Source organism: Oncorhynchus mykiss, chromosome 25 (assembly GCF_013265735.2).
Source record: "Oncorhynchus mykiss isolate Arlee chromosome 25, USDA_OmykA_1.1, whole genome shotgun sequence".
In the NCBI taxonomy this organism is placed as follows: Eukaryota; Metazoa; Chordata; class Actinopteri; order Salmoniformes; family Salmonidae; genus Oncorhynchus; species Oncorhynchus mykiss.
The window spans coordinates 31,182,073-31,326,251 of NC_048589.1; the positions used below are offsets into that span (position 1 = coordinate 31,182,073).

Here is a 144,179-nt window from a genome sequence, read left to right on the forward strand (position 1 = left end):
TGAGACATACTTTCAACAACATTACACACAAACTTGTCCACAAAGGCTTCTTACATAGCCTAGTTTTACATGCCAGTGCTACATTTTTGGACATGGTGCTATTCATAAAAGAAAGCAAATACATCATTTATAAAGGGTATTTTAAACCAAATCTTTTAAAAGAAAGGTGAGTACAGGGTTGAATTCCATTCCATTAAATCTATGGAGCATAGAGCCAGCCAGGACACATTTCAGCCTTTGTGCAATAACTGAACTTTGCACTTTTCTGTTCCATATTTCATCCAGTGTCAAAACTGACAAAATGCTGAATAGACAGGCAAAAATATCTCTGAAGGGACAAATATTGATCTGCGTGTAACATTAACCATAATAAATGGAGGACAAAGAGGTAGCAGGAGGTGTGTGAGGGGATCAAAGAGGGAAAACAGAGGCCGGCCATGAGGAGTGACGCAGAGCTTTGTGAAAGTCATTTCTCAGCCACAATAGGTGACAGCCGCCCAGTGTCCTGCCTGAGACTGTGACATAGCTAGCTATACTTGTTCAAAAGGGCACATTTTTATGTTTTAAGTGACATACATTTAAGCAATAAGGCCCAAGGGGGTGTGGTATGTGGCCAATATACAACGTCTAAGGGATGTTGTTAGGCATGACGCAACGAGGATAGATTGGCCATATATCACAAACCCCGAGGTGCCTTACTGCTATCATAAATTGGTTACCAATGTAATTAGAACAGTAAAAGGTCATGTTTTGTCATACCTGTGGTATACCAAAGCTTTCAGCCAATCAGCATTCAGGGCTCGAACCGCCAGGTTCACAATTGAAACAAACTGTTTCTGCTAGACAGAGAACCAATGATTGCCGAGCAAAATACTGATTCAACATTGTCTTACGTCAGACATCGTAACTTCGTTTGAGGGACTAGTGTCGCATAGGAGTGTTGACACCACTTGGAGGACAATGCACATTTTCAAAGTTGACAAAGAAATGTAAACCTCAGACATCACTACCATGGTGAAGGCAGAGACCGGTCATATCATAGCTCATCAACTCATGATAAACTTAATCTCAAGGGTTTCAAAGGCCAGACTAGTGAAATAGTGCAGCAGTATCTAAAAAGGTAATATCTAACAATTCTACAACAAAACCTAATACACACAATCTACTAAAGGAATGAGAATATATACACTACTGTTCAAAAGTTTGAAATGTCCTTGTTTTTGAAAGAAAAGCACATTTTTGTCCATTAAAACAACATCAAATTGATCAGAAATACTTATAACATGTTACAATGACTATTGTAGCTGAAAATGTTAATGGAATATCTACATAGGCGTACAGAGGTCCATTATCAGCAACCATCACTCCTGTGTTCCAATGGCATGTTGTGTTAGCCTTTTAAAATTATAAACTTGGATCAGATAACTGAGCATTAGAAAACCCTTTTGCAATTATGTTAGCACAGCTGAAAACTGTTGTTCTAATTAAAGAAGCAATAAAAACGGGCCTTCTTTAGACTAGTTGAGTATCTGGAGCATCAGCATTTGAATGTTCGATTACAGGCTCAAAATGGTCAGAAACAAATAACTTTCTTCTGAAACTCATCAGTCTATTCTTGTTCTGAGAAATTAAGGTTATTCCTTGCGAGAAATTGCCAAGAAACTGAAGATCTCGTACAACGCTGTGTACTACTCCCACCACAGAACAGAGCACACTGTCTCTAACCAGAATAGAAAGAGGAGGTGGAGGCCCCGGTGCAGAACTGAGCAAGAGGACAATTACATTAGTGTCTAGTTTGAGAAACAGACGCCTCACAAGTCCTCAACTGGCAGATTCATTAAGTAGTACCCACAAAACACCAGTCTCAACGTCAACAGTGTAGAGGCGACTCCGAGATGCTGGCCTTCTAGACACAGTTCCCCTGTCCAGTGTCTGTGTTCTTTTGCCCATCTTAATCTTTTCTTTTTATTGGCCAGTCTGAGAGATGGCTTTTTCTTTGCAACTCTGCCTAGAAGGCCAGTATCCCGGAGTCGCCTCTTCACTGTTGACGTCGAGACTGGTGTTTTGCGGGTACAAGAACATTTCTAAGTGAACCCAAACTTTTGAACAGTAGTGTAAGTATAAAATATATGGATGAGCAGTGACAGACCGGCTGAGATGCAATAGATAGTAAAGAATAGATAGTGAAGGATACAGTATACACATATTAGATGAGTAATGCAAGATATGGAAACATTCTTAAAAGTGGCATTATCATAGTCGGTGAATGTGTGCCTTCACCTTGATTAGGCTTAGTGCCTTTCTGATGGGAGACTGGGAGCCCTGAGAGGGAGGAATTGGACTATGAGATCTCTAACTATCGGAGGCTCAGCCTCAGTGATATTGATTATTGTATAGAGCCCTGGGGAAGAGGAGAAAGCATGGTGAAAGCCGCACCAATGCAGATCCTCTGCTGGGTGGATCCATTCTGGGTGGCAGTCTGTCATCAGGACTAGTAGCTCTGATCTCCCAGCATTAAGGGGGGGCCAGGAGGAATGACCTGTACAATCATCTGGGATGAGTGCCTCATTTTCAGAAAGATCCAGCAAATTTTCGGCGAGGAAAAGCCGGCAGCCGGGAGGCTTGTGGAGAGCCAAGGGAAGCAAGACCACCCTTCCCAATCCCTTGTAGGTGTGACAGCTGTGCAGTGCGAATAACTTAGAGCATGAAGCGCTCTCACAGACTCTGCTAGATAAACCCCTGAATATCTTATCACACTCGGGAGAAAAAAAAACAGTGATTTTACTTGCTGCATTGCTTCTATTGTTAATCAGGATATAAATGATAATATCCCTGCTTGAAAAAGTAATCGTGATTCCAAATCCTTTGCAAATAAAGTGAAAGGAGAAATAGTAAACACCTTTTCACAAGCACTTTTAGTAAACCCCTTTTCAAAATGATGCATAGCCTCAATATGTACAGTGCCTTCGGAAGTATTCAGACCCCTAGTTTACAGCCTTATTATTAAACTGATTAAATGTTTTTTCCCGCTCTTCAATATACACACAATACCCCATAATGACGAAGCAAAAACAGGTTTTTAGAAATGTTTTGCTAATTTATAAAAAGCACCTTTGGCAGCAATTAGAGCCTCAAACCTTCTTGGGTATGACTCTACAAGCTTGGCACATCTGTATTTGGAGAATTTCTCCCATTGTTCTCTGCAGATCCTCTCAAGCTCTGTCAGGTTGGACAGGGAATGTTGCTGCACAGCTATTTTCAGGTCTCTCCAGAGATGTTCGATCGGGTTCAAGTCCGGGCTCTGGCTGAGCCACTCAAGGACATTGAGACTTGTCCCGAAGCCACTCATGAATTGTCTAGGCTATGTGCTCAGTTGTTGTCCTGTTGGAAGGTGAACCTTCACCCCAGTCTGAGCGCTCTGGAGCAGGTTTTCATCAAGGATATCTCTGTACTTTGTTCCATTCATCTTTGCCTCAATCCTGACTAGTCTCCCACTCCCTGCCACTGAAAAATACCCCCACAGCATGATGCTGCCGCCACCATGTTTCACCGTAGGGATGGTGCCAGGTTTCCTCCAGACATGACACTTGGCATTCAGGCCAAAGAGTTCAATCTTGGTTTCATCAGACCAGAGAATCTTGTTTCTCATGGTCGGAGAGTCTTTAGGTGCCTTTTGGCAAACTGCAAGCTGGCTGTCATGTGCCTTTTACTGAGGAGTGGCTTCCGTCTGGCCACTCTACCATAAAGGCCTGATTGGTGGAGTGCTGCAGAGAGATGGTTGTCCTTCTGGAAGGTTCTCCCATCTTGGTCACCTCCCAGACCAATGCCCTTCTCCCCCGATTGCTCAGTTTGTCCGGGCGGCCAGCTCTAGGAAGAGTCTTAAGAATGATGGAGGTCAATGTGTTCTTGGGGATTTTCAATGCTGTAGACATTTTTTGGTACCCTTCCCCAGATCTTTGCCTCGACACAATCCTGTCTCGGAGCTCTATGGACAATTTCTTCAACCTCATAAATATTTTGCTCTAACATACACTGGTCAACTCTGGGACCTTATATAGACAGGTGTGTGCCTTTCCAAATCATGTCCAATCAATTGAACTTAGCACAGGTGGACTCCAATCAAGTTGTAGAAACATCTCAAGGATGATCAATGGAAACAGGATGAACCTGAGGTCAATTTCAAGTCTCACAGCAAAGGGTCTGAATACTTATATAAATAAGGTATCTGTTTTTACATTTTAATACATTTGCAAAACATTTTAAAACCTGTTTTGGCTTTGTCATTATGGGGTAGTGTGTGTAGATTGCTGAAGATAATTTTAAAAAATCTATTTTAGAATTAGGCCGCAACGTAACAAAATGTGTACTTTACAAAGGCACTGTACATTAGGCCTAACAAAGGGTTACAGAGTTTTTGTGGAATCACACGGATGGTAAATTGAAATATAAAAGTATGGCTATCTATATGAATAGTTACAATTTCAAATCAAATCTATTTGAATAACAGTGAAAATAGTCACCAGTACCCCAAAAATATATTGGTTAAAACGGTTGCATTTTGAACGTAGTGCTGTCTAACACCATTTATCCAAACACACCGTTTACAAAGTGAATCAAGCTTGGCTGAAAGTACCTGTAAAACAACCCCTCACAATGTGTATGGCCTTAGTCACTATAAAGGAATTGTTTTAATTCTTAATAATGTTGGATGAATAAAGATGACAAATCTTTATCAGCTAAGCAAACAAGAGAGCAAATACAGTGCAGATAATCAGATTTCTAATTAGTGTCACTCACATCATCCAATATACTTTCTCTGAATTAAAGCGATCATGCAATTATACAGCCAATGCTTTGAGTTTAACAGAGGCTTTAATGGGAACGTAATGCCTGAATAATGACTGGATCTACCAACCAGAGGGCTAAATACTAATCAGCAGACAGATACACTCCTTTCTATGTCTCAATCTAGTAACCCAGGATTGCTCAATCTCTTTTATTCCAGAAACCTGCAAACCAGCTTTACAAAATGGTACCATATTCACATTATAGTGCACTACTAAAAAGGGTTCCAAAAGGTAGAACCCTCTCTTCCAGCTGGAACCAAACGTTTTTTCAAAAGGGTTCTCTTATGGGGACAGCCAAAGAATCCTTTTAGGTTCTAGATAGCACCTTTTTTCTTCTTCTAAGTGTGTACTTTTGACTTGGGCTCTGGTCAAAAGTTGTGCTTTTTAAGGGGAATATGGTGACATTTGGGACAGCCCTCATCATTCCTTAATTATATTAACACTAGCAATGCAAGACGGACTAAATCTGTGTCAGCTAACCAACTGAGGGACTGGTCAGCAACATCCCAGGGACCGGTGCCAGCCTGAGGACCGGAGGTTGAAGAACGCTGCAGTAAGGTGCAACAACTAGCCTAGTGGTTAGAGCGTTGGGCCAGTAACCAAAAGGTGGCTGGATCGAACCCCTGAACTGACAAGGTACAAATCTGTCATTCTGCCCCTGAGCAAGACAGTTAACCCACTGTTCCCCGAGCGCCGAAGACGTGGATGTCGATTAAGGCAGCCCCGTGCACCTCTCTGATTCAGAAGGGTTGGGTTAAATGCGGAAGACACATTTCAGTTGAAGGAATTCAGTTATACAACTGACTAGGTATTCCCCTAACCAACTCACTCTCTATTCCTCTCCTCCTTATATCAAAACTTACTACGCATTCAAATCAACTGCATACTGTTCTATGCAACATGTTAAATTATTTCAGTTATAAGACAGTTGTTTGTTTAGCATCCTATACAAATGATGAATAATATTGTAATCTTCCAATTATTTTTCCACAGGAGGAGACCAACCTTGGCTCATCCCTAAGTAAATAATAAGTTCAGGCATATTTGGCTACATTAGTTCTTGTTTGGAAAAGAAAATGTCATTTTTCCTTCACATACTGTATTAGACTGCTTGTTTCGCGTAATTGATGAACTGAATAATTAAAATCAATATGGAATCTGACATTATATACTACCGTTCAAAAGTTTGGGGTCACTTAGAAATGTCCTTGTTTTTGAAAGAAAAGCCTTTTTTTGTCCATTAAAATAACATAAAATTGATCAGAAATACAGTGTAGACATTGTTAATGTTGTAATGTTGTGATTTTTTATGGAATATCTACATAGGCGTACATTGTCCCATTATCAGCAACCATAACTCCTGTGTTCCAATGTCACATTGTGTTAGCTAATCAAAGTTTATCATTTTAAAAAGGCTAATTGAACATTAGAAAACCCTTTTGCAATTATGTTAGCACAGCTGAGAACTGTTGTTCTGATAAAAGAAGCAATACAATTGGCCTTCTATAGACTAGTTGAGTACCTGGAGCATCAGCATTTGTGGGTTCGATTACAGGCTCAAAATGGCCAGAAACAAATAACTTTCTTCTGAAACTCAATCTATTCTTGTTCTGAGAAATTAAGGCTATTCAATTCGAGAAATTATCAAGAAACTGAAGATCTCGTACAATGCTGTGTACTACTCCCTTCACAGAACAGCGTAAACTGGCTCTAACCAGAATAGAAAGATGATTGGGAGGCCCCGGTGCACAACTGAGCAAGAGGACAAGTACATTAACAGTTTTCTAGTTGGAGAAACAGACGCCTCAAAAGTCCTCAACTGGCTGCGTCATTAAATTGTACAGGCAAAACACCAGTCTCGACGTCAACAGTGAATGAGGCAACTCCGGGATGCTGGCCTTCTAGGCAGAGTTGCCAAGAAAAAAGCTCTCTCTCAGACTGGCCAATAAAAAGAAAAGATTAAGATGGGCAAAGAACACAGGACACTGGACAGAGGAACTGCCTAGAAGGCCAGCATCTCGGAGTCGCCTCTTCACTGTTGACGTTGAGACTGGTATTGATTCTGAGTTCGGAACGCCGATTAAAGGTGTTTACGTGTTCTAATAATTCGAAAGGTTGTTCAGAAAACCAGTGTTTAATTGGTGTATGCTTACTTCGATTTTGACCTTACGCCTATTAAGATAGTAATTTAAACCCCCTTACTCTGCTTATTGCATATCTGCCTACTGACATGAGTTTAATATCTAATTATTAGTGTGTGTAAACCTACTCAGTAAGTATGTTTACATGCACTGATTTCAGATTTCAGTCCATGTAACTTGACTATTAGGGAAAATGTTATTGCACAGCATGTAAAAGTTTTAGTCAAACTATTATATTAATCTGATTATCCACAATAATCACATTATTGTGCGCATTGTAACCGTACACAGTCTTCTTTATGTAACTGTTAGGCTACTCAGTAGTGAAGGGACAGTCAGCAGCACCCTAATTGAACATCATTTTGGACTATACAAATTTTTGCCTAACTCATCTGCTTTTAGGCCCAGAATCCATTAGGTACTACATTTCAATGTGAGGATTCAATGTGTACACACACGCATGCAATTATTATTTTAGTGTTAAGGAGGACTCTATACTGGGGTGTTGTTTTTTGCTGAGAAAATCCCTCTACTAACATGCTTTTAAACATTAACGTTTGCTATGCGCCAAGACTGAATCCAAAATGAAGCGCTTCGCAAAGGATGAGCGATGCTCTGGCATCGGCCTGTCCTTTAGAACAACCAGCAGGAGACAAGTTGCCCAGCTCTAGAGTCAACACAGAGTCTTCATCCCAAACGGCACCCTATTTAGTGCACTACTTTTGACCAGGGACCATAGGGTAGTCCATTATGTAGGGAATAGGGTGCCATTTGGGACGCTCACCTCAACATTCCAGGCTTCTATCCAAAGGAAAAACGTTTCAGTGACTAAGATGCCTTGCTATAAGTTGTAGCTAATAAGTGTGAAGGAGATTTAGGGAGATGGGTTAAGGTTTACGAACATTTTCAAAGTTGTATGGATTTGAAGACATTAAATAACCTGCCTTGCAGAACCATTGTTCTTTGCAGGGCTCCTCTGGGGGGTGGGGGGGGGGGGTGTGAACGTGTCTGAGGGCTAGGGCAGTTGTTTCAACCTTTTTCGGTTACCATAACAACTGAATTTTGCTCTGCCAGTAGTACCCCCTTATGTATTTTACCAGTAGGCCTATGGTATCATGAGTGTTCTCAAGTACCCCCTATGGATTGGCCAAGTACCCCCAGGGGTCCCTAGAACCACTGGGGTAGGGGGTGATCACATCTAGCACAACCAACCAATCCCTCCTGGGTTCAAATAATATTGGTTTAACTTCAAATTGCTTGATTGAGCTAGCCTGGCAGATGGAATAGTCCCAAAATGTGTAAACACATTCATTCTGGTACTCCAGACAAGCTTAATCAACTACAGTAAGTATGTGAAAGAAAACCAATACTATTTGAACCCAGGTCCGACAGCAACAGCATAACCAAGTGGTCCTCATTAGCACTTGATGTTTGAGCATGGGCCACAGCAGTGACCATTTTAATTGCTCCCCTGTTCAAACAGTTCTCAAAGCATCTGTGGTTCAGTGCATGGCCAGCCCTGTTTGTTTTGCTCGATGGTTCATAGGCTGTGATCGGGTGTATCGCCAGAAACACCAACCCAGGGTTGCTGGCGGTTGACTTGCAATGCAGAATTTGCACAATACTGCTGCAATGTTATTGAGAGACCCAGTAGGGACTAAACAATAGGCCACTTGCTTGATGAATTTCTTCCAACTCCCTCACAGGGCATTGGGCTGGCAAGATGAGAGCGAGAGACTGTGTGTTGCGGTCTCTCCCAGATCAGAATAATCACCCCAGTCACCGTTTTAACAGTGCCCACCCTGTGTCTATTCCCTAAACCAACACAGGGAGACAAAGAGGGACAGAGGCTAAGGAATCCCTGTGCCTGTATGCATGCCTACTGCTCAGAGTGAGACCACCCACTTAGGGAGTGGGATGGACTGTTAGGCCACACCACACTCAATTCCAAGGATTTCAGGACTTCAATCAGACCCACATGGAAGCCCAAAAGTGCTGATAGCCTGCCTCTTGTCCCTGTGAAGTGCCCCGGTGGAGCGGGGGAATTAGTGAGAGGCTGGCTGGGTGTTGGAGGGACCTCGCAGAGAGTCAGGAGTGATGGGGGAAGACTAGAACCCATGTTTCTTCTGTTAGTATCACTGACACTACATTTCTTGGGAGACTGATGCTAAGAGGGAGGGAGTAAGGTTTAGGGCAAAGGTCAATCCACCTGCTAAGAACAAAGCTCTCTGGGACTAGCTTTTCTCTCCCTGTTCAATTCAACTCCCTAGGAAACATTACATTGTTTGTTATTTGGCCCGTTCTTGAAGGTACTTTGAATTCTCTGTTGGGGAATGTTTTTTTAAGTCAGCAGACAGATACCCAGGAATTAAACATACCAGACCATACCAGAGTTCTAAAAGCTGTCTTTTGGATACTGTGTGTTAAAGACACAATCTACTACAATTTCAGCCCAATGCAACAGTAACCCTGACACTTTATTTGGAAATGAACCACTCAAATGAATAGACAACGCTATGATTTCATATTGAACATCCACTTTTTAGTGGTCAAGGCAAACAAATATTAAATCAATTTCCATATAATAATAAATAGGTCTAGCCTAAGCAGCATACATATCTTTAAGTCACAATTCTTTTGATCTCTGATAAACCATATGACTTCTATTGCAGTATTTATGCAGCAGATTCTCACCATTTGCAAAACAGAACATGTCAAGTTACACTTTTTACACGTAGGAACCAGTCTTCATTATTTCTGACTGTTGCTTAACTATGGATGGACACAATCATTTGAATAGAACACAGGATAATCCTCAAAGCATATTCATGTCCCAACATTCAGACAAGTTAGACAAATATTTGACACCTATTCTACCACCTGCGTGAGTCAGCCTCATTAAAGTGTGTCAGATAAATGCAGACACCACACCGCAAAGCACTTCTTGTTTTTTTTAAAGAGAATTGGGGATTTGTTCGTAGGCTTACTGATGACCAACTAGGACCAGTAGGATCTGACTGAGAGCTCATCACGGCTTGCAGACACAGACTCTGTAGAAAAGGTTACTAACTAAAGATGAAATGAACCCAAAGCCAGATTGGACTTGATTGAGACAGTGCGATGTTTCAGAGGTTGAAGAGGCTGGGACCTAGGAGCAAATCTTCCTGTCTGTCGTGTGTGTTCACTCCATGTCCACCAGGGTCTGGGGGGTGTGACTGGATACCCGCAGGGGCTCAGGACTGACTGACAGCTGAAAATATGAGCTACGATGCCTCCATGTGTACTCTAGACAAGGTGCCTGTTACAGACAAGCTGACACCGTCCTCTTTATATGAGCTAATATAAGGATATGTGAGCCGCTACATCCTGCTCCAGTCATTGGGCTCCACCCTCCTACACTAGGATGTGGTAGGACAAGCAGAGTTGGAGCAGGATACATCAGCATGTCGCTAACACAACAAACACGCTGGTAGACTGAGGCAACTCAAATTAACAGAGGGGATACTGTTGGGAATTGCCATATTCTGCTGTAGCCTCGACTGTCACAAGGTAAACGCATACCTGGTCACAGTTCTTGATTGCTGCAATATCTAATACCTGTTTTAGTCACCATCTGCCATGGAAAATATTCAAATCAAGTCAAATAAATGGTAATAAATTCAAGTTTTTGGCAAACCTATTTGTTAAGAAGTTCAAAGTAACTGCCTATGAACCAATGGGCTCCCAGTTTCAATTACATTTCTTTTAAAGATTAGCAGCAAATCGAGGACTGTTTGTAGAGGGAGTTTATATAATTGTTGATGAATGCAATAGGCCAGTTCAGTAAAACCTGTCAGTCACACACTCAGTGATGATAGAAAACATGTTCTATTTATTCTTTTGAAATGGCAAGTGCGCCCTCTTGAGGGGAGCTTTAGGCCTAACATTTCAAATACATGCGTTTCTTCCTCTAACACTGCTTTTTAGTCCTTCCTTCCAACCCCATCACACTCTCTTCTGAATGAATTACACCAAACAAGATACAATTCTTACTCAAATTGGTCTCTAGTGTAAAAAGGAAAGTATGGTATCGTCAGGAGTCTTTGAAACTCAGTGGTGAAATACAAAATGCACATTGGCTGAGTTGAGGTCTTACAACAGCTGTCATTAGGCTACACTTCCGAATGTGTTCTTGACTCCCTTATGGAGTGGACTCACTATAAACACTCTGGTTGTCTTACACCTCATCTTAACAACAATTTAATATGCATAGATCAACATATTGCATAGTTTCTAGCCTGGTTTAACCTACTTGAACATTCTGATACAACTGCTACACATCCACTCACAAAAAAATCAACAATAACTACAGCGGAAATATTATCCGATGTGGAACAGCAGCTTAATAACCAGAACACAGAGTAGACTGGTTTTATTTACCTTTGTACATATCAACGAGAGTCTGAATTCCTTGCTGTGTGTCCATGACAGACTGAGTTCCTCTTCACTCTCAGAGCAGCAACTCTCCCTCGGAATTAATTAGAATTAACAAATTACAATGTTAGAATCTCCTCTGGGTTCCATGCATTCTGTTCTAAGAAAAGCACCCCAGACCAGTTCAGCTCAACTGTTTGAGACTTCACTAACTTCCTCTCAAGGGTTTTATGGGACAAATGAAGCTTCCCAGATTACTGTGTTTGACTAATCTCTCTCACAACTTGCCCTGACTAAGCTGGGGTGCCTCGGATTTACACTACATGTCCAAAAGCATGTGGACACCTACTCGAACATCTCATTCCAAAATTATGGCCATTAATATTGAGTTGGTGCCCCCTATGCTGCTATAACAGCCTCCACTCTTCTGGGAAGGCTTTTCACTAGATGTTGGAACATTGCTGCAGGGAATTTCTTCCATTCAGCCACAAGAGCATTAGTGAGGTTGGGCACTGATGTTGGGCGATTTGCCTGGCTCGCAGTCGGCCTTCCAATTAATCCAAAAGGGGTTCGATGGGGTTGAGGTCAGAGCTCTGTGCAGGCCAGTCAAGTTCTTCCATACCAATGTCAACAAACCATTTCTGTATGGACCTCGCTTTGTGCACAAGGGCATTGTCATGCTGAAACAGGAAAGGGCCTTCCCCATACTGTTGCCACAAAGTTGGAAGCACAGAATCGTCTAGTATCATTGTATGCTGAAGAGTTAAGACTTCCCTTCACTGGAACTAAGAGGCCTAGCCTGAACCATGAAAACAGCCAGAGACCAGTATTCCTCCTCCACCAAACTTTATAGTTGGCACTATGCATTGGGGCAGGTAACGTTCTCCGGGCATCCGCCAAAAACCCAGATTTGTCTGATGAACTGCCAGATGGTGAAATGTGATTCATAACTCCAGAGGACACGTTGCAAGCCGAAGAACACCATCCCAATCGTGAAGCACGGGGGTAGCAGCATCATGTTGCTTTGCTGCAGTGCTTTGCTGCAGGAGGGACTGGTGCACTTCACAAAATAGACAGCATCATGAGGGAGGAAAATTACATGGATATATTGAAGTAACATCTCAAGACATCAGTCAGGAAGTTAAAGCTTGGTCGTAAATGGGTCTACCGAATGGACAATGACCCCAAGCATACTTCCAAAGTTGTGGCAAAATAGCTTAAGGACAACAAAGGTATTGGAGTGGCCATCACAAAGCCCTGACCTCAATCCCATAGAAAATTTGTGGGCAGAATTGAAAAAGCATGCGCGAACAAGGAGGCCGACAAACCTGACTCAGTTACACCAGCTCTGTCAGGAGGAACGGGTCAAAACTCACCTAACTTATTGTGGGAAGCTTGTGGAAGGCAACCTGAAATGTTTGACCCAAGTTAAACAATTTAAAAGGCAATGCCACCAAATACTAATTGAATGTATGTAAACTTCTGACCCACTGGGAATGTGATGAAATAAATAAAAGCTGATAATAAATGACTCTACTATTATTCTGACATTTCACATTCTTAAAACAAAGTTCTGATCCTAACTGACCGAAGACAGGGAATTTCTACTAGGAATAAATGTCAGGAATTGTGAAAAACTGAGTTTAAATGTATTTGGCTAAGGTGTATGTAAACATCCGACTTCAACTGTATACATATACATTTGAAGTTGGAAGATGACGTACACCTTGCACTCAATTAATGTTTGGTAGCATTGCCTTTAAATTGTTTAACTTGGGTCAAATGTTTTGGGTATCCTTCCAAAAGCTTCCCACGATAAGTTGGGTGAATTTTTGCCCATTCCTCCTGGCAGAGCTGGCACGCTTTTTCAGTTCTGCCCACAACTTTTCTATAGGATTGAGGACTCATTTTACTGTGGACATAGATACTTTTGTACCTGTTTCCTCCAGCATCTTCACACGGTCCTTTGCTGTTGTTCTGGGATTGATTTGCACTTTTCGCACAAAAGTACGTTCATCTCTAGGAGACAGAACACATCTCCTTCCTGAGCGGTATGACGGCTGCGTGGTCCCATGGTGTTTATACTTGCGTACTATTGTTTGTACAGATGAACGTGGTACCTTCAGGCATTTGGAAATTGCTCCCAAGGATGAACCAGACTTCTGGAGGTCTACAATTTATTTTCTGAGGTTTTGGCCATTTTCTTTTGGATGTCCCCTTGATGTCAAGCACAGAGGCACTGAGTTTGAAGGTAGGTCTTGAAATACATCCACAGGTACACCTCAAATTGACTCAAATGATGTCAATTAGCCTATCAGAAGCTTCTAAAGCCATGACATCATTTTCCGAAATTTCCAAGCTGTTTAAACTTAATGTAAATTTCTGACCCACTGGAATTGTGATACAGTGAATTATAAGTGAAATAATCTGTCTGTAAACAATTGTTGGAAAAATGACTTGCGTCATGCACAAAGTAGATGTCCTAACCGACTTGCCAACACTATAGTTTGCTAACAAGAAATTTGTGGAGTGGTTGAAAAACTAGTTTTAATGACTCCAATGTAAGTGTATGTAAACTTCCGACTTCACCTGTGTGTGTGTGTGTGTGATATATATATATATATATACACACACACACATACATACATACATACATACATACAGTGCCTTGCGAAAGTATTCGGCCCCCTTGAACTTTGCGACCTTTTGCCACATTTCAGGCTTCAAACATAAAGATATAAAACTGTATTTTTTTGTGAAGAATCAACAACAAGTGGGACACAATCATGAAGTGCAACGACATTTATTGGATATTTCAAACTTTTTTAACAAATCAATAACTGAAAAATTGGGCGTGCAAAATTATTCAGCCCCTTTACTTTCAGTGCAGCAAACTCTCTCCAGAAGTTCAGTGAGGATCTCTGAATGATCCAATGTTGACCTAAATGACTAATGATGATAAATACAATCCACCTGTGTGTAATCAAGTCTCCGTATAAATGGACCTGCACTGTGATAGTCTCAGAGGGCCGTTAAAAGCGCAGAGAGCATCATGAAGAACAAGGAACACACCAGGCAGGTCCGAGATACTGTTGTGAAGAAGTTTAAAGCCGGATTTGGATACAAAAAGATTTCCCAAGCTTTAAACATCCCAAGGAGCACTGTGCAAGTGATAATATTGAAATGGAAGGAGTATCAGACCACTGCAAATCTACCAAGACTTGGCCGTCCCTCTAAACTTTCAGCTCATACAAGGAGAAGACTGATCAGAGATGCAGCCAAGAGGCCCATGATCACTCTGGATGAACTGCAGAGATCTACAGCTGAGGTGGGAGACTCTGTCCATAGGATTGCACAAATCTGGCCTTTATGGAAGAGTGGTAAGAAGAAAGCCATTTCTTAAAGATATCCATAAAAAGTGTTGTTTAAAGTTTGCCACAAGCCACCTGGGAGACACACCAAACATGTGGAAGAAGGTGCTCTGGTCAGATGAAACCAAAATTGAACTTTTTGGCAACAATGCAAAACGTTATGTTTGGCGTAAAAGCAACACAGCTGAACACACCATCCCCACTGTCAAACATGGTGGTGGCAGCATCATGGTTTGGGCCTGCTTTTCTTCAGCAGGGACAGGGAAGATGGTTAAAATTGATGGGAAGATGGATGGAGCCAAATACAGGACCATTCTGGAAGAAAACCTGATGGAGTCTGCAAAAGACCTGAGACTGGGACGGAGATTTGTCTTCCAACAAGACAATGATTCAAAACATAAAGCAAAATCTACAATGGAATGGTTCAAAAATAAACATATCCAGGTGTTAGAATGGCCAAGTCAAAGTCCAGACCTGAATCCAATCGAGAATCTGTGGAAAGAACTGAAAACTGCTGTTCACAAATGCTCTCCATCCAACCTCACTCACTGAGCTCGAGCTGTTTTGCAAGGAGGAATGGGAAAAAATGTCAGTCTCTCAATGTGCAAAACTGATAGAGACATACCCCACGCGACTTACAGCTGTAATCGCAGCAAAAGGTGGCGCTACAAAGTATTAACTTAAGGGCGCTGAATAATTTTGCACGTCCAATTCTTCAGTTTTTGATTTGTTAAAAAAGTTTGAAATATCCAATAAATGTCGTTCCACTTCATGATTGTGTCCCACTTGTTGTTGATTCTTCACAAAAAAATACAGTTTTATATCTTTATGTTTGAAGCCTGAAATGTGGCAAAAGGTCAAAGTTCAAGGGGGCCGAATACTTTCGCAAGGCACTGTATATATATATATATATATATATCTTGTGCTTAGCTTGTTGCAGTGCATTTCTAACATAGTAAACTCAAATTTTTGTAGCCATCAGCCAACTGTAATTCCACCACGATGCTGTAGTGATACTGAATAGCTACTGACTGTTCAGGCACAGCAGTTGCAATTTGATACACATGACAACACTTCTCACAGCATTTCAAAGAACGTCCTGGTCAAATGAACAACAGACTCTTCAACTCACCTGTCATGAACAGCCAATGGGAAAGAAGCATGCACTCTGTGTTGTACCACAACCTGAGCCAGAATCTGGGATTTACAGGAGACGTTGGAAGAGGTGGCATTTTTGGGGGTTGAATGTAGCTGCTTACTTAGACCTTTTTTGGAAGTACATCCTGGCTGCGACGGTAGTAATGATGATAACTGCTCAGCGAAACACAATTCTTTGGTAATTACCGAACATATTTTTACATTATTAAGCTTGAAAAGCAGGGGAAATAAAAGTTGAATAGCTGCTTCCATGGCTTAAAGCAGAATTGACATATTCAACGTATGCTGTAAACCCAGATTTTGGTTCACCACAACCTCACTTAACAGCTCTCTGGGCTCTTTCTCTCTGAGGTACTAGCTAGTAAACAATGATTGTGGTCGAATTGCACGTATCCTGACCTACAGTCCCCTCATCCTATCACCAACCATCATCCCCTGTCCAATCCCCCTCCAGCAGAGGCAGGACTCCAGCGCCTCACCATCTTTAAAATACCACACCTGTCACTAATCAGTGTGGCAGACCTAAACATTTCAGTTTTAAAGTGTTTTGTTACATGACACCTTTTCTCTTGTAACCCTTTCCTTTGTGTAGTTTGGATGCATTTATGACCAGCTCTTTTAATTGCAAACCACCATCTCAGTGTTTAATGGACACACCACCATGATATTCCTAACTCAAACCAACAGTTACAGCAAGACAGTCTTTTTACCACTGCAACTCTTAGTTTGTACATGGTCCTTCTGCATCAGATGGAATGGATCACAACAGAGGAAAACAATAACAGACCCCCATCTGGATGGAGATGAGCTCAGAGAGGAACAAAAGGCCTCCACCTCACCTGTCTGACTACCATGTTCAATTCGCTGGCTACAGCTATACCCCTCAACCAATCCAGCTCCTTCAACAAAGGCCAGAAGAGTATGAACAAGGGTAAATGGAGCTCCAGGGTCAAGCTGAGGCCTACCCCTATATCACCACAATTCAAGAGCTAACCACTGCAAAAGCCAACATGTAGAAGGAAATGGAGCAACTAAAACAAACTGTTTATGCAATAGAGATGCACTGGCTGAGCAAGGGTTCTAAGACTATCATTCTGAAAGTGGTCTTTTCCACTGCAGTAGCCACCTTTCACTCATTGGTGCAGCAACTAACTCTGGAGCTTCAGCAGTGGCCAACCAGGGAGAGGCTGCTCTCTCTTTAGGTCAGGAGCTATGTGATCGTATGGAGGAGTGGAGAAATAGCCAGATTGAAAGTTCACCATTGCCATAACAACCCCAACAGTGTAGACAGGAGTCTCTTCCCCTCCCTACAGGTTCCATGTTACCAACCCCTCAGCCTGAACAATCAGCATCCTCACAAGCGCCATCACTACCAGTTCCCCTCAAGCCATTCATTCAGCAAAACCACAGCCGCAATGTACACATTCTCCACTCTCAATACCACCAAGACAACTGTCTGTGCCTTAAGTCTAAAGCACATTTTCAGACTAAACCTCCTGTCCAGTCTGCTGTGAGTACCCAGTCATGTGCGCATCCAGCCTCCTGTACAGCAGCCTCACATGCACCAGGCTCATGTGCACTCTGAGCCTCCCAACCTGCAAACTCAGCATCAAGGACACAACCAATTTCAGCCTCCTGATGTGTACCGGCTTTCCGTGCCCTATCGACTTCCTATGCACTCTAAATCGCTCATGAACTCAGAACCTGCTGTGCAGTTTCACCAACAACCACAGTCCTACCCAGTCTCCCTCAAGTCTATTCCAACCAATACCAGCCTCCTCCACCCAACACCCAGAGGTTTACTCTACCCTGTACTACGCAACTCCTGCACCAAGTCAGCCTCGTTACCCAGAACACCAGACTCGATACGTCACCACCTCTCAAACCCAGAACATTCTGAACCCAGAAAGACCTCCGGTGCACCCACCAGTGTGCTCCCCTCCAGCTTCTACAGCACCCTATCAGGCCCTTCAGAGGTATAGTAGGCACCAACAAGCGCAACCACTTTCACAAAACTTTGACGTGCCTACTGCTCACTACAACCAACTGTCTGACCAATGGCTATTCCCAGTAGTCCCAACTTACAACCCTTAAGTGGCTCCAATGAGACACAGGTATTCATCCCGGATAGAGGGACCTTCCGTACCCAACTTTATTCACGAAGATCCTGAAGAGTTTGCGATGTTAAGAATGGCCCTCACAAACCTACCGCCAGTAGTACCACATCCCCCTGGATCACCTACACTTGGTCTCTGCCTGCCGCATGGCCCTGGTTTATGCTAATGGCCCAAAGCTCCAGGCATTCCAGCAGGCGAGGGAGCTGCTGAGCAGGCCTGCGCATCCCATGTTCAGCAGCTCCTCAGTAAGTTACCAGCAGAACAAGTTGCCAGTCATGCCCACAGAAGCAGGCCAGGTGTCCAGTACAATCTAAAGGACTTCTTTTTGAGGCTGCAAGATAAAGCAGAGTGTCAGGCAGTCGTTGCCCAGGTTCGTGAGCTCCACCAAGCACCATCATGGCCACAGATGAGAGACAGACAGATAGTCCTCATCCAGTACAGCTACAATTCTGCATGGTTCCGGTTCTACCTCAACCCTCACTCACCAAACAATCTTCCACATCCCCAGCTACCGGTAAGACCCCTGGTGGACCCAGGCTCCTGTGTCTCTACTGTGACTCAAGGGATCATACCCTCACACACTGAGAAGATCAAGGTGCTCAGTGCAGAGAAAGTTGAGTGGTTTAAAGACAAAATGCGATGTTGGAGATGTGCCTAGCCAGAGTGTAACTTGAAGAAACCCTGCCCCAAGTGCCATGGCATCCTGCATACATTCAACAAGAGAAAACCAGATTTGAGTATTCTATGTCAACCCACAAAGTCACTACTACTCTTGAAGGTTGTTAAAGTCATTCTGAGTAACAAAGATCACTATCGTGAGACTTATGCCATTCTTGACAATGGTTCAGAATGCACACTGCTACTGTCAACTGCTACCAAGCACTTAGGGCTTGATGGGGCAGCAAAGACCTATTGCTGTGGACAATCCTACAAGAGACAGACACCTAGATGGGGCCACAGTCCACTTTGAAATCTCTCCCCAATCAGAAATTCACCATCCAGGTTGCATTCACCTCCAACAAGCTGGCCCTAGTAAAACAAAGCTACCCAGTAGATAAACTGCAGAGATGCCACCATTACCTCAGACGCCTCCCTTTGCATACCTTCTCCAAAGTTCAACCTCTCCCCTTCATTGGAGCTGATAACCCCCATCTCATCACTCCAATTGAGCATGTTCGCCAAGGTCCAACAGGGGCACCAGAAGCCTTGAAGACTAGGCTTGGATGGACACTCCAAGGCCCTACCCATCTCTTAGACCAGTCCACTCCACAGCAGTGCCTGCTCCCAACCTCCCCTGCTCCCAAAGCTGACCTACTCTAGAACATATAGAAACTATGGCAAGTTGATTTGCTCCCTTTCCGGGATGATAAGTTGTTCACTCGATCCAAGCAAGATACCGAAGACAAGTCCTTACTAGACTTCCAAACCAATCGAGTGACCATTAATGGAGTGGACTGTATCTGTTTCACCAGATACGACTGCTTCTGCTGAGATTCCTGTGGAGAGGAATGAGAAAGGAAGACCCCTCAGATGTATATGAATGGCAAGTCTTACTTTTTGGCACAACCTGCAGTCCATGTTGTGCCACATATGCATTGCAGAAACATGTGCATGACAACCAAGAGAACAACGAAGACATCCATAACTCAGTGCTGCACTCCTATGTAGATAACCGTCCACAGCGCCTACCCACCATCCAGGAAGCCAAACAACTGCTGGTCAGAATTTGACAACCGCTAGCTTCAGGGAGCTTCGAAATATGGAAGCCACCTGCCATTTATAGTTTAACCCTTTTCTCCAGAAGCACAATCTGAAAGCGCTAAACTGTGGTTGAGTCATGACGGCGCCGACAGAGATGGCCGTCTCGCTTCGCGTTCCTAGGAAACTTTGCAGTTTTTTGTTTTTTTACGTGTTATTTCTTACATTGGCACCCCAGGTCATATTACATACAGTCGAGAAGAACTACTGAATATAAGAGCAGCGTCAACTCACCATCAGTACGACCAAGAATATGACTTTCCCGGAGCGGATCCTGTGTTCTGCCTTTCACCCAGGACAACGGAATGGATCCCAGCCTGCGACCCAAAACAACGACGTCGTAAAAGAGGCAAACGAAGCGTTCTTCTGGTCAGGCTCCGGAGACGGGCACATCGCGGCGCCACTCCCTAGCATACTACTCGCCAATGTCCAGTCTGTTGACAACAAGGTTGATGAAATCCGAGCAAGGGTAGCATTCCAGAGGGACATCAGGGACTGTAACGTTCTTTGCTTCACGGAAACATGGCTCACTCGAGAGACGCTATCGGAGTCGGTGCAGCCAGCTGGTTTCTCCACGCATCGCGCCGACAGAAACAAACATCTTTCTGGTAAGAAGAGGGGAGGGGGCGTATGCTTTATGGTTAACGAGACGTGGTGTGGTCACAACAACATACAGGAACTCAAGTCCTTCTGTTCACCTGATTTAGAATTCCTCACAATCAAATGGTCGACCGCATTATCTACCAAGGGACTTCTCTTCGATTATAATCACAGCCGTATATATTCCCCCCTAAGCAGACACATCGATGGCTCTGAACGAACTTTATTTGACTCTTTGCAAACTGGAATCCATATATCCCGAGGCTGCATTCATTGTAGCTGGGTATTTTAACAAGGCTAATCTGAAAACAAGACTCCCTAAATTGTATCAGCATATCGATTGCGCAACCAGGGCTGGTAAAACCTTGGATCATTGCTATTCTAACTTCCGCGATGCATATAAGGCCCTCCCCCGCCCTCCTTTCGGAAAAGCTGACCACGACTCCATTTTGTTGCTCCCTGCCGTTCCATAGAACGTGCGTTGAAGATGTCGTTCCCATAGCAACGATTAAAACATTCCCAAACCAGAAACCGTGGATTGATGGCAGCATTCGCGTGAAACTGAAAGCGCGAACCACTGCTTTTAATCAGGGCAAGGTGACCGGAAACATGACCGAATACAAACAGTGTAGCTATTCCCTCCGCAAGGCAATCAAACAAGCTAAGCGTCAGTATAGAGACAAAGTAGAATCGCAATTCAACGGCTCAGACACAAGAAGTATGTGGCAGGGTCTACAGTCAATCACGGATTACAAAAAGAAAACCAGCCCAGTCACGGACCAGGATGCCTTGCTCCCAGGCAGACTAAATAACTTTTTTGCCCGCTTTGAGGACAATACAGTGCCACTGACACGGCCCGCAACCAAAACATGCGGACTCTCCTTCACTGCAGCCGAGGTGAGTAAAACATTTAAATGTGTTAACCCTCGCAAGGCTGCAGGCCCAGACTGCATCCGCAGCCACGCCCTCAGAGCATGCGCAGACCAGCTGGCTGGTGTGTTTACGGACATATTCAATCAATCCTTATCCCAGTCTGCTGTTCCCACATGCTTCAAGGAGGGCCACCATTGTTCTTGTTCCCAAGAAAGCTAAGGTAACTGAGATAAACGACTACCGCCCCGTAGCACTCACTTCCGTCATCATGAAGTGCTTTGAGAGACTTGTCAAGGACCATATCACCTCCACCCTACCTGACACCCTAGACCCACTCCAATTTGCTTACCTCCCAAATAGGTCCACAGACGATGCAATCTAAACCACAATGCACACTGCCCTAACCCATCTGGACAAGAGGAATACCTATGTGAGAATGCTGTTCATCGACTACAGCTCAGCATTTAACACCATAGTACCCTCCAAACTCATCATCAAGCTCGAGACCCTGGGTCTCGACCCCGCCCTGTGCAACTGGGTACTGGACTTCCTGACGGGCCGCCCCCAGGTGGTGAGGGTAGGTAACATCTCCACCCCGCTGATCCTCAACACTGGGGCCCCACAAGGGTGCGTTCTGAGCCCTTTCCTGTACTCCCTGTTCACCCACGACTGCGTGGCCACGCACGCCTCCAACTCAATCATCAAGTTTGCGGACGACACAACAGTGGTAGACTTGATTACCAACAACGACGAGACGGCCTACCTTCTAAGAACAATTTATAGTTGCGAGTTGAACTTTAATTAAATGAGTTGACTCTTCACTTGGGATGATTTCACTGAACAACAAAAGGGAATATTTGAATGATAACCAACAATCCATCGCACCAAAAACATTTTCAACATACATCTGTAAAATGATAGTCTAGAAATGAAAGCTTTGGTTGTCTTGCGCTCAGGATTCCATGCCTTCTCCCTGGACCTCCTCAATGTCCACCTCTTGAACATCAGACTCTGATGCCCTATCTTCACTGTCACTTTCCAACCTTGTTGAGGATGGCTCGTTGTCAGGCTCAAAAAGCCTCAAATTTGCCTGGATGCCCACCAATTTTTCAACCCTTGTATTGGTCAGCCTGTTGCGTGCTTTGGTGTGTGTGTTCCCAAACAAGGACCAGTTGCGTTCTGAGGTGGCCGATTTTGGTGGGATTTGAAGGATGATGGAGGCAACAGTGGAAAGTCCCTTCCACCAGGTGGCTGATGAGATATGTTGGCACGACTGCCATATTGCATCTCCATCCCAAAGCCCTTGCTTGGAAGTGTACTTCGCCAGACTGCCAAGAACCTTGCCCTCATCCAGGCCAAGGTGGCGAGACACGGTAGTGATGACACCATAGGCCTTGTTGATCCCTGCACCAGACAGGATGCTCTTGCCAGCATACTTGGGGTCCAACATGTACGCTGCGGCGTGTATGGGCTTCAGGCAGAAGTCTTCACACTTTTTGATGTATTTCAGAACTGCAGTTTCATCTGCTTGGAGCAACAAGTGAAGTGGGCAGGGCAGTACGAATGTCTTCTCTAACATCTGCAAGTAGAGTCTGAACATCAGACAGGATGGAATTGTCTCCCTCAATATGTGCAATGGCTACTGATATAGGTTTCAGGTGTTTCAGGCTGCTTACCACTCTCCCAAAATACATCCAGAAGGATCCTCTTGATGGGTCTGTCCATATCGGCAGACTGTGATATGGCCATTTCTTGGAGAGTCCTTCCCCTCCAAGGAGACTGTCAAACATGATGACAACACCACCCCAACAGGTGTTGCTGGGCAGCTTCAATGTGGTGTTCTTATTCTTCTCACTTTGCTAGGTGAGGTAGATTTCTGCTATAACTTGATGACCCTTCACATACCTAACCATTTCCTTGGCTCTCTTGTAGAATGTATCCATTGTTTTCAGTTCCTTGACGTCCTTTAGGAGCAGATTCAATGCATGAGCAGCACAGCCAATGGGTGGGATGTGAGGGTAGGACTACACTTTATACCAAGCAGCCTTCAAGTTCACAGCGTTGTCTGTCACCAGTGCAAATACCTTCTGTGGTCCAAGGTCAATGATGACTGCTTTCAACTCATCTGCAATGTAGAGACGGGTGTGTCTGTTGTCCCTTGTGTCTGTGCTCTTGTAGAATACTGGTTGAGGGGTGGAGATGTAGTTAATTATTCCTTGCCCACGAACATTCGACCACCCATCAGAGATGATTGCAATACAGTCCGCTTTCTCTATGATTTGCTTGACCTTCACTTGAACTCTGCATCCAGTAAATTAGTAGATAAAGCATGTCTGGTTGGAGGGGTGTATGCTGGGCAAAGAACATTCAGAAATCTCTTCCAATACACATTGCCTGTGAGCATCAGAGGTGAACCAGTTACATACACAGCTCGAGCAAGACATTCATCGGCATTTCTCTGAATACGTTCCTCCATTTGAGTCAAAAACAACTTCTGAATCCAGGAGGACCATGAGCTGTTGCTATTGATAAGGTGTCTGATTCATCATTTTCACCTAAAATAGAAGTAGAGGGACTTTTGTCAGAGGTTGTGAGCGCTGAGGGAACTTTATGCACTTGGCCAAATATTCTGTATCTTTGTTGCATTCTTCACATATGATTTGGCACTGTATTTGCAAATGTACACAGCTTTTCCTTGTACATTATCTGCAGTGAAATGTCTCCACACATCAGACAGTGTCCGTGGCATTTTCCTGTAAAGATGAGAAAAGATTAAAAAAGAAATACAATTCAATGTACAGAAATAGTTACAGTTAGATTAAACAACTCCTTAGTAAGGTAAATGTTTTAAAATGAAACATGTATGGAAACAGGTGAATTAACACTCCTCCGTTAGCAGGCTCAAGCAAGCTAAAACCTACATAGTAGCAAAAACTAACTAGCAGAAATTGTTAACAAGTTAGAAATTATTTAAACACTTTGCTGTAGGCTACTATTTACTAGTTAACAAAAAATCATGTCATAAAATATATTCACCCCATCCAGTACTGTAATCAAAACTTACCAGAAAGCATGTAGTCCTTGGCTCAGACAGTATAGTAGTGTGGGCTCAATAGCATCTCATTAGTGTGCAATATCGATGGAAGAGTGCAATGGACGTGACGGAATAATGCACTGTGCATGCAGAGGGTTGCAATTCCATTGAATTGGGGATAGTTTAACCAAAATATGCCACAAGACCTAGAATTGCCTTGTGTGCAATCCACAAAAAATGTTCACCGTTATAAGCTAACTGTTTTTGATGAATTTCAGCAAAATTCCCAGGCTTAATTTACCATGGAAAATGTTCTGAAAAATTCCGGAAATTTACTGGAAAGTTTCTGACCCTTTGCAACCCTAGTCAGCACTGTCCATCGGATACACTGGGCTACAAGCACCGACCAGTTGAGTACAAGAGCCTTAACCTGAGAAACTTGTACAAAGTCTTGGCAAGTCAAGTCAGTATGACCCGCTGGGTTTCATGTCACTCTTCACCACACGAGGTAAAGTCCTGCTACAGCAACTGTGGGTTAATAACAGAGTGTGGGATAACCCAATTCCAACCCCCAGAGAGCACTCTCCATCAGGCCTGGACTGAGAGGGAAGGTGAGCTCCCTGAATTGGTCAAGATCCAGATTCCCAGATGCTATAGCCCCAGTGAACATCCCAGTCACTTTCAAGAGTTGCATGTGTTCAGTGATGCTTCAGAGCAGGCTTATGGGTATGTGGCATACCACAGGATTGAAACCCAGTAGGCACAACTCTCTCCATTCTCTGGCAGTCGCTGCCCTTACAGTTGCCAAGCTGTTACAGACCGATATCCCCTTACCTGTGGACAGGACAGTTCGGTGGTCAGACTCGACTAGGGATGTCAAGCTGTGTGTCAACACCAACATTCCTGCCTCAAGTGCAGGGAATGGAAAGCCAAACCCATGTCTGGCATACCTTCCTCCCATCTCCGCCTACACCAGCCATAGAGAAAGAGGATGGAAATGGCAATTGTTAGAAGAGAAATATGACCGCCTGGTATGGCAACTGCAGCACCCACAACCGCAAAGCTCTCCAGAGGGCGGTACAGTCTGCCCAACGCATTACCGGGGGCACACTTCCCACCCTCCTGGACACCTACAGCACCCGATGCCATAGGAAGGACAAAAAGATCATTAAGGACATTAACCACCCGAGCCACTGCCTGTTCACCCCACTCTCATCCAGAAGGCGAGGTCAATACAGGTGCATCAAAGCTGAGACTGAGACTGAAAAACAGCTTCTATCTCAAGGCCATCGGACTGCTAAACATAGATTAGGAATCACTGGCAACTTTCAGAAATGGATCACTAGCCACTTTAATAATGTTCCATATCTAGCATTACCCATCTCATATGTACAGTTGAAGTCGGAAGTTTACATACACCTTAGCCAAATAGATTTAAACTCTGTTTTTCACAATTCCTGACATTTAATCATATTTAAAATACCCTGTTTTAGGTCAGTTAGGATCACCACTTTATTTTAAGAATGTGAAATGTCAGAATAGTAGAGAACAATTTATTTCAGCTTTTATTTCTTTCATCACATTCCCAGTGGGTCAGAAGTTTACATACACTCAATTAGTATTTGGTAGCATTGCCATTAAATTGTTTAACTTGGGTCAAACATCTTTTCTCTTGTAACCCTTTCCTTTGCGTATTTTGGATGCATTTATGACCAACCTTTTTGAACTGCAAACCAGCATCTCTGTGTTTTAATGCAGGGGTTCCCAAACTTTTTCACTTGGGGCCTCCCTTCCAGCATTGGAACGTCCCATGGTGTCAGCTTCTGCTACCATTACTGTCAAGCCATCTACGCATACAATTTGATGCATATGTTCAATAAATCCAACGTATGCACCAGAGAACGTACTGCGACTGCCTCTGCAACACAATGCTGCAAGGCAATCGCAGCGTTCCATAGGAAATTAACGTACTTCTGGTGTACCAAAATGCAATGTCGTTATGATCGAGGCGTCAAGCAGACTAGGCTAGAGCAGGGGTTGTCCTTCTGGAAGGTTCTCCTATCTCCACAAAGGAACTCTGGAGCTCTGTCAGAGTGACCATCAGGTTCTTGGTCACCTCCCTGACCAAGGCCCTACTCCTCCGATGGCTCAGTTTGGCAGGGCGGCCAGCTCGAGAAAGAGTCTTGGTGGTTCCAAATTAATTCCATTTAAGAATGATTGAGGCCACTGTATTCTTGAGGACCATCAATGCTGCAGACATTTTTTTGGTACCCTTTCCCAGATCTGTGCCTCGACACAATCCTGTCTCTGAGCTCTACTGACAATTCCTTCAACCTCGTGGCTTGGTTTTTGCTCTGACGTGCACTGTCAACTGTGGGACTTCATATAGACAGGTGTGTGCCTTTCCAAATCATGTCCAATCAATTTACCACAAGTGGACTCCAATCCCTCAAACCAAGATGGCGTAGCAGTGGGATGTCTGTTTTGATTGTCTTGTCCCGTCCCTTGTATATATTGTTTTTCTTCATATATATTTTTTACATTTTGCATTTCCATCTACAGACTGAACATACTCTCCTGCAACCCGCCTCACCCAATGTGGTATGGATCTGCTATTTTTTTACACTTTAGAACCGGGAACCCCCTTCAGAAGCTAGACAGCTAACTAGCTACTAGTCAGTTAGCCACTGCTAGTGGTCATCACCATTAGCCACTGCTAGTGGTCAAGCACCAGTTAGCTTGAAGCTAGCCTCGAACTAGGCCCATCTCCCGGCAAGCCGAAGAGATCCATCAAGCAAATCCCGGGCTTCAATTACCTCTTCTGCCAATTGGCCTGCCGACACGGAGCCCCGCCGATCCACGACTGGTCTGCTGACGTAACCGTCCGAGGGGGTTTCAACAGGCTCTCCCGTTGCGACGTCCCCCTGAGGCCCATCTGCTAGCCTGCTACTAGTCCCGGCCTGCTAGCTGTCTGAATCGTCATGCCTCCAGCTCGCCTAGCTACTCACTGGACCCTATGATCACTCGGCTACACATGCCTCTCCCTAATGTCAATATGCCTTGTCTATTGCGGTTTTGGTTAGTAATTTTTGTCTTATTGCACTGTAGAGCCTCCAGCCCTGGTCAATATGCCTTAGCTAGCCCTTATGTTCCACCCCCCACACATGCGGTGACCGCACCTGGCTTAAATGGTGCCTCTAGAGATAAAACCTCTCTCAATGCCTAGGCTTACCTCCACTGTACTCACATTCTACCATACCCTTGTCTGTACATTATGCCTTGAATCTAATCTTCCGCGCCCAGAAACCTGCTCCTTTTACTCTCTATTCCGAACGCACTAGATGACCAGTTCCTTTAGCCATACTCTTATCCTACTCATCCTCTGTTCCTCTGGTTATGTAGAGGTTAACCCAGGCCCTGCAGCCCCCAGGATCACTCCCATTCCCCAGGTGCTCTCATTTGTTGACTTCTGAACCGTAAAAACCTTGGTTTCATTTATGTTAACATTAGAAGCCTCCCTCCTAAGTTTGTTTTATTCACTGCTTTAGCACACTCCCCCAACCTGGATGTCCTAGCTGTGTCTGAATCCTGGCTTAGGAAGGCCACCAAAAATCCTGAAATGTCCATGAAATTTCTATAACATATTCCGACAAGATAGAACTGCCAAAGGGGGCGGAGTTGAAATCCACTGCATTGGGAGCCTGCATAATATACTATCCAGGTCTGTGCCTAAACAATTGGAGCTTCTACTTTTAAAAATCCACCTTTCCAGAAACAAGTCTCTCACCGTTGCCGCTTGATATAGACCCCACTCAGGCTCCAGTTGTGCCCTGGACACCATATGTGAATTGATCCCCCCCCCATCTATCTTCAGAGTTCGTACTGTTAGGTGACCTAAACTGGGACATGCTTAACACCCCGGCCATTCTACAAGCTAAACTAGATGCCCTCAATCTCACACAAATTATCAAGGAACCTACCAGGTATAACCCTAAATCCGTAACCATGGGCACCGTCTTAGATATCATCCTGACCAACTTGCCCTCTAAATATACCTCTGCTGTCTTCAACCAGGATCTCAGTGATCATTGCCTGCGTGCGTAATGTGTAAACGACCACCCCTCATCACTGTCATACGCTCGCTAAAACACTTCAGCGAGCAGACCTTTCTAATCGACCTGGCCCAGGTATCCTGGAAGGATATTGACCTTATCCCGTCAGTAGAGGATGCCTGTTTGCTCTTCAAAAATGCTTTCCTCACCATCTTAAATAAGCATACCCCATTCAAAAAAAATGTAGAACTAAGAACAGATATAGCCCTTAGTTCACCCCAGACTTGACTGCTCTTGACCAGCACAAAAACATGCTTTAGCATCGAATAGACCCCGCGATATGCAACTTTTCAGGGAAGTCAGGAACCAATATAGTCAGTCCGTTTGAAAAAGCTAGCCTTAACTTTCCTAACAGAAATGTGCTTCCTGTAGCACCAATTCCAAAAAGTTTTGGGACACTCTAAAGTCCATCTGCCCACTGCACTGTGGATAGGAAAAACTGTCAACACCGATTAAATCAACGATAATCGATCATTTCAATATGCATTTTTCCACGGCTGTCCATGCTTTCCACCTGGCAACCTCTACCCCGGCTAACATCTCAGCACCCCCTGCAGGAACTTGTCCAACCCCCCGCTTCTCCTTCACCCAAATCTAGACATCTGATGTTCTGAAAGAACTGTAAAACCTGCATCCTTACAAATCAGCTGGGCTAGACAATCTGGACCCTCTAAAATTAACAGCTGAAATTGTTTCAACCCCCATTACTAGCCTGTTTAACCTCTCTTTCGTATCGTCTGAGATCCTCAAAGATTAGAAAGCTGCCGCGGTCATCCCCCTCTTCAAAGGGGGAGACACTCTAGACCCAAACTGTAGACCTATATCCATCCTGCCATGCCTTTCTAAAATATTTGAAAGCCAAGTTAATAAACAGATCACCAACCATTTCAAATCCCACCGCACCTTCTCCACTATGCAATCTGGTTTCCGAGCTGGTCATGAGTGCATCTCAGCCATGCTCAAGGTCCTAAACGATATCATAACCGCCATTGATAAAAGACAGTACTGTGCAGTCGTCTTCATCGACCTGGCCAAGGCCTTCGTATATCACCGCATTGTTATTGGCAGACACAATAGTATTGGCTTCTCAAATGACTGCCTCACCTGGTTCACCAACTACTTCTCAGATAGAGTTCAGTGTCTCAAATCGGAGGGCCTGTTGTCCGGACCTCTGGCAGTCTCCATGGGGGTGCCACAGGGTTCAATTCACAGGCCGACTCTCTTCTCTGTATACATCAAGGATGTCGCTCTTGCTGCTGGCGATTCTCTGATCCACCTCTATGCAGACAACACTATTCTGTATACATCTGGCCCTTCTTTGGACACTGTGCTAACAAACCTACAAATGAGCTTCAACGCCATACAACACTCCTTCCCGTGGCCTCCAACTGCTTTTAAATGCTAGTAAAACTAAGTGCATGCTCTTCAACCGATTGCTGCCCGCCCAACTAGCATCACTACTCTGGACGGTTCTGACCTAGAATATGTGGACAACTACAAATACCTAGGTGTCTGGTTAGACTGTAAACTCTCCTTCCAGACTCACATTAAGCATCTCCAATCCAAAATTAAATCTAGAATCGGCTTCCTATTTCACAACAAAGCATCCTTTACTTATGCCGCCAAACATAACCTCGTAAAACTACTATCCTACTGATCCTTAACTTCGGCGATGTCATTTACAAAATAGCCCCCAACACTCTACTCAGCAAATTGGATGCAGTCTATCACAATACCATCCCTTTTGTCACTAAAGCCCCATATACTACCCACCACTGTGACCTGTATGCTCTCGTTTGCTGGCCCTCACTACATATTCGCCACCAAACCCACTGGCTCCAGGTCATCTATAAGTCTTTGCTCGATAAAGCTCCGCCTTATCTCAGCTCACTGGTCACCATAGCAACACCCACCCGTAGCACACGCTCCAGCAGGTATATTGCTCTGGTCATCCCTTAAGCCAACACTTCCTTTAGCCGCCTTTCCTTCTAGTTTTCTGCTGCCAATGGCTGGAACGAATTGCAAAAGTCACCAAAACTGGAGACATATCTCCCTCTCTAACTTTAAGCATCAGCTGTGAGAGCAGCTTACTGATCACTGTACCTGTACACAGCCAATCTGTAAATAGCACACCCGATTACCTCATCCCCATATTATTACTTACCCTCTTACTCTTTTGAAAGTATCTCTACTTGCACATCTATCACTCCAGTATTAATGCTAAATTGTAATTATTTTCACCTCTAGGGCCTATTTATTGCCTACCTCCCTACATTTGCACACACTGTATATATATTTTTCTATTTTTCTTATATTTTGTGTTATTGACTGTACATTTGTTTATGTGTAACTCTGTGGTGTTGTTTTTGTCACACTGCTTTATCTTGGCCAGGTCGCAGTTGTAAATGAGAACTTGTTCTCAACTGGCCTAACTGGTTAAATAAAGGTGAAATAAATTAAATAAATAAAGTTGTAGATACATCTCAAGGATGATCCATGGAAACAGGATGCACCTGAGCTCAATTTCGAGTCTCATACCAAATGGTCTGAATACTTATGTAAATAAGGTATGTTTTTAACTTTTAATACATTTGAAAACATTTCTAAATCTGTTTTTGCTTTGTCATTATGGGTTATTGTGTTTGGCTTGATTCAATTTTTTAAAAGTCCATTTTAGAATAAGGCTGTAACGTAACAAAATGTGGAAAAAAGTAAAAGGGGTCTCAATACTTTGCGAATGAACTGTTAATATTGTTATGGCATGTTACTGGCATACCTAAAATACACTATATATACACAAAAGTATGTGGACACCCCTAGTGGATTCAGTTGCAACACTCACTACCAAGTTCCAAACTGCCTCTGGAAGCAACTTCAGCACAATAACTGTTTGTCGGGAACTTCGTGAAATGGGTTTCCATGGCTGAGAAATCGGACACATGCCTAAGATCACCATGCACAATACCAAGCGTCGGCTGGAGTGGTGCAAAACTCGCCGCCATTGGACTCTGGAGCAGTGGAAACGCGTTCTCTGGAGTGATGAATCTTTGGCGAATGGCAGGAGAACACTACCTACCCCAATGCATAGTGCCAAATGTAAAGTTTGGTGGAGGAGGAATAATGGTATGGGCTATTTTCCATGGTTCGGGCTAGGCCCCTTAGTTCCAGTGAAGGGAAATCTTAACGCTACAGCATACACTGGCATTCTAGATGATTATGTGCTTCTAACTTTGTGGCAACAGTTTGGGGAAGGCCCTCTCCTGTTTCATCATGACAATGCCTCTGCACAAAGTGTGGTCCATATAGAAAGGGTTTGTCCAGATCGGTGTGGAAGAACTTGACTGGCCTGCACAAAGCCCTGACCTCAACCCCATCGAACACCTTTGAGCTAAATTTGAATGTCGACTGTGAGCCAGGCCTAATTGCCCAAAATCAGTGCCCGAACTCACTAATGCTTTTGTGACTGGATGGAAGCAAGTCCTTGCAGTAATGTTCCAACATCTAGTGGAAAGCCTTCCCAGAAGAGTGGGGGCTGTTATAGGGGCAAAGGGGGGACCAACTAGATATTAATGCCCCTGGTTGTGGAATGAGATTTGATTAGCAGGTGTCCACATACACTACATGACCAAAAGTATGTCTAACAGTTAACGTGGAAGCTATAGCTAAACCCTAACATGTAGTTAGTGTGGCTTTCGAATCCAAAAACATTTTCCCATGTGCACAAATATCGTAAAATGAATCCGCTGCTTTCTCAGCTGAGTGTCAACCTTGCTAACGTTAGGTATATAATGTTAGCGAGCAAAGCTAAAGTAGCGTAGCCATTTAACCGTATACCGTTTATTTTCACATGACAATATAGCGTTACCTTTTTGAAGCACTTACCACAGAATCATAAATGTAACCAGAGACAGGGTTATCTCGTGAATTCTTCAAGCAACTAATAAGCACACCCCTATAATAACAGTCCTTTCTGTGGAATTGAGGAAGTTCTGATTCCATTTGGAATTATGTTGTTGATCACCTTTTGTCCACCAGGGAGCAGTCGATGATTAGCTAAACTAAATCGTTCACAAACCTCAATCCAGATACTTCTGAGAAAAGAGGACTTTAATAATTAAATACATACATATTTAGGTAAAGTCACAAAAGGTAGGGGGAAACGTTCTAGTGCTGATGTTATTAATTACGGCAATTTGCAGATGTAAATGTAGCCAGGATTGATAGTAAATTGCTGAACTGTGTTTACCAGCATATTTTTTTTTTATTAGTACGCCTGACATTCTTCCTGTAGATATTAAATACTTAAGATTCAGTTTCTGACGAGTGTGCAGTGCACTTTATTTAAATATTTACCGTTATGATATTACACTCCACCACAGTAGGTGGCGATATTGAAGCATGTTCAATGCGGCTGCTGTTGTGTTGAACATAAAGCCATTTTCTTGTTGGTTGGAGAGTGACTGGGATGTGCTGAAACACATCAGACAGAGTTGTTATAAAGGATTTTTTTGAAGAGTTTTTACCACAATGAGTTCAATTGGAACTGGGGTAAGTTTGATAAGATACTTTTTCTTCATATTTTTTTTTAATGCTAACAAATAAAATGTTTGGTAACTTGTTAGCCTCGGCTCATCTTAGCCAGGCTAGCAACAAAGTTAGCCAACTTGCTAACTAGCTAGCTGTGACTGCTCCGTGCTAGTTGTAGGTTTCAGTAGATAACTAGCTAATAATACATTTAATCACGTCATTCGTGTAAGATCTATAATCGTATATCGTGGTGAAGTATATTTTACACTAGGTACTGTTACCTAGCTGTTCTTGCCTTGCAGTACTACTGTTAGTTTGATACTAAGCCATGTTGTCATGCCTGCTGTGCTGAGTCACTTGCACTACAGGCTAGTTAGCTACAGTAGCAATGCTGGCTAAGCTAAATCGAAATTGAAACCAATTCAACTGATTTGGTGTAGGAGAGCTACCGATATCCAATCTATCAACAAATGTTTGATATCACAATATATTTACAAGTTAGACAATGTTGGAATCGTTTAATTAGCTAGATTGACACTCACACCTGCACTTTCAAATGGCTCGGTGATATCCGGTATCTTTGGGACGTCCCTAACCTTAATATTTTTACATTTCAATGTATGGCTGTCCCAAGGAGCCTAGATTGCACGGAGCCTTTCAAAGGGGATTCCTCTATTGTGAATCTAACAGTTACTTCCATGATTTTGCTAGTCATTACTATGGAAAGTGGCACCAATGAGTATTGGTGAGATTGATGTAAAAGTTTGAAGACTGACAGTTCCTGTCAATGAAACATGTATGTTATATCAACAGCAGTGGTCATCAAAGTATAACACCCAAATCTCCCTCTCTAGTATGACTTGTCTGCCTCCACCTTTTCCCCTGATGGAAGGGTGTTCCAGGTGGAATATGCCATGAAGGCAGTAGAAAACAGCAGGTATGTGATCTTTCCATCTTTTAATGTGTTTTTGAATGCAGTACTACCCACATGATGGAAAGTGACAGAATTTTTTTTTTTTGTACTCAAGGGAATCAATTTGTTGGTTTTTGTTCTTTCTCCTTACAGCACAGCAATTGGGATCCGGTGCAAGGATGGGGTTGTGTTCGGTGTCGAGAAATTGGTTCTCTCCAAACTTTACGAACAAGGCTCAAACAAGCGTATCTTCAATGTCGACCGTCACGTAGGGATGGTATGTATTCATCCACAGACCACATGCCCAGTATATACATGTGTTGTGTTTACCAAAAAAAACTGATGTGCACGCAACCACGTGGAGAAAACCCAAATCTTACAATCAAAGGATTAAAATGTAAGCTATTTCGTCTGCAAATGTTTATTAAACATCAAGAGATTTACCCATTGTAATTTATATGCTGTTTATTTCAAATACATAGTTACAGTTGCTGGTTAGCTAGCTAGCTCACTATAGCTTCCAGACTCTATTGGATTGGCTGTTGATACCTAACATGCTGTCGGCTTGCTAGCACCAACATGGCGAGGCACTCTGGACGAAGCTAGCGTGGCTGGGCAAATCATCGCTAGTTAGTGTATCTTGGCCGTAACACTCAGAGTATTTGCAATGTCGCCCCTTCTCTGCTGTTTACTTTGTGCATAGCTGAATCTACCTTTTTTTACCGATAGGCAGTTGCTGGGCTACTGGCTGATGCTCGATCCCTGTCTGAGGTGGCCAGAGAGGAGGCCTCCAACTTCAGATCCAACTATGGACACAACATCCCACTGAAGGTAAAAATAACTCTGATGCTCTTGATCAGTGTTTTCTCTCAAACTCCTCCTTGTGTACCCTGTCAGTTCCACATATTTGGTATGTTCCGTTACAGTACTACCACTCCTGATTCAACTGGTTGCGTTGCCTTTTCCCTAAGTCCTATGGACAATTGACATATTCCTTGATTTGAGATAAGATGCATACAGGATAAGTCAGAAGTTTACATACACTTAGGTTGGAGTCATTAAAACACGTTTTTCAACCACTCCACAAATTTCTTGTTAACAAACTATAGTTTTGGCAAGTCGGTTAGGACATCTACTTTGTGCGTGACACAAGTCATGTTTTCCAACAATTGTTTACAGACAGATTATTTCACTTATAATTCACTGTATCACAATTCCAGTGGGTCAGAAGTTTACATATACTAAGTTGACTGTGCATTTAAACAGCTTGTAAAATTCCAGAAAATTATGTCATGGCTTTAGAAGCTTCTGAAAGGCTAATTAACATTATTTGAGTCAATTGGAGGTGTACCTGTGGATGTATTTCAAGGCCTACCTTAAAACTCAGTGCCTCTTTGCTTGACATCATTGGAAATCAAAAGAAATCAGCGAAGAACTCCAAATGCCTGAAGGTACCACGTTCATCTGAACAAACAATAGTACACAAGTATAAGCACCATGGGACCACGTAGCCGTCATACCGCTCAGGAAGGAGTCAAATTCTACATCCTAGAGATGAACGTACTTTGGTGTGAAAAGTGCAAATCAATCCAAGAACAACAGCAAACGACCTTGTGAGTGAAACAAGTCCTATGTTGACATAACCTGAAAAGCCAGGTCTTCCAAATGGACAGTGACCCCAAGCATACTTCCAAAGTTGTGGCAAAATAGCTTAAGGACAAAGAAGTCGTGGTATTGGAGTGGCCATCACAAAGCCCTGACCTCAATCTTATAGAAAATGTGTGGGCAGAACTGAAAAAGCATGTGTGAGCAAGGAGGCCGACAAACCTGACTCCGTTACACCAGCTCTGTCAGGAGGAACGGGTCAAAGCTCACCTAACTTATTGTGGGAAGCTTGTGGAAGGCTACCTGAAACGTTTGACCCAAGTTAAACAATTTAAAGACAATGTTACCAAATACTAATTGAGTATGTACACTATTATTCTGACATTTCACATTCTTATAATAAAGTGCTGATATTATTTTACTAGGATTAAATGTCAAGAATTGTGAAAAACTTAGTTTAAATGTATTTGGGTAACTTTATTTATTTACATTTTATTTTTACCCCTTTTTCTCCCCAATTACGTGGTATCCAATTGTTTTAGTAGCTACAACTCCTGTACGGGCACGGGAGAGACGAAGGTCATGTGTCCTCCGATACACAACCCAACCAAGCCGCACTGCTTCTTAATTAACACAGCGCGCATCCAACCCGGAAGCCAGCCACACCAATGTGTGCACCTGGCAACACTGCGCCCGGCCCGCCACAGGAGTCGCTGGTGCGCGATGAGACAAGGATATCCCTAACCCGGACGACGCTAGGCCAATTGTGCGTCGCTCCACAGACCTCCCGGTTACGACAGAGCCTGGGCACGAACCCAGGGTCTCTGGTGGCACAGCTGGCGCTGCAGTACAGCGCCCTTAACCACTGCGCCAACCGGGAGGTTAACTTTTGACTTTAACTGTATAATCTCTCTTTACAGCATCTCTCAGAGAGAGTGGCCATGTACGTCCATGCCTACACGCTATACAGTGCGGTGCGGCCGTTTGGATGTAGCTTCATTTTGGGCTCTTACGATCAAGATGATGGTCCTCAGCTGTACATGGTTGACCCCTCTGGAATCTCATATGTGAGTTATCTTTGGGGGGTTTATCCCCAAACAGGCGCTGTCTGTCATTCATTTACTGATTTCACACTACACGTTTAGGGACGGTTTCTCAGACCCAGATTAAGACTCATCCAGTAATGAGGCATTCTCTGTGGGGATTTTACCTTGAGCATGTGGTTTAGTCCTGGACTAGTTTTAATCTGGGTCATGGAAAATGGCCCTTTTTTTTAAGGTGTTTGAACCTGTGCCATGTTTGATTGGGAATGTTGATTGATTGTCAAAATATATGTTGTAAATCTTGTCATTCAACCTTAAATTATGACCTGAAATTTGTAACATTAGGCAATGCTGTTAAAATATTAGATTTATTCTTATTTATTCTTATTCATTATTTTGTTTTATCAAGGGTTACTGGGGATGTGCTATTGGAAAAGCCAAGCAAGCCGCCAAGACAGAAATTGAAAAGCTTCAGGTAAGAATATTACTTGAGCCAAGTTTAAGACAAGGGAAGATCTTGCTTAATTGTTTGATTTGTGTATGCTATTGCTATCAACAGATGAAAGACATGACCTGCAGGGAGTTGGTAAAAGAGGTGGCCAAAATGTAAGTGTTTTTGTTTGTTGTATTAAAGGAACACAAACCAATCAAGGCACTGCATATTAAGTTGCTACTAACATGTACTGTTGGATGTTTTGTAGAATCTACATTGTACATGATGAAGTGAAAGACAAATCGTTTGAGTTGGAACTAAGCTGGGTTGGAGAAGGTAATGCCACTTTCCCTTATACACATGTATTTTTAAGTGTGGTATTGTCTCCCTTTGTACATCTGTATATGACAAATGTAACAAAGGCAGAGTTTTGTACCCTGGTCTAAGCTACCACTAGTGTACCGGGTTAGCAGTCATAGCGTTTTTGTAACAAACTTGTCTCTGGTTGTGAGCAGTGTCACACATTTTAAATCTGACAGTTAACCCAGCTCATAACTAGGCAAGTCCGTTAAGAACAAATTCTTATTTACAATGACGGTCTACCCCGGTCAAATCCTAACGACGCTGGGCCAATTGTGTGCCACCGTATGGGGCTCCCGAGTGGCGCGGCGGTCTAAGGCACTGCATCTCCGTGCTAGAGGCATCACTACAGACCCTAGTTCGGTTCCAGGCTGTATCACAACTGTCCGTGATTGGGAGTCCCATAGGGCATTGTTAGGGTTTGGTCGGGGTAGGCCGTCATTGTAAATAAAAAATTGTTCTTAACCGACTTGCCTAGTTAAATAAAATAACAAAGTGATGTATGGCAAGCATGTGCAATAAGGGGTTATGATTCTGTTAGATACTCAACCCTCACCAGTTTTGACTAGCTATCACCTGGTCTAGTCAAATTGATCGCAGCTTGATTCTGCTTGAACTGAGCAGTGAAATTTATGAACTTCATGTCCCTTCACCAGTGACAAATGGAAAACATGAGCTGGTTCCAAAAGACGTCAGGGAGGAGGCAGAGAAGTACGCTAAGGTATGTACCACGACTTCCAGTCATTCATTTTTATTTTCCATGGCATTTCTGTGACCTACTGTATTCTAACCAAAAATACGTCTGTGGTTTGAACTCGAGTGTCCTGTGCGCCACACGACTGAGTTGGCTTGCTGAGCTAAAGCCCAAGCTTTAGCCCAGGGAGCCAACTCAAGTCTTCAGGTCCCAGGTAAGGTTACCCATCACGTGAGAATGGTTCACTGAACCACTTCCATTATCTGTCTTGCTGGTGTCTGATTAGCAATGCCTTATGCTTCCACCATAGGATTCCTTGGAGGAGGAGGATGACTCTGATGAAGACAACATGTAAACTAATTTCTGTGGTTTCTCCAACCGTCACACACCTACTGACAGGACGGCTCTCCAAGAGACACAAATTGTTTTGTAATTAATGGACCATTCATGTAATTTCTTTCCATTTTAGGGTTTGATGGATTTCAGCCTTAAAATAAAAGTTGAAGATAAGCACGGTTTATACTAAAAGCATCTTTGGCCTTTTTTTTGTGAGACTCTAAATGCTGTCGAGGGTTTGCCTCTGTCATTTGATTTTGTAATTGTGTGTATTTAGCACATAATATCTCAAGGATGGTCACTTGATCCTTCTGGTGGTGCCAGTTGTGGAAGAAGACTTAGACACTATTTCAGTGCACAGTGTGATATGTTTCAGGTATGACATGAGTCAGTGACCCGAAGGGCAAAAGTCTCCACATTGACCTTACAGATGGACGTCCAACTCCGTGCCTTTCCTCCTCACATTGCCACTCCATGCCAGCCTCATCTGGTTCTCTCCCTGCTTGGATACAATTTAAATCCAATTGTATTCATCACATAAACCCACAAAAACATCTGCTAAATATGTGTAACTAAATACTTGTGCAGTAGTATCTAACAATACACATCTAAATGTAAAAGAATGCAATTAAGAAATATCAATATTAGATTGAGCCTTTCACTTGAATCTGAGGGATTGATTAGCTCCTCAGCTGTACATTTGATAAATACGTCCTTCTGCCTGCCTGGGACAGATTATTTTGTAGTAGCGCTGATGTCAACCTAGTAGATTTAAGTTTGGAATTTCACATGTCAGGATACTCAGCCAGAAGAGTCGCCAGTGTTCAGTTACACCCCTCAACACGGATATATACGTTCATTGTCTGGCCTTAGGTAAGCAAGATTTGACAGCAATCATTTCACTGGTTTTTACCTGCACATGCTTCCTTCCGGTTACGTAACCAATTTGCCTGCTCTGACGTCCTACAAACGAACAAGGCGCAATTGGCCTCAACTTAAAGCAAATCGATACTTTATATTTAACTCGCATCCTCTCCCCAGCAAATGACTACATTGCTAGTAACTCAAATTCAAATACGAGTTACCGCTAGCACCATCTAAAGAGTGAGTAGCAATTACTTGTGTTTTCAGTTCACATATAGTATATTTCCCACCTTGGAGTGACAAGGAAGCCAGTGTCGAAAATAGGCGGTCCATTGTGAAATATTTCTAACCAGTGAAAGGCTTGGATTGAGATAATAAAAGCCAATCATATGTCCATGTTGGGGTGTTATTCTAGTAAAAGAAGCAAAGTATGAGAGGACCAATAGCACATTTTCTCTCAAAGCGCCGATTTCCATCTCTACCAACCATAAATACAGAGAAGGTATGTCCTATAGAATTTGAAGAAAGTGTTGACCAATCATATTTCTAGGATTCGACCACCGCTGTCAGGCCAGCCAATCGGATTTCGAGAGACCCAGCTTCAGCTCAACAGCTTGTTATTCGTGTATTGCTTTGCAAATCTGGCTAGCAAGTCGTGTCGTTGCATGTAAGTATAAAAAAATATAATATCCCTCTCTAATCAATTACAAACGTTTAACAGTTCACGCCATTTAGATCAACGTGACAACCGTTTCGTTAGTTATCGGACGAGACTTCGCTAAATTTCGTATTTTTTCCTGTAAGATTAGACTGGTAAAGAATTGAATGCCAGTGACCAGTCGGCTTGTTTTTGCAGTGAAGAAATGTATGCGCCTTTTGTGAAACTGGATAATAAATAATGATTGTTCTGATACTTCTCTGTTTTATCGTCGAACAAACCTACCTGACTGCCTCTCGTTTATCCAAATGAGAACCACCGTTTGAAATGTTCTGCCTGAACTAGCTGGCCAACTCAATGACGAGCAAGGCGCTTTAAATCGCCATATCGAGAAACTGTTAACGTTGGCTAGCTAGCATGTTTAAGTTAGCTAACTAGCTAAATTTAGCTCTCGAGTTGAGGGAAATCTTCTGTCGTTACTTACTTTAACCACAATATTTATAATCTCTGTTTCTACTAAAACATATTGTCTAAGAGACTGGTACACCTTTTGTAGCCAGCTCCTCTGTATTTCACAAGCAGTTAGGAATGAGCTCCCAGCCTGACATGGTGCAGCACGGCGAGCTATGATGGCGACGTGACACAGTCAGATTGCGAGCAAAGCGGGAAGGAACACGCACTATTCTGTCTGTTGTCTATGTGCAACGTCCTTGTAGTATGCCAACGCTGAGCTGTTGATAATATTCTTTTTAAATGCTTTTGACGTTTTTTTTGTCTGTTAACAATCAGCATGAGCATACAGTTAAACTAGATAGCTAGTAGCCACACATTTTTGTGAGTCTGGAGGGAGGGGGCTGCATCGAGCTTGAAAAGAATGCGTTAGAAGTAGCAGGCTAGTTCGTCGTTAGCCGGTTAGCATATTTACTATTTTTCGACTAAAAATGATTTAGTCCGAATCACGGCTGTTTTGACACCTTTATTCATCTGCAATTCCTATCTTGTTTTACAGCAATCAAAACAAATCGAGCTGGACTCCCTCAAATAGCCTCTACGATGAAGGTAAGTCACTTGGCTAACCTCAGTTGAAAACAGCAGTGAAGCCGACGCCTCTTTCACTTGGCTTGCAAAGAGTCTGGGGGACAACTGTCTATATGGTTGGCAACAATATATGACAGTTTGTAGGTGTCAATGTCACATACAGTACCAGTCAAAAGTTTGGACACACCTACTCATTCAAGGGTTTTTCTTTATTTTTTTACTATTTTCTACATTGTAGAATAATAGTGAAGACATCAAACTATGAAATAACACATGGAATCATGTAGTAACCGATAAGGTGTTATATTTTAGATCTTCCAAGTAGCCACCCTTTGCCTTGATGACAGCTTTGCACACTCTCTGCATTTGCTCAAAGCTTCACCTGGAATGCTTTTCCAACAGTCTTGAAGGAGTTCCCACATGCTGTGCACTCGTTGGCTGCTTTTCCTTCACTCTGCAGTCCAACTCATCCCAAACCATCTCAATTGGGTTGAGGCCAGGTCATCTGAAGCAGCACTCCATCACTCTCTATCTTGATCAAATACCTCTTACACTGCCTGGACGTGTGTTGGGTCATTGTCCTGTTGAAAAACAAATGATAGTCCCACTAAGCGCAAACCAGATGGGATGGCGTATCGCTGCAGAATGCTGTGGTAGCCATGCTGGTTAAATGTGCCTTGAATTCTAAATAAATCAGTGTCACCAGCAAAGCACCATCACACCACCTCCTCCATACTTCACGGTGGGAACCACACATGCAGAGATCATCTGTTAACCTACTCTGCATCTCACAAAGACACGGCGGTTGGAACCAAAAATCTCAAATTTGGACTCATCAGACCAAAGGACAGATTTCCACCGGTCTAATGTCCATTGCTTGTGTTTCTTGGCCCAAGCGAGTCTTCTTATTGGTGATCTTTAGTAGTGGTTTCTTTTCAGCAATTTGACCACGAAGGCCTGATTCACGCAGTCTCCTCTGAACAGTTGATGTTGAGATGTCTGTTATTTGAACTCATTATGTGAAGTATTTATTTGGGCTGCAATCTGAGGTGCAGCGGTCCTCATGAGAGGCAGTTTCATCATAGCGTTTGATGGTTTTTGCAACTGCACTTGAAGAAACTTTCAAAGTTTTGGAAATGTTCTGGATTGACTGACCTAAATGATGGACTATCATTTCTTTTTGCTTATTTGAACTGTTCTTGCCATAAGTGGTAAAAGTGGTAAAAGCCCAAATCCATATATCTTCTGTATACCACCCCTACCATGTCACACCACAACTGGCTCAAACGCATTGAGGAAAGAAATTCCACAAATTAACTTTTAACAAGGCACACCTGTTCATTGAAATGCATTCCAGGTGACTTCCTCATGAAGCTGGTTGAGAGTGCCAAGATTGTGCAAAGCATGGCTACTTTGAAGAATCTCAAATATAAAATACATTTTGACTAACACTTTTTTGGTTACAACAGGATTCCATATGTGTTAATAGTTTCTCTTATCTATTCTACAGTGTTGAACATAGTAAAAAAAACCTTGAATTAGTGTGTCAACTTTTGACTGGTGCTGTATATTTAATTTCAATGTTAAAGTTTTCATGTAGGCTTCACTGTATATGACAATTTTCAGACTGCATTGCCCACCTCTTCCTGAGCAAGACAACAAATGTTATTGAGTTGAAAAACCTCTAATGCAATGTTTGTGGCATCATGCTTCCTGGACATCTCTTTCAATAGTGGCCAAACATGGTCTGTGTTTACTTTCTAAGAAAGTACAATGATAAATGTTACCGGGGTGTCTGTTTTTCTCATAGGCAGCGGACGAGCCTGCCTACCTGACCGTGGGGACAGAGGTCAGCGCGAAATACAGAGGTGCCTTCTGTGAGGCAAAAATCAAGACTGTTAAACGGACGGTGAAGGTTAAGGTAAGAGCACGGCACAACAATGGCTCCTTCTCAAATGACACCCCATTCTCCTAATAGTGCACTACTATAAACGGAATGGGGCTGTGGTCAAAAGAATTGCACTATATAGGGAAGAGGGTGCCATTTGGGACACAGACAACATTCTAATCAAACAAGGGAGTAATGTGAAAGGGTGCAAATGTTGATGTCCAAATCTGACAAGGATTTGTTGTGTGTGTTATATATATATATATATATGTGTGTGTGTGTGTGGACAAGCTGATTGTCCAGTTTCAGTCACATTTTTGCTGCTAAAGGACCCCCCCCATGTTAGTGTATGCCAGTGACATCTTTCACGTAGACCTTGTTCTATGAACAGTTGCTTAGTTTGTTTCAGAAAGCATTATGCTAATCCAGGGGTCTTCAACCTTTTCTAGCATACTTTTAATTTTTTTAAATATATATATATATAGCTTTCAAATAGGTATGTCCTTCTCCTCTACCCTGTGACTCTTCCCCAGATCCTGGTGTACAATAGATGTTTTCTCTGTCAATATTACTGGTAAAATAATGGTTAGTAAACAACTAAGGGGGCCCCATAAAACCATATTTAGTATTTTCCTGAATCCTATTTTTTTTTTACTTAATTTTTTCAATATTATATTTATTCATAGAGCAATAACAACAAATTATGTTCTGAGTCATGTTAATGCTTAAATCACATGGAAATACCATTTAAAAATTATTTTTTTAGGTATGGAAAAAAGACAACGCATTTGTGATTTGAGTGTAATTCCCCTTCATATGTGCATCGGGCAAGAAAGGAATGTGTTGGTTTAGCCTACTGCTGTACCATATGTCATGGCAGAGTTTGCAACACAATTGCCACACAAATTATACAAATAATCATGATCTAGTAATGTCAGGTAAGCCTAATTTGCATTTGAGAGTTTTTTGGGAAAGTCTTTATCTACCCACAAGACTGTTATCATTAGCATCGCTAACTGGCTATACATACAGAGTGATAGACAAATGCGCCCACCAAACAGACGGACGGCAATTTTGCTGGCAATTAATTGGCATATATTGTGTTACATTTGGCTTTTTAAGCCAACAGTGGCTAACCAGGGGTGGGATAATGTCGATGTGTCTTTGATTGGACAGTGGCTGGGAGCTTTATGGTTGACTGTTTGCGATGGAACACATTAAAAAAAGAATGCATGCATCACCCTTTATTTGGATAGTCCGGATTTTCCATCTGTAGATGCTCTAGAGATGATCATACTATCTGTTGCTAATCAACTGCTTGCTAAGTTTAGGGTTAGTAGATTAGTTGAAATGTTACAGATAGTAGGTAAAGCATCTACCAATGCATGTACTTACAGAATTGATTAGCGAGCTACTCATAGTTGGGATGCGAGCTACTGATAGTTCGCAATCTACTTGTTGGATGGAGACCCCTAGGCTAATCTGTGACCTACGCAGTCCCAACTAGACACTCTGAAAATAGTTAATTTAGTCATATCATAACAAACGCTGGTGATAGTCTGTCATCATGACTGCATTGGTTACAGCGTGTTGGCTTTAACGTTGGGTAAAACACATGTTTCACTTTAAATACACTGAACAGTGTTGGTCCCTTGTTTCTTGAGCTGCAATTAAAAATCCCTGAAATCTGTGCTGGGGACAATAAAAGGCCACTTTAAAATTAGCAGTTGTTACAACACAATGCTTCAGATGTGAAGTTTTGTGGGAGCGCGCAATCGGCATCCTGACTGCAGGTATATCCACCAGAGCGTTTGCCAGAGAATTGAAAGTGTTCATTTCTCTACCATAAGCTGCCCCCAAAGTCATTTTAGATAATTTTGTAGTATGTCCAACCGGTCTCACAACCGCAGACCATGTGTAACCATGCCAGCGCAGGACCTACACATCCAGCTTCTTCACCTGCGGGATCATCTTAGGAGGGGTGCTGAGGAGTATTTGTCTTTAATATAGCCCATTTGTGGGGGGGAACTCATTCTGATTGGATGGGCCTATGCCATCCAAGGCCCACCCATGGCTACACCCCTGCCCAATCATGTTAAATCCATAGACTAGGGCCTAATGAATCTGGTATTGTATTTTTTCCAACAACCGATAGGCTGAGGAATTTTGGTCCATATGTGCTTTTTTAATTATTCCTTAAAACACCATTGTGAAAATGTGGGTGCCACTGAACTGGTGAACCTGCCTATAGGTCAGGGCTGATGATGGTTATTGTTTTAAGGTCAAGTGATCCCACACCAATCACCAGGTAGCAGCATTGTGACTTGACCACCTGTATTCTCCGCTGTTCTCCTTTGCTTCTGCTCTTCCATTATGATTGTCACAACAAGGTCAGAGTACCCTTGATTGATTATTTAATTGGTCTAGTGTTCATGGGATGAGGTAGGAAGCCCCATTTGAACTTTCTCCACATAGAAAGATGGGTGAAGGCTGTTATGCACCATTCCTTGGTAGTACTAGAAGCACATGCCTACTATTGTATCAGATCTTAAACCATCTGTAGCTGGAACCGCCTGTTTGTACAACTGCCTTCCAGTGTTGGCATGTGAGGTTCGTCTATAGGCTCCTTGGTAAACTGACTTGTCAAATATAATGTAATTTGTCATATATTTCGTGGCTAGTCAGGAAGAGGAACGTTTTCTGTTACTCAACTAGATTATTCCACCTTGACTTAATTCCTTTTGTTTCCCTCCTCTCTCCCTAGGTGATGCTCAAAGGAGACACTACCTCACAAGTTGTTCAAGATGACCAAGTGAAAGGACAGTTGAGGGTAAGTTTGGAACTAACTGGCATTGCATCACCGTACTCCCCACAGCATGATATGCAATACATTAATTAGGCCCTCATTGTTCTTTTGATTCTCAGAATCATCTGTTTGTCACATGATTCTGAGATTCCGATCTGTTGGATATAACAATGGTTCTGTACTTATGACAGCATAATGTCCTACAGGGTACAGGCATATAGAACCGGTACAGACAAGTTATTGTCGACGTGAAGTTCATGTATATTGCCTAACTGCAATGTTCATGTGACTAATGCCCTGGCAATTTACACTGATCACCTGTTTTTCCAACAACTGTAAGCATCAATGGTAGTGCAGTTTTTTTTTGTGTGTGTGGGTGCGCTGATTTTTAATGCCAGAGTGTTTAACATTCAAAGTTGCCTTAAGATTTAAAATGGCCTCAGTTTTTCTGTCATGATCTATTGTACACCGTGTGTGGTTCCCTTTTTTACTGTTCGAACACGTGTCATGGGCTTTCACTTTACCCAGTCACGTTTCTTTCTTTAGAGAAGAATTGATTTGAGATGCAATATTCAGAAATTGCTCCACCATTTCCTGGTTGCTAAAATTCAAATCATTTGCCTTATGTAGAGAATCATTGTACCAATAGGTGCCGGAGGGGGTGGCTGCCGTTTTACGGGCTCCTAACCAACTGTGCTATTTAAAATGTAAAAAAAATATATACATTTAGCATTGTCTGTCACTCATTCTGTACATAATGTTGCTGCTACCGTCTCTTATGACTGAAAAGAGCTTCTGGACATCGGAACAGCGATTTGCTCACCTCGAACTGGACAAAGATTTTTCTTTAATGTCTGACAAGAAGGATGTACTGCTTTGTCGAGACAAGGACCACATCTCAATCATCCTCATGAAGATAAGATGGAGAAAAGGGGGGAGGAGGGTGGGGTGCCTTCTAAGAATTTTCAGACGAATAGGTAAACCACCACTACCCTCCGTATTATTGACCAACATGCAATCATTGGAAAACAAACTGGACAATCTAAGACTATACAACCAACGGGACATTAATTGTAATATCTTGTTTCACTGAGACGTAGTTAAACGACGACAAGGATAATATAGAGCTGGCTGGCTTCTCCATGCATCGGCACGAAAGTGTAGCTACGTCTGGTAAAGCGAGGGGCGTGTTTGTCTATTTGTCTAGTTTGTCAACTGCTGGTGCGCAATGTCTAATATTAAGTCTGGAGGTTTTGCTCGCCTGATGTAGAATACCTCCAAAGCTGTAGATCGCACCAAGAGTTCTCGTTCTCGCAGTCTTTACCGCCACAAAGCGATGCTGGCACTAATACAGCTCGTTGATTGCGGTCTATGCCATAAGCAAACCAATAAAATGCTCATCCAGCATTAGCGCTCCTAGTGGCCGGGGACTTTAATGCAGGCAAACTTAAATCTGTTCTACCTCATTTCTACCAGCATATCACATGTGCAACCAGAGGCACAAAAAAACAACTCTAGACCACCTTTACTCCACACACAGAGACGCTTACAGAGCTCTCCCTTGCCCTCCATTTGGGAAATCTGACCATAATTCTATCCTCCTGATTCCTGATTACAAGCAAAAACTGAAGCAGGACGTATCAGTGACTCGCTCAATACGGAATTGGTCAGATGATGTTGATGCTACGCTACAGGACTGTCTTGCTAGCACAGACTGGAATATGTTCCGGGATTCATCCAATGGCATTGAGTACACCACCTCAGTCACCGGCTTCTTCAATAAGTGCATCAACGATGTTGTCCTAACAGGGACTGTACATATATATCCCAACCAGAATCCATGGATTACAGACATCCCCAACGAGCTACAGGCTAGAGCTGCCGCTTTCAAGCAGCGGGAGACTAATCCGGACGCTTATAAGAAATCCTGCTGTTCCTTCAGATGAACCATCAAACAAGCAAAGCGCCAATACAGGACTAAGATTGAATCTTACTACACCGGCTCTGACACTCGCCAGATGTGGCAGGGCTTAAACTATTACCCACAACAAAGGGAAACCCAGCCGCGAGTTGCTCAGTGATGCGAGCCAAATAGGCGAGCGAAATTCCTTTCATGCTCGCTTTGAGGCAAACAACACTGAAGCATACATGAGAGCACCAGCTGTTCCAGGTGACTGTGTGATCAAGCGCTCTATAGCCGACGTGAGCATGACCTTTTAAAAAAAGGTCTACATTCACAAAGCCGCGGAGCCAGACGGATTACCAGGACGTGTACTCAAAGCATGCGTGGACCAACTGGCAAATGTCTTCACTGCCATTCAACTTTTTCCTGACCGAATCTGAAATGCCTACATGTTACAAACACCACCATAGTAACCTGTGCCCAAGAAAGCGAAGGTAACCTGCCTGAATGATTACCGCCCGTAGCACTCACGTCGGTAGCCATGAAGTGCTTTGAAAGAATGGTCATGGCTCACATCAACATCATCATGCTGTAAACACTAGACCCATTCCAATCACACTCCACACTGCCCTTTCCCACCTGTGAGAATACTGTTCATTGACCATAAGCTCAGCGTTCAACACCATAGTGCCCACGAAGCTCATCTGTAAGCTAAGGACCCTGGAACTAAACACCTACCTCTGCAACTGGATCTTGGACTTTCTGATGGGCCATCCCCAGGTGGTAAGGGTATGCAACAACACATCTGACATGCTGATCCTCAACACGGGCCCCTCGGCGTGCGTGCTTAGTCCAGTTCTGTACTTCCACGACTGTGTTGCCAAGCACGACTCCAATACCATCAAGTTTGCTGTAGACACAACAGTAGTAGGCCTGATCACCGACAATGATGAGACAGCCTATAGGGAGGAGGTCCGAGACCTGGCAATGTGGTGCTGGGACAACTTATCCCTCAATGTGATAAAGACAAAGGAGCTGATCATGGACTATAGGAAATGGAGGGCTGAACAGGGCCCCATTAAACTTGACGGACTGTAGTGGAGTGGGCCTGTAGACTTAACCAGTACTTCACTGGGGCCAAGCTTCCTGCCATAGAGGACCTAATATACTACGCGGTGTCTGAGGAAAGCCCATAAAACTGTCAGACTCCAGTCACCCGTCATAGACTTCTCTCTGCTATCGCACGGCAAGCGGTACCGGAACGCCAAGTCTAAGACCAGGCTTAACAGCTTCTACCCCAAGCCATAAGACTGCTGAACAATTAATCAAATGGCCACCCGTACTATTTACATTGACCCCCCCCCCTGTTTTTATGCTGCTGCTACCCGCTGTTTTATATCTATGCATAGTCACTTTACAAATGACCTCTACTAACCTGTAACCCACACAGACTCGGTACCGGTACCCCCTGTAATTCTTTTTTTTTACTTGAGTTTATTTGGGAAATTATTTCTTGTACTGCATTGTTGGTTAAGAGCTTCTAAGCAAGCATTTCACGTCAAGGTTGTATTCAGTGCATGTGACGTATATCATTTGATCATCTTAAACCACTGTGAAATATATTTTCCATAACCAAAAATATTGTGTTTTGAGCTGGTGTATAAAACTGAAAGTAAAAGACACAAACTAACTTAAGAACGGGAAGCATATAAATACCGCACATAGAACAGATCTACCGCTTCTTAGACTTGCTTTCAATGACAATAACAGATCAGTTAGTTCCAAACTCTAATTTCTATGTGAATTTGGTCGGGTTGCCCAAAAAGTTACATATTGCAGATTTTACGGTTGCCATTTTGAGTTATTTTTAAAATGGGAGTGTAAGAGCAGCTTATATGAGGGGTCTGTCTCATCTCCCTGGCATCTTTTTGCAGGTGGGCTCCACAGTGGAGGTGAAGAGTGCAGAGGGGATCTGCAGTGAGGCAACCATCAACAAACTTACAGACGCCAGTTGGTACACAGTGGGTAGGTTCATTTAACAACACTTAAACTAGTTTACAAGAAGTCCTGCTCCTGTTATCACCTGATAATGGTAGACTACATAGGTCTTTGTCGTTTGGTTGCGTTTTGACTATTCTCAAAATCACAAGTAACAGTCAGTATCTGGTGTGGCCACCAGCTGCATTAAGTACTGCAGTGCATCTCCTCACGGACTGCACCAGATTTGCCCGTTCTTGCTGTGAGATGTTACCCCACTCTTCTACCAAGGCACCTGCAAGTTCCCTGACTTTTCTGGGGGGAATGTCCCAAGCCCTCATCCTCCGATCCAACAGATCCCAGACGTGCTCAATGGGATTGAGATCCTGGCTCTTCGCTGGCCAAGGCAGAACACTGACATTCCTGTCTTGCAGGAAAATCACGCACAGAACGAGCAGTATGGCTGGTGGCATTGTCATGCTGGGGTCATGTCAGGATGAGCCTGCAGGAAGGGTACCACATGAGGGGGGAGGATGTCTTCCCTGTAACGCACAGCTTTGAGATTGCCTGCAATGCCAACAAGCTCAGTCCGATGAGGCTATGACACACCGCCCCAGACCATGACCGACCCTCCACCTCCAAATCGATCCCACTCCAGAGTACAGGCCTCGGTGTAACGCTCATTCCTTCGACGATAAGCGCGAATCCGACCATCACCTCATGTGAGACAAAACCGCAACTCGTCAGTGAAGAGCACTTTTTGCCAGTCCTGTCTGGTCCAGCAACGGTGGGTTTGTGCCCATAGGCAACGTTGTTTCCTGGCGATGTCTTGTGAGGACCTGCCTTACGACAGGCCTACAAGCCCCCAGTCCAGCTTCTCTCAGCCTATTGCGGACAGTCTGAGCACTGATGGAGGGATTGTGCGTTCCTGGTGTAACTCGGGCAGTTGTTGTTGCCATCCGGTACCTGTCACGCACGTGTGATGTTCGGATGTACCAATCCTGTGCAGGTGTTACACGTGGTCTGCCACTACGAGGACGATCAGCTGTCTGTTCGGTCTCCCTGTCGTGCTGTCTTAGACGTCTCACAGTACGGACATTGCTATTTATTGCCTGCGGTCCTCATGCCTCCTTGCTGCATGCCACGTTCACACAGATGAACAGGGACCCTGGGCATCTTTCTTTTGGTGTTTTTCAGAGTCAGTAGACTGGACTCTCTTAGTGTCCTAAGTTTTAATAACTGTGACCTTAATTGCCTACCGTCTGTAAGCTGTTAGTGTCTTAACCACTGTTCCACAGGTGCATGTTCATTAATAGTTTATGGTTCATTAAACAAGCATGGGAAACAGTGAAGATCTGTTTGGATATTTGGATTTTTACGAGTTATCTTTGAAAGACTCGCTGAGTTTTATTTGTCTATTATCCTTGGGAGCAGTATACTTTGGTGTTACTGTTTTAAAATATCTTGGTGGCAGGTAGCCTACTGGTTAAGAGTGTTGGGCCAGTAACCGAAAGGTTGCCGGTTCAAATCCCCGAGCCAAGTAGGTGAAAACGCTTTCAAAGTGCCCTTGAACATGGCACTTAACCCTAATTGCTCCTGTAAGTTGTTCTGGGTAAATATCAAATGTAAACATTACAAAGGAACTGCTTCCCACTGTATTCCAGTGTTTGACGATGGAGATGAGAAGACACTCCGCAGGACGTCTCTGTGTCTTAAGGGCGAGAGACATTTTGCTGAGAGCGAGGTAAGAGGACTGGTATTCTGACCTGACTGTCTTCTTGGACATTTGATTTGGTGTTATGTTGCTCTTTGATACGTTGATTAAAATTCCTCCTCTCGCTCCCTCTTCTTACTCCTCTCTATCTCTCTATCTCTCTCTGTTGTTATCTAGACGTTGGACCAACTGCCCCTGACCAACCCGGAGCACTTTGGCACCCCCGTCATCGGGAAGAAGGGAAACCGCGGAGGAAGGAGGTCATCTCAGGCTCAGTAAATTGACCCTTCTTTCACTTTACCTCTTATTTTAATCGTCACCTTTACCCCAATCCCACCCTTCTAAGTTAACCTTTTAAAGCAAAATTCCACTCAAAAACAACCTTTAGATTATTTTATGTCAAGTTTTCAAGTTATGTTGCTTCTTGAAAGTCAAATGTCACTTTCCACATCATGTGATGTGTTTTGCTTCTTGCACGTCCAATATCTTAAACTTGACTGCTGACATGCAAAACATTTTAGAACTGTATCAACAGTGGACTAATGGGAAAATGACCCCAAAAGTTTGAGTGGAGTTTTTTTTAAAGTGCTACCACTGTGTTATTTCTCTTGATACGGTTTGATGACCTAACCTGCACTACCGCTTACATTTCCCAGTAAGATTTTAATCTGCAAACATGCTTCTGTAGATGCTCTGCTGTGTCCATTCAAAAATGGTCATTATACACATTTTCAGACCCCTTCCCTTTATCCACATTTTGTTACATTACAGACTTTTTCTGGGATAGATTAAAATAAAAATCTCAGCAATCTACACACAATACCCCATAATGACAAAGCAAACAATGACAAAATATACTGCAATACCTTATTTACATAAGTATTCAGACCCTTTGTAATGAGACTTGAAATTGGACCCAGGTACATCCTGTTTCCCTTGATGTTTCAACTTCATTGGAGTCCACCTGTGGTAAATTCAGTTGATTGGACATGATTTGAAAAGACACAAACCTGTCTGTAAGGTCCCACAGTTGACAGTGCATGTCAGAGCAAAAACCAAGCCATGAGGTCAAAGGAGTTGTCCGTAGAGCTCAGAGACAGGATGGTGTCGGGCCACCTATCTGGGTATGGGTACCAAAAACATTTCTGCAGCATTGAAGGTTGCCTAGAACATAGTGGACCTCATCCTTAAATAGAGGAACTTTGGGACCACCAAGACTCTTCCAAGAGCTTGCTGCTCGGCAAAACTGAGCAATTGAGGGACATCCATTGACATTCTTGGTCAGGGAGGTGACCAAGAACCGGATGGTCACTCTGACTGAGCTCCAGAGTTCCTCTGTGGAGATGGGAGAACCTTCCAGAAGGACAACCATCTCTGCAGCACTCCACCAATCAGGCCTTTATGGTAGAGTGGCCAGACGGAAGCCACTCCTCAGGAAAAGGCTCATGGCAGTCCACTTGGAGTTTGCCAAAAGGTACCTAAAGGACTCTCAGACCATGAGAAACCAGATTATCTGGTCTGATGAAACCAAGATCAAACTCTTTGGCCTGAATGCCAAGCATCACGTCTGGTAAAAACCTGGCACTGTCTCTACGGTGAAGCATAGTGGTGGCAGCAGCATGCTATGGTGGTGTTTTTCAGCGGCATAGACTGGGAGACTAGTCAGCATTTAGGTAAAGACGAACGGCGCAAAGTACAGATCTTTGATGAAAACCTGCTCCAGAGTGCTCAGGACCTCAGACTGGGGTAAAGGTTCACTTTACAACACGACAATGACCCTAATGACCCACACAGGAGTGGCTTCGGGACAAGTCTATGAATGTTATTGAGTGGTCCAGCCAGAGCCCGGACTTGGACCCTATTGAACATCTCTTGAGAGACCTGAAAATAGCTGTGCAATGATGCTCCCCATCCAACTTGACAGAGATTGAGATGTTCTGCAGGGAAGAATAGTTGTGACTCCCCAAGTAAGGTGTCAAGCTTGTAGGGTCATACCCAAGAAGACTCGAGGCTATAATTGCTGCCAAAGGTGCTTTAACAAAGGTAAAGGGTCTAAATACTTATGTTAATGTGATATTTCAGTTTATTTTTAATAAACTTGCAAAATTTCTAAAACCCTGTCTTTGCTTTGTTTTTATGGGATATTTTTGATTGAGAATGTTTTTAAATAAATTTTATAATGAGGCTGTAACGTAACAATGTGGAAAAGGTCTCTGAATCCTTTTCTCATGCACGGGGCGGCAGCGTAGCCTAGTGGTTAGAGCGTTGGACTAGTAACCGGAAGGTTGCAAATTCAAATCCCCGAGCTGACAAGATACAAATCTGTCGTTCTGCCCCTGAACAGGCAGTTAACCCACTGTTCCTAGGCCGTCATTGAAAATAAGAATTTGTTCTTAACTGACTTGCCTAGTTAAATAAAGGTAAAAAAAAAATAAAAAATACAACGACATAGTTCGATACCTGGGCATGTTCCAATTACCAATTATGATCAAGTTAAATGACATTTGTAACTGGCTCCAATATAGGCCTTTGTGTTTGATAGCTGCTATAGAGCTCTGTAGATAGAAGCTGAAAGATTCTGTTCCGACGTAGTCCCCTTGTTCAACCCCTCAGTGCGAACGATGACAAGGAGTCGTCGTCCAGTGATGACGACAGTGAGGATAGGAGGAGGCTAAATGATGACCTGCTGGGTAAAGTGGCCAGTATTCAATCTGGGACAGACCGGACATCCTGGTACCTGGCCCTGGTAAGTCACATCATGCACAGACCCCAACCCTACACACACTCTGGAGTCTCTCTCTCTGCCTGTGGGGGTCTCTCTCTCTCTGCCTGTGGGGGTCTCTCTCTCTCTGCCTGTCTGGGTCTCTCGCTCTCTCTCACGTATGGTGAATATGTTGTAAGTACGATAACTTGGTAAGAAGTACATTTCACATTCGTTCCTCGCTGAGGAAATGTATGAGTCTGCAAAGGATTTTCCCGAGGTTGCTGTTGACGCAGATCCTAGTTGTTGGGGTCAAATTTGTCTCCACTTTTGTAGATTGTAAATTCTTGGTTCCAAATATTGGGGAAGATGCCAGAGCCAAGGATGATCAAGTATAGCCAATTGCAATTTGTGGTCTGTATATTTTATCATTTCATTTAGGATACCATCAACACCACAGGCCTTTTTGGGTTGTAGGGTTTGTATTTTGTCCTGAAGTTCATTCAATGTAATTGGAGAATCCAGTGAGTTCTAGTAGTCTTTAATAGTTGATTCTAAGATTTGTATATGATCATATGCCATACAACTCTCCGTCCGTGGCCTCCAATTGCTCTTAAATACAAGTAAAACTAAATGCATGCTCTTCAACTGATCGCTACCTGCACCTACCCGCCTGTCCAACATTACTACTCTGGACGGCTCTGACTTAGAATACGTGGACAACTACAAATACTTAGGTGTCTGGTTAGACTGTAAACTCTCCTTCCAGACCCATATCAAACATCTCCAATCCAAAGTTAAATCTAGAATTGTCTTCCTATTTCGCAACAAAGCATCCTTCACTCATGCTGCCAAACATACCCTTGTAAAACTGACCATCCTACCAATCCTCGACTTTGGCGATGTCATTTACAAAATAGCCTCCAATACCCTACTCAACAAATTGGATGCAGTCTATCACAGTGCAATCCGTTTTGTCACCAAAGCCCCATATACTACCCACCATTGCGACCTGTACGCTCTCGTTGGCTGGCCCTCGCTTCATACTCGTTGCCAAACCCACTGGCTCCATGTCATCTACAAGACCCTGCTAGGTAAAGTCCCCCCTTATCTCAGCTCGCTGGTCACCATTGCATCTCCCACCTGTAGCACACGCTCCAGCAGGTATATCTCTCTAGTCACCCCCAAAACCAATTCTTTCTTTGGCCGCCTCTCCTTCCAGTTCTCTGCTGCCAATGACTGGAACGAACTACAAAAATCTCTGAAACTGGAAACACTTATCTCCCTCACTAGCTTTAAGCACCAACTGTCAGAGCAGCTCACAGATTACGGCACCTGTACATAGCCCACCTATAATTTAGCCCAAACAACTACCTCTTTCCCTACTGTATTTTATTTATTTATTTATTTTGCTCCTTTGCACCCCATTATTTTTATTTCTACTTTGCACATTCTCCCATTGCAAATCTACCATTCCAGTGTTTTACTTGCTATATTGTATTTACTTTGCCACCATGGCCTTTTTGCCTTTACCTCCCTTATCTCACCTCATTTGCTCACATCGTATATAGACTTGTTTCTACTGTATTATTGACTGTATGTTTGTTTTACTCCATGTGTAACTCTGTCGTTGTATGTGTCGAACTGCTTTGCTTTATCTTGGCCAGGTCGCAATTGTAAATGAGAACTTGTTCTCAACTTGCCTACCTGGTTAAATAAAGGTGAAATAAATATGTTTTTGCTGTTTTTATAGAGCCAAAAATATCGGTGGTTTATCCATCTTCGTTTTGGATAGATAACTCTTCGTGTTTGTTTAGAGTTTTCCTATTAGTGGTTAGATTCCATGGATTCTTCAATTACGTTTCTGATGTGCTGTTTCTTTTTCCGTTGTGTGTGTCTATTGTTTTAGTTATTCACCATAGTGAAGGCGAGGCTCAGGGTCTCTGTTTTTGGTTGGATAGGTTTCTGTTTTGTTCCTAGGTTTTTGCAGTCTTCATCAAACCATTTGCCGTTGTTGTTCACTGGGGTTGTCTGCTTGTGATTTTTAGATTTGACAGGCAAGCTGAGTGGTCAAACGTTTCACAGTGAAACATTTTGTCTAGAAGGGATTGAGTTTGTTGCCAAATTGTTTTTTGGTACTTTTCCACACCACTTTCCTTCCATCTATAACATTTATTAACATTATTCCGGTCCTTTTGAGATCAGTGATAAGGTAGTCTACCGTACTACTGCCAAGAGATGAGCTATAGGTGTACCTACCATAGGAGTCCCCTCGACGCCTACCATTGACTATGTCCATGCTCAACATCCGACAGAGCAACAGGAGTTGTGACCCATTTTTGTTGGTTATGTTGTTGTAGTTGTGTCTAGGGGAGCATGTGGGGGAGGGAATGCTGTCAACTCCAGGTAGGTATTTGTCCCCTTGTGTGCTGAGGGTGTCAGGTACTTGTCCAGTTCTGGTATTTAGGTTGGCACAGACTAGTACATGTCCTTGGGCCTGGAAATGGTTGATCTCCCCCACTAGGATGGAGAAGCTGTCATCGTTAAAGTATGGGGATTCTATTGGGGGGATATAGGTAGCACGTATGAGGACAGTTCTCTGTTTCCTTATTCATTTCTAGCCAGGTGTAAAATGTTCCTGTTTTGACTAATTTAGTAGAGTGAGTTAGGTCTGCTCTATACCAAATTAGCATACCCCCTGAGTCTCTTCCCTGTGTCACACCTAGTAGTTTGGTGGATGGGACTACCAGCTCTCTGTAACCTGGAGGGAGTCCATCTCCTTTATACCTTGTTTCTTGTAGGATGACGATGTCTGTATTTCCAATTTCTCTGAAGCCTGGGTTCCTGCTCTTTAGCCCGAGGGCAGATGACCCCAGACCTTGTATATTCCAGGATGAGATGGTAAAAGCTTTGTGTTCCAAAGTGTCTGGTGTTTTTGTTTTTTAGGCCCAGACCATCACAGTAGATGAGAGCAGAGCATTTTGAGCGCTTTCGATTCAAGGGGCTTTATCGGCATGGGAAACGTGTTAACATTGCCAAAGCAAGTGAGGTAGATAATATACAAAAGTGAAACAATAAAAATTAAGTCAACATTACACATACAAAAGTTTCAAAAGAATAAAGACATTACAAATGTTGTGTGTGTGTGTGTATATATACAGTGTTGTAACGATGTACAAATGGTTAAAGTACACGAGAACATAAATAAGCATTAATATGGGCTCTCGCTCTCTCTGCCCGTCGCGCTCTCTCGCTCTCTCTCGCTCTCTCTGCCTGTCGCTCTCTCTGCCTGTCGCTCTCTCTGCCTGTCGCTCTCTCTGCCTGTCGCTCTCTCTGCCTGTCGCTCTCTCTGCCTGTCGCTCTCTCTGCCCGTCGCGCTCTCTCGCTCTCTCTCGCTCTCTCTCGCTCTCTCTGCCTGTCGCTCTCTCTGCCTGTCGCTCTCTCTGCCTGTCGCTCTCTCTCGCTCTCTCTGCCTGTCGCTCTCTCTCGCTCTCTCTGCCTGTCGCTCTCTCTCGCTCTCTCTGCCTGTCGCTCTCTCTCGCTCTCTCTGCCTGTCGCTCTCTCTGCCTGTCGCTCTCTCTCGCTCTCTCTGCCTGTCGCTCTCTCTCGCTCTCTCTGCCTGTCGCTCTCTCTCGCTCTCTCTGCCTGTCGCTCTCTCTCGCTCTCTCTGCCTGTCGCTCTCTCTCGCTCTCTCTGCCTGTCGCTCTCTCTCGCTCTCTCTGCCTGTCGCTCTCTCTCGCTCTCTCTGCCTGTCGCTCTCTCTCGCTCTCTCTGCCTGTCGCTCTCTCTCGCTCTCTCTGCCTGTCGCTCTCTCTCGCTCTCTCTGCCTGTCGCTCTCTCTCGCTCTCTCTGCCTGTCGCTCTCTCTCGCTCTCTCTGCCTGTCGCTCTCTCTGCCTGTCGCTCTCTCTCGCTCTCTCTGCCTGTCGCTCTCTCTCGCTCTCTCTGCCTGTCGCTCTCTCTCGCTCTCTCTGCCTGTCGCTCTCTCTCGCTCTCTCTGCCTGTCGCTCTCTCTCGCTCTCTCTGCCTGTCGCTCTCTCTCGCTCTCTCTGCCTGTCGCTCTCTCTGCCTGTCGCTCTCTCTCGCTCTCTCTGCCTGTCGCTCTCTCTGCCTGTCGCTCTCTCGCTCTCTCTGCCTGTCGCTCTCTCTCGCTCTCTCTGCCTGTCGCTCTCTCTCGCTCTCTCTGCCTGTCGCTCTCTCTCGCTCTCTCTGCCTGTCGCTCTCTCTCGCTCTCTCTGCCTGTCGCTCTCTCTCGCTCTCTCTGCCTGTCGCTCTCTCTCGCTCTCTCTGCCTGTCGCTCTCTCTCGCTCTCTCTGCCTGTCGCTCTCTCTGCCTGTCGCTCTCTCTCGCTCTCTCTGCCTGTCGCTCTCTCTCGCTCTCTCTCGCTCTCTCTCGCTCTCTCTCGCTCTCTCTCGCTCTCTCTCGCTCTCTCTCGCTCTCTCTCGCTCTCTCTCGCTCTCTCTCGCTCTCTCTCGCTCTCTCTCGCTCTCTCTCGCTCTCTCTCGCTCTCTCTGCCTGTCGCTCTCTCTCGCTCTCTCTGCCTGTCGCGCTCTCTCGCTCTGCCTGTCGCTCTCTCTCGCTCTCTCTGCCTGTCGCGCTCTCTCTGCCTGTCACGCTCTCTGCCTGTCTGTCGCGCTCTCTCTCTGCCTGTCTGTCGCGCTCTCTCTCTGCCTGTCTGTCGCGCTCTCTCTGCCTGTCTGTCGCGCTCTCTCTCTGCCTGTCTGTCGCGCTCTCTCTCTGCCTGTCTGTCGCGCTCTCTCTCTGCCTGTCTGTCGCGCTCTCTCTCTGCCTGTCTGTCGGGCTCTCTCTCTGCCTGTCTGTCGGGCTCTCTCTCTGCCTGTCTGTCGCGCTCTCTCTCTGCCTGTCTGTCGCGCTCTCTCTCTGCCTGTCTGTCGCGCTCTCTCTCTGCCTGTCTGTCGCGCTCTCTCTCTGCCTGTCTGTCGCGCTCTCTCTCTGCCTGTCTGTCGCGCTCTCTCTCTGCCTGTCTGTCGCGCTCTCTCTCTGCCTGTCTGTCGCGCGCTCTCTCTGCCTGTCTGTCGCGCTCTCTCTCTGCCTGTCTGTCTGTCGCGCTCTCTCTCTGCCTGTCTGTCTGTCGCGCTCTCTCTCTGCCTGTCTGTCTGTCGCGCTCTCTCTCTGCCTGTCTGTCTGTCGCGCTCTCTCTCTCTCTCTCTCATATATATATATGGTGAACTATGGAATTTTGACTTGGGAGCACCAGTGCTCAGATAATACATTGAATAGCACATGGTTACATCTGTATCATTGTTTCAAGTCAGGTGTGCTCAGGCTGTTACATTTGTATCATTTGAGGAGAGCAAGTCATGAGTAATTTGTATAATATTACTTTATTTGTGACAACCATTACCACAGGCATGTCTGACTAGGCTATGCTGTTCCACAAAAGACACAAACATGGCTTTGTGTCTGTGGTTGTCCCTTTACAAAGCAGAAAACCGCTCATCTCCAAACTATTCAAAACTAAATACTTATTTTACCGGCGCACACTTTTTTACATTTCCAGCACAGATTCGCAGAACACTCTTAAAGATGTACACACAAATTAACTATCATGGGGTGCCGATGAACCCCATTTTAATCTTTAAAATATATATATTTTTGATCCCATTAAGGTGTGCCACGGTTCAAAAAAGGTTGGAAACTACTGGTTTATACAACCACTTGAAAAATGGAACCCATTATGAAACTGAAAGCAAATGGATTATAACCCTCCTTGGCCTTTGGTTCTTCTAGCACAATTCCTCTTTTGATATTAGGACTGGGTGATAAAGACAATTTATTTTTCTCATATTTGACTTTGTTTTCTGTTCTAAATACGACTTATGAGTAGTGCATGACTCTAGAATGGTGGCAACATGAATTCTAAGTGATTTTAATGATTCTCTATTCTGATGGTTTTGTTCTCATCCAAACTACGAAGAAACTGACAGTGACGTTGTCCAACTTGTTGAACTTTTGATTTATTGAGCACTGTATAAAAATACCTTCATAGATGATATGTGGATCCATACCGGTATTCACAATATATTGCCCAGCACTATTTGCAATTGCGCCTGAATTTCCCTTTATTGGTTCTGTCTAGGTGATATCACCCAGCTGCAATGATGACCTGACAGTCAAGAAAGACCAATGTTTAGTGAGATCATTTGCAGACTCCAAATTGTAAGCATTGTTCATCCTACTCTTGTGTCGTAGAGTTAAGGAAATTCTGGTTAGTTTACAAACATTGTCTTGTTTGATATTTGCCCCGTCATACATTTTCTAGCCAAGGGCAATGTAAATATGCATGTCTTTTTACTATTGTAGTATTCTCAGAATTGGTAACATTGTAGCTGAGTGCACGTGCATTTAGATGTTGTTTTTTTTTCAGTCGCACTGTGGCAAGAAAGGAGATCCATGAAGTGAACATGGACAGCCTCTCTAAAGCGGAGTTCTCATCGAGGAACGGTAAGGATGGCTCATCTAGGGAGCTCAACTCCAGTTAGTTCAAGAACTGAATGGGCATTCCTATGGAGGAATGTGTTGTCCAAGTCAACTGAATTGACCTAAAATGTACCTGTAACTCTTGACTTCCTCTGGCTATTCCCAGGGTTGGATGAGGCAGTGCATTTCCTCAAAACCAAGGTGGTCCCTGACAGTTGGAAGATGGACATGAGCGAGATCTTAGAATCCTCCAGCAGTGACGAGGAGGAGGACAAGGAAGGAAAAGATAGTGAGGAGGAGGAGGAGGAGGAGAAGGAGGATGACGAGGTAAGAAGAACACGCTTCTGTTTCCTACAAGTAAATCACTTTCCTTTGAGGTGCTAACTAGACCAGTACCTTGCCACATTCAGAAATGAGAATTTTCTATCGATTTTGACAAAGCATTAGTTCAACTGTTTGACTGTATACTGAAGTGTAATGTTCTAACAGTGGCCATCATAACCTGCTTGTGACGTTTGGGCTTGGAGATTATAATAGGTACTACTTCATGGAGAGAGAAAAAAGGAAGTTCTTATCTTATTTTGCAGTGATAAGGTTCAAAGCGAGATCCGTCTCATTGAGTAGTGTAAACCCAGCTGTTGTATTGCACACTGCAGTGACCTCACCTACCTGGTCTGTCAATGAAGTTGGCTTGTACCATGCCTTCATTGCATTCCCACCCTGACATCTTGTGGCTACTGAATCACCTTGATTGAGCCAGACTCCCAATAGACCCTGGATACATCCCGAATTGCACCATATTCCCTTCTAGTATAACTACTTTTGACCAGGGCCCATAGTGAATAGGGTCCCATCTGGGATACACTCCTAGTGTGTGGGATAGCCCCTGCCTCAGGAACAACAATGGTTCATTCTTCCTGCTCCCAGAGCTTTGGACAAATGACCATTTGTATGGTTTCCTACACTGTTCCCATAGCAACCGGCAGCTACTTCCTATCGTTTAGAGGTCCTGTGGGGATTGGCTGAGGTCCAGTGGAGGCGTGCCAGCTAGGCTGTCCTATTCGTGGGAAGGCCCTCTTCCTCCTCAAGGTTTCTTTCTACCTCGGCTGGTTTTGACAAATGGTTTGCTTCTCATGAGTGAAATAGGTTCACTTCACTGTGTATTTACTTGTCTGGAGCAGTTTGTCGATCATGTTATAGTTTACACAGTACAACCTACATTGATTACAATGGCATGGACATAGTTGATCGATCTTTCTAATTCCTCCATTTGACTTCAGTGTACTGTGACCGTGTCTGTTCGCTAGTAATAATGTACATAGGGAGCCATATCTATGGCCCTGGTTACTGTGAATAGGTTACACACCAACACTAGGGCTGTACCTGACAAAAACATTTTTTTAAATAAATAAAACATCTTGATCAACTGAGTTGTCTTTAGACTAATCGATTGGTAGAAATTTTAAAACGTGTATTTTTCCATATAGATACATCCTATGTATTTTAATCAAATCAAATTTAGTTTGTTGCTTTGATGAAATTATTAAGACACAAATTCTAGAGTCCGACTGCAATTCATTTGATTGTGCTGGCCATGCTAAGACTTGCTGTGCTGTTTAAAAAAAATAATAACGGCAATTGTCTGTGTGAACGTTTACTGATTGCTCAGGAGGTAAAGGGTAAGTGGGATGTGTGCAATAAATTTGACTTAGTTGTGAAAAATACTGGATATCAAGAAAAATAAGGTAAAGAGTTATGTATACCAAACAGTTGCTGTTTAAAATAAATAAATATATATGACCTTTATTTAACAGGTAGACCAGTTGAGAACAAGTTCTCATTTACAACTGCGACCTGGCCAAGATAAAGCAAAGCAGCGCGACAAAACAACAGTTAAACATAGTCAATAACACAATAGCAAAATCTATGTACAGTGTGTGAAAATGTAGAAGAGTAGGGAGGTAAGGCAATAAATAGGCCATGGAGGTAAAAAAAAATACAATTTAGCATTAACGCTGGAATGATAGATGTGCAGTTGATGATGTACAAGTAGAGAATAGAGATACTGGGGTGCAAAAGAGCAAGAGGATAAGTAACAATATTGGGATGAGGTAGTCGGGTGTGCTATTTACAGATTGTTTGTGTACAGGTTAGGGGTCGACCGATTTAATCGGAATGGCCTATTAATTATTGCCGATTTCAAGTTTTCATAACAATCGGAAATCTGTATTTTTGTGCGCCAATTTATTTAACTAGGCAAGTCAGTTAAGAACACAGTCTTATTTTCAATGACGGTGGGTTATAACTTCCTCGTTCAGGGGCAGAACGACAGATTTTCACCTTGTCAGCTCGGGGGATCCAATCTTGCAACCTTACAGTTAACTAGTCCAAAGCTATAACCACCTGCCTCTCGTTACAATCCACAAGGAGACTGACTGCCTGTTACGCGAGGTAAGTTGCTAGCTAGCGTTAAACTCATCTTTTAAAAAAAACAATCAATCACTAGTTAACTACACATGGTTGATGATATTACTAGTTTATCTAGCATGTCCTGCATTGCATACAAGTATCTAAGTATCTGACTGAGTGGTGGTAGGCAGAAGTAGGCTCGTAAACATTCATTCAAACAGCACTTTTGTGAGTTTTGCCAGCAGCTCTTCGTTGTGCGTCAAGCATTGCGCTGTTTATGAGTTCAAGCCTATCAACTCCCGAGATGAGGCTGGTGTAACCGAAGTGAAATGGCTAGCCAGTTAGCGCGCGCTAATAGCGTTTCAAACGTCACTCGCTCTGAGCCTTGCAGTGGTTGTTTCCCTTGCTCTGCATGGGTAACACTGCTTCGAGGGTGGCTGTTGTCGTTGTGTTCCTGGTTCGAGCCCAGGGAGGAGCGAGGAGAGGGACGGAAGCTATACTGTTACACTGGCAATACTAAAGTGCCTATAAGAACATCCAATAGTCAAATGTTAATGAAATACAAATGGTAGAGAGGGGAAATAGTCCTATAATTCCTATAATAACTTCAACCTAAAACTTCTTACCTGGGAATATTGAAGACTCATGTTAAAAGGAACCACCAGCTTTCATATGTTCTCATGCTCTGAGCAAGGAACTGAAACGTTAGCACATATTGCACTTTTACTTTCTTGTCCAACACTTTGTTTTAGCATTATTTAAACCAAATTGAACATGTTTCATTATTTATTTGGGGCTAAATTGATTTGATTGATGTATTAAGTTAAAATAAGTGTTCATTCAGTATTGTAATTGTCATTATTATAAAATATATATTTTTTTAAATCAGCCGATTTAATCGGTATCGGCTCTTTTGGTCCTCCAATAATCGGTATTGGCGTTGAAAAATCATAATCGGTCGACCTCAAGTACAGGTACAGTGATTGGTAAGCTGCTCTTACAGCTGATGCTTAAAGTTAGAGGGAGATATAAGTCTCCAGTTTCAGTGACTTTTGCAATTCGTTCCAGTCACTGGCAGCAGAGACCTGGAAGGAAAGGCTTTGGGGATGACCAGTGCAATATACCTGCTGGAGCGCGTACTATGGGTGGATGTTGCTATGGTGACCAGTGAGCTGAGATAAGGTGGAGCTTTACCTAGCATAGACTTATAGATGACCTGGAGCCAGTGGGTTTGGCGACGAATATGTAGTGAGGTCCAGCCAACGAGAGCATACAGGTCGCAGTGGTGGGTAGTATATGGGGCTTTGGTGACAAAACGGATGGCACTGTGATAGATTACATCCAATTTGCTGGATGTAGGGGGCAATTTTGTAAATGACATCGCCGAAGTCAAGGATCAGTAGGGTAGTCAGTTTTACGAGGGTATGTTTGGCAGCATGAGTGAAGGATGCTTTGTTGCGAAATAGGAAGCAGATTCTAGATTGAATTTTGGATTGGAGATGCTTAATGCGAGTCTGGAAGGAGAGTTTACAGTCTAACCAGACACCTATGTATTTGTAGTTGTCCACATATACAGTGAGGCAAAAAGTATTTAGTCAGCCACCAATTGTGCAAGTTCTCCCACTTAAAAAGATGAGGCCTGTAATTTTCATCATAGGTACACTTCAACTATGACACAATGAGAAAAAAAAATCCAGAAAATCACATTGTAGGATTTTTAATGAATTTATTTGCAAATTATGGAGGCAAATAAGTATTTGGTCACCTACAAACAAGCAAGATTTCTAGCTCACAGACCTGTAACTTCTTCTTTAAGAGGCTCCTCTGTCCTCCACTTGTTACCTGTATTAATGGCACCTGTTTGAACTTGTTGTCAGTATAAAAGACACCTGTCCACAACCTCAAACAGGCACACTCCAAACTCCACTATGGCCAAGACCAAAGAGCTGTCAAAGGACACCAGAAACAAAATTGTAGACCTGCACCAGGCTGGGAAGACTGAATCTGCAATAGGGAAGCAGCTTGGTTTGAAGAAATCAACTGTGGGAGCAATTATTAGGAAATGGAAGACATACAAAACCACTGATAATCTCCCTCGATCTGGGGCTCCACGCAAGATCTCACCCCGTGGGGTCAAAATGATCTGAACGGTGAGCAAAAATCCCAGAACCACACGGGGGGACCTAGTGAATGACCTGCAGAGAGCTGGGACCAAAGTAACAAAGCCTACCATCAGTAACACACTACGCCGCCAGGGACTCAAATCCTGCAGTGCCAAACGTGTCCCCCTGCTTAAGCCAGTACATGTCCAGGCCCGACTGAAGTTTGCTAGAGAGCATTTGGATGATCCAGAAGAAGATTGGGAGAATGTCATATGGTCAGATGAAACCAAAATAGAACTTTTTGGTAAAAACTCAACTCGTCGTGTTTGGAGGACAAAGAATGCTGAGTTGCATCCAAAGAACACCATACCTACTGTGAAGCATGGGGGTGGAAACATCATGCTTTGGGGCTGTTTTTCTGCAAAGGGACCAGGACGACTGATCCGTGTAAAGGAAACAATGAATGGGACCATGTATCGTGAATTTTTGTGTGAAAACCTTCCATCAGCAAGGGCATTGAAGATGAAACGTGGCTGAGTCTTTCAGCATGACAATGAACCCAAACACACCGCCCAGCAACGAAGGAGTGACTTCGTAAGAAGCATTTCAAGGTTCTGGAGTGGCCTTGCCAGTCTCTAGATCTCAAACCCATAGAAAATCTTTGGAGGGAGTTGAAAGTCTGTGTTGCCCAGCAACAGCCCCAAAACATCACTGCTCTAGAGGAGATCTGCATGGAGGAATGGGCCAAAATACCAGCAACAGTGTGTGTGAACCTTGTGAAGACTTACAGAAAACATTTGACCTCTGTCATTGCCAACAAAGGGTATATAACAAAGTATTGAGAAACTTTTGTTATTGACCAAATACTTAATTTTCCACCATAGTTTTCAAATAAATTCATTAAAAATCCTACAATGTGATTTTCTGGATTTTTTTCTTCTCTATTTGTCTGTCAGTTAAAGTGTACCTATGATAATTACAGGCCTCATCTTTTTAAGTGGGAGAACTTGCACAATTGGTGGCTGACTAAATACTTTTTTGCCCCACTGTGTTCTAGGTCAGTCCAGAGTAGTGATGCTAGTCGGGCGGGAGGGTGCGGGCAGCAATCAGTTGAAGAGCATGCACTTAAAAGCAGTTGGAGAACTCGGAATGAGTGTTGAATGGCATTGAAGCTCGTTTGGAGGTTTGTTAGTGCAGTGTCCAAAGAAGGGCCGTTAGATTAGCATATAATTTTCTGACCATTTGGAACTGTGTAAACCACTAAATTATAAGCCTTTACAGGGTTGCACATTTTGGGGAATTTTGAGAGGTGAAAACTTTCCGTGGGAATTAACGGAAATACAGTTGAAGTTTACATACACCTTAGCTAAATACATTTAAACTCAGTTTTCACAATTCCTGACATTTAATCATAGTAAAAATTCACTGTCTTAGGTCAGTTAGGATCATCACTTTATTTTAAGAATGTGAAATGTGAGAATAATAGTAGAGAATTATTTTTTTCAGCTTTTATTTATTTTGTCACATTCCCAATGTGTCAGAAGTTTTCATACACTCAATTAGTATTTGGTAGCATTGCCTTTTAAATTGTTTAACTTGGGTGAAACGTTTCGGGTAGCGTCCCACAATAAGTTGGGTGAATTTTGGCCCATTCCTCCTGACAGAGCTGATGTAACTGAGTCAGGTTTGTGGGCCTCCTTGCTCGCACGCGCTTTTTCAGTTCTGCCCACATATTTTCTATAGGATTGAGGTCAGGGCTTGTGATGGCCACTCCAATACCTTGACTTTGTTGCCTTTAAGCCATTTTGCCACAACTTTGGAAGTATGCTTGAGGTCATTGTCTATTTGGAAGACCCATTTGCGACCAAGCTTTAACTTCCTGACTGATGTCTTGAGATGTTGCTTCAATATATCCACATAATTTTCCTATCTCATAATGCCATCTATTTTGTTAAGTGCACCAGTCCCTCCTGCAGCAAAGCACCCCCACAACATGATGCTGCCACCCCTGTGCTTTCAAGGTAGGCCTTGAAATACATCCACAGGTACACCTCCAATTGACTGAAATGATGTCAATTAGCCTATCAGAAGCTTCTAAAGCAATTACATAATTTTCTGGAATTTTCCAAGCTGTTTAAATGCACAGTCAACTTAGTGCATGTAAACCTCTGACCCACTGGAATTGTGATACAGGGAAATAATCTGTCTGTAAACAATTGTTGTAAAAATGACTTGCCATTCACAAAGTAATGTCCTAACCGACTTGCCAAAACGATATGTTGTTAACAAGACATTTTTGGAGTGGTTGGAAAACTTGTTTTAATTACTCCTCCAAAGTTTGTGTAAACTTCTGACTTCAATTGTATATGCAAATGAATATTAATACCATTTAAATGTAGATGGTTTTTGCATTTGATCTATTTACCATATCATATGGAGACGAACATAATTGCCAATCACTAAATCCTTCCAATAGAAACAAATGAAGTAATTAGTTACGAATTGAACTTGAATTAAATGAGTTGACCCTTAACTACAAAAGAGAATATCGAATGGTCCCCAATAATCCATCGCATCTCTCAAAAAAGCGTTTTCAACATACATCTGTAAAATGATGGTCTAGAAATGAAAGCTTTGGTTGTCTTACTCTCAGGATTCCATGTCTTCTCCCTGGACCTCCTCAATGTCCACATCTTGAGCATCAGACTCTGATGCCCTATCTTCACTGTCACTTTTTAACCTTGTTGAGGACGGCTCAGTCCCTTCCACCAGGTGGCCGATGAAATATGTTGGCACGACTGCCATATTGCATCTCCATCCCCAAGCCCTTTCTTGGAAGTGTACTTCGCCGGACTGCCAAGAACGTTGCCCTCATCCAGGCCAAGGTGGCAAGACACTGTAGTGATGACACCATAGGCCTGGTTGATCTCTGCATCAGACAGGATGCTCTTGCCAGCATACTTGGGGTCCAACATGTACACTGTGGCGTGTATGGGCTTCAGGCAGAAGTCTTCACACTTTTTGATGTATTTCAGAACTGCAGTTTCATCTGCTCATGCTTGGTGACGTAGATTGCTGCTATAACTTGATGACCCTTCACATACCTAACCAGTTCCTTGGCTCTCTTGTAGAGTGTATCCATGATGTCCTTGGGGAGCAGATTCAATGCATGAGCAGCACATCAATGGGTGTGATGTGAGGGTAGGACTCTACTTTAGACCAAGCAGCCTTCAAGTTCTCAGCATTGTCTGTCACCAGTGCAAATACCTTGAGTGGTCCAAGGTCATTTGACTGCTTTCAACTCATCTGCAATGTAGAGACTGGTGTCTGTTGTCCCTTGTGTCTGTGCTCTTGTAGAATACTGGTTGAGGGGTGGAGATGATGTAGATGATTATTCTTTGCCCACAAACATTTGACCACCCATCAGATGTTTGCAATACAGTCTGCTTTCTCTGATTTGCTTGACCTTCACTTGAACTCTGTGTCCAGCAAATGAGTACATAAAGCATGCCTGGTTGGAGGGGTGTATGCTGGGCAAAGAACATTCAGAAATCTCTTCCAATACACATTGCCTGTGAGCATCAGAGGTGAACCAGTTGCATACACAGCTCGAGCAAGACATTCATCGGCATTTCTCTGAATAGGTTCCTCCATTGAGTCAAAAAATACTTCTGATTCCAGGAGGACCATGAGCTGTCAGATTCATCATTTTCACCTAAAATAGAAGTAGAGGGACTTTTGTCAGAGGTTGTGAGCGCTGAGGGAACTTTATGCACTTGGCTGAATGATTTGGCATCTTTGTTGCGTTCTTCACGTGATTTGGCACAGTATTTGCAAATGTACATAGCTTTTCCTTCTACATTAGCTGCAGTGAAATGTCACCACACGTCAGATAGTGCCTGTGGCATTTTCCTGTAAAGATTAGAATAAAATGAGTAATAAAACCAAATACAATTCCATGTACAGAAATAGTTGTCATTAGATTAAACAACTCCTTTGTAAGGTAAATGTTTTAAAATTAAACATGTATGGAAACAGGTGAATTAACACTCCTCCGTATGCAGGCTCAAGCAAGCGAAAACCCACATCGGAATCAAAAACTAACTAGCATAAATTGTTAACAAGTTAGAAATGATTTACACACACTTTGCTGTAGCCTACTATTTACTACTTAACAAAAAATAATGTATGTCATAAAATATATTCACCCCACCCAGTATTGTAATCAAAACTTACCAGAAAGCATGTAGTCCTTGGCTCAGACAGTGTAGTAGTGTGGGCTCTATAGTGTCTCATTAGTGTGCAATATCTTGATGATCAGCTGCACATGTGATGGAAGAGTGCACTGCACGTGAAGGAGTAATGCACTGTTCATGCAGAGGGTTGCAATTCCATTGAATTGGGGATAGTTTAACCAAAATATCCCACAAGAACTAGAATTGCCTTGTGTATCCCACAAAAAAGGTTCACTGTTATAAGCTAACATTTTCAATTAATTTAAGGAAAATTCCCCAAATGTCCGGGGTTAATTCCCATGGCATATGTTAGGAAAAATTCTGGAAATTTACCGGAAAGTTTCCAACCCTTTGCAACCCTAAGCCTTTATTATAGCAAGGACTAAGAACAGTTGTATGTGTTTGTGAATGCAATTGACGAAATGAACGGTTTACGTAAACTATTGTTTAGTCCAATTATTCATGGGTCGATTTGTTTTATTTTAAAACTAAAATGCTTGATTGCATTTCAAGTCATGAATTACTCTTACTGTGTGAAGACATGAACGATAGAATGACTAATTGATACAGTAGCCTGTAAGTACTGTAGGCTATTGAAGTATAGGCCTAAGTAATGATACTAATGATAATGACAGGACTTATTATTAATAATAGCAATAAGGAGATCAAGAAAAAGGAGGGTTATTATAAATAAAACTTGGAAGAGTGTAAACACTAAATAAATTACCTTTTTTTGTTCTCACAAAAAAGTGTTAAGCCTTTAATACAGTATAGCAAAGATTTAAAAACAGACTGATTTTGTTTATCCGATGTGTTTGCATGAGGCTTGGTGCTCATGGAATCAGTAGGCTATTAAACACTCAAACAGGCAACAGAAGCAGGATCTGTTTTATTTCTGTAGATGTACAGTGCATTTGGAAATTATTCAGACGCCTTGACTTTCCACATTTTGTTACATTACAACCTTATTCGAAAATTGATTGAATAGTTTTTTCGTCATCAATCTACACACACTACCCCATAATGACAAAGCCAAAACATGTTTTTAGAGATGTTTGTACATGTTTTAAAAATAAACTGAAATCACATTTTGCATAAGTATATAGACCCTTTACTCAGTACTTTAACTTGTTATGGCTGCAATCCCGCTAACGGGATCGATATGACAACTACCCGTGAAAATGGAGGGCGCCAAATTCAAACCACAGAAACCTCATAATTACAATTCCTAAAACATGCATGTCTTTTTTCATTTTAAAGTTCATCTTGTTGTTAATCCCACCAAAGTGTCCGATTTCAAATATGCTTTTCAGCAAAAGCACAACAAACCATTATGTTAGGTCTCCACCAAACCACAATAAGCACAGCCATTTTCCAGCGAAATGTAGCATTCACAAAAAGCAGAGAGAGAAAATTAATCACTAACCTTGCATTATCTTCATCAGATGACACTCATAGGACTTCATGTTACACAATACATGCATGTTTTGTTTGATAAAGTTCATATTTATATCAGAAAATCTAGTTTACATTGGAGCATTCCATTCACTAGTTCCAAAAACATCAAGTGATTTTGCATAGCCACATCGTTTCAACAGAAATACTCATCATAAATGTAGATGATAATAGAAGTTACACACATGGAATTATAGATATACCTCTCCTTAATGAAACCGCTGTGTCAGATTTCAAAAAAACTTTACGGAAAAAGAAACCCATGCATTAATCTGAGACGGCGCTCAGAACAATAGAAAAATTAGCCTCCATGTTGGAATCAACAGAAACCAGAAAATACATAAATATTTCCTTACCTTTGATGAACTTCATCAGAATGCAGTCCTAGGAATCCCGGGTCCACAATAAATGCTTGATTTGTTTGAAAATGTCTTATGTCCAATTAGCTACTTTGGTTATCGCGTTTGGTAAACAATTCCAAAGTCAAAGTGCGTCCACTATAACATGACAATGTCCAAAAGTTCTGTAACAGTCAGTAGAAACATGTCAAACGATGTACTGAATCAATCTTTAGAATGTTGTTTACATATCTTGAATAACGTTCCAGAATTAGAATGACTTCAGATGACCGGTGGAACGCAGGTCCTTCCCCTGTGAACGCGCATGGTGAAAGCATGGTCAACTCGTGGCAGTGGTGACTATTTCCTGTCTCATTCGACCCCCCTTCACATTAGTCATCAGACAAAGTTCTATTGACTGTTGACATCTAGTGGAAGTGAGAACTCATCCATATCTCGCTGTAATTTCAATAAGAGTTTGGTTGAAAATCTGCCACCCCCAGAAAAAATACAAACAGGAAGTGGAATTTCTCAAGTTTTTGCCTGCAATATGAGTTCTGTTATACTCAGACATAATTCAAACAGTTTTAGAAACTTCAGATGTTTTCTATCCAATACTAATAATAATATGCATATATTAGCAACTGAGACTGAGGAGCTGGCCGTTTACAATGGGCACCTTTTCATCCAAGCTACTCAATACTGCCCCTGCAGCCATAAAAAGTTAAAGCACCTTTTGGCCGCAATTACATCCTCTAGTCTTCTTGGGTATGATGCTACAAGCTTGGCACCTGTATTTGGTGAGTTTCTCCCATTCTTCTCTGCAGATCCTCTCAAGGTCCGTACCTTAGGTGGATGGGGAGCATCGCTTCACAGCTATTTTCAGGTCTCTCCAGAGATGTTCGTTAGGGTTCAAGTCTGACCTCTGGCTGGGCCACTCAAGGACATTCAGAGACTTGTCCCGAAGCCACTCCTGCGTTGTCTTGGCTGTTTGCTTAGGGTCATTGTCCTGTTGGAAGGTTAGCCTCTGCTCCAGTCTGAGCTCCTGTGTGCTCTGGTGCATGTTTTCATCAAGGATCTCTCTGTACTTTGCTCCGTTCATCTTTGCCTCGATCCTCACTAGTCTTTCAGTCCCAGCCGATAAAAAAAATGTCCCCACAGCATGATGCTGCACCACCATGCTTAACCTGGCACCATCCCTACGGTGTTCTCCAGACGTGACGCTTGGTATTCAGTCGAAGTAGTTTGTTTCGATCTTTGTTTCATCAGCCCAGAGACTCTTGTTTCTCATGGTCTGAGTCCTTTAGGTACATTTTGGCAGACTCCAAGCGAGCTGTTATCTGCCTTTTTTACTGAGGCGTGGCTTCCATCTGGCCACTCTACCATAAAAGCCTGATTGGTGGAGTGCTGCGGAGATGGTTGTCCTTCTGAAAGGTTTTTAGATCTCCACAAAGGAACTCTAGAGCTCTGTCAGTGACCATCGGATTCTTGGTCATCTCCCTGACCAAGACTCTTCTCCCTCGATTGCTCAGTTTGTCCGGGCGGCAAGCTCTAAGGAATACTCTTGGGGGTCCATAACTTCTTCCATTTAACAATGATGAAGGCCACTGTTCTTGGACCTTCAATCCTGCATAAATGTTTTGCAACCCTTCACTGGATCCGTACCTCGGCATATTCCTGTCTCGGCGCTCTACGGACAATTTCTTCGACCTCATGGCTTGGTTTTTGCTCTGACATGTACTGTCAACTGAGGGACCTTATATAGACAGGTGTGTGCCCTTTCCAAATCATATCCAATCAATTGAATTTACCTCAGGTGGACTCCAATCAAGTTGTAGAAACATCTCAAGGATGATCAATGGAAACAGAGTGCACCTGAGCTCAATACAAATGCTTATGTAAATAATAGCATTGCTAACTCTACAGGAATGTAGCTATGTCAGGACTGATTGGTTTTTACTTCCATGCCTTGTCTACTCACAGCTTTTCATGTCTTCTGTCTCTTTAAAAACTTTACCTTTTTATTTTATCAAATTATTTGTATTTAGGACTAAAATATGTTTGTCGAGAGACCTTGTCAGAATAACAGCACAGTCGCTGACAGTTAATGACTAACACAAGATATCGTCGGTTGTTGCCTCATTTGCCTATTTTAACCAAGGAGTGTTGGGTTTACCTTCCCAGCAGCCTGAGGATGAGGCGGACCCAGAGGAGAGGGATCACTTCCTGCAGCAGTTGTATAAGTTCATGGAGGATCGAGGTGAGCCTTCAGCCCTGTCCCATTTATCTTCCTGTGTTTTCCCTGTCTGTCTCAAATAGCACCATATTTCCTATATAGTGCCCTACTTTTGACCAGGGCCCTTTGGTGATCTTTCATGACTTTTACAGCGCACAGCACTTTACTGCAAGCGCACACACACTACCTTACCGGCTCTGGCTCTTAATGCCCCATCCTTCATTTGATTTCACTGCAGTTTTTTTTTTATCACACAATGCATCCTTCCTTATCAGTCATTCAACGACAACATATGAAATAAGAACGATGTTCCTGTGATTTAGAATGCCCTAGAATGTGCTACTTTTCTTCTCACTGCTCTTCTCCACATCTCCTCCTCAGGGACACCAATTAACAAGCCTCCTGTGCTCGGCTACAAGGATCTGAACCTCTTCAAGCTCTTCAGGCTAGTCTACCAGCAGGGGGGCTGTGACAAAGTGAGTGCATATCATCTGTACAGCTAACACCCCCCTGCCTCTTTCATCCGAGTTCTCCTCACTGCAGTGGCAGGCAGGCAGACTGTCTGGTCTCATCATCTAATGTGAACAGCCCGTTCTCTCAAGCTTTGTCTCTCCTCTGCCTCTATAAGCAGAATTGCAGCATGTAGCTTTTTAGTGGACTATGAAGGTCATGGATGGGGCTGTCTGGCTGGTGTTCTGCACGTCAGCTGTTATGAGGGCATAGAAAACAATAGGCCTGAAATGACTTAACAATTTGGACTGCTTCTCGATCAAGTGATGTTGGTAGCGTTTTGTCTCACTACCCTCCCTGTTTGTTTTGTTGAAGATATTCTTGATATAGCGTGGCCAACATGAATGATTATTCATATGTTACGTTGATGGTTGTTATTTGCAGATTGAAAGTGGATCTGTGTGGAAACAAATCTACATGGACCTGGGCATTCCCATCCTAAACTCTGCTGCCTCCTACAATGTGAAGACTGCCTACAGAAAGTAGGTGCTGATTCACTTCACTCAGACTGACAAGCACTCTTTACCAGACACGTCTTTCTTTTGAAGCTGAGTCATTTGCGTTGATGTTGAGAAATGCAACGTCTTGGCATGATAAATTGAAACTGTCTTCTAGGACGGATTACTATACGGCTATATAAATACATTTGATTGATGGATATTTCAGTTTTTTGCACCAAGATTATTTAGAAGTGTGTGGTGAGTGACATTTACTGTGTGTGTGTAGGTACCTGTATGGCTTTGAGGAGTACTGCCGCTCAGCCTGCATCGTGTTCAGGACCATCCACCACAACGAGGCTCGTCCAGCGCCCCAGTCCTCTCAGTCCCAGACAGAGCAGAAGGCTGCCCAGGTCCCTGAGGTGAAGGTGAAGGACAAAGACAAGGTTGGCAAGGGCCCAACACCACCCGTACAGAATGAGTCTGCTGCAGCCACAGAGGACAAGCCTTCCCAGGAGGAGGCTGAGTCGGGGAGTGAGAGTGACAAAGAGAGCCACAAAGATATCGCCTCTCCCAGGGTTAGGAGTTCTCAAAAGCAACTTTTGTCCTTTGTGCTGATTTACTTTTTCGAACTCTTAGATTTCCTCCCAATTCGCCTTCTCAAAATGAATTGAACTGGGGTTCATCCCCCCTGATCTTTTCATCCAATGCGTTTTGAGGAAGATGCTACGAGAAAGTGTGAAAGCGCTGTACTATATAGTTTTTTCCCCCTGAGTTCCAGACACTAATCTCTTCTCTATCCTTTCCGTCAGGGGAGGAGACGGTGCACTGTGACCCCAGTCAAAGCTGAGGTGAAGGAGCCTGTCAAGCTGGAGAAGATCAAAGAGCAGGAGCCGAGTGATCTGGGTGTGGGCGAGACCAGCGGAGAGGAGACGGGTGGTCAAAAAGAGAGCAGCAGGTCAGACGGAGGGGACACCCAGGGGAATGGATGCAGCCGACGTCTGGAGGAGTCCGATAAAGAGTCTGAGGACGAAGTGGAGGATGAGGACAGCGAGAGGAGAGTTGGAGAAGGGTACAGTTAAATGTTAATGAAACATATAACAGTGTAATATTAAAAACTTCTTAGGGATAGGCGTCCCGCTAGCGGGACACCAGTCGACAACATCTGGTGAAATTGGAGGGCGTGCAATTCAAATAAATAATATTAAACATTTATGAACATAAGTATCTTATATCATTTAAAAGCTTACATTATTGTTAATCTAACTGAATTGTCCGATTTACAATAGGCTTTACAGGGAAAGCATACCATGCGATTGTCTGATGACGGCGCCCCACATCAACATATTTTTCAACCAGCACAGGCTTCACAAAATCACAAATGGCGATTTAAATAAATCACTTACTTTTGAAAATCTTCTTCTGTTTGCAATCCCAAGGCTTCCAGCTACAACATGAATGGTCGTTTTGTTAGATAAAATCCTTCTTTATCTTCCAAAAAGTCAGTTTAGTTGGCACCATCGATTTCAGTAATCCACTCGTTCAACATGCAGACAAAGGAGTCGAAAAAACTACCGCTAAACTTCGTCCAAACAAGTCAAACAACGTTTTTATACAATCCTCAGGTACCCTAAAATGTAAATGAACTATAATATTTCATACGGAAAGTAGTATGTTCAATAGAAAAGTACAATTAGTAAGCGCACGCCCTCTTCCTCACGTGCCGAAAGACTGATATTGTTCCGGTGCTCTCTTCACAAAAACTCAAAATTCTTGCTTGTTTTTCAATAAACAAGCCTGAAACCTTGAATGAAGACTGTTGACATCTAGTGGTAGCCATAGGAATTGAAATCTGGGAGCTGGAATTACATAGGACCTTTTGCTTTCCATTGTAAGAGCCTTGGACCTTACACCAACCAGAACTTTTTTTTTTTCCTTATGATTTTCGTCTGCCATATCAATGCTGTTATAGTCTCAGACATTATTTTAATATTTTTAGAAACAGCTAATTTCTTTTGCTGTAGCGTGCAGAGCTCACTGTATTCAATAAGATGCAAACTGACCAAAACAGGGAGAGAAGACCTAGCTTAACTTACCCAATAAGAAACTCACATTTTTGTTGCAAAACATTTTGCTACGGTGTGAACTAATGAATGAGTCCCATTTCTATCATGTGAAATTGGAGTAGTGCCAGTAGTACTGGCTGAAAGCTTCTTCACTGCGTTTGAGAGCCTCGTTGTGATGGCTCTACATGGGGCCCAAGGTTCTTTTGTGACGTTACTGCAGGATGCTTTTGTTTGATCACAAAAAAGGAGTCTGTAGAGAACCTTTGAGTAGCCTGGCCTACCAGGGTAAAGCCAATGTGTCCTGCCCAGAGTTTTGATGAAAATTAGCGTTTGCGTCTTTATGAACAGAGTTCTGTCAAGCTGTCAGCTGCTCCAACTACAGTGCCTTCAAAAAGTATTCACACCCCTTGACATTTTCAAAATGTTGTTGTGTTACAACCATAATTTTAAAAAGGATTCATTGTAGATGCTGATGTTTTTTAAACTTTAAACAATCTGAGCAGCTAACCGATCGCTGCAGCTGTACATAGTCCATCTGTAAATAGCCCACCCAATCTACCTACCTCGTCCCCATATTGTTTGTATTTACTTTGCTGCTCTTTTGCACACCAGTATCACTACTTACACACCATCTGCTCATCTATCACTCCAGTGTTTTAATCTGCTAAATTGTAATTACTTTGCTACTATGGGCTATTTATTGCCATACCTCCTGATGTCATTTGCACACACTGTTTTATAGACTTTATTTTTCTTCTATTGTGTTATTGACAGTACGCTTGTTTAGTCCATGTGTAACTCTGTTGTTTCTGTCACACTGCTTTGCTTTATCTTGGCCAGGTCGCAGTTGTAAATAAGAACTTGTTCTCAACTAGCCTACCTGGTTAAATAAAGGTGAAATAAAATGAAAAAACTGAGGATGGATCAACAACATTGTAGGTACTCCACAATACGAACCTAATTGACAGGTAAAAGCAGGAAGCCTGTGCAGATGTTCCAAAACATGCATACTGTTTGCAATAAGTAATACTGCAAACCAATTAACTTTTTGTCCTGAATACAGTGTTATGTTTGGGGCAAATCTAATACAACACATTACTGAGTACCACTCTCTATATTTTCAAGCAGAGTGTTGGCTGCATCATGTTATTTGGTATGCTTGAAATTGTTAACAACTGGGGAGTTTTTCAGGATAAAAATATAAACCGTATGGCTCTAAGCACAGGTCAAATCCTAGAGGAAAACCTGGTTCAGTCAGCTTTCTTCTAGACACTGGTAGATAAATTCCCTTTCAGCAGAACAATAACTTAAAACACAAGGTCAAATTTACACTAGAGCTGCTTACCAAGAAGACTGAATGTTCCTGAGTGGCCAAGTAACAGTTTTGATTTAAATCTACTTAAAATCTATGACAAGACCTGAAATGGTTGTCTAGCAAAGATCAACAACTAATTTGAGAGAGCTTGATGCATTTTGACAAGAAAAATGGGCAAATGTTGGAAGCGCTTAGACTTACCCACACACTCACAGCTGTGCTTTTACTAAGTAATGACTCGGGTGTGAATACTTCTGTAAATTAGATATTTTATTTCCAATAAATTTGCAAACATTTAAACAATGTTTTCACTTTTATGGGGTATTGTGTGTCAACGGGTGATAAATACATTTAATACATGTTGGATTCAGGCTGTAACACTGGAATCAGTCAAGGGGTATGAATATTTTCTGAAACTTTGAACCAGTGTTAATGGTGATAGTAACCTGCTTTTGGAGGCTAGCTAGCAACGGCTTCTTTTTTTATCTGCTTTTGGAGGCTAGCTAGCAACGGCTACTTTTTTTACCTGCTTTTGGAGGCTAGCTAGCAAAGGCTTCTTTTTTTACCTGATTTTGGAGGCTAGCTAGCAAAGGCTTCTTTTTTTACCTGCTTTTGGAGGCTAGCTAGCAACGGCTACTTTTTTTACCTGCTTTTGGAGGCTAGCTAGCAAAGGCTTCTTTTTTTACCTGCTTTTGGAGGCTAGCTAGCAAAGGCTTCTTTTTTTACCTGCTTTTGGAGGCTAGCTAGCAACGGCTACTTTTTTTACCTGCTTTTGGAGGCTAGCTAGCAAAGGCTTCTTTTTTTACCTGCTTTTGGAGGCTAGCTAACAACAGCTTTTTTTTACACAATTTACACAATCACCTTTTTGATTCAAGTCATGATTAGGGATATTTTAGGCAAGGGTGAGCAGCTAAAGATAAGCAGCTAGCTTTATTTTTGTGAATGTGCACCGTAAGTAAGCATGGGTTGGGTTACTAAAATATTTAAAAGGGTATTTGGGACAACTTTTCTGTTGCCTGGCTACCCATCCACATTGCTCAGGACCAAACGCCTGGCCCACTAATGTTCTTTCTCTACAGTGAGTCTGGGGAGTGTTTAGCAGGACGGAACATTTTAGATCAAACATGCCTCTGACATGCAGAATAAGGAATCACATTGGCTCTATTCATGGCATTTCTATATGCAACATTCGAGATTGTTGGTCAACTAAACAGGGCCCTGGATTTTCCTCCCTCCCTGACGTCTTCTCGAAAGCGAACACATTCTGACCGTTTTGATTGGTCCTAGAAACTGATCGGTTTGGCCAGAGCCGTCCTACAAAATGATGTCATCAACGTTGATACTCTGTTTGGTTAATCCCTGTTGAATTTGTTTTGTTCGTCACTTATTTTGACGTCACACAAACAAATTCTAGGATGTCAGTTTCAGACAAGGAACAGACCGTGATCGTCGATAGAGCAGCGGAACTAAATTCAGGATCATGAGTCGTCAGGCAAAGCTTTTCTGTGCATAGGTTTGTCCTTTGGCCCTGTTTTGATCTATGTCTCTCTACAGGGCTGAGGATGAGGACTCAGAAGACTCTGTGACCGGGACTAAGGTGAAGGTAAAGTACGGCCGAGGGAAGACCCAGAAGATATACGAGGCCAATATCAAGAAAACTGAGAACGATGATGCCGGAGATGTCCTCTACCTGGTACACTACTACGGCTGGAACGTCAGGTAACCCATGGACACATACTTCCGTTCTCACCCACCTGAAAGAGATGATGGGGATTTGTGTTTTTATGATTTGTTGTCTTGATCATGGCAGTGTTTTCGGTATTAGTTTTCCACCTTTCTCTATTTCTCTGTTTTTGAAGTTACTTTGACATTCAATGTCGTGCAAGGATTTTCCAGCCATAGCAACCCTTGGGCGGGCTGCTTAAGCGCTTTTTGTGACGCTTTAAATCTTTTAGATCTAGCTCTAATGTTTATGGGTTCATTTCCCCTCTATAGGTATGAGTGAGTCTAGCTCTAATGTTTATGGGTTCATTTCCCCTCTATAGGTATGAGTGAGTCTAGCTCTAATGTTTATGGGTTCATTTCCCCTCTATAGGTATGAGTGAGTCTAGCTCTAATGTTTATGGGTTCATTTCCCCTCTATAGGTATGAGTGAGTCTAGCTCTAATGTTTATGGGTTCATTTCCCCTCTATAGGTATGAGTGAGTCTAGCTCTAATGTTTATGGGTTCATTTCCCCTCTATAGGTATGAGTGAGTCTAGCTCTAATGTTTATGGGTTAATTTCCCCTCTATAGGTATGAGTGAGTCTAGCTCTAATGTTTATGGGTTCATTTCCCCTCTATAGGTATGATGAGTGGGTCAAAGCAGATCGGATCATCTGGCCTGTCGACAAGGGCGGAACAAAAAATAAACAGAAAAAGAAAGTCATGAACAAAGAGGATGGAGAGAAGGACAAGCAGGGGAAGCTGGGTGGGTTGAGAGGTCGCCCTCTTCTCAGAACCACTCCCCCCAGTGCCAACCGCAGCGTCTCCAAGACCCCCAGCCGTGAGGGGCGCTCCAGCAGCAAGAGCAAATCTGACACATCACCCCTGCCCAATGGAGAGGGTACGAGATCTGTACCTAAACCAGCATGTAACGTGACTCCACGGGTGCATCTCGATACTGAACCATGGCTTTCTTTTCTCCTCACCTTAATCTGAACCTATTATCAATCATTACAACTTTATTCATTAAATTTGTCTGTGAACAGGTACCCCTCGCCGACGCACAAGAAGAACCTCTGGGATGTATGACTCGGACAGGGATGCCAACTCCAATGGTAGGTACATACCTCTAAATGCAGAGGCAGTATAGTGTAGTCACTACTTTAATTATGAGAACTATGATAGTTGACATTTAAGGAAGATTAGAGGGTTTTTCTGGCCAAGTGAGGTGGGTTTTACCAGACACAGATTAAACCTAGTCCTGGACTAAAGTAGCCCTTTCAGTAGATATTCTGCATTGGGCTTGATTTTGAGTCCAGGACTACACTTAATCTGTGTCTGGGGAAACTGCGCCTTGGTGTTGGAAGTAATGGTTATTTTATCGATTCAAGCCAGGACTTTTGAAGCTAACCATTTATGTGCCCCTTCTACTTCTTTTAGATGAGTCGGGGAATTCGTCAGAGGACAGTGAGTCAGAGGATTCGCCGGAGAAGAAGCCTGCATGGGCGGAGAGAACGGACCCCGCCACGGCCCGTAAACAGGAAGAGGAGGAGGACCTGAGGGTGGAGAGAGGAAGAGCAGAGGCAGTGGCCGCCGCAGCAGCCCAGGCAGCAGCAGCAGCACAGCTCCAGCCCCCCAGCAGCCCTAAGGAGAAGGAGCAGCAGCAGCAGGAGGACAAACTCCCTGAGAGGGAGCCTGAGAAAGTGGAGGCTGAGGAGCAGCCCCAGACGCCTCCCATGACCCCTGAACCCGACAGACCCAAGGAGGAAGACCCCCCTAACCTGAAATCCCCCAGGCCTAAAGCATCACGTAGAAGTAACGTTAGAGAGCCAGAGAGGAACACCAACAACACTGGCTCTGAGATACCCACCACTCCCAACCACATTGAGACTGAGTCATTCCCCAGCCCATGCCCCCTAAAGAGGCAGGATGAGCCCATGGTGGTCCTTCACTGTCTCCCTGCTGAGCACCTCCCCAGCATGCCCGACCTCCCCATCATGGACTCCGACACAGACTCCGCCCCGGAGGAGGAGATCTGCAGGGAGGAGCGAGGCGTGGCCAAGCGTAAAGCCACCGACCACAGGACGCCGGACAAGAAGGTGCGTCTAGACTGGAGGGAGGATACTGCCAGAATGGCATCGCCGGGCGGGATGCCCCATGACTCGCCGGGCGGGATGCCCCATGACTCGCCGGGCGGGAGGCCCCATGACTCGCCGGGCGGGAGGCCCCATGACTCGCCGGGCGGGAGGCCCCATGACTCGCCGGGCGGGAGGCCCCATGACTCGCCGGGCGGGAGGCCCACGACTCCAGAGCGGAGGCTGGAGTCGGGGGGACTAAAAGAAGAGGAGTGTCTAAAGCCAGCGAAGGGTAAAACAGAGCCGGAGGTTAAAACAGAGATGCCTGCCCTCACTCCGGAGGTGCGGTGTCGAGGTCCAGGAGAGGGAGGTGTTGCAGGAGGTCAGCCCAGGTCAGAGCAGCCAGACTATGGAGCAGAGGAGGAGCTGATGCCCCAGATAGGGCCTGAGGCGCTGGTCTGCCACGAGGTGGATTTGGATGACCTGGATGAGAAGGACAAGACCTCAGCAGAAGACCTCCTAATGATGATGAGCCAAGGGAAGGTCCATGCTCCCCCTCCATCCAATGCCTCCTCCCACCACCCCCAGACCCACAACAACCCTCCTCCATCCTCCGGTGGAGCTGCTCCTCCACAAGTCTTTTCCCCCACCTCGGCCCCTAGCCCTGATGAGTCTATAAGCACCAAGAGTGAGAGCGACGTCACCATCGAGGTTGACAGCGTAGCTGGGGAGTCTCAGGAGGGGCTCGGTGATAATGAGTCGGCCAACTCCAACTGCTTTGAAGCCAACACCAGCTCTAGCAACTCCAGCATGTCACTACAGGAGAGAGACACCAAGGACAGAGGTGGGTCACACACGGACTGGCATAGAATAGGCTATATCCATTTAGCCTTGCGTTGGGCCAGTAACCGAAAGGTCGCTGGTTCAAATTCCTAAGCCAACTACGCAAAATCTCTGTACCCTTGAGCAAAGGCATTTAACCATTTAACTGGTCCTGTAAGCCGCTCTGGATAAGAACGTCTGCTAAATGACTCAAATGTACACTACCGTTCAAAGGTTTGGGGTCACTTAGAAATGTCCTTGTTTTTGAAAGAAAAGCACATTTTTTGTCCATTTAAAATAACATCGAATTGATCAGAAATACAGTGTAGACATCGTTAATGTTGTAAATGACTATTGTAGCTGGAAACGGCAGATTTTTAATGGAATATCTATATAGGCCTATTATCAGCAACCATCACTCCTGTGTTCCAGTGGCACGTTGTGTTAGCTAATCCAAGTTTATAATTTTAAAAGGTAAATTGATCATTAGAAAACCCTTTAGCAATTATGTTAGCACAGCTGAAAACTGTTCTGATTTAAAGAAGCAATAAAACTGGCCTTCTTTAGATGAGTTGAGTATCTGGAGCATCAGCATTTGTGGGTTCGATTACAGGCTCAAAATGGCCAGAAACAAAGCTCTTTCTTCTGAAACTTATCAGTCTATTCTTGTTCTGAGAAATGAAGGTTATTCCATGCGGAGAATTGCCAAGAAACTGAAGATCTCTTACAACGCTGTGTACTACTCAATTTACAGAACAGCGCAAACTGGCTCTAACCAGAATAGAAAGAGTGGGAGGCCCCGGTGCACAACTGAGCAAGAGGACAAGTACATTAGTGTGTAGTTTGAGAAACAGACGCCTCACAAGTCCTCAACTGGCAGCTTCATTATGTAGTGCCCGCAAAACACCAGTCTCAATGTCAACGGTGAAGAGGCGATTCCGGGATGCTGGCCTTCTAGGCAGAGTTCCTCTGTCCAGTGTCTGTTCTTTCGCCCATCTTAATATTTTATTTTATTTTTAATCAAACATACAAATGCTGATGCTCCAGATACTCAACTAGTCTAAAGAAGGCCAGTTTTATTGTTTCTTTAATCAGAACAACAATTTTCAGATGTGCTAACATAATTGCAAAATGGTTTTTTAATGCTCAATTAGCCTTTTTAAACTGATAAACTTGGATTAGCTGACACAACATGCCATTGGAACACAGGAGTGATGGTTGCTGATAATGGGCCTCTCTACGCCTATGTAGATATTCCATAAATATGCCTTTTCCAGCTACAATAGTCATTAACAACATTAATGATGTTTACACTGTATTTCTGATCAATTTGATGTTATTTTAATGGACAAAAATGTGCTTCCCTTTCAAAAACAAGGACATTTCTAAGTGACCCTAAACTTTTGAATGGTAGTGTAAATGTAAAAATGTGTCTTGCGAACAGTTCCCTCACACGTTTCTTTTTATACATATTTTGTTCATTGCAAATAAGGTTTTAGTTGTACACTCATGGGGAAACATCTCTGTCCTCTGAAATGAAAATACTCAATATTCTCCCTTTTATGATTAGGTCAGAAAAGGTTGATGGACTGCAATATGAGTTGTTCTGCAAAGAAGCAGAAGCGCAACCAGAAACGGCCAAGCACAACGTCCAAAATGGAGAAGAATGGAGCAGGTAAGTCGCATGGTTTGATATAGCAGTCCTTTTACATAGCATCGAGCATGGTGGCGACACTGTAAAGAGAGTGCCACCGAATCGCTTGTTCACAGCCTGTGTTGCCAGTTTTGTTGAGCAGGTGTTTCAATGCCATGACAGAGGGTATCACATCTGCTGCAGACGAAGTTGATGAACTTATTTCTCCAGTCAGTTGTTCGAATGAAGCTAGGAATGTGTTAATGTTTCCAAGTATCAAACTTGTTCTCAAATGCCATTGAAATGGCAGCAGTGGTATGACAACTAGCACATTCATGAGCATGAAATACGACTTTCCTCAGTACGAAATCCTCGACGACCCACTGTGCTGTCAGACTCTGCATGCTTATGGGGCTGATATCGCTGGTCCAAACGTCAGTTGTGAAGCTAATAGCAGTGACGCTATTACTGTGTAACTCCAGTAGGGCAATATCTGAAAAATAGCGCACTTGGTAACGCTAGTGTGTACCGGTGCTCGAAAAGTCATGAAAGCGAACATCAGCCACGACAGAGAACGGTTGATTGTCAAGGGCAATGAATCCCATTATCTTGCCGTTAATTGATTTCGCCTTTGTGTTGTCTCGCTGAAATGTTCTTACTCTTTCAAATGACTGTTCGACTTGTTGACTGCTCGATCTACACAGCAGACGTTGTGGGCTAGGTTAGGAATGCTGTGTTGCATGTGTTGTCATTACTTTATGTACCTACGTAGTGTAGGTATGCACGTCAGCTTTGACATCGGTTTTGCACATCGGGGTTTAACTAGACATCGAGCCGATGTTGACATTTTTGGCTAATATCGTCCGATTCTGATATTTTCACCAATATATATCCCTAGTTTGATTCCATTAATGACAGGCCGTCGTTTGGCATCCATCCTGCCCTACTTCGACTCACCTAAAAAAAAATGTTAATGGTTGAATCATTCTTGACTGTGTAAGGTGATTTATGGGTTCAATTAAATGATTTAAAATGTGTGTCCAGAGTACAGCAGTGACAGTGAGGACCTGGCTGTTATGGACCCCGCCTGTAAGATGACTCCAGTGAAACACTCAATGTCTAAAGGAAGCCTGAAGTTGGTCTCTCCTAACAGTAAGGAGTTAGAGAAGGACAAGCACAAACACAAGCAGTCCTCCTTCCCCTCCCCTCGCACATACAAGTGGACCTTCCAGCTCAGTAAGTAGAACTTACCACTTATCACTAATCAGGGGTGTACTCACTATACAACCAAACACGGAGGGACCTACCTGAATTTATCCAATAGAAACTGTTTGTATTAATGATTACATCCCTGTTTATCACACTGAGCTCAGGTGTTGAAGATTAGCAATAGCCTCCGGTTTCCCAGACAGACTAAGCCTAGTCCTGGACAAAAAAATCCCCTTCAATGTAGACTCTCCATCGTTTTTATAACTAGGCTTAATCTGTGTCCGGGAAACCGTCCCTGGGGTTTGGATTTTAGCTTACATTCTGTGAATATTCTTAAACGTAATATTATATTTACTGTGGTAAATGAAATGGCTTCGAAAGCACGCATAACTTTATAGCTGAATGGTCAAAGTATGTACAGTTGAAGTCTGAAGTTTACATATACTTCGGTTGTAGTCATTAACTTGTTTCTTAACAAATTTCTTAACAACTATAGTTTTGGCAGTTGGTAAGGACATCTACTTTGTGCATGACGCAAGTAATTTTTCCAACAATTGTTTACAGGCAGATTATTTCACTGATAGTTCACTGTATCACAATTCCAGTGGGTCACAAGTTGACTGTGCCTTTAAACAGCTTGGAAAATTCCAGAAAATGTCATAGCCTATCAGAAGCTTCTAAAGCCAATTGACATAATTTGAGTCAAATGGAGGTGTACCTGTGGATGTATTTCAAGGCCTACCTTCAAACTCGCTGCCCCTTTGCTTAACATCATGGAAAAAAGACCTCTGAAAAAAAATAGTAGACCTCCACAAGTCTGGTTCATCCTTGGGAGCAATTTCCATATCACGTTCATCTGTGCAAACAATAGTACGCAAGTATAAACACCATGGGACCACGCAGCTGTCATACCGCTCAGGAAGGAGACGCGTTCTGTCTCCTAGAGGTGAATGTACTTTGGTGCGAAAAGTGCAAATCAATCCCAGAACAACAGCAAAGGACCTTGTGAAGATTCTGGAGGAAACAGGTACAAAAGTATCTATATCCACAGTAAAACGAGTCCTATATCAAAACCTGAAAGGCCGCTCAGCAAGGAAGAAGCCACTGCTCCAAAGCTGCCATAAAAAGCCACTACGGTTTGTAACTGCACATGGAGACAAAGATCGTACTTTCTGGAGCAATGTCCTCTGGTCTGATGAAACAAAAATAGAACTGTTTGGCCATAATGACCATCGTTATGTTTGGATGAAAAGGGGGAGGCTTGCAAGCCAAAGAACACCATCCCAACCGTGAAGCACGGGGGTGGCAATATCATGTTGTGGGGGTGCTTTGCTGCAGGAGGGACTGGTGCACTTCAAAAAATAGATGGCATCATCAGGCAGGAAAATTATGTGGATATATTGAAGCAACATCTCAAAGCTTGGTTGCAAATGGGTCTTCCAAATGGACAATGACCCCAAGCATACTTCCAAAGTTGTGGCAAAATGGCTTAAGGACAAAGTCCAGGTATTGGAGTGGCCATCACAAAGCCCTGACTTCAATCCCATAGAACATGTGTGGATTTGTGGGCAGAACTGAAAAAGTGTGTGCGAACAAGGAGGCCTACAAACCTGACTCAGTTCCACCAGCTCTGTCAGGAGGAATGGTCCAAAATTCACCCAACTTATTGTGGGAAGCTTGTGGAAGGCTACCCAAAACTGTTGACCCAAGTTAAACAATTTCAAGGCAATGCTACCAAATACACTCAGTATGTAAACTTCTTACCCACTGGGAATGTGAAGAAAGAAATAAAAGCTGAAATAAATCATTCTCTCTCCTATTATTCTGACATTTCACATTCTTAAAACAAAGTGGTTTACTAAGACACTTTCACCTTTTCAATTTTTACTAGGATTAAATGTCAGGAATTGTGTAAAACTGAGTTTAAATATATTTGGCTAAGGTGTATGTAAACCTTCCGACTTCAACTGTATTTGTTCAGATGGTCTCAGACGATTACAATAAGAACCTTTGTCTCTCTCTGAGCAGATGAACTGGACAGCATGACAAGTGCTGAGAGGATTTCCTTCTTACAAGACAAACTACAGGATATAAGGAAGTATTACATGTCACTCAAGTCTGAAGTGGCCTCCATAGACAGGAGGCGGAAGAGGTTAAAGAAGAAGGAAAGAGAAGGTAGGATGGCTTCTCCTGTTCCATCCCAACTCAGACCCAATGTTACTCTTGTCCTCAGTCATGTTCCAGAGCGCAAACTGCTTGAATAGCTTTGTATTGAAATGCTTTTGTTTTTGAATGATTCCTTAATCAAATTTTGACACGCACTTCAAAGTATTAGTGTGCTTACAGCGGTCTAACCTGCTCTCTTCCCCTCCATTGTAATGGTATGCTTTGTTTCCATAGTCTCTTTGCTCACCACAATATTGTGCAGAGTATGAAAGATGGATACGGCTGTCTAACCTGCTCTCTCCCTCTCGCTCCCAGTGTCCCACACCACAGCTTCAACATCGTCTGGCTCATCAGACACTGGGATGAGCCCCTCCTCCGCCTCACCGACTCAGAACACTGTGGCTGTCGAGTGCAGGTGATGACACGCCTTCTCCCCCACGGTTCCCATTACGACTACCCTTTCCCACCATCCCGCTGCCTCCCTGGAGACACGGTTGTGTCTGAAATGGCACCCTATTCCCTTTAAAGTACAAATCTTTTGACCAGAAGCCAGTGTTAAATGACCAGAGGCCCTGGTCAAAAGTAGTCCACTATAGAGGGCATAGAGGTGCCATTTCAGACATACCCACGTACTGACACACCAGAGCCAGCAGCCAAAAGCACTCGACTGCACCCCCTCTGTCTCCTTTCACCCCCCCCCATCCCTCCTACCGCATCCCATCCACCACTTGGCCACTCCCACTTCTTGCACTTCCCTGCCTTGTAGATATTGTGGTCCACCTACTGTAGTGTTGTCAGGAAATGGATTCTACGTGAGTTGAATGTAAAGGAAACCACAAACCCCAGATACTCCTAGCCAAACCCCTTCACTCTCCATCCTTGAACAGTCCATGGCACTTTTCTTCTTCTTACTCTGTCAGAAACAGATATAACCTCCTCTGGTTCCTCAAACGGGAGCAATCTAGATTCAGTAATGAATCAATGATGTCTATCAGCAGAACCAGACATACACAATGTATGTAATCTACAATGTAAAGGGTCCCTACCCATGTTAATAATGGTCACTTAACCACCATGTTAATAATGGTCACTTAACCACCTTGGACATTGTTTGCAAAAAGGTCAATTATGTTCGCTTGCTCCATCAGAACTGCCAAAGTACACGTGTTACAGCAGATTGCCCTATTTTGGAAAAGTGGGACAAATTCAATTGCAAAAGGGAATGTAGTTTACTGAAAACTGCAGCCATTGTCTTCCATTTATTGCAGTGTGTCATCACAGATTAATTATGAAAACTATTTTTGGGTCTCTTTTTAAGAAAAGTAATAAAAAAATTATTAGAAAAAGGTTTATTACAGTGGAACACAGGAGAATGTTTTCAGTGGACTAATTTCCTTTGCGAGTGTATTGTCTTTTTATATGTAATTGCAGAGTTTTTATTTTAGTATGGAAAATTTCAAAAAGTATATATCACAACAGTGAAGTTATTTAATGAAAGATTTCTAGCCCTGAAATTTTGTGTAAAAAAGGTTTCTTGCATTGTTAAATATATTTATTCTGTCAGTGGACACATTTTAGTATTTTTTACAATATAGAGACACGAACCTTCCACAGTTTGGACAATGGGAAATTCTGATATTGAAAGAATGTTGTGTGCTCATCTAAAAGCAGACTTTGACTGTGATGTTTCAATTGGGTAGCTACTGTGCAGTACATGTTTCCCCTATTTTCAACAGGGCCCTCAACTTTCTCAACATTTTTTTTCTTCCCTAGATGGTTTTTGGGGAACACCATAATTTGGTGGCCTTCACTTTGTTTCTTGGTACTTGTATTTGTTATAATTTAAAACATCTATTCTTATTTCGACATGAGTTCTGACCAATAAATAAAAGTTGCTTAAGGAATATGTATGTGAAGCCCAGAGGTTTCTTATGATTGTTTTTGTATATAGAGCTTCCAAAACCATGAATTTGAAAAATACATTTGACAAACTGTAAAGAATGACATATTATTTTTTTATACCTCATCTTTGTACTGGTATATTAAAACCTTTTTTTTATGTAAAGTTGGTAGAAACATTCACGCACACAGACTGACTATATACTGACCCAGTGGGTTTCAGCATTAGTCTGAAACTAACCCTACAGAAGAGTCATCGAAGCATTCAGAACATTGACATTTTTTATGCCTTATAGACTTGTGAAAAACACACAGTACTTCCTTAAAAGCTAAGTTTATCTACAGATTCCTGGATGAAGGAAAGAAGGTATTAAGATTACCTGAGCAAAGTCTTTGTATCTTAATGTAAAATAAGCAGAGCTCTTCATTTCTAATAAAGTTTTTAAATATTTCCCTTGTGAATTACTGATCATTTTAGAGGCTGACATGTGGACGGACACTCCGAGGGACCTTCTGCGTCCACCTCTGTCCTAACGCTTACTGTTATTTCCCTCAGCCGAAATTAACACCTAGTCATTCTAGGGTTTTGCTTTTTTATTTTTATTAAAACTATTTTCTACATTGTAGAAATACGTTTTTAGACAAAACTATGAAATCAAAATATAGTTTGAGATTCAAAGTAGCCACCCTTTGCCTTGACAGCTTTGCACACTCAACCAGCTTCATGTGGTCAACTGGAATGCATTTCAATTAACAGGTTGAGTTAATTTGTGGAATGTCTTTCCTTGTGTTTGAGCTGATCAGTTGTGCTGTGACAAGGTAGGGGTGGTATATGGAAGAACAGAAAGCGAAATGACAGTCCATTACTTTAAGACTGTCCGTCAATGAGGAAAGTTTCTTCAAGTGCAGTTACAAAAACCATCAAGCGCTCTGAGGACTGCCACTTTGTGCGTATGGATCATTTCAGCTCGTGGGACCAACACTTTTCGTGTTGCGTTTTATAGTTTTGTTCTGTACAGTCAAACAAAATAGGACATTATACAATGGGAAAATTACCAGTATACCCAGGTCATTTTATTTAATGACTGTTGCACAAGAGGGGACAGCTGGTCAATGTTACAAGACATTTAGTAACATATGGATTTTTATGGGAGTGTTAATTGTTCCCAGTATGTTATTCTTAATTCACATCAGACAAAGAATACCTTACATACACTATAATAAACAATTCACATTCTGCCTGGATCAAAACTCAGCATGATCTCATACATCATGATCAGGCTTTTCCTTGTGAGGGCTCAGCCCTCTGGTTAGAAGTGTCTAAGCAGTCAGCCTGAGAAGTAGATGATGTAGGTTAGCCATCTGCTGATTCACAAATAACAGCTTCATGGTGGTGTGTAGATCATGTGATCAGACTGGATGGGGGACTACTAGCGTTATGTCCATGTTTAAAGGGCGGTAGTTCTCTGCCGTGGTCCCATTAAACCTGCTTTCTGTGCGATGTGGTACTCCTGGAAGCGCATGGAGATGCGCTGGATCATTCAGGCAGCTCTCTGAGCAGGTGGACTGAGGGGGAAACCAAGACAGTTCTATGACATCACATATTACACCTCTTCAAATATTGGTGTCCACTGCAAAGGCTTCTACTCCAACTAAAGAAGCTAACCTGGTAGAATGTTACTTTTAACATACAGGAACATTCAGTGATAACATTTTGTTGAGGAATGGTACCACATTGTGTCCTATTTTACCCAATACCTAACCTCATCCCCAGGCTCGATTGCTACAGAAAGAGAACCTTCTGGCCTCCAATGACGAGACAGGATTTGGAAGGATGGCCACAACAACTTACTTCTCAGACATGAGTATGGGAAAAGGAAATGTAATGGAGATGAACTTCGCCTCATTCTCAAAGCCCATTGGAGAAGGTCAGAGGGAAGTGAACTTTGACTTTCTCATTCAATGGGTTTTGAGAAGGAAATCTAGAAATCATCAAGAAAGTCTACCTCTGGCTTTACTTCTCTAGTGGTAAAATCCCTCACACAGTCCATGAAGCAGTTCTCTGAGTTTATTGTAGGGGCCAAGAAATTCTTTGAACTGTGAACAGAAACAATATTTTATGAATGTGTTCATTTAACACTCAGATTAAACCAGATTGAATTGTGTATGAGAAGTATCCTCACGGTATACCTGTGTAATCTGGTCTGCCTCTGTTACCTGGGCAGCCATGGTGGTCAAATTCGAGTTCTGTTGGATTGAAGTTACACACATGATGTAACTGATTTAATGACAGCCCTATCCATGTAATGTATGATGTACGTTCACTATAACTATCTTAGCATAGGGAGTATTGCATTACCAAGATAGCTAGCTATATATGACACTTGCCCATGCATTCATAGCAGCTGCATAGTTGAATGCTTTTTGTAGTGTTAGCAAGCAAGCTCAGTATGCAGCTAAAAGCTCCCAAGCTGATTTGGTAAGGTTCACAGGCTAACTATATAGCCCAGCAGATCCAGTTAAGCCTTTGAAAACACGACATACATTTAGATATCAAATTGTGTGCACAAAATGCATGAACACTCACCTTTTCTTCAACGAAGTCATTCACCCACCCAGGTTCCCGAAGTACATGTTGTGAAAAGGGGACTGCAGTGGATGAGGCTTGAAAGGTAACGTTACAGAAAATTCTATAATCACTAGACATTGTTTTAAAAACTTTTCTAGAATAATGTTACATATTTTATACGTTCGTGTGGATATGTATGACATTCAAAATCGAAAAATAATTTGTCGAAAATAACTGACATTTCTAATTGTGGATATAGTGTTACTGCATAAAAACTCCGGTGTGACACAAAGTAGTGTCCCAGTACCTCATTTTAGTGTTTATCGCTTTTCAAAATCGAAAAATAATTTGTCGAAAATAACTGACATTTCTAATTGTGGATATAGTGTTACTGCATAAAAACTCCGGTGTGACAAGAAGTAGTGTCTCAGTACCTAATTTTAGTGTTTATCGCTGGATTAACTTTCTCACCCGAGGTTGTTTATTATTTTGTTGTTTAATGCTTATTTGTTTTTTGTTGTTGTTAAAGTTCTGACCCGTGGAGTCCCTATCATGCACAGCAGATTGAGATATTTCACGAACGAGATCATGTCCTTGACCGGAAGTTACTGTTGTAAGCAACAGCTGCTGTGTTTTCATATTGGCTCATAGTAGCTAACAGTAGAAGCTATGTTATATTTCTCGATTCTGACTAAAGGTTGTATTCATTTCCCAACGATTGTTTAAAATAGCACAGGTCTAGCAACTTCTTACTTGGTTTGCTGTGCTGTTCTTTCAACCTTTTAGATGTGCCTACTAGCTAGCAACCTAACGTCAACCAACAATTATGTTTCGTGAAGTAAAACATGTTAGGATAAAATCAAATGTTATTTGTCACGTGCCGAATACAACTGTTACGGACTAAAATGGGAACCCAGACGCGAGCCTACCGGACTAGCTAAATGGAGCACCAGCTGTTCTGGAAGACTGTGATAACGCTCTCTGCAGTTGATGGTGGTGTATTCCTCAGTGCCATTGGATGAATCCCGGAATAAATTCCAGTCCTGTAGTGTATCATCTGACCACTTCCGTTTTGAGCGAGTCACTGGTATCTCCTGCTTTAGTTTTTGCCTGTAAACAAGAATCATGGTAGAATTATTGTCAGATTGGCGAGGGAGAGCTCTGTGTGGAGTAAAGGTGGTCTGGAGATTTGTTCGCTTCTGGTTGCACATGTGACATGCTGGTAGAAATGAGGTAAAACTGATGTAAATTTGCCTGCATTAAAGTCCCCGGCCACTAGGAGCGCCGCTTCTGGATGAGCATTTTCTGGTTTGATTTTGGCCTTATACAGCTCTTTGAGTGCGGTCTTAGTACCAGCAAGTTGCAGAGAACGACTGCATTGTTTGTTTATCTAGCTATCTAACAACTTACAAGGCAAGTATCACGGTCACGTTCATATTACCCACCTTGATGCTGCAGACTCTCCCACTGTGGTTCCAGCAACAGGTAGGCTACCCAGTTTACCTTAGTCATTTGCTTTATTTAAACAAATTATGAGAATAGCCTTGACATCTGTCATTATTAAATAAAAAGTTTATCCTCATTGCTTAGTTACGATAAGATACTTTATTGTCCATTTTTGTGGAAACTACTTTTATAAGTTAGTTGTGGAAAAATGTATATTTGTCTGTCTCCCCTACGTTAGCTTTTCCAGAACCTTCTAGCCAGTGGAGGGATGGAGGGAGTATGAGACCCCAGCTCCTCGCAGGTTAAACCCAAAGCCCACACTCTGGAACACCACTAAACTCCGGAACACCCAGAACACTACACAGCTGCACGGCTCCAGGACACAGAATACATCTCACACAGCGCAAGGTTAGTCATCAAAGTGTCTTTGCATCTGATAAATTGTCATGGTCTGGGTTTGAAATGGCACCCTTTTCCCCATATAGTGCACTATTTTTGTGCAGAGCCCTATGGGCCTTGGTCAAAAGGAGTGTACTATATTGACCCTATAGGGAATATGATGCCATTTCGGATGTCGCCATGGATTTCCAACAGATGTAAGAGTCCTTTTCACCACTCGGGGGCAGTAGTGTCACTCCAACCTACTGGTTCTGTAGGAAGCACAGGATTTTGCAGAAGGCTGGAGATTCTAAAAAGGAAGTGTTTATTCACACATCTGAAAACACTTTTTAATAGGCTACAATGTCATTGTTTTTTCCTGTCCTTGTTGATTTTGGTGATTGCTATTTCCATTTGTCACTCTCTTGATGAGATGGAATACAAGACAAGCATGTTACTTTCAACCTCAGTTCTTTGAACTAATAACCATTTGCCTTCTATACTCCTCTGTTTGGCAACCTCTCATTATCATTAGTCGCTTTATGTTGATGCAAGCACGACAGATTTACACTGGGCCATTTTCACCACATTATTGCAGTCAGGTCAACACACACCTGTCAGCATCTGCATTACAGAAAATATCTTCAAATGTTACCCACCAAATTGAAAAGCTGCGTTGTACAATGAGCCAGACTGCGTTGCATGCTAAGTCAAATGCATGTTTGGAATTATAGTCTGACAATATATATAATTGGATTCATTACAAGTAGGCCTATGGCTGGCTTATTAACATGTTGTGTGATACAACGATAAACACATGCAATACATATAGCTCATGTTTTGGCGGCCAGTCAATTCTCCGTTTTGGTTTTGTCATAAACATACATAATGTCCCTGTGTTTGGCTCCGTTGGCCGAGCACCAAGACTACTCTGAATTGTTACAATGGCTGCCGGGCCTCGCTCGGTCTCCCTCTCGTCTCCCTAGCCACAAGCTTCGGAAGGCAGCCTCCTCCTGAACATTGGAGATCCATACAAAGCACCACTGACTATTTTAAAGCCCACATTTACTGTAAAGTAGGAAAATTGTGGTAAAAGCTCACAACGCACGACATGAATATATCAACTCTATACCGGTATTATATTATGCTGGCTGCTAATATCCATCCAGTTACATGGGAGAATTAGGTATGCTCCTTTCTTCTGGTGTAAAACTCAATTAAAGGTCCAAATGCAGCTGTTTTAAAAAATATATATATTTTAATTTTACCCCTTTTCTCCCCAATTTTGTGGTATCCAATTGTTTTAGTAGCTACTATCTTGTCTCGTCTTGTCTCATCGCTACAACTCCCGTATGGGCTCGGGAGAGACGAAGGTTGAAAGTCATGCGTCCTCCGATACACAACCCAACCAAGCGCGCTTCTTAACGCAGTGCGCATCCAACCCGGAAGCCAGCCGCACCAATGTGTCGGAGGAAACACTGTGCACCTGGCAACCTTGGTTAGCGCGCACTGCGCCCGGCCCACCACAGGAGTCGCTACCGGCCAAACCCTCCCTAACCCGGACGACGCTAGGCCAAGTGTGCGTCGCCCCACGAACCTTCCGGTCGCGGCCGGTTACGACAGAGCCTGAGCGCGAACCCAGAGTCTCTGATGGCGCAGCTGGCGCTGCACTGCGCCACCCGGGAGGCCCAAATGCAGCTGTTTTTATCTCAAAATCAAATAATTTCTGGGTATTAATTAAGTACCTTACTGTGATTGTTTCAATTAAAATGGTCAAAAATAAACAAAAATAGCTTCTTAGCAAATAGCAATTTCTAGCAAGAATTTTGCTAGGACTGTCTGGGAGTGGTTTGAGTGGGAGAGGGGAAAAATTGAAAATTAGCTGTTATTAGCAGAGAGGTTTGGAACTCTCTTATTGGTCTAACTCATTTGCTGCCCGGTGATGTCACCAGGCAGTCAAAGTCTATCCCACCAAAACAGGCTGAAATTTCAGGCGATCTTTAAAATAGCTCTTACACTAAATGGGCATTATCATCATTTTTCCCATTATTAATCCAACCTAATAGTTTGGAAATATATATATAAAGCACAGGAACATCTATTTTGTTTACTGTACTGGGCCTTTAAGCATGAAAGCATTCAGGTGAAAACAAATCTCACTGGCTGGTGCACAGCTGTGCAAATAGACAGACAGACAGTGCCCTTCAGTGTTCAATAGAAGAACAATGGAGTTTAGTTTATTGATAACCCCACCCTCTTGAAATACTTTGAAATAATGGTTGGCTTTTTAAAAATATAGAAATTATTGTTTTTACTGATGTGGAGGTGATCCTTTATAAGAAACCTATTTGAAAAGCACCAGGTTTGAAGAAATGAGCTGTTATTGTTGATGTCTGACAACAACAGAAAGGCTGTATAAGTACTACTATTCTATCCATTGTCATTCAACCACAGGCCTAGGCTATTACTGGCTTGTCCTCCTCCTCCTTTGTCCTCGGTTGAACTGTAATTTGTGTGCAGGCTACATGTTTGGTAGGAAATGTCAGTGCCTGGTTCTCTGTTACACCCGTGTGAGAGCCTTGGACAATCTTCCCCTTGAATCTAATCGGCCTCCCTCTAGAATGGTGCTGCTCGCCAATCTCTCTCACACAAACATGCACACACTCACCAATGTGGAATTGCTTTCTCATGAGTGGAGCTGTGCTGCTTAGTGACCATGGTGATGGATGTGTGGGCGAGAATGGAGTTAATTATGGCCCAGAAAGCATCAGTTTGTGTGTCTGTGTATGGATCACTGAGTGTGTGTGTGGGGGGGTGGGGGCGCGCGTGTCGGTGTGTAAGAGAGAATTGGGAAATGCATTAGTCTTGTAAGATTGACTCGATACCCTTGCTTTGTTTGCCCAACTGACCAGTGTTACTAGATCAGCCTCCCTAAGCAATACAGCCAGCAATGCAGCCAGAGGGACACAACAGTGTTGATAAGGGAATGCACTGAATCAGTTACAGGCATTTGACATTTGTATCGAATAACTGTCTGTCCAATGTGTCCATATATTATTTAAGGACTTGGTCAGGTCACACAATATGTTCATATAGTCCTTTTCTTGAAGATCACAATTGATCATTACTTGGTTGCAATTACTGTCGATTTAGTTTGTTCAAGATGGACTTAAATGTTTATGAACTGTGAATGGCCGGGTACAACAGTGATGTACTGTACATATGTGGTGTGACTCTCTGGTTATTGTAATGATTATTGCATGTTTAAAGGAGAAGGAGTACGTTATGCTATAAGATGTCTGAAGGGGCACCATTTTGTATCTGGTAGTACCTCTAAGCCAGTTGTCATGGCAACCATGCTATTTCTATTCCTCCTTGCACCTCTCCTTCTCTTTTTTTAGTTTTAACTCTACAGCTGCCAGACTGCGCTCACTTTGGGGATTGGCTATTTTTAGTCCTTGCCTTTGTTTCTCAACACATCATCAAACCATATGTGAAACAACCCATGCCCTGAATGATTCAGGCCACTTAATTATATGATTCAGGTCACTTGGTCGCTGTCACTCACATTGTCTGTACAAAACAGAACACCATTTTTTACATTATGTAAACCCTTTTGGCATAATGACTCTAGAAGATAATTGTAGATTGAGAAGACCAGAATTGTGTGAAGCCTTGTTTTTAGAATCTATTTATTTTCAATATTTGGTCAATCTCACTATCGACAAACACAAGTGGGGACAGTTCCTTCGTCAATCATGATGACCATGGAATCTGATTTCTGTACATAAATGTAGAGGGACTAGCTAGATGTAGCTGAACTCTTTCTCATGAATGCCTCATATTACCTGTCTCACGTTGTAGTTGCCATAGTCTTATTTTCATTATTGATTTAACGTTAAGGAATCTGACTGGAACACACTGCATTACATCTCCAATTGTCCTCAAGAAACAGTCGGGCGGTAATCTCCTATTTTTAAAATGTGATGTCATCAAGTATTTCATCATCAGTCATGACACACACAGAATCAGTCCCAGCCATAACAACACGCACAGTTGGAGCATTCATCTGTCAGCCTGGACCTAATTCAGATGAATTACACGGCCTAATCGTCTCCTCTGAGGGGTCTTTCCTCTAAGCCTGTTACAGCGCCAGATCAAAGGAGGTAATTGCCTCCCAAACGGCACCCCATCCCCTATATAATGCACTACTTTTGACGAGGGCCCATAGTGCACTACTTTTCACCACAGCTCTATGTAGTGAATCGGCTGCCAATTGGGACGCAGTCCAGGTAATTGCTTTTCTTGTCTGTATAAGAACACAACAGCCTAACGGTGACTTCACCGGTGTCTGAATTTTGAATAGCTTTTGTAGACTCATTGAACCAGTGGAAAACACATTTATGATAAGCAAAGGAATTTTGTTAATGTATTTGGTAACATATACTTTCTTCCCAGTGACCCATTAATAAATGTAGTTTAGTTAGTTACCATCAGCCAAATCCACCGTTAGGTTTGAACACTTATCATTGATTGGATTCAGAGCTTCCATTACATCCCCTGAGAGAGAGAGGATTTAGAGTCATGTCTGGCCCCTGTATTATGAGGAAGTGTCTGTTGAACAGATGACCAGGTACTTTTGAACTAAAATAAAAGGAATTCCACTGTGTGGGAGCAATATATAGACCTATGCTCAATGTTGCCTTGTTTGAGATGAGTTGGCAGAATTCTTCCAGAGGTTTAGCAAGTATATTGCTTTGTTTATTTGTGTATTTGCTCACATAGGGTTGAAAAGTACCGTGAACTTTCAATAAATTCCCTGGTTTTCCCAAAATCTCAGTTGGAGAATTCACGGAATTAGGAGGGCATAAGCAGGAAACCTGGATCCTCCAACCAGGATTTCTGGAAAACCAGGTAATTTTCACAACATCCCGCCATAATGACATTGTAATAGGCACTTGACTCTACTCAGTCATTATATTTATTGTGGTGGTGAATACAGTTTGTTTCCACAGCAACAATACATGTGATATTTTCCAGCTGTAAACAATGCATCTGTCTGACGTCATTGGGCTAAGCAGCTGTAAAAGTGGTTTGGGAATTTGTTTGGAAATATCAGCAGACGTTGGACTTGGAAAAGACTACACAGGGCTGTAAAAACTGGGATGCAGGAGCGTGTTAACCAATTGAATGGTATTGTATTCTTTTCTTCCTACTTGTCCAACGTTGATTCAACATACCAGTAGTATATTGTAGTCATTGTTTTAGTGGGAAGAGACTGTTCTCCTATGACCCATTTGCCCTTTGACCAGAGGAAATGTTTATGCTGGGCATCCTGCAGACTGACCTATTGACTGTTGTTGGAGTGCACCATCCATCTGTTTATTTAACTATTTTCACTTGTTGTATTGTACATTTTATATTGTAAATGTGTAATTGGAGTACTGTCTTGTATTATATTTGATGTAGGCTGTTTTGTTCTGATGTAATTGTTTTAATTATGTTTGGACCCCAGGAAGAGTAGCTGATGCTAAACATTCCAGTACATTGATGACAATGACTAAATACAACCAGTATCATCCATCTGACTAGCTGGCTTAGAGAAAAGCCATTTGGATCCAACAATAAATATTGATACATTTGCTATGTGACACATCTTCAAGCTAGAACATGACCACACGATGTAGCATAGCAAAGTCTCTACAGAAGAGATTGTGATGAAAATGTAATAAGAAACCCAGGAGGCTCTGTGAAGCAATCAGCTCATTGTGTGATCTGAATGACTGTCCATGTGTGGAATACTGAGAGAGAGGGAGATATAAAGTGCTGATCTGAGCTGAGGCAGGTGGCTGATTGCTGGTTTCTCTCTCTGTCTGTGCAGGAACCTTCTGGAGACCATCCCTAACAACAGCAGCAGCTTGGCAGCCAGAGGTGTGCAGCAGCAGTTTTCTTTGGGTTGCCATAGCAACACCCACCGATGGCAACCTGCAAACAGTGCAGTCCAGGTAAGAGGGGGAAAAAATATTGTTTGTCATGTTTTCACAATTTGAAGACATAATTGGCTATCTTTAGTCTATTTGACTATTTCCTCCTCCCAAACAAAAACATGCATCTGTGCCATACCTGGGGCATTGTGCACTTTAAAAAGAACTGTATGATACTTCATAATGTTTAGCCAGTAAATATTTGACTTATTTTATACATTGTAAAGTTTGCACATCCCTTGACTTTTTTATTGATCAAATAGAGATGTATTGTCACTGGCCTACACACAATACCCCATAATGTCAAAGTGGAATGATGTTTTTTGAAAAATGTTGAAATGAATTAAAACTGAAAAGCTGAAATGTCTTGAGTCAATAAGTATTGAAGCCCTTTGTTCTGGCAAGCCTAAAAGTTGCATGGACTCTGTGTGCCATTATAGTGTTTTAACATGGTTTTTGAATGACCCCCTCATCTCTGTACTCCACACATGCAATTATCTGTAAGGTCTCTCAGTTCAGCAGTGAATTTCAAACACAGATTCAACCACAAAGACCAGGGAGGTTTTCAAATGTCTCGCAAAGTACGCCACCTGTTGGTAGATGAAGAATAACTCAGACATTGAATATCCCTTTGTGCATGTTGAAGTTATTAATTACATGTTTGATGTTGTATCAATACAGCCAGTCACTACAAAGATACAGATGTCCTTCCTAACTCAGTTAAAGGAAGGACACCGCTCAGAGATTTCACCATGAGGCCAATGGTGACTATAAAACAGTTAGTTAAATGGCTGTGATAGGAGAAAACTGATGATGGGTCAACAACATTGTAGTTACTCCACAATACCAACGTAATTGACAGAGTGAAATGAAGGAAGCCTGTACAGAATACAAATATTCCAAATCATGCATCCTGTTATCAACAATGCACTAAAGTACACTGCAAATGTGGCAAAGCAATAAACCTTTTGTCCTGAATACACTGTGTTATGTTTGGGACAAATCCAATACTCTTCCTGGGGTCCAGCAAAATTAAGGCAGTTATAAAAGTGTTTTTTAACATTACAATACATTCATAACAGATTTAACAAGTGTGTGCCCATGGGACTCTACAGTCGTGGCCAAAAGTTTTGAGAATGACACAAATATTATTTTCAAAGTTTGCTGCTTCAGTGTCTTTAGATATTTTTGTCAGATGTTACTATGGAATACTAAAATATAATTACAAGCATTTCATAAGTGTCAAAGGCTTTTATTGACAATTACATGAAGTTGATGCAAAGAGTCAATATTTGCAGTGTTGAACCTTCTTTTAAGACCTCTGTAATCCACCCTGGCATGCTAACTTCAATTAACTTCTGGGCCACATCCTGACTGATGGCAGCCCATTCTTGCATAATCAATGCTTGAAGTTTGTCAGAATTTGTGGGGTTTTGTTTGTCCACCCACCTCTTGAGGATTGACCACAAATTCTCAATGGGATTAAGGTCTGGAGAGTTTCCTGGCCATGGACCCAAAATATCGATGTTTTGTTCCCAGAGCCAATTAATTATCACTTATGCCTTATGGAAAGGTGCTCCATCATCCTGGAAAAGGCATTGTTCGTCACCAAACTGTTTCTGGATGGTTGGGAGAAGTTGCTCTCGGAGGATGTGTTGGTACAATTCTTTATTCATGGCTGTGTTCTTAGGCAAAATTGTGATCATTTTAATCAGCCCTTGGCTGAGAAGCAACCCCACACATGAATGGTCTCAGGATGCTTTACTGTTGGCATGACACAGGACTGATGGTAGCGCTCATCTTGTCTTCTTCTGACAAGCTTTTTTTCCGGATGCCCCAACCAATCGGAAAGGGGATTCAGAGAAAATGACTTTACCCCAGTCCTCAGCAGTCCAATCCCTGTACCTTTTACACAATATCAGTATGTCCCTGATGTTGTTCCTGGAGAGAGGTGGCTTCTTTTCAGCCCTTCTTGACACCAGGCCATCCTCAAAGTCTTCGCCCCACTGTGCGTGCAGATGCACTCACACCTGCCTGCTGCCATTCCTGAGCAAGCTCTGTACTGGTGGTGCCCTGATCCCGCAGCTGAATCAAGCGCCAGGACCTTCTTGGGCGCCCTGAAGCCTTCTTCACAACAATTGAACCGCTCTCCTTGAAGTTCTTGATGATCTGATAAATGGTTGATTTAAGTGCAATCTTACTGACAGCAATATCCTTGCCTGTGAAGCCCTTTTTGTGCAAAGCAATGATGACGGCACGTGTTTCCTTGCAGGTAACCAAGTTTGTCAGAGGAAGAACAATGATTCCAAGCACCACCCTCCTTTTGAGGCTTTCAGTCTGTTATTCGAACTCAATCAGCATGACAGAGTGATCTCCAGCCTTGTCCTCGTCAACACTCTCACCTGTGTTAACGAGAGAATCACTGACATGATGTCAGCTGGTCCTTTTGTGGCAGGGCTGAAATGCAGTGGAAATGTTTTTGGGGGTTTCAGTTCATTTGCGTGGCAAAGAGGGACTTTGCAATTAATTGCAATTCATCTGATCACTCTTCATAACATTATGGAGTATATGCAAATTGCCATCATACAAACAGGCAGCAGACTTTGAAAATTAATATTTGTCATTCTCAACTTTTGGACACGACTGTACTCTACTACCACATATCTTTAACACAAAATCCATCTGTATATGTGTGTTTGTATGCATGTGTCTGTTTGTGTTGCTTCAGTAGGTGCCGCTAATTTGTTTTGTTTTAAACAACGACGGTGATATATTCAGGTGTCCGCATTGAAAAGTGGTGCTGAATGGTCTCTAACACCAGCAGATGATATTGTTCAAACAGAGTGTTTCTGCAGGTGATAGATTGATAGTAGTTTGGTGTGTGTGCAGGCCCATATAATGTTACAGTAACGGATGAATGGGAAGATCATTGTGTAGTAGAGACTGAGAGCAGTGCCTCTGTTTAGGAGATATCTCATTTTGCCAAGTATCCCCGTATTCTTGGCAATCTTAAAGGTTATTGTCTTTGTGTGGTTTCCATGACAATTCATCATCAATCAGAACACCAAGAAAGCGTGTTGTACAGCCCTGATCAATAGGTATATTATCAATATGGACCACTATATAATCTGTATTTTATTTCCTTTGGACCAAATAATAAAAAATAAAACAATGTTTTTATTCAGTGACAATTTGTTCATTTTAAACCACTTTTGAGATAGTTCATCATTAACAACATCAATAAGATACTTACATTTTTTTTGTGTGTAAATCACAAATAATAGGGGTCCAAGAATTGATCCCTGAGGCAAGCTGTAGACCAAAGCAGTCACACCCATAGTTTCAAGTTTTTGTAATAAAATATGAGGATCAACAGTATCAACTGCTTTTGAGAGATCCAAAAAAATACCTAATGTATGATGTTTGCGGTTATTTGCCTAATGTATTTTGTCAATTAAGTAAGTAACCGCCAGTTAGGCAGTGAGATTTTCTGAAGCCATACTGATGTTTGTATAACAACCTTTCCTTGTTAAGCTATTTGATGAATATGTTATATGCGAGCTTCTCTAACATGTTTGAGCTAGCTGGAAAAATTGAAATTGGTCTGTAATGTGTAAAGTATGCTGGATCTTTAGCTTTATAAATTGGAACAATTTTGGCAATTTTCAGTTCAGAAGGCTTAATGCCCTTAACAATGTATATATTTAAAATGTGGGGAAGAGGTGTGATAATGAAATCAACCACGTCTTTAGCTAGCTTAGCATCCAATCTGTTGTGACCAGAGGCAGTGTTTTTCAGTGTTTTCTCTACCTTATGTTGTTTTTAGTATTACATTGTTATTGATTACTACATTGTTGGGTTTAGAGCTTGCGAGAAGGGTATTTCACTGTACTTGTGCACTTGAATTCACAGGACCGCTTTGCTCTGTCTCCTAGCTCAGAAGGATCTCCATGGCAACGGCAGCAGCATTTGTCAGCTTCATCAGAGAATGAGAAGAGAGTAAGTAAAGGGCAATTCCACAATAATGTAATTACGCTGAGACTCAGGTTTTTCACTTTAAAACATATACCAAACAAAAAACATTTATTTCATAGTTGAACAAACCATAGGACTACTTTTAACAATTTCCACTGAACATTTTAGAATAGCACCTTTTACAGGAAGAATTGTGCAGATACAAAGTTTGATAACAGAATAAAACTGAGGGAGATTTTACCATAATTCTGTTATCAAACTTTGCATCTACACTGTTTTTCCAGTAAATTATTCATTTTATTTTACTTTGTAAATTCTTCAAAGTAGTCATTGTGCATAGAGTTGTATGGTTTGTTTTAAAGTGAAAAGTAAGTCTCGGTGTAATTCCGTTAGCATGGAATTGCCCTAACGTAAATCTGCATGCTGCTGGCAGTCTGCCAGCGTCTCAAATAAAAGAGCACTTTGAACTGCTGCCCAGTTTGGAGGAGAGGAGCTGTCAGGCCTGCTTAATGTTGGCAGTTTGTCATTGGCAAGCCTTTCCCAGAATTCATCTGTCTGGCAACGTGCCAGGCACTTAGCTGAAGCTAAAAAAAATTAACCCCTGCGCTTGCAAAATGTTCCACAGAGCGAGATGGGGAGAGAGACATCAGCACAGTTGGTATGTGAGCGGCTCAGTGTATGCATGAGGGGCCGTGGGGATATCACAGGATCCTTTCAGGATGGAGGCAGGCGGGAACTATTAACCTCCTCTGCTTTGTTTTGTGTAAAGCTATGTATTTGGTTGTTTTAAAGTCTTCTGAGGTCTGAGGCAGAATTTGTAAATCGTTTTAATTGTTGCGATGTTGAGTTCTGCCTGTGATATTTATAGTACTGACCTTCCACTTACATGGATGGATGTACGTTATTGGGTAGTTTGGCTAGTTGATGTGGCATTGTTTTGTAATAAGCTTATGTTTGAATTGTATCCATATGTGTAAACCTAAGAGAGAAGGCACTGTTTTGCCATTTGCTTTTAGGATCATTCAGACCTTTATTTTAATGAGATTGCGCTCCACACTTAAATCAAGCAAAACTATTGGTGTTGGAATTGTATTGAGCCTCGCCTGGCACGCAGGCCCAGTGTTGGAATAAATGGCACAAACCCTTTTTCTTCCCATGCCACACCTTTTTCTGCCTTTTTCTGTTGACTGATGATGGCTGCTCTTTCATTTGGCTGTCTGTCACAATAACTGGTGCACAAATAGAGTGAGAATTGTCCACATACAGCCCACATAACAACGTTGACTGCTGCCTGCTGGTGGTAGTCATTCAGCCTGCTGTGTATTGCACAGACTCTGAATAAAAACCAGACTCCATCTTCTTGTCTCTTTTTGTGGCGTTTCTAGCTTCCCCTGCCACTGATGGGCTGGTCTATGAAACTAAATGATGTTTTCTTGGTTATTTGTTTAGGTGCATTTATTTCATGTGGTCAGACTCTGCATTATACATCATATACTGTCACCTCAGAGACATCAGTGCTTGTAATTTAAAGTGAGTCTGTAATGTATCAAAACACAGTATTTACAAATACACACATGTGCAACCAGTACCCATGTAGCCTAACAGCATGGCACATGTTTGGTGCAGTGAAAGCAACATTGTTTTGGAAAAGCAGCGGCATGGTGCAGACTCTTTCTTGGCCAAGGATGGAGGACCACACCACCACCATACAGTACCGTGCCAGGCCAGCGGTATGTGGAGACTGCAATAAACTACTTTCCTCCCTCCCTCTGCTGCCATTGTTTTTCTTTCTTCACTCTCCTTCTCTCCCAGTTGTATAACAGGGGAAAATGATTTTCTGCCTGCCTACTGGGTGTTGTTAATCAGGAAGGGAGACTGGGGGGGGAAAGGGGAAGGAAGGGGCGGAGGGTGCGCAGAGCAGGCTACTCTTGCAGTAGGTAAACAATCGAAATGTAGGGAAAATATCTCTAGTTCAACTAGCCCAGTGTTATTTTTATTGCAGAGGAATCGACTCCCTATTTATTTTAGCCATCACACTGTGCGTATATTTTCTTTTGGGGAATATATTAAACGTTATTGTAATCACACATGCCTATTGCAATGAATGTTGCCAAATTAAATCAGATTATCAACATATTTTAATCAGAAATTAAAAAGATAAAGGTATATTAAAGGCTTTCGCTCCATTACCTAATGGTAGGCTATAGCCAGGCGTTTTCCTTTTAACCAGTTTTTTTGCTCGATAGTGGTTTGATTAAGATAATGCTTTTTGATGCTCCTGCACTGCGAAAAACCACTGCGTTGTGCATAACAAATTAAATTGTTTCGTAATCGTAAATTGCTTTATGCTATTGAAGGTTTCGTTTTGCTGACATAAGCAAAAGTAACCTATTTGAAACATAATACATTTGTATTTAATAATAATGTATATTAATGACATCTAATATGACATATAATATTGACACAATTTCGCAGTAGTAAAATACATTCAAATGCCAGAGTTGTAGAAACCCATATTCTGCTTTATGTAATTTGGTCAGGATTGTGCGTTCGTGTTCGCTCCCAGTCCATTCAAAAGATTAGAAGGGAGTGGTTTGAGCTTTGCGTGTTAGGAAAGCAACAAGTGGCATGTCTTTTTTTTTTCTTTTTTTATGAACTGCGGAACGTGGTGCTTACGTCACTGCTCTAGCCAGGTGGCATTCCAAACTGGGGAGAGGAGACGTGGAGGCACAATCAAAATTTCAAATCACAAACCAAGTCAGGATGTGAGACGCGTGTAAAGCACATTTCAGTCCTACAACCGATCACTGCTCGTCACTGGCATCGGAAGAGGAGTAGGGAAGGAAGAGGGTTCCTTTTTGGGGGCAAATTCACGGACTGAAAAGAAAAATTGCAATCATAATCTGGGGGGAAAAGGACCAGGGCAAGGGACATTCAACATGTCTTCTGCACATGTATCCTCATCTCGGAGACAGTCATGTTACCTGTGCGATTTACCCCGTATGCCTTGGGCTATGATTTGGGATTTTACGGAGGCAGTGTGCAGGGGTTGTGTGAATTATGAAGGTGCAGATCGGATCGAGTTTGTTATCGAAACTGCACGCCACCTCAAACGTGCTCATGGTTTCCAAGAGGGGAGATCCCCCGGTCCACCGCCGCCGCCCACAGTTAAAACCCAGGCGGCAATATCAGCCAAGGAGACGGTGCAAATCAACCATGTGGACGGACCATCTAAACAACAACAACAACAGTCGGGGATGGACCGCTACTCTCTGAACGCAGAGAGACCTCGCTTTGACTACTCCAGTATTGGCGCCCATGCCAGCAGACTTCCGAATGGAATGAGCGGTCCAAATGGGTTCCCAAAACCGGACGATGGTCCCCCAGAGTTGAACCGACAGAGCCCGAACTCCCGTCGGAGCCATGGTCTAGTTGCGGTCCCAGGACAAATGAATGTCCCCCCCAACCTTCTCCCACAGACCATGTTGAATGGACCCTCCTCGGCAACAGCCATAGCCTCGCATAGCCTGTCTAGCCGCCCCCCACCATCCATTGTGGGACCCTCTTTGTCCACGTCCTCTCAGTCCATGTCAGAACAAGGTAAACGACCAGGTTCTGTGTCAAGCACTGACCAAGAGAGAGATCTGAAAGAGAAACAGCGTAATGCGGAGGCTTTGGCTGAGCTTAGTGAAAGTTTAAGAAATAGAAACGAAGACTGGGTAAACAAACCGAAAATAGTAAGGGACACTTTGCTTACTCTTTCAAACAGCTCCCCATTTGATGTGCGATTTAAAAAGGATCATTCACTCGTGGGCAGGGTGTTTGCTTTCGATGCAGTGTCAAAGCCTGGCATGGACTATGAATTGAAAATATTTATCGAGTACCCAAGTGGATCTGGTAATGTATTTTCCAGCGCATCGGGGGTGGCCAAACAAATGTATCAGGACTGCATGAAGGACTTTGGCAGAGGGCTCTCCTCGGGTTTTAAATATTTGGAGTATGAGAAAAAGCATGGTTCTGGGGACTGGCGACTCCTGGGTGATTTGTTGCCCGAGTCGGTCCGATTCTTTAAAGAGGGGCTGGGGGTTGAAATGTTGCCACAGCCCTACATTGATGCCAGCTGTCCATTGCTGCCCACTGCTTTGGTCAACATCCCTCGTGGCTTGCCATCTGCGAGTGCCCCGAGGATTGGCGTGCGTAAGCGTAAAGCCTCCCCAGAACCTGACTCCGCAGAGAGCGCGCTGAAACTATCTGAACAAGAACAACAGAGGCAGCAGTGGATGGCCAGCCAGAGCGAGGCGTTAAAACTGACGATGGCATCCGGATCATTCGGTACCTCACACGGGGCACCCCCACCGCTCGGCCCTGGTCATTCTGTTCACTCAAGCCGCGCTACGCCCCCTGAATCAACGCCCCAGAATGGACAGTCTCCAATGGCCGCGCTCATGTCTGTCGCGGACACGTTGGGCAATGCGCACTCCCCGAAGGACAACAACTCAGTTCACTCCACCACATCCACCAGGCATAACAGCAGCAGCCCGGTCTCGCCCGCCTCTGTTTCGGGGCAGAGGCGTTTGGCTTCCCGAAACGGAGAGCTCAATCTATCTGGGGGTCCCTCCCAGTCCAATGCACATTCTGGCATGGATCAGGTCCACGCGCAAAACATTCCAGATTCGCCCATGGCTAACAACGGACCTCTGTGTTGTACCATTTGCCACGAACGTTTAGAGGATACCCATTTCGTTCAGTGTCCGTCAGTTCCCAACCATAAATTCTGTTTCCCTTGTTCCCGAGAGAGCATCAAAGCGCAGGGAGCAACTGGCGAGGTGTATTGTCCTAGCGGAGAAAAATGCCCCCTGGTAGGTTCTAATGTGCCTTGGGCGTTCATGCAAGGTGAGATAGCAACAATATTAGCTGGGGACGTTAAGGTAAAAAAGGAGAGGGACCCATAGATATGTCCTATGGCTTCCCATAGAAACGTGCATTTTAGTCCAATATATACAGTATACACATGTGAATACTCAAAACGTACAAAAAATAGTTGATGTACAAAGACGTCCCCTCCTTCTCATATTTCTGTTTTTTGAAACAACGGAATAGTACAGTATGTGATGTCACCTAATTTTATGGGGGGTGTTTTGACGGGTACTAGTGTTGTATTTGGATGACAGTGACGAGTCAAAGCACGTTCACTTTGTCACTGCTGCCGTTTTCCCCTCCAACTCATGCACTTATCTCATTATAAAAAGGCCAGTTTAAACTCCCAATGAATACATGTCTGTAAAATGAAACTACGCATAGTAAATATCCAATAACAGTGATGACAATTTGCCCTAACTCCTATATTGGGTACAAATCATTCTGATTACTTTTTTTCGTTTATTTAATATATTCATTTTTTTTTTTACAGCAAGTATCTCTTTTCTTCTTGTGATCGAAAATATTTTACTACGTGTTATTCATTTCTCTTCCCGTTTGCTTTGATGATGCACGGATGCTTAAAAAGGTAGAGCAAAATGCTGTACATTAATGTAAACTGTTTGTTTATACATTTCTGTAGTAACAGAAGACTTGTAATGTGCCTTGGAGCTGAGTAAATTGTAATAAATTCCATTGATATTAACCCTTGGTGAAATGTCAGTTTATTTAACAAGTTTAGACTGTTACAATAGCTGGTTCACTGAGGTATAACAAATTATTTATTTATTTTTGTGTCCATATATATAGCTCAACCATAGCATTATATCAATTTACAATGTTATCTAACATGAGATATGCTGTAATTGGAGATGACAACCTTGACATTAAGATCTGGCTCAAAAGACCTTTATTTCATATTTAAATGTGTTTATTACACACAGACCTTACTGCAAAGCCAAATTAACGTTGGACTCATAGAGATCAGATGGTGCTATGCTTATTCATCATAACCTCTTTCAATATGTAAAAGTAACATTACCTTACATTCTAATAGTTCTGCAAGCTCATTACTCCAGAGTGATTTTAAATACATGTGAACAAGTGTTTATTTCTCCTGTATCTGTCTGTTGGTTAGGCTGCTTTAGTTGCAGCTATCTGATTGGCACATGGTTTACTTGCATTGGATGGGCCCACAATTTGAACAGCTGTGCTTCTCAGCAAGACAACAAAAAGAGTCCTCAACAAGTTGGCATTGGAATGTCAAGTTGCTCTCCTCTCCTCATTGTGCTTATAATAGTCAGCTCGTATGGCATGCTTCTCACTGAGGACGCCTCATCTTGCTGATGGTTATAGTATCGGTGCATGCTCAAACAGTTCCACGATTTCACCATGTTTATGCTGTGGGTGGGTGTGTGTCTGTGAAAATACTTGCACAAGCCCGAGTATACCTCCTCGTTTACAATGCAGCAGGCAGGCTGTTCATGTGACACGGTTCCTCATTGTCCCATTAGCCAGTGGGGGGGAAAAATATATATATATATGCGAGAGAGAGCACAGTTGCATGCCTGTTATTTAGCTGTGAGTTAAGCCTAATAGTCTAGCTCTGCTCTGGGTTACCGAGACAAATGGTCATATGTACACACTGACACACTGTCTGCAGCAGGCAGGCAGCGTGGTTTCCAGTCCCACATGGCTCAGATAACCCATAAATACCAACTGGAGCCTTCCATATGTGAGCTTGAGGAAGAGACCGAGACAATGCCTGCTATGTATGTCCTGGAAACATGACACAAACCAGTATTCTTTTCGCAAGAGCAACAGCAGATGTACATTAAAGGCTTACTGGTAGTAGAGTAGAGGAGCTTTTAGATGCCCGTTGATAAGTATTTGACTGGCGCTATGTTTTAGATTGTGTCTCTCCTCCAGCCTGTGATTGTTGGAGGTGGCGTTCATTATCATGGACCATCGCTGCTCCTAGGTGGGTTATGAAATGGTTATTTTATGTTCTGTAGAGAGGGGGGAGAAATACTTTTCCACAGAGACTCCTGTCTTCTAAGCATAGCTCCTGCTCCAACCAACTGCCAGTTATTTATAGATACTCTGTATCCTGGTTTCTGTCCCTGTTTCAAAGTAGGGTTTTACCTCCTGGGGAATAGTACTATATGGTCAAAATAATTGGTTGAATGCCAGAGAAAGACGGGGTTGGTAAAATGTTGAGTTTCTGAAATGTTGTTCACACGAATTGGCTCATCAGTTCTAACTGCGATAGGAAAAGCAGCTGTCTGAGTAAGCGACAACCCCACACTCCCCCACCCCTTTCTTCAAGTGTAATTTAGAAACAGATATCACAATCTCACACTCATTTTGTCACTCAATCTTTTCTTTTTGATCTCCCGTATTATATTATCTGACTATAGTATATCCAAAACGATCTCTCTGTTTACCAACATGCTCATACCCCCGAAACAGGACTATAGAAACCGTAGGCTAGGGTTGAGCCGTTTAATCGTGGCTACCCATCTAATGGTGCATTGCAGTGCTTCAGTCTTCGATGGCCTATCTATCCCAGGTGCTGTGAGGCAACGAAGCACCTGGTTTGGGACAGAGTTTGTCTCTATTGTCATGCTAAAACAGAACAGCCCTGCCATGGTTAAGGTGCCCTTGGCTGTCTCATCAGTCGTTTGGGTTTCAGGTTGCAGTGTGCATGCTATAGAGAGCAGGGAGGGCTCTCCCTCTCTGTTTCTTCACCTGTTCAGAATTCACCAGACTCCTCACCCGTTACAAACAAATGCAGCCTCACACACACGTCTCACCACCACTGCCTTCATTCTGGCTGTAAAACAAACTTTTCTCTCTATTAGACCTCTTTATTACCTGAGGTAACGAACGAGATGCTAGATTGTGTATAGAATAGCTGATATGTTGCGTGAAATCAAGAAATCTGTCGCAGGATGATTTTTAAAATAATAGTTTATACACTGCAAGTTGTCTACAACTAAGCCCAAAAATAGATATTGTATTTGAAATTAACAACAATTTCATACCTTAATTGAATTTAGATGATTTTAGAGTATTTTGTTGTCCAAGAACAAAAATCCTAAACTTTAGGGCGGCCAAATAAAACAACTCGCCTGTTGCCAACCAATGCTATAGGTTGTCTGTTGAAAAGATGTGAAAGGAAAAGGGACCACATTTTCGTTGTGCATTTTAATGAGTGTTTTGTATATACTCTCCCTTGTAACGTATAAGAATTGCACTGATCACATATCTAATCAGCTCAAATACAATATTGAAAATATGAGCGTTGTAAATGTCCGTCTGTGGCTGTTAGTGCGAGCAGAGCGATTGCAGTGTCATGGGGAGTGGCTGGCAGGCATGCTGGTGTCGGTGGGGTCTGCAGTGCGAGGGATGGATGGAATGGCAGGGAGTTTCTGCTCCATTACATAGGCTAAGACTAGAGGGGAGGCCGAGCGAGCGGTCCTGCTGGTACCACAGACAAACCCCATTGTTCCACATTCACCCAATGGTCTATGTAGCCTAAGCTTAAGCGCTTGACTGATATCTCTTATGCCTTGACCAAGGTATGTTTTAGGCGCCATCTTTTATGAATTTTAACATTTCTTTAGGTATTGTAGAATGTAAGTTTTGTCAACCAAAAAAAATATGTAGGTTTTTTGAATGAGGTAATGGGGATTTTGTGTTAAAACCCTACATTACCAGTTAATCAGTCCATTCCAGCACCTCTTGTGACACATTTACCTCCAGAGAACAAAAATATAACTGCTCATAACAGTAAATCACTAAATAGGCCTTAGGAAACTCACTGGGTTCGATTGATAATGGATATTTCCTTCCATCACCTTGTAGAAATATCATTCAAACCCCATTCCTCTCCTCAAACAAACCCAGTCTGGAGTGGCCTGGCTTTTAGAGTTGACTGTTTCAGTTTACACTCCCAAATCACTGCAGTCTGTTTTCCTTCTGTTGGCCAGCCAGGGAAGCCAGCCCCCTCCCTCCTTTCCCCATCCTACCCAGTCAGGAGAAGTTTCCAGAGAATAAAAAACTCCCTTCCCAAAGGTTGCTCAGACTCTGCAGTGCCACCGTGCTGCTCTACTGTTGCCATGGGTTACCTGCCTTGTTCAAAACATCATTTATTCAGGAATGTGCTACGGACACAGAGGGAGGGAGAGAGACGGCAGACTGGAGGTTAACCCTGCGTGTGCTGGACTGACAATGTTTTCTCCTTACAGATTCTCTCTATTTTTTGTTAATTTGCGTTGTGCCTCTATTCAGTACTTTTTCTTTGCATCGAATATAATCTTGCATGCTTTTGTAACCTCACATTAGTGGAGGAAATTCTACATTACCCGAATAGCAACAAAACAATGCCCAAGTCATGTATGTATGTATGTATTCGGTGCATATGATCAAAGTATATGTAACATATTGCAGAAGTTCCCCTTTGAAATCCCGTCTCCCTTTATTCTCCTAGAAACAAGCAAAATACTTTCATCTGGTCAAGGCTCGAGCATGTTGTTTTTAGAGGGAGGGGAGTGTGTGTGTGTGCGTGAGGAAAGGGTTATTCCCATTTTGTTTTCCCTCCGTGTCTTTCAAAGCCCAGCTCTTTATAGATGGTGATGTCAGCACTATCTTCCACAGCCCTGGGCCCCCTTAACAGATAATAATGTATGCAATCTCAAACATTCCTCTCTGGCGAATGAGCTGCTGGTAGCTGCAGGCGTGTGCCTCCCTCCCGCCTTCCACTCCTTTCTACAGAAGCACAGCCTCAAGCCGCAGCGCGGTGAGGAATTGATTTGCCCTTTGCCCTTTTTCATTCCCACTTTTTTTCCCTTCGTCCTCCCTCTTTATTTCTCAGAAAAGAAAATAGAGCAGGAAAGGAAAGGCTGAGGATGTTTTATTGTGATCTCGTTTCAGGGTGTCTTGTCTCTTCACTCACTTGTTTTGATAGTTAGCTGGACAAAAATCCAATGTTGAATGTAGATTATCTTTGTGTTTATCACCTTTTGAAGGCTGATCTGGAACATATTTTATGCAGTCAATAATATATGTATTGTTTGCACTAGTGTCATCATTTTATTTGAATATAATGTGTGTGTGTGTGTGTGTGTGTGTGTGTGTGTGTGTGTGTGTGTGTGTGTGTGTGTGTGTGTGTGTGTGTGTGTGTGTGTGTATAAATGTCTGTCAAAATGCTGCTCTTATCAAATTCATGTTTTAAATTGGTTGGCCGAAATAGTTTCTTGTACTCTTAACAATAAATGCCTCTGGTTTCCAGGGCTGATACACTTTGTGTGCAAGAAGTTTCGGTTTCTCACAGAATTCCAAAACATTAGCATTCCAAGGCCCCCCCCCCCCTGGAGAAGAAGCCTAGTGCAGCCTTTATGAAGTTTCCCGCCAAAGCGTAGAGGGGTCCCCCTGTTAAGTGGGGCACAAATAGAGAGGTGTTGTTTTTGGAGAGCTAGACACTGACAATAAGGTCAGCTGCTTTCTCCTCTGTAGTAGCAGATGCTAGCCCTTTCAGATTTGATATTTTTCTCTCCACCCGGGCTGAATTTAGTCATATTATACCCTTTATAGCTCAGTGCAGCATTTCCTCCTCATAGTTTTAGATCTGTCGGTTACTTTTCTGTCATGTTGAATGTGAGGAAACTGGAGAAGGGAAGGGGTTAACTTCCTCCTCAACACTCTGGGCTGGTACAGCCCCTGCAGTCCCTGGCATGCAGGCTGGAGAAATTTAGCTCTTTCATTCCCTGGCTTGTTTACACCAGGATGTGGCAGCCATCTTAGGCTGCTGCCACAAGCAAGGGAAGGGGCGCTGCGCCACGTGCGGCTCGGGTTTCTCCCCAGCCCTCCAAGAGCACAGAGTTCAGACGGCAGACTGCCATGAACATTAGCTTCTACTGAGGCCCACTGTTCCTACAACATTCTTCCCACAGATGAGAATGCTCTGTACGTTCATCGCTCATGGATACAACGCTATGCCTCCCTTCTTCCTGCACGCTCCCTTTCTCTCTAACCTTTTGTATGACATTTTTTGTTTGCATTATTTTTCTCTGCACAGATTTCTTCTCCCTTTGTCTTTTGTTTAGACATATTTAGAAAGGCTTGCATGTGACTGAAAGCACATGCTCCAAGCCGGGGGAGTCAGTCGACTGTTTCAAGGCATCCTTTGTCTGGCCTTGACTGATCTAACATTGTGATAACAACCACAGATTGAAAATGGTTAACACGATGAACACAGTATTCCCCTTGTTTAAGATAACTTTACTCTCATTGGGAATGAAAGACACAGTGAGTCATGTATTTGAAGTCGGATATCTGCAACATGGGGCAGGATAAGTAGGATGGAGCCTAGGCCTAGTTTTTACATTAAGCAGGTCGGTAGGCCTAAATGTCACCACAATTATCTTTAGCATTGACAACAACAGCTGAGGAGAGGAAGCTAACAGCTCTGTGCCTCCTCTCTGGCATAGCAGCATTTCCATATCTAAGGCCAGGCCTCAGTGGCTTTTTGTTGACATTTAGAATTGTCTCTCTTGAGGAGTTTCCTCTGGCACCCTCCTGATCTTTCCCTCTCCCTGTTTGCTGTGAATTATCAATGGGGGACGGCTCCCTGTGAAAACAGCCTTCTAAGGGCAACAACAACCCCCAACACAATCCACACTGACTCACAGACCGCCTTTTCTTCAGCGCTGTCTAGTTCAGTGCTTTTGTTTTGTATATTGCAACAGTCCTAGGAATGTATTGAGCCATGCTACCAATACAGTGCGAGACCCCTTTCCCTAGCCCAAACAAACAGCATATCATCATAGAAAGTGTTTATGTAGTGTTTGCAAAACATTACATGTAGATAAGGGATTGGAGATTGAATGGGATCATACCTGCATCCAACCCATAACAGCCAGCCTGGGCCTAATGTGATAAGTATGGGGGGATGGGAGCCTGTGTAGGGGATGGGAGCCTGTGTACTGTGTTGCCAGATTCTATTGACACTTTCCTGTCTCCTCAGATCCAATAGGCTATGGAACCCCCTCCCCCCCCCCCCCCCCCCCCACACACACATGCTCTCCTGCATACGTGTGCACTGTAGCAAAGCTGCAGTCACCTCCCTCGAGTCCCTCGTTAGTCATCACCTGTGTAAAGTGTGGATCGTTCACTCTCTCTCCCAGCTTTTAGTCCTCCACCCGTCTGTTGTGTGAATGGGACTGTGATGGCTGATCCTAATTAAGAGGTGCTGTAGCTCACTGCCGGTCTTGTTTCGCTACTGTCAAACAGCAATGGCAGACTTCCTCTCAGACTTCCTCATACAGCTGACAAAAGTCTTTGGAAAGGAACGTTTCAGTGATCCCTGTGGGGTTACTGTCATCTACTAATAAGTACAGCAATGAGCTACTTTACATATCATTTAGTTCAGAAAGATGCTGTTGCTCCTCTTCACAAATATTTGTTTTATTCAGACCTTAGTTGGATTATTTCTTGGTGTCATATAAATGTGTATTAAAGAATGGTGTAGTTTGGGGCTTGTTACTATGGGGATAACAGGATTGGGGCTGACAGTGGAACATCATGTATTCAAAGAGTCTCCATGTGTTCAAGCAGCAATAGTCTTGGACAGCCTGGACTGCCCCCTCAGTGCCAAAAACATATGGCCTTTTATATGATAGACAAAAAGCCATACCTTCCCTGTCCAGTTAATAAAGACTGTAGCCTGCTCTGTTCTGCAGCAGTCAGCAGTATAGTCTAGTAGTGCCTGAGCCCCTCTCCTTCCCCCTTCACAGGTGCACTACTCCGCTACTAAGGAAATTAGATGCTTGTTGGTTTCGTATGAGTGAGCTGCAACTTTCCCTAGAGGTCAACATACAGCATGCCGTTATATGCTGATATGGCTCTGTACAGATCTGCTAACAAATTAAATATGTACTTAGTAAATAGTAATTTCATGCATGGTGATGTGTCTTAGTAAATAGTAATTTCATGCATGGTGATTTTCTGTATTTCTGACATGATGTTGGAATACTCTACCAATTTGGACAGAACTGTATTATGTAATCATAATGATAATTTATGACTGATGGAAGTGCCAGTTGACGTCTATCACCAAGAGTACTTGGTAGTTAGGTAACTTGTTATATACCCGGTACATAACTAGTTACCTAACTGCCAAGTATTACCACCTATATACAGCATGTGGTTATTTTGATTGCAATGGGTATTACTTTTCAAGGAACATGCCATTATTGAATTCCATTTTCTGAATGAAAGCATTAACATATTACTTCTAAAAAATGTTATACTCATGCATGTGCACACACACCCCCGCGCACAAACACACTTACTATTATAAATCAAGACAAAGGGTATATCTAGCCTCCTCCCTTCCTCCTGCAGTAACCCCCAGCTACCTGCAGTAAACAGAATGTCGTCTCTGTCATGAACTGTTGCACGCTAACCTAACCAAGCCATTGTACCGCTGCCACCAGATGCATGTTACCATGACGACGGAGCCATCGGTTGACACTGATTGGATGGCATGGATATGTTTCCTTCCCCCTTCCCGCCTGAATACTCTCCAAAGGATTGTATTTTTCTACTGCCCTCCAGAATGTATTTGATTGACAAGTTGAATGATAGTCTGCACCTGTGAGCCCTGCTATCTTTCAGAGTCGTTTAAAAACCTGATTACCACAGCACCTGATTATAATGGCGGTTTTGTGATTGATTCTGAATATGAAACATGAATAGTTTAGTGTGCTGCTCTAGCCTGATAGGAGAGGAATGACAATGGAGCCTAGTGGTAGGTCTATTTATGTTATGTGACTGCATAAGTCATAACCCACAGCAATTAGAGCTTCTGTTTTAATTAACATCTGACCTGATCATTTCTCTAGATACTTCAGTTGAGAAAGTATCTATGTTTTCCAGCTGTACCCAGATGTAAAAGACATTATAGAAATGTGTTTTAAATGAACACGGTGCTTCCCTAGTTTACAACAGGAAACAAGGGCTGTTTCCCAAATGGCACCATAGTCTCAATATAGTGCTCATGGGCCCTTCTCAAACTAGTGCACTATACCGTATATGTATTTACAGTTTTTAAACGTAACCTTTATTAAACTAGGAAAGTCAGTTAAGAATAAATTCTTATTTACAATGATGTCCTACCCTAGAGTTGGCAGGTAGCCTAGTGGATAGAGCGTTGGGCCAGTAACCGAAAGGTTGCTGTTTCGAATCCCCGAGCTGACAAGGTCAAAATCTGTCGTTCTGCTCCTGAGCAAGGCAGGGGTTGGGTTAAATGCGGAAGACACATTTCAGTTGAAGGTATTCAGTGGTACAACTGACTAGGTATTCCCTTTTTCCCTATAGAAGGGAGAAGGGGTAGTGTGCCATTTGTGTCTTATTTAGTCCTTTCCTGAATTAAAATAGTCATTGCTCATCTGAGGTCATGTTTCAGATTTATGAGGCTCATTCATTCATGTCTAAAATGCTGCCAGCCAGCGTATTGAGTGTTCATCATTTCACTGACGCTGTAAACACAGCCTGTGTATACTGCCACGAGGACTCTTACTGGCCATTCTATGGTAGTGCGTCCAGCCACTTGACGCATCCAGCGAGTCTGCTGCCTTCAGCCTGTCTGTCGTCTGTGCTGCCTCCCCCTCAGTGTGATTTAATGGAGCTCCATTCTCCCCGTTTGCCTTTCCCTCTGTGGACCACTGCTCAACCCCCACAGGATGCAGTCTGTTTACCTGAAGACAGTGCACACGCTTACTCTCAGGTATTAAAAGGCAATAGACATGTCCCTCAGTGAACTTTCAAAGTTTCTGTGGTGTACCTGCTGTATTCTCTCCATCCAGCTTTGTCCGTTGTACGTCATAACCCATGTGTCTTGAATGCCGTTGTAGAAAACTGATTGACAGTTTTAAAAGTAAATAGTGGCTAGTCATAAAGCACTACTGCCTGGAATTTCTGAGTCTCTGTGGGTGTGTCTGGTCTGTCCTGTCTGTGTACACGTCACAGGAGCCTGCTGAGGGAAGCACAGCTCATAATAATGTCTGGAACGGAGCGAATGGAATGGCATCAAATGCATGGAAACCATGTGTTGGATGTATCTGATACCATTCCTACTGATAGCGCTCCAGCCATTACCACAAGCCCATCCTCCTCAATTAAGGTGCCAACAACCTCCTGTGGTACACATCATCATCTTTCCCCAGTGTGTTGGTGGGTGTGCAGAGGAACACTGTGACTGACATAAACACTGGTACATTCCAAATCCCTGACCCGGCCCTGTCCGTTCTGCTAGTCATGTTGACAGAGCTGTGGTTCATGATAATGTTGGCCCAGTTCTGCAGGAGAGACCGAAGCAGAGCGCCAAACAGGACTGGTCTGTTTGAGTTTGTTTGGTTAACAGACTCCAAGTGGAGAGAGGACTGGCTTGAGTTTCTAAAAGATATTAGGTGTGTTGTGATGATGAGTGAGGTTGTGGAGGAAATGGTGTCGTATGGTGCATTAAGTTTGTTGGAACCTCTCCAGCTTGCTGATAATAATAATAAATTGAAGTTTGACTTTGAGTCCCTGGTGGTAATTTCCACGACAACTGTATGGCTCAGAAATAATTTGTAGCCTTATTGCCTGGATCAGAAGAGAAAGAGCAAACAAAAGGATAGATAGATGGATGTCTGGTTGCTGCTGGTGCTACTGCTGCGTCTTGTTCTGGGCTGCTGCCCCCCCAGCCTCATGTCTGTCAATGTGAGTGGTCTGCGCTGCGCGTCTCCTCTGGTCTGCACTGCTCTGTTCTCTGTGTGGGGGAGGAGGAGCCAGCCAATGTCATTTTGATGTGGCGAGCAGGGATGACATGGGCAGAAATAGCCCCCCGCTTCCTCATTTAGCCGCTTGGTCCCAGTCTGCCCCAAACCCACTTTGCTGTTTACGTCTCCTCAGCCAATCACAGCCAGCTCTGTTGCTAGGTAATGGCTCCATGGCCTCGCCATCGAGCTATGCTAATATGCTGTTGCTGCCACTGCTGAATCCCCTCTGTGATGCTGAAGACTAGGAGATGCCTCTTACATGGAAAATAGTGTTTGTCTCTCTGAGAGGAGAGGAGAGGAAATTGAAATGCAGGAGAGAGGATGACATGTCGAGATGGAGAAAAACAAGGAGGGACTGACAGACAGACGGAATGAAACATACCTTTATATCCCCACGTCCATCGACTGAACCACAGCACTAGATCATAGGACGAACACCTTTGGATAGATGGATGGGTGTATTTTTACCAGTCTGGTAGTGCAGGCCAGGGCACAGGGCTGTAAAGACAGAGACTCACTGTGGTATGAAGACATTCATTGAGGAGTGTGCTTTCCAGTTTGCAGTAGATATGATGTATTTTAGAGCGTATCTGGCTCTGCAGCGTTCAGGTCTGTGTTCAGTTCCACTCCCTGTAATGTGTGATATAACTTTGCCTGCCATACTCGGCCAGTCACATTCCCAGACAGCCTGTTAAATACTGCACGTCCTTTTACAAGCAGGCAGCCCTCTCCTTCACTATTTTAGGCAGTTAGAAATGCAAATAGACAATTCTCATTTTGTCTAGCTAACTCTATCTGTACCATAATATTGTAGGTAAATTAGAAACATGGCCTAGCACAGAACTCAAATCAAAGTTTATTGGTCATGGGCCTCCCGAGTGGCGCAGCTGTCTAAGGCACTGCATCGCAATGCTTGAGGCGTCACTACAGACCTGGGTTCGATCCCAGGCTGTGTCACAGCCGGCCGTGACCGGGAGACCCATGAGGCAGCACACAATTGGCCCAGCGTTGTCCGGGTTAGGGGAGAGTTTGGCCGGCCGGGATATCCTTGTCCCATCGCGCTCTAGTGACTCCAAGCTGATTTCGGTCACCAGCTGGGCGGTGTTTCCTCCGACACATTGGTGTGTCTGGCTTCCGGGTTAAGCGAGCAGTGTGTCAAGAAGCAGTGCGGCCTCTCCTCATGCCTCACCTCTCCTGAGTCCGTAGGGGAGTTGTAGCGATGGAACAAGACTATAACTACATCATAAAAAAGTAAAGAAAAACACAAAAAATACATTGTTTTATTGGTCACGTTCACAGAATACAGGTGAAACGCGTTAACTTTCCTCAACAATTCGGCTCAATATCAATCATGAATCAAATGCCAAGAATACAAAAAAATAACTAGTATCATTGGTTGTTGTAACACATGGATTTACTTGTACTTCTAAGAGATACTCCTCAGTATTATTAGCTATCAGGCATTGAGAAGGATGCACTTACAATATTCATAAATTCAATTGGAAACATATGACTTGGAGAGGGATGGGGGTTGATACTCTGTCAGGAGTCCATTTTCTCATTTTCTATCTTTTGTAACTTTCTGCACAAGGCACCTAAGGACCTAGCTGCACAATGTGGACGGATGGAATGGGTTCAGATTCAAAGATGTGGCATGCGATAAGAATTCTCATTTTGATGCCTTCCGTGAGTGTGTTTATATTTAGGAAGAGGAAGGAGCACATTAGGCCCGCTGCATAATTCAAGCCTCTTTATCCAGCAGCACAGCAGAATGCTTAGTTGGGACTTTCAGCCTCGGGAGAGATGAACTAAATCAAAATGTTCTATGAATAAGTAGCATTATGCCAGGAGGGCAGGCAGGCAGAGGGAGGGAGGCTGGGGAAATGACAGGCACCATGTCCAAATGACTGACTGACTGGCTGCCTGCCTGCTTGCCATCCACCAGAATAAATAAGCCCTCGAAAAACATAAATATGTATGGCCAGCCAGCATCCATTCGTCCACAGCCCCCATTGTTATTAGAAAAGGACCTTTACATTAATCAAAAAATACATGAGCTTTGTATTAACACAGATAAATATTAATGAGGACGCATCCATTGGGCGGATGGACGGATGCGCTTTAGTAACAAATGTGTGTGTGGTGCTGTGAGCGTCTGAGCGCTGGGCTAGGATGAGGGGAGGAGTGTGTGGTCAGAACACACTAGTGAGTAGAATCTTAACGCACCCAAATACCTTTTTCTTCTATGCTTTTCTCTTCCTGCCTCCTCGGACCCACATCCTCTCTCTCTCTTCCTGTTTCAGGCTTGATTCTATATCAAACCACCAAGGCCAGGTAGATATTTAGGGCATTGAATGTGTCATTGCACTAGATTATTGGATGAGTGACTACTGCACAACACCGATTTTATCAGGAATTACTGAGAAGAATGGCAGAATTATGATTGCTGCACCGATTGAACAGGGTTTCTGTGGGTTGTTATTATTGGTGTGTGTGTGTGTGTGTGTGTGAGAGAGAGAGAGAGAGAGAGTCCTCAGTATGGGGCAACAGCCTAGAGATCCCACATGCTGCGTTGTTCCCCTGGGATACTGTTGCTATGTTGAGCGTCATGAATTTATACAGTGACCTTGACAACAACATTGATTTGACTTCCTTCCTTTTGCATCGTTATCACAAAAATACTAACTGTGTGTGTGTATAGGATGGAACACTATGGTCATATGACTTTATATGACTTACTCAAAACACCTAGACAGTTTCCAATACTAAGTGTGGTGGTATTTTAGTCAGCCTTCTGTGTGTGTAACATATATACTTTCTGGTTTTCATTGTTTAAAGGAGGGAAATAAATCACCTTCCAACCACCCTAGTGGTTGTTCTTACTAGGTTTATACATAGTGCCATTGTGAACATGTTGGATTTAGGTTTGAGGGCGATGATTGAAAGACGTGTTTTCGTGGTTATTGGATTCAGTCAATTCTGCCTTGTTCAGGACTGTCAAGCTCCAACACAGCACAGACAAATCCAGGGAAATTGCTTTTAAATTACATTGAGAGGGGGCTTCTAAGAAACCCCTACTTTTATCAGTGCATGGAAAGAAATGAATATAACCATTCATGGTATCCGATTTCACTTTGCCCTGAGATCTAGTGGGTGAAGGAAATGTGGTCAAGGTACTTCTTATTCCAGACTCAACCAGAATAATTTTTCGAAACCAAATCCAGGTTTTTTTTATGTCATAATGAAACAGAAATGTTGAATGGTTTTGACTACAAAGCCAGGGTGACATCAGGCTGAGCTAGCCTAGGCTACACCACCAATGAGTGTGAATGGGCTTTTCTCGCCCCCGACCAGGGATCAACACTGATCTGGAGGAGTGTCTGGCACTCCCAGACAGACCTTGGTTCGAATGCTATTTCATTTCAAATACTTTATCTGTGTCTGGCACAATAGAACCAATAGAATAGTCACAAACCTCGCCCATCTGGCATTAGAGGCTGACTAGAGCAAATGCTAAAAGTATGTGAACGATTTCAAATAGTTTTTGAACCCAGGTCTGCTCCCATTATAACTGCTGGGGCATCAGGTGGTCAATGTAAACTATGGCTATGAGGTCACATCTGGTAGACTGGGTATATTTGCACATAGAGGGGCTGGAATTCAAACATGCTGTGGCAGCCAGAGCAGGGGATGATAAGGTTTGGGATGGGGTAGGGACGGCCCAGGGTGACAGATGGTACAGCTTGAATCAACAGAGCAGAGAGGGTGGAGGGTGAGGCCACCACCAGCAGGCGTCCTAATATGACTCTTGTATTGATTAGATAATAGCAGCTATTCTGGTGGTGATGGCAGAATTGACCGCGTGTTGAAGGAATGGGAGGCAGGATGAAGAAGAGGCCAAAATAATAACAATGTTTGCGGGGGAGGGGGAGCGGTGTAGGATCACATTTGTAGCCGGCAAAGACCGATGTTTCAAAAGCTAGCCTACCGTGGGCATTATGTTCAGAGTCATTTGTGGTTCATTATTTGTTGAAGTCCTGTCACTGCTTTGTCATGGACATCCCTCTCACCTCACCCCCTTTCAACATGGGTCATAATTATATCTATACATTTCTGTCTAATGAATGGGATATGAATTGGCGCGACACCTCTGTTCTGCACTCACAAAGAGAGAGACGTTTGAAACTATCTGTTCACCATGGCGACGGAAGGGAAAGTGGTTGGAATTCTCTCCTCTACATCTTGCACCGTCCTCCATCCATCATCATCCCTACTTTTTCATCCCTTTTAGCTGAAGGTATTTCCCCCTCTTTTGTCCAGCAGATACCACCGTAGCAATGTGTTTGTGTGTGTGCGTTTCCCTCTGCAGGAGAGAAGGACGAGCTAGAGAAATAGACTGTGTTCGGTACAATGCAAGGAAGGTCTTACCTCCTTACCAGAGAGAAAAACAGTGTATAACAATGAGATGAATATAAGGTGCCGTTTACTAAGCTGCTGATAATAGTTATCAAGTGGATCAGTTTGTATGAGTATCACTGAAACATGAAGTATTAATGAGGATCTCAGGCACTCCAACCCGTCCATGATGTGTTCTATTATAAGACCTATATGTAATATTGCTCTGGTTTCTCGTGCTTCTACACCTGCATTTCTTTGCTGTTTGGGGTTTTAGGCTGGGTTTCTGTACAGCACTTTGAGATATCAGCTGATGTACGAAGGGCTATATAAATACATTTGATTTAATTTGATTTGATATAGATTTCCCATCACCTTATCAACGTTGCATCATTTCTCTACCTCCGTAATGATTTTATGTGTGTTTTACACACGGGCATGGCTGCACACAGACATGTCAACAACATCTTGTAGGAAAAGATGTCCTCTCAAATGGCACCCTATTCAAAAGTAGTGCACTAGCCTATATGTGGCATAGGGTGCCACTTCAGATGTAGTCAGCCATCAAAAACAGTGCGCTATAGGGAATAAGGTGCTATTTCAGACAGCCTGAGTGAATTGAACAATCTGTTCTATTTGAACCCATTTCCTATGGAAGGAAGGAGGAGACATTTGCATGTGGTGACCTCTAACGGGACGTTTTGTCTCTGCCTCCCTGTATCTCCACCCTAATCAATTTGAGCAAGATCAAAAAGGCTGGCATCAACAAGGCACACTCCCGCTCTTCAAATGGATTAGCTCCATTTGATACATCTTAAGGCTGATTGAAGAAGTCTCACTGTGTGGAATACATCAGCACTACCGGAGACACAGCATGACATTCTGCCTTCATGTTTATTTATTGGAACAGAACAGAACACCCCCAAAAGGGGAACCAACGCTTCTTCCTCCTAACTGTGTTTCCCTCAGAGGGCAGAACAGACATGAGGACCAAACATTATTGTGTGATTGACATTTAGAACATGTTCCATGTTGGTCCATGGATCTAATAGGCTGATGGTGGTCTGAGGTTAATGTTTACATTCTCGTTCTCTTTGAAGATTATACTGTATCATTTATGCATACATCTTCCTCAGTTGCTTACATAAATGTCAATGTGTATCATATTCCCACCCCACACTAAAAATCTGAATGCCAAATGATTCATTATTGTAAATCCCACACACTTGATCTGACTTGTATGGTTCAACCTCCGTAGAGGACTGCCGTCCTAGCAGTACATCTCTGTTTTTACCTGGACCCTAGAATTACATTCTCTTCCAGTGGAATGTCAAGTACACAATACCTGCCACTGCCATGCATCCCCAGTACACCCTGTCCTTTGTCAGTTTGAGTCAGAATCTTCCTGTTCTGTAAGGTTCTTTGAGATGCGTCAAAGTAAGCCGTCCCCCCTACAGAATGACAGTTTGAGTGCAGGGGCAGTGGCCTCGGTATTGTATAAGACAGCACTGTGAATGTGTGGGGGGCTTAACAGTGAATAGTCCATGGTTGCTATATGTTGCGTGGTGCAACGCCTTTTTCTCCTCTGACAGTTGGCCGGATGATTGGCACCCCCCACGGCAGCCCTGTGCTCTGTTAGTACACACACACACACACACACACACACACACACACACACACACACACACACACACACACACACACACACACACACACACACACACACACACACACACACACACTGCCAAGAGGATGGATGCTGCCTCTGCATTGTGGGTGTGACCTTTGCCTTGTGATCACGGCTCAGTGGGAACCACACAGGTCAGCTAGCGTCTCTTCTTTTCTCACTTCCTCCTATCCCTCTGTGAGATTCACTACATTAAAATGTATATGTGTTCTCTATCCCTCTGTGAGATTCACTACATTAAAATGTGTATGTGTTCTCTATCCCTCTCTTTCTCTCCATCTCTCTCTGCACCATGTTCTCTGATTGTTCAGACTAGTCTTCCTCCCTGTTGGTCCTTCTGATGTAGTGATGAAGAGGGATTCATTGTGTAAATGTACAGTAAAAACATCCTCATCCTCTGTGCCAATATTGATACCTTCCTGTCTCTGGCTGTATCTGAGCCACAATGAAGGGACTATTGATACGTCCCAAATCACACCCTACTCCCTATATAGGAAAAGGCTCTGATCTCACCAAAAGTAGGGTGCCATTTGGTACTTCACCTTTAAGTCTGTATTAAGCCAGAAGCAGTAAGAATATATCCATTGCCCCCTGTGAAACCATAGAGATGAAGGAGATTATATTTTTGCAACTTGACAAGATAAAAACAATCCAGGGGCTCATTGTGCTTTCAATGGCGGTGCTTTTGAGTGACAGTTTTGTCAATTAACGATATGTGGGTCTTTGCCTGCCTGTAGCACCCGACAGGGAAGAATAATAAGTGTATCTACTGTGGAAAGAGTCACTTTTGTATCATATTAAAATATGTTACTATGATGGTGTTACTATGGAAACTCTGTGTGTGTGTGTGTGTGTGTGTGTGTGTGTGTGTGTGTGTGTGTGTGTGTGTGTGTGTGTGTGTGTGTGTGTGTGTGTGTGTGTGTGTGTGTGTGTGTGTGTGTGTGTGTCAAAAGTGGGCAAGTCCAGCAATGTCGGAGCCATTGAGTTCATAGTTGGTAACACACGATGGATTGGAATACTATGAAAACAGTTCATTAGAACACACACACACACAGAGTGGGAATGAGCGGACTCTCTCAGATCCTCGCAGTCTGCTCATTATCGGCTCCATCCATGCCTGTGTAAATACAGCTCTCATCTCCAATACTAGACAGGTTTGATTTTATCCCTATTACCGCTCATACGAAACTGAAATGTAAACAATGAGACTCACTGTACAGAAAAAGATCAGAAAGTTAATATTACATTTTTTTTAATACACTAACAGCCTAATATTATTGAGTACAGTAACCAGAGTCTCAGCCATGCATGGCCTAAAATAGGACAGCGAGCCTCATTGACCTCTGAATGACCCTATGGGCTTTCCCCTCCTTCCAAAGCAGGACTCACTCTCCTCAACCAGTCAATACATTTGAAGTCTTTGATAGTTATGTGGCAATAACATTACGTAGGCTGCTTGGATGCTGTCCTATGTGGGAGTCATGTTATTAGTGCTGTGCCACCACACTGGCCCTCTTCTCCAAACACTTCTCCAGGCCGGAAGGAAGGAAGGAGAAAAGCTGTCTCTCCTCTCCCACTCCTATTGGAGGAGCTGATCAAGCTCAGCGGGTACTTTCTGATTATAACAACATTGCAATCATTAACATAAAAAATAAAATACAAAAGACAGGTAAGGCCAACATCAGCAAGAAGTCTCTGGTGTTCCCTCTGGGGTTAGAGAGCTGGTCACTGCAGCATTAGCGAAGCACAGCAACACGAAGCACCAAGGTATAAAAGGGGGTGGTCACCAGCCAGGCCTCCCATTATACTCTGGGGTTACTGAGTGACCCAGCTCAGCTGTGAAATGAGCCAATGATATGCTTTAGGACCTTGGATGACTCAAGACAGAGATGCAGACCCTGCTGCAGGTGAGATGGACTCACTGAGAGGAACAATCAACAAATATCAATCTTATCAATAATACTGTATAAAGTGATTGTCCCTCCACTATTTATAGCCTCCTTGAATAACCTCCACTGGTAGCAATATAATGAGAACAGAAGTTGTCCGAGAACAGAGCCTTGAGGAACTCTGAACTACTGTCTAACCGTTTTCCTTTCCCCTAGAAGATAATTAAGGTCAAGAGAAAAACTGTCAACTGCCGTAGGGCCTCACAATGACTTTCCCATTACACCACTTCTGTGTGGCCTTTTCCATTTACTTTCCTTTTGTATTGTAATGCACCAAGTCTATAAGCTGCTATTGCTGGCGCTGCTCAGTTCCCCCTAAATCTATTATTGGCATATTGGAGACATTCAGACTGGAGAATGAGATTATCCCTCTACCCACATATTGCTCTGAACGACGGGAGACACACACACACACACACACACACACACACACACACACACACACACACACACACACACAGAGAGCCATGAGGACGTTTCCTGTTTCCCTAAGTGGGCCAATGTCATCCTCTCGACAGTGTTTAGCTTTGGGAATGTGCTAATCTAATTGATGCCTTTACCACTGATGAAATCAAGCCAAGACACGAGTGTGTCTGGTATTTCAATGACCAAGACTGCAATTTGAGATTGTTTCTACCCCCTCTCCTCTCCTCTCCCCTTAATAAATTATAACACTTCTTCATCCTTACCCAACGAACACTTTGCCACGGCCGCCCGAAGCCTGTACCCATCTATAATACTCTGAGACCCGTTGCCGCGCCAACCAGGCATTGAGTTTCCAAGCACGCCTTTTCCGCCGTTGAAAAATTCCATCAGCTTAGAATAATGTAGCACACGGCAGATAACACATTAGCATATAATTGAAGATGCAGGGTGTGAATGCTCTGGTTTGCCGCTGTCGTGTCTGTGTGTTTGCGGGAATAGGAAGGTGTCTGTCTCTTTCTCTCTATCTCTCTCCTCAGAGTGGGCAGTGACACACAGGTCCCCTCACTGTGTGTCTGGATTACGTTGAATGCCTGTCATTATCACACTGTGAGACTATGGCAGTTTTAGTGCTGCAATTCATAATAGTGGGGTTTAGTGGCAGGCATGATAATTGAATGGTCGTCATGCTATGTTGTCACATGGCCAGATGGTCATACTATATAACGTGCTTCATGTGTATGATGTGTAAATGCTTAGTGATGATTGAAATGTATGAGTCCAGCATTTCTGTGTCCCACAAATTATCGAATTTGGCCTCTTACAACCAGATCAGATCCTCTAATATGATTTTGAGTAGGAAAAGCATGTCCACATGGCACTCAAATGGAGAGCCTGTGTTGTGTTCCTCTGTCCTTGTCGTCCAGCCTCGCGCTGCCTTTCCTGCTGCAGAGAGCACAGAGACAGTCAGAGAGACGGCATCCGCCAGGACCAGCAAAACCACAAGCAGCAGCAGAAAGCACCCCCCTCCTCTTCCTCCCTGCGTCTCCATGGTAGGTTTCCATAGCAACCCCTGCCTGCCTCTGCAGTGCCAGCTTTACGAGGTAGATTCTGTGTTGTACGGTCTGTGTTGCTATCCATCCATCCATAGCAAGCCACTGCCAAGCAGCAGACAGACACAATGCCACCATTGTATCCCTGCAATTTCAGCTGTGCTCCCACTTTATGGACAGAAACCAATAAATCAGGGCTTTTGTTATCTCTTTTACAAATGGACCAAAGGAGAAAGCACAGTGGCTACAGAGAGAAAGAGTAATGATGACCATTGTCACATTGGTTGGTTGGTGTCCGACCATTCTGTGCTAGCCTATTGGTGTGCTGTATACTCTACTCAATTCGATGAAGCTCATTGACATGCATTCTGATTAACGCTAGAATCCTTACTTGCTACATCCATTTCCGGACTTACACATGCATGATGTATACTCATGGTTTCTTGAAGAATATAGCTTGTTGTACCCCATCAGAACCCAAAATATAAGCTTGTTTTACTACAATGTTTGTAAAAAATGTAAATGTTAACAAACACTGTTTAATATACTATAGCCTCAAAACATGCTTAAAACTATAATGTTTATAGCATGGATGAATTAATCAGTCCTTGCATCCATAGCTCTGTCTATGCATTTTAGAGTGGTTACATTTCTCCAGGTCCATCCCTCAGCTTTTTACCAAAACAGAGTCTGGTTGTCGCTTTGTTCTTTTTTCAATTTAGGATTCTAGCTTTAAGAGTTTGGTATTACTGTCACAATGCCTGTTCTGTAAAGGTTCTGGGATTGACTTGGCATCAAGGAACTGACTACTTCCATACTGTAACTTGCCAGACTATTTCAGTTGCCACATGAAGTTCAAGACAGAATGACTGAGTTGCTATCAGCAGCACAGATGTGAAAAGCAAGGACGAACCTCATCCCATTACTGCAGTGCACGGCTGCTGTGAAAATGCAATATCCACAGAAATGAATGAGACAAATACCTCCCTCACACACAAAAGGAGTTTATTGGTGTCTGATAAGTGTAAATTGTTTTGAAATGTCATTATTTGCGACAGCAACTTCAGAAAGCGTCAGGGACTGCACGACTCTGAAACAAACGACCCTCGGCTAGCTAACGACGGCAGGCAGGCTGTCGTCTGTTCCTCCCCACGCAGCCAGACAGGGCAGCCAGGCGCACTGATAGATTTATATAATATATATATATACGAGATGAGAAGGAAATGAGGGGAGGATGAAAGAAACAGGCAAGGTCTCTCAGCTGTACCAGCTATGCCTGCCTGCCTGGGAAGGGAAAGAAAGAAATGTTTCCTGATGGGTGGAGAGTGAGAGAGAAGAGATCTTCTATTCTATGGAATAGAATGCAACAGAACAGAATATTCTCTCCTGCTGCCGTCAGTCATTCTATAGTGACAGTTATTAAAGCCAGAATCAAACTTGAGTATAATGGTTTCTTTCAAACAGTTCTAGATCTTGTGACACCCAATATTTTACACCTCTTATGAATCTGATGAGTTTGATTATAACTTAGCCCAGAGCGGAAAATTATGAAATGGAACTAACCAAAGCAATATATTTGGATTTCTGTATATTTAGAATGTAATCTAGATATTTATTTAAATGTAGATATTTATTTCTAAATATGTGTCTTTGTGTGGCACAGTGTACGTATCATCTAAAGCTTTTATTTTCCCCCACAACAGTCTCAGGAAGCAGTGGCCATGGTCCTCCCTCCAGCCAGGCTGACCCCCACCCTGCTCCAGCCATGCCACTCCATATTTGAGGATGCTCAGAGGGTCCTCCGGAAGGTCTAATGACATAAGAATGTTTAACCCTCTCCTGCAACAGGTAACACACACATACGCTGTCTGGAGCCATGATCTAACGTACCTCTCACTCACGCAGACTTATGTGTTGGCACAGGATCAAAAATCTATGTTAAGGTCATATCTCCACTTTATCAACATATGTCACGATAATAAGGATTACTACTTTAATTAATGGCACCTTTCTCTCACTCAAAGTAGTTTAAATGTAACTCCCTTCCAGCACCAGAATGTAACACCACCATGTGAAGATAGCAATTCAAAAAGAATATCAACAATTCTACAGCACTACAGCATGTTCATTTCAGCAAATCTATTCCTGGAGAAACTTGCTCAATTTAATAAATAGCCTTGCAACATTTTGGGTTGTTGTTGTGAAGTGGAAAATGTGCAGAGGGCAAATTGGGAGAATTGAAGGCAGTGACTGCCTGCGCTGAGCTCCATTGTGAAGAGCTGAGAGCTGCGTCTCTCCTGTTGATTGACAGCTGGCCTCGGAGCACACTGGAGGCAGCAGAGGGCTAAGCCAAATGGAACAATCACTGTGACAGGCAGCTGTCAGTGGGGAGGAGACGACGGGTGCGTCCCAAATGACACCCCATCCCCTATATAGTGCATGGGTCCTGATCAAAAATAGTGCACTCTTTAAGGAATAGGGTGCCATTTGGGACTCAGACGACTGCTGCCCTGCCAGCTCTCAGCCTCTCAGCACAACCCAATAAATTCAATGTGAGATGTTCTGAAGTGACTGACTGGGAACTATGAGGCCTCTTCTGTGGCCCAGCCTCTGGAACTCAACTGCACCTTTCATAAATAGACACACAGAGTTGTGGACAGCAGTGAGCATCTACACCGCAGCAGATGTGGAACCTGTAGGGACAGCTCAGGGCTTCCAGTCCACTTCTATCCCTCTTCTCAGGAAGTCTACTTGAGAGACGGTGAGCACCCTGGAGTTTTCACCCAGAGAAATAGTACATCGTTAACCGGAAGGAAATGGCACACAGATCAATGTTATTCTTTCTCTGTCCCTTGTATGTCTGCAGTTACATTTACATTTCAGTAATTTAGCAGACACTCTTTTAAAAATGTTACCAGGTAAGTTGCCTGAGAACACATTTTTCATTTACAGCAACAACCTGGTGAATAGTTACAGGGGAGAGGAGGGGGGAGGAATGCTGGGGATGATTAGGTGGCCATGATGGTATGAGGGCCAGATTGGGAATTTAGCCAGGACATCGGGTTAACTCCCCTACTCTTACGATAAGTCAGGACCCCCGTTTAACGTCCCATCTGAAAGACGGCCCTGACTCTTTGAAGATACTCTACAGAGAGTCATTACATTGACTCTTCCTTATCAACGTTAGTATCCAGTTGGCCGACATGCCACTTTGTTTCTATCTGGAGAATTGACCAGAGAGAGCCTATGTGAAAGCATGGAGAGACCGTTGATTAATCCTGTCATTGTAAAACTCAGGAGATGTCCTGCTTGGTTGTTTGTGTTTGTTTACTGCCCTTCAAACAAGCATAACAATGGTCAAATCACTTCCTCAGATAAAATAGTTTTTTTTTTAAAGTAAATACTCACTATCTGAAGTGTTGCATTCATCTTATGGAGTGGCGGTGGAGCAGGGCGATGCCTTTTCCCGCCTGGAGATTCAGTGTGACATTAAGAAGGTTCCAACTGGGTGAGATTGCCTAATGGCTTGTGATGCAGCACCCGGAGTTGAGCTCTCGCTTGCTCCCACTCTCCAATTCTCCTCTCACTCCTTCTTTTGCTCTCTCTCTCTCTCTCTAGCTCCCTCTCTAGCTCTCTCTCTCGCTCTCTCTCTAGCTCTCTCTCTCGCTCTCTCTCTAGCTCTCTCACTCTCTCTCTAGCTCTCTCTCTCTCTCTCTAGCTCTCTCTCTCTATCTCTCCCTCTCTCTAGCTCTCTCTCTCTCTCTAGCTCCCTCTCTAGCTCTCTCTCTCTCTCTCTCTCTAGCTCTCTCACTCTCTCTCTAGCTCTCTCTCTCTCTCTCTCTCTAGCTCTCTCTCTCTCTCTCTAGCTCTCTCTCTCTAGCTCTCTCTCTCTCTCTAGCTCTCTCTCTCTCTCTAGCTCTCTCTCTCTCTCTCTCTCTCTAGCTCTCTCTCTCTCTCTAGCTCTCTCTCTCTCTCTCTCTAGCTCTCTCTCTCTCTCTCTAGCTCTCTCTCTCTCTCTCTCTCTATCTCTCTCTCTCTCTCTCTAGCTCTCTCTCTCTCTCTAGCTCTCTCTCTCTAGCTCTCTCTCTCGCACGCTCTCTGGGTGCTTCAAAAGAGTAGTCTGCAGCATAACAATACAAATTCTCTCTCTGGATGAAAGGTTAACTCTTTAGAGCCCCTCATAACGAGTTTTAAAATAGGACTTAATTCCCTCCCGTACTGAAGAAACTACATTACACCAGAGAAATATCCTTACTAGAGGGGACAAAGCTCCTCAGACCACAGCATTTGACTTGACTGAGCCGCATGGGTTCATTCAATATGACCTGACATGGTATTCTAATTCTATGGGTTATACATGGTGTGAAAGATAAGTCTGTCTAGAGAACAGGCAAAGAAAGCAACCATAGAATTCCAACATAAAGCAAAGCACAGTGAACAGGTTATTAAGATGGTATCATCACATTCCAATCACACAACACACTTTACGGTATGATGCTTTGCTGGTTTTTATGTCGACTCAGTGGGACACTACTCCCTTCACCTCAAATGTCAGCTTATTTGCTAATTGTCTCCAAAATTGCAGCCGGCCGCAATCAGCTCTGAGCATGAAAACACAAACACACTGATTGATGCAGCTGCCTCCACCCCCCACATCATAATAGCTTTGATATTTTCCTTCATTGAAAAGGTCACGGGACGGGGATGGGGCTGCCAGATGCTCAGGTAAGAAGAAGGGAATGGTAGTGGATTGCTTGACGCTGACATCACCCTCAAATGGGACCCGATGTTTGGTTGGTTGATGGATTCAGTCATTTGTATTGCATGACAATGCAAAACGAGGCAGGGGTGTGATTTAATGTGTGCCGTCCATTTCCACACAACATATAATTACATTTTATTTATTTCACCTTTATTTAACCAGGCAGGCTAGTTGAGAACAAGTTCTCATTTGCAACTGCGACCTGGCCAAGATAAACGCATAGCAATTCGACACATACAACACACAACATACAACACAGAGTTACACATGGAATTAACAAAACATACAGTCAATAATGCAGTACAAAAGAAGAAAACAAAAAAAGTCTATATACAGTGAGTGCAAATGAGGTAAGATAAGGGAGTTAAGGCAATAAATAGGCCATGGTGGTGAAGTAATTACAATATAGCAATTAGCGCGTGCTACGAGTGGGTGCTCCTATGGTGACCAGTGAGCTGAGATAAGGTGGGGCTTTACCTAGCAAAGACCTATAGATAACCTGGAGCCAGTGGGTTTGGCGACAAGTATGAATCGAGGGCCAACCAACGAGAGCGTACAGGTCGCAGTGGGGGGTAATGTATGGGGCTTTGGTGACAAAACGGATAGACTGCATCCAATTTGTTGAGTAAAGTGTTGGAGGCTATTTTGTATATGACATCGCCAAAGTTGAGGATCGGCAGGATAGTCAGTTTTACGACGGTATGTTTGGCAGCATGAGTGAAGGATGCTTTGTTGTGAAATAGGAAGCCGATTCTAGATTTAATTTTGGATTGGAGATGCTTCATGTGAGTCTGGAAGGAGAGTTTACAGTCTAACCAGACACCTAGGTATTTGTAGTTGTCCACGTATTCTAAGTCAGTGACGTCCAGAGTAGTGATGCTGGACGGGCGGGCAGGTGCGGGCAGTGATCGATTGAATAGCATGCATTTAGTTTTACTTGCATATAAGAGCAGTTGGACGCCACGGAAGGAGAGTTGTATGGCATTGAAGCTCATCTGGAGGTTAGTTAACACAGTGTCTAAAGAAGGGCCAGAAGAATACAAAATGGTGTCGTCTGCGTAGAGGTGGATCAGAGCAATCACCAGCAATCACCAGCAGCAAGAGCGACATCATTGATTTATACAGAGAAGAGAGTCGGCCCGAGAATTGAACCCTGTGGCACCCCCATAGAGACTGCCAGAGGTCCGGACAACAGGCCATCCAATTTGACACACTGAACTCTATCATAGAAGTAGTTGGTAAACCAAGGCGAGGCAATCATTTGAGAAACCAAGGCTGTCGAGTCTGCCAATAAGAATGTGGTGATTGATTGAGTCGAAAGCCTTGGCCAGGTCGATGAATATGGCTGCACAGTAATGTCTCTTATCGATGGTGGTTATGTTGTCATCTAGGACCTTGAGCGTGGCTGAGGTGCACCCATGACCAGCTCTGAAACCAGATTGCATAACAGAGAAGGTACGGTGGGATTCGAAATGGTCGGTAATCTGTTTGTTAACTTGGCTTTCGAAGACCTTAGAAAGACAGGGTAGGATAGCAGTTTGGGTCTAGAGTGTCACCCCCTTTGAAAGGGGTGTCACCCCCTATTACTAGTCTTTTCAATCTCTTTTGTATCGTTTGAGATTCCCAAAGATTGGAAAGCTGCCGATGCCTTCGGAAGCTTTCCAATCTTTGGGAATCTCAGACGATACGAAAGAGGTTGAACAGGCTAGTAATAGGGGTTGCAACAATTTCGGCAGATCATTTTAGAAAGAGAGGGTTGTCTATCCCAGCTTGTCTATCCCAGCTGATTTGTAGGGGTCCAGATTTTGCATCTTTTTCAGAACATCAGCTATCTGGATTTGGGTGAAGGAGAAATGGTGGGGGCTTTTGCGGGTTGCTGTGGAGCGTGCCGGGCAGTTGACCGGGGTAGGGGTAGCCAGGTGGGAAGCATGGCCAGCCGTAGAGAAATTCTTATTGAAATTCTCAATTATAGTAGATTTATCGGTGGTAACAGTGTTTCCTAGCCTCAGAGCAGTGGGCAGCTGGGAGGAGGTGCTCTTATTCTCCATGGACTTTACAGTGTCCCAGAACTTTTTTGACTTTGTACTACAGGATACAAATTTCTGTTTGAAAAAGCTAGCCTTAGCTTTCCTAACAGCCTGTATATATTTGTTCCTAACTTCCCTGAAAAGTTGCATATCGCGGTGGCTATTCGATGCTAATGCAGAACGCCACAGGATGTTTTTGTGCTGGTCAATGGCAGACAGGTCTGGAGTGAACCAAGGACTATATCTATTCCTAGTTCTACATTTTTTGAATGGGGCATGCTTATTTAAGATGGTGAGGAAGACACTTTTAAAGAATAACCAGGCATCCTCTACTGACGGGATGAGGTCAATGTCATTCCAGGATACCCCGGCCAGGACGATTAGAAAGGCCTGCTCGCTGAAGTGTTTTAGGGAGTGTTTGACAGTGATGAGCGGTGGTTGTTTGGTCGCCGACCCATTACAGATGCAGGCAATGAGGCAGTGATCGCTGAGATCTTGATGGAAAACAGCAGAGGTGTATTTGGAGGGTGAGTTAGTTAGGATGATATCTATGAGGGTGCCCCATGTTTACAAATTTGGGGTTGTACCTGGTAGGTTCATTGATCATTTTTGTGAGATTGAGGGCATCAAGCTTAGATTGTAGGATGGCCGGGGTGTTAAGCATGTCCCAGTTTAGGTCACCTAGTAGCACGAACTCGGAAGATAGATGGGGGTGGCAATCAAGTCACATATTGTGTCGAGGGCACAGCTGGGGGCAGTGGGTGGTCTATAGCAAGTGGCAACAATGAGAGGTTTGTTTATTAGTTTAAGCACACTGTGTTTGTCTATTGTTGTGACAAAATTTTACATATTAATATTAAAACATATTAATGAAGCCATTTGCAAACAAAAATGTGCTCAATCCCTGCATGACAGTTTGTATTTACTTGTATTACACCTCACCAGATGGGTTCATTGAGAACACACTTGGATGGGTGTCCTGGCCCTGGTCCACACCAGTCTGGGGCTTGTCTGTCTGAGGTCTTGGGCAGCAGGTAGCCTAGTGCTTAAACGCTTTGGGCCAGTAACCCGAAAGGTCGCCGGTTCGAATCCCTGAGCCAACTAAGTGAAAAATGTCATTGTGCCCTTGAGCAAGTCACTTAACCCTAATTTCTCCTGTAAGTCACTCTGAATAAGAACTAAATGACTAAAATGTAAACGTCTGTCTGCAGTATCTCTGTTCCTACAGTTAGCGGTCTACTTTCACCATTCCACAGCTCTTTTGTTCTTCTTCGAAAACAATTTTCTATTCGATTTATTCTCTTCACATTCCTCTGATTTCTTTTGTTTGGCTTCTTCAATATTTTGCTGCTGGACAAATGTTGTCCTGGCTTAAAGATTAATCCTGATTTCCCCTGTCTGTAAATTGGAAGCAGATAGTCAGTTGTCCACAACCCTTGGCAGTTGGCACAGACAGTTGTTTGAATTTTTCAAGGAAATAATGTCCAGGCAGGGGTTCAGGCAGCCTTTCAGGCAGTTTTAGTTTCTGTGTTGAGTTGAATAGTCTGTGCTCTCCCTGTTAGACCTCCATAGGCAGTGACACACGGTTTCTGTTTTTCATATTGCAGAGAATTTCCTGACGCTGTTCCAATGGGGATATGGGGATATTATGCCTGCAGAATAACTATCATTAGCTCTTGAAATTTCCTACGATCTGTAGGAATCGTTGCATATTGACTGTATGATTCCCAGGCCTTCACTTTCAGCTATCATTTACATTTGTTTTACATTTCATCTTGTGAAGACGCCTATTATAGCAGCAGTAGATAGGCTTGTCCATGATCGCAAACCTATCACAACAAAACTATTTTCAAGGTGTTGTTATGCCACTATATGGGAGGCTTTCAACATTCTAGAATAATAATACGTGTTTTTTGCAGCAAGTAGTTTATTGAAGGTCACATGCTGCACTGATGACACTGAAGTGTCTGGAAGCAGCACCTGATTAGGCAGATCAATCCCAGATCACAGACTGACACAGAATCAAAGAGACACCAGGGCTTGGAGCTAACACAGTCATAGAGGGTAGCTTCATCTGCAATGAGGTTTGCATCTGTCTGTGTGTGTGATGCTAAGCTCCCCTTCCTCTCCTCTCCCCTCCCTCCCCTCTCCTTTCCTCTACCCTTCCCTCCCCCTCCCTCTCCCCTCCCTCCCCTCCATCTCCTTCCCTCTCCACCTTTACTCTCCTCTACCCTTCCTCTCATACCCTCTCCCTCTCCTCTAACCTCCCTCTCTCCCTCCCTCTCCTTTACCCTCCCTCCCTCCCTCCCTCCCTCCCTCCCTCCCTCTCCCTCCCTCCCTCTCCACCTTTACTCTCCTCTACCCTTCCTCTCCTACCCTCTCCCTCTCCTCTAACCTCCCTCCCTCCCTCCCTCCCTCCCTCCCTCCCTCCCTCCCTCCCTCCCTCCCTCCCTCCCTCCCTCCCTCCCTCCCTCCCTCCCTCCCTCCCTCCCTCCCTCCCTCCCTCCCTCCCTCCCTCCCTCCCTCCCTCCCTCTCTCTCCTTTACCCTCCATATCCTTTACCCTCCCTCCCTCCCCACCTCCCTCCCTCTCTCTCCTTTACCCTCCCTATCTTTTACCCTCCCTCCCTTCCTCTCCTTTACCCTCCCTATCCTTTACCCTCCCTCCCTTCCTCTCCTTTAACCTCCCTCCCTCCCTCCCTCCCCACCTCCCTCCCTCCCTCCATCTCCTTTACCCTCCCTATCCTTTACCCTCCCTCCCTTCCTCTCCTTTACCCTCCCTATCCTTTACCCTCCCTCCCTTCCTATCCTTTACCCTCCCTATCCTTTACCCCCCCTCCTCCCTTCCTCTCCTTTACTCTCGCTATCCTTTACCCTCCCTCCCTTCCTATCCTTTACCCTCCCTCCCTATCCTTTACCCTCCCTCCCTTCCTATCCTTTACCCTCCCTCCCTTCCTATCCTTTACCCTCCCTCCCTATCCTTTACCCTCCCTATCCTTTACCCTCCCTCCCTTCCTATCCTTTACCCTCCCTCCCTATCCTTTACCCTCCCTCCCTTCCTCTCCTTTACCCTCCCTCCCTATCCTTTACCCTCCCTCCCTTCCTATCCTTTACCCTCCCTCCCTATCCTTTTCCCTCCCTCCCTTTCTCTCCTTTACCCTCCCTATCCTTTACCCTCCCTCCCTCCCTCTCCTTTACCCTCCCTATCCTTTACCCTCCCTCCCTATCCTTTACCCTCCCTCCCTTCCTCTCCTTTACCCTCCCTATCCTTTACCCTCCCTCCCTTTCTCTCCTTTACCCTCCCTATCCTTTACCCTCCCTCCCTTTCTCTCCTTTACCCTCCCTATCCTTTACCCTCCCTCCCTATCCTTTACCCTCCCTCCCTTCCTCTCCTTTACCCTCCCTATCCTTTTACCCTCCCTCCCTCCCTCCCTCCCTCCCTCCCTCCCTCCCTCCCTCCCTCCCTCCCTCCCTCCCTCCCTCCCTCCCTCCCTCCCTCCCTCCCTCCCTCCCTCCCTCCCTATCCTTTACCCTCCCTCCCTATCCTTTACCCTCCCTCCCTTCCTCTCATTTACTCTCCCTCCCTTCCTCTCCTTTACCCTCCCTATCCTTTACCCTCCCTCTCTATCCTTTACCCTCCCTCCCTATCCTTTACCCTCCCTCCCTTCCTCTCCTTTACCTTCCCTATCCTTTACCCTCCATCCCTTTCTCTCCTTTACCCTCCCTCCCTTCCTCTCCTTTACCTTCCCTATCCTTTACCCTCCATCCCTTTCTCTCCTTTACCCTCCATATCCTTTACCCTCCCTCCCTCCCCACCTCCCTCCCTCCCTCCCTGCCTCTCCTTTACCCTCCCTATCTTTTACCCTCCCTCCCTTCCTCTCCTTTACCCTCCCTATCCTTTACCCTCCCTCCCTTCCTCTCCTTTAACCTCCCTCCCTCCCTCCCTCCCCACCTCCCTCCCTCCCTCCATCTCCTTTACCCTCCCTATCCTTTACCCTCCCTCCCTTCCTCTCCTTTACCCTCCCTATCCTTTACCCTCCCTCCCTTCCTATCCTTTACCCTCCCTATCCTTTACCCCCCCTCCTCCCTTCCTCTCCTTTACTCTCGCTATCCTTTACCCTCCCTCCCTTCCTATCCTTTACCCTCCCTCCCTATCCTTTACCCTCCCTCCCTTCCTATCCTTTACCCTCCCTCCCTTCCTATCCTTTACCCTCCCTCCCTATCCTTTACCCTCCCTATCCTTTACCCTCCCTCCCTTCCTATCCTTTACCCTCCCTCCCTATCCTTTACCCTCCCTCCCTTCCTCTCCTTTACCCTCCCTCCCTATCCTTTACCCTCCCTCCCTTCCTATCCTTTACCCTCCCTCCCTATCCTTTTCCCTCCCTCCCTTTCTCTCCTTTACCCTCCCTATCCTTTACCCTCCCTCCCTACCTCTCCTTTACCCTCCCTATCCTTTACCCTCCCTCCTTATCCTTTACCCTCCCTCCCTTCCTCTCCTTTACCCTCCCTATCCTTTACCCTCCCTCCCTTTCTCTCCTTTACCCTCCCTATCCTTTACCCTCCCTCCCTTTCTCTCCTTTACCCTCCCTATCCTTTACCCTCCCTCCCTATCCTTTACCCTCCCTCCCTTCCTCTCCTTTACCCTCCCTATCCTTTTACCCTCCCTCCCTCCCTCCCTCCCTCCCTATCCTTTACCCTCCCTCCCTATCCTTTACCCTCCCTCCCTTCCTCTCATTTACTCTCCCTCCCTTCCTCTCCTTTACCCTCCCTATCCTTTACCCTCCCTCTCTATCCTTTACCCTCCCTCCCTATCCTTTACCCTCCCTCCCTTCCTCTCCTTTACCTTCCCTATCCTTTACCCTCCATCCCTTTCTCTCCTTTACCCTCCCTCCCTTCCTCTCCTTTACCTTCCCTATCCTTTACCCTCCATCCCTTTCTCTCCTTTACCCTCCCTCTCTATCCTTTACCCTCCCTCCCTATCCTTTACCCTCCCTCCCTTCCTCTCCTTTACCTTCCCTATCCTTTACCCTCCATCCCTTCCTCTCCTTTACCCTCCCTCCCTATCCTTTACCCTCCCTCCCTTCCTCTCCTTTACCTTCCCTTTCCTTTACCCTCCCTCCCTTTCTCTCCTTTACCCTCCCTCCCTATCCTTTACCCTCCCTCCATATCCTTTACCCTCCCTCCCTTCCTCTCCTTTACTCTCCCTCCCTATCCTTTACCCTCCCTCCCTTTCTCTCCTTTACCCTCCCTCCCTATCCTTTACCCTCCCTCCCTATCCTTTACCCTCCCTCCCTTTCTCTCCTTTACCCTCCCTCCCATTTACCCTTTCTCTCCTTTACCCTCCCTCCCTATCCTTTACCCTCCCTCCCTATCCTTTACCCTCCCTCCCTTTCTCTCCTTTACCCTCCCTCCCTATCCTTTACCCTCCCTCCCTATCCTTTACCCTCCCTCCATATCCTTTACCCTTCCTCCCTTCCTCTCCTTTACTCTCCTTCCCTATCCTTTACCCTCCCTCCCTTTCTCTCCTTTACCCTCCCTCCCTATCCTTTACCCTCCCTCCCTATCCTTTACCCTCCCTCCCTTTCTCTCCTTTACCCTCCCTCCCATTTACCCTTTCTCTCCTTTACCTCCCTCCCTATCCTTTACCCTCCCTTTCTCTCCTTTACCCTCCCTCCCTATCCTTTACCCTCCCTCCCTATCCTTTACCCTCCCTCCCTTTCTCTCCTTTACCCTCCCTGCCTATCCTTTACCCTCCCTCCCTATCCTTTACCCTCCCTCCCTCCCTTTCTCTCCTTTACCCTCCCTGCCTATCCTTTACCCTCCCTCCCTATCCTTTACCCTCCATCCCTTTCTCTCCTTTACCCTCCCTCTCTATCCTTTACCCTCCCTCCCTATCCTCTACCCTCCCTCCCTTCATCTCCTTTACCTTCCCTATCCTTTACCCTCCATCCCTTTCTCTCCTTTACCCTCCCTCTCTATCCCTATCCTCCCTCCCTATCCTTTACCCTCCCTCCCTTCCTCTCCTTTACCTTCCCTATCCTTTACCCTCCATCCCTTCCTCTCCTTTACCCTCCCTCCCTATCCTTTACCCTCCCTCCCTTCCTCTCCTTTACCTTCCCTTTCCTTTACCCTCCCTCCCTTTCTCTCCTTTACCCCCCCTCCCTATCCTTTACCCTCCCTCCATATCCTTTACCCTCCCTCCCTTCCTCTCCTTTACTCTCCCTCCCTATCCTTTACCCTCCCTCCCTTTCTCTCCTTTACCCTCCCTCCCTATTCTTTACCCTCCCTCCCTATCCTTTACCCTCCCTCCCTTTCTCTCCTTTACCCTCCCTCCCATTTACCCTTTCTCTCCTTTACCCTCCCTCCCTATCCTTTACCCTCCCTCTCTATCCTTTACCCTCCCTCCCTTTCTCTCCTTTACCCTCCCTCCCTATCCTTTACCCTCCCTCCCTATCCTTTACCCTCCCTCCCTTTCTCTCCTTTACCCTCCCTCCCTCCCCACCTCCCTCCCTCCCTCCCTGCCTCTCCTTTACCCTCCCTATCTTTTACCCTCCCTCCCTTCCTCTCCTTTACCCTCCCTATCCTTTACCCTCCCTCCCTTCCTCTCCTTTACCCTCCCTCCCTCCCTCCCTCCCCACCTCCCTCCCTCCCTCCATCTCCTTTACCCTCCCTATCCTTTACCCTCCCTCCCTTCCTCTCCTTTACCCTCCCTATCCTTTACCCTCCCTCCCTTCCTATCCTTTACCCTCCCTATCCTTTACCCCCCCTCCTCCCTTCCTCTCCTTTACTCTCGCTATCCTTTACCCTCCCTCCCTTCCTATCCTTTACCCTCCCTCCCTATTCTTTACCCTCCCTCCCTTCCTATCCTTTACCCTCCCTCCCTTCCTATCCTTTACCCTCCCTCCCTATCCTTTACCCTCCCTCCCTTCCTATCCTTTACCCTCCCTCCCTTCCTATCCTTTACCCTCCCTCCCTATCCTTTACCCTCCCTCCCTTCCTCTCCTTTACCCTCCCTCCCTATCCTTTACCCTCCCTCCCTTCCTATCCTTTACCCTCCCTCCCTATCCTTTTCCCTCCCTCCCTTTCTGTCCTTTACCCTCCCTATCCTTTACCCTCCCTCCCTCCCTCTCCTTTACCCTCCCTATCCTTTACCCTCCCTCCCTATCTTTTACCCTCCCTCCCTTCCTCTCCTTTACCCTCCCTATCCTTTACCCTCCCTCCCTTCCTCTCCTTTACCCTCCCTCCCTCCCTCCCCACCTCCCTCCCTCCCTCCATCTCCTTTACCCTCCCTATCCTTTACCCTCCCTCCCTTCCTCTCCTTTCCCCTCCCTATCCTTTACCCTCCCTTCCTTCCTATCCTTTACCCTCCCTATCCTTTACCCCCCCTCCTCCCTTCCTCTCCTTTACTCTCGCTATCCTTTACCCTCCCTCCCTTCCTATCCTTTACCCTCCCTCCCTATCCTTTACCCTCCCTCCCTTCCTATCCTTTACCCTCCCTCCCTTCCTATCCTTTACCCTCCCTCCCTATCCTTTACCCTCCCTATCCTTTACCCTCCCTCCCTTCCTATCCTTTACCCTCCCTCCCTATCCTTTACCCTCCCTCCCTTCCTCTCCTTTACCCTCCCTCCCTATCCTTTACCCTCCCTCCCTTCCTATCCTTTACCCTCCCTCCCTATCCTTTTCCCTCCCTCCCTTTCTCTCCTTTACCCTCCCTATCCTTTACCCTCCCTCCCTCCCTCTCCTTTACCCTCCCTATCCTTTACCCTCCCTCCCTATCCTTTACCCTCCCTCCCTTCCTCTCCTTTACCCTCCCTATCCTTTACCCTCCCTCCCTTTCTCTCCTTTACCCTCCCTATCCTTTACCCTCCCTCCCTTTCTCTCCTTTACCCTCCCTATCCTTTACCCTCCCTCCCTATCCTTTACCCTCCCTCCCTTCCTCTCCTTTACCCTCCCTATCCTTTTACCCTCCCTCCCTCCCTCCCTCCCTCCCTCCCTCCCTCCCTCCCTCCCTCCCTCCCTCCCTCCCTCCCTCCCTATCCTTTACCCTCCCTCCCTATCCTTTACCCTCCCTCCCTTCCTCTCATTTACTCTCCCTCCCTTCCTCTCCTTTACCCTCCCTATCCTTTACCCTCCCTCTATATCCTTTACCCTCCCTCCCTATCCTTTACCCTCCCTCCCTTCCTCTCCTTTACCTTCCCTATCCTTTACCCTCCATCCCTTTCTCTCCTTTACCCTCCCTCCCTTCCTCTCCTTTACCTTCCCTATCCTTTACCCTCCATCCCTTTCTCTCCTTTACCCTCCCTCTCTATCCTTTACCCTCCCTCCCTATCCTTTACCCTCCCTCCCTTCCTCTCCTTTACCTTCCCTATCCTTTACCCTCCATCCCTTCCTCTCCTTTACCCTCCCTCCCTATCCTTTACCCTCCCTCCCTTCCTCTCCTTTACCTTCCCTTTCCTTTACCCTCCCTCCCTTTCTCTCCTTTACCCTCCCTCCCTATCCTTTACCCTCCCTCCATATCCTTTACCCTCCCTCCCTTCCTCTCCTTTACTCTCCCTCCCTATCCTTTACCCTCCCTCCCTTTCTCTCCTTTACCCTCCCTCCCTATCCTTTACCCTCCCTCCCTATCCTTTACCCTCCCTCCCTTTCTCTCCTTTACCCTCCCTCCCATTTACCCTTTCTCTCCTTTACCCTCCCTCCCTATCCTTTACCCTCCCTCCCTATCCTTTACCCTCCCTCCCTTTCTCTCCTTTACCCTCCCTCCCTATCCTTTACCCTCCCTCCCTATCCTTTACCCTCCCTCCATATCCTTTACCCTTCCTCCCTTCCTCTCCTTTACTCTCCTTCCCTATCCTTTAC

At 43.8% G+C, this 144,179-nt stretch overlaps 3 protein-coding genes, 1 long non-coding RNA gene and 1 pseudogene across 11 annotated transcripts; 4 read left to right on the forward strand and 1 right to left on the reverse strand.

Annotated features, from left to right (window-relative positions):
- Positions 1 to 32,750: 32,750 nt before the first annotated feature.
- On the forward strand, positions 32,751 to 38,527 carry LOC110505789 (proteasome subunit alpha type-3). 2 transcript variants are annotated; one of them, XM_021585226.2, is made up of 10 exons: positions 32,751 to 32,972; positions 33,806 to 33,888; positions 34,018 to 34,141; positions 34,594 to 34,695; positions 36,390 to 36,536; positions 36,922 to 36,987; positions 37,072 to 37,118; positions 37,214 to 37,281; positions 37,962 to 38,026; positions 38,310 to 38,527. In XM_021585226.2, the coding sequence occupies exons 1-10, from the start codon at positions 32,952 to 32,954 to the stop codon at positions 38,352 to 38,354; spliced, it is 768 nt and encodes a 255-aa protein (XP_021440901.1). In that variant the 5' UTR covers positions 32,751 to 32,951; the 3' UTR covers positions 38,355 to 38,527. The 2 variants fall into 2 exon arrangements, with proteins under 2 accessions (XP_021440901.1, XP_021440899.1); XM_021585224.2 differs by having other exon boundaries at positions 36,922 to 37,118.
- An 892-nt stretch (positions 38,528 to 39,419) lies between these two features.
- LOC110505790 (AT-rich interactive domain-containing protein 4A) lies at positions 39,420 to 89,385 on the forward strand. 7 transcript variants are annotated; one of them, XM_036962213.1, is made up of 24 exons: positions 39,420 to 39,439; positions 40,867 to 40,916; positions 42,706 to 42,816; positions 45,548 to 45,613; positions 49,427 to 49,517; positions 51,134 to 51,213; positions 51,361 to 51,458; positions 53,797 to 53,929; positions 59,983 to 60,062; positions 60,271 to 60,347; positions 60,490 to 60,650; positions 73,047 to 73,122; positions 73,480 to 73,574; positions 73,993 to 74,090; positions 74,335 to 74,623; positions 74,858 to 75,117; positions 78,981 to 79,145; positions 79,772 to 80,031; positions 80,177 to 80,245; positions 80,571 to 82,049; positions 83,598 to 83,702; positions 84,705 to 84,896; positions 86,898 to 87,044; positions 87,351 to 89,385. In XM_036962213.1, exons 2-24 carry the CDS (start codon positions 40,911 to 40,913, stop codon positions 87,452 to 87,454), a joined length of 4,242 nt encoding a protein of 1,413 aa, XP_036818108.1. In that variant the 5' UTR covers positions 39,420 to 39,439; positions 40,867 to 40,910; the 3' UTR covers positions 87,455 to 89,385. The 7 variants fall into 7 exon arrangements, with proteins under 7 accessions (XP_036818108.1, XP_021440905.2, XP_021440907.2 ...); XM_021585230.2 differs by lacking the exon at positions 39,420 to 39,439 and adding an exon at positions 39,740 to 39,866; XM_021585232.2 differs by lacking the exon at positions 39,420 to 39,439 and adding an exon at positions 39,943 to 40,064 and having other exon boundaries at positions 74,335 to 74,491.
- A 591-nt stretch (positions 89,386 to 89,976) lies between these two features.
- LOC110505792 lies at positions 89,977 to 91,894 on the reverse strand (annotated as a pseudogene).
- Positions 91,895 to 92,595: 701 nt separating this feature from the next.
- On the forward strand, positions 92,596 to 100,036 carry LOC110505794. The gene is made up of 3 exons (XR_002470871.2): positions 92,596 to 92,988; positions 93,188 to 93,357; positions 99,209 to 100,036. It is a non-coding gene; the product is annotated as an uncharacterized LOC110505794 (long non-coding RNA).
- Positions 100,037 to 105,829: 5,793 nt separating this feature from the next.
- On the forward strand, positions 105,830 to 108,914 carry LOC110505791 (probable E3 ubiquitin-protein ligase IRF2BPL). The gene has a single exon (XM_021585233.2). The coding sequence runs from the start codon at positions 106,226 to 106,228 to the stop codon at positions 108,236 to 108,238; it is 2,013 nt and encodes a 670-aa protein (XP_021440908.1). The 5' UTR covers positions 105,830 to 106,225; the 3' UTR covers positions 108,239 to 108,914.
- Positions 108,915 to 144,179: the final 35,265 nt, after the last annotated feature.

What these genes read in the sequence shown, in the direction of transcription:
- LOC110505790 (XM_021585227.2), top strand. Translation starts at nt 40,025, where the DNA reads ATGCCAGTGACCAGTCGGCTTGTTTTTGCAGTGAAGAAAT. An exon ending in AAATAGCCTCTACGATGAAG is followed by an intron (nt 40,917 to 42,705) that starts GTAAGTCACTTG and finishes TTTTTCTCATAG; the next exon opens with GCAGCGGACGAGCCTGCCTA. An exon ending in CATCCTGGTACCTGGCCCTG is followed by an intron (nt 53,930 to 59,982) that starts GTAAGTCACATC and finishes GGTTCTGTCTAG; the next exon opens with GTGATATCACCCAGCTGCAA.
- LOC110505791 (XM_021585233.2), top strand. Translation starts at nt 106,226, where the DNA reads ATGTCTTCTGCACATGTATCCTCATCTCGGAGACAGTCATGTTACCTG.
- LOC110505789 (XM_021585224.2), top strand. Translation starts at nt 32,952, where the DNA reads ATGAGTTCAATTGGAACTGGG. An exon ending in GTAAAAGAGGTGGCCAAAAT is followed by an intron (nt 37,119 to 37,213) that starts GTAAGTGTTTTT and finishes GATGTTTTGTAG; the next exon opens with AATCTACATTGTACATGATG. An exon ending in AGGCAGAGAAGTACGCTAAG is followed by an intron (nt 38,027 to 38,309) that starts GTATGTACCACG and finishes CTTCCACCATAG; the next exon opens with GATTCCTTGGAGGAGGAGGA.